This window comes from Cololabis saira, chromosome 8, assembly GCF_033807715.1.
Source record: "Cololabis saira isolate AMF1-May2022 chromosome 8, fColSai1.1, whole genome shotgun sequence".
NCBI classification, from domain to species: domain Eukaryota; kingdom Metazoa; phylum Chordata; class Actinopteri; order Beloniformes; family Belonidae; genus Cololabis; species Cololabis saira.
This window is the reverse complement of record NC_084594.1, coordinates 27832818-27976996: the sequence shown is the minus strand read 5'-3', so window position 1 is coordinate 27976996 and position 144179 is coordinate 27832818. Positions and strand designations below refer to the sequence as shown.

At 40.0% G+C, this 144179-nt stretch overlaps 6 protein-coding genes across 11 annotated transcripts in view; 2 read left to right on the top strand and 4 right to left on the bottom strand.

Annotated features, from left to right (window-relative positions):
* Positions 1-3154, bottom strand: part of LOC133448737 (N6-adenosine-methyltransferase TMT1A-like) — a 4630-nt gene extending 1476 nt beyond the window's left edge. The window contains exon 1 of the mRNA XM_061727559.1: positions 2640-3154. Within this exon, the coding sequence (XP_061583543.1) occupies positions 2640-3134 (495 nt within the window). The 5' untranslated portion in view covers positions 3135-3154. The remainder of the gene's footprint in view (positions 1-2639) is intronic.
* Positions 3155-10644: 7490 nt separating this feature from the next.
* Positions 10645-58354, top strand: scn8ab (sodium channel, voltage gated, type VIII, alpha subunit b). Of its 4 annotated transcripts, none has more exons than XM_061727553.1 (28): positions 10645-10795; positions 12358-12695; positions 20750-20870; positions 21563-21650; positions 21737-21865; positions 22928-23019; positions 26400-26624; positions 26718-26781; positions 28816-28957; positions 29581-29787; positions 29862-30143; positions 37314-37670; positions 38862-38994; positions 39255-39493; positions 41258-41431; positions 41526-41882; positions 41986-42159; positions 42286-42582; positions 44767-44884; positions 45056-45210; positions 45867-46040; positions 49274-49396; positions 51323-51607; positions 51695-51748; positions 51835-51972; positions 52349-52453; positions 52551-52821; positions 53711-58354. In XM_061727553.1, the coding sequence occupies exons 2-28, from the start codon at positions 12414-12416 to the stop codon at positions 54874-54876; spliced, it is 5952 nt and encodes a 1983-aa protein (XP_061583537.1). In that variant the 5' UTR covers positions 10645-10795; positions 12358-12413; the 3' UTR covers positions 54877-58354. The 4 variants fall into 4 exon arrangements, with proteins under 4 accessions (XP_061583537.1, XP_061583538.1, XP_061583536.1 ...); XM_061727554.1 differs by lacking the exon at positions 22928-23019 and adding an exon at positions 23295-23386 and having other exon boundaries at positions 10646-10795; positions 37314-37637; XM_061727552.1 differs by lacking the exon at positions 22928-23019 and adding an exon at positions 23295-23386 and having other exon boundaries at positions 10646-10795.
* A 6029-nt stretch (positions 58355-64383) lies between these two features.
* Positions 64384-80918, bottom strand: si:dkey-195m11.8 (fidgetin). 2 transcript variants are annotated; one of them, XM_061728597.1, is made up of 3 exons: positions 80792-80918; positions 79783-79974; positions 64384-68092 (listed from the first exon to the last, which is right to left on the bottom strand). In XM_061728597.1, exons 2-3 carry the CDS (start codon positions 79805-79807, stop codon positions 66930-66932), a joined length of 1188 nt encoding a protein of 395 aa, XP_061584581.1. In that variant the 5' UTR covers positions 79808-79974; positions 80792-80918; the 3' UTR covers positions 64384-66929. The 2 variants fall into 2 exon arrangements, with proteins under 2 accessions (XP_061584581.1, XP_061584582.1); XM_061728598.1 differs by lacking the exons at positions 79783-79974; positions 80792-80918 and adding an exon at positions 72731-72979.
* Positions 80919-90312: 9394 nt separating this feature from the next.
* slc4a8 (solute carrier family 4 member 8) lies at positions 90313-125188 on the bottom strand. 2 transcript variants are annotated; one of them, XM_061727547.1, is made up of 25 exons: positions 124953-125188; positions 114184-114265; positions 112459-112611; positions 111813-111948; positions 109039-109199; positions 104720-104893; positions 104361-104443; positions 103196-103353; positions 103014-103101; positions 102781-102927; positions 102301-102401; positions 101392-101566; positions 101139-101272; positions 100784-101029; positions 99578-99683; positions 97368-97529; positions 95909-96022; positions 95657-95818; positions 95336-95587; positions 95133-95201; positions 92858-93031; positions 92621-92752; positions 92422-92525; positions 92067-92172; positions 90313-91894 (listed from the first exon to the last, which is right to left on the bottom strand). In XM_061727547.1, exons 1-25 carry the CDS (start codon positions 124995-124997, stop codon positions 91889-91891), a joined length of 3270 nt encoding a protein of 1089 aa, XP_061583531.1. In that variant the 5' UTR covers positions 124998-125188; the 3' UTR covers positions 90313-91888. The 2 variants fall into 2 exon arrangements, with proteins under 2 accessions (XP_061583531.1, XP_061583532.1); XM_061727548.1 differs by lacking the exon at positions 92067-92172.
* Positions 125189-131332: 6144 nt separating this feature from the next.
* ttll3 (tubulin tyrosine ligase-like family, member 3) lies at positions 131333-136060 on the top strand. The gene is made up of 13 exons (XM_061728596.1): positions 131333-131596; positions 131947-132008; positions 132111-132232; positions 132337-132529; positions 132821-132876; positions 132984-133112; positions 133210-133324; positions 133434-133550; positions 133662-133842; positions 134230-134378; positions 134457-134691; positions 134833-135268; positions 135371-136060. Exons 2-13 carry the CDS (start codon positions 132002-132004, stop codon positions 136058-136060), a joined length of 2430 nt encoding a protein of 809 aa, XP_061584580.1. The 5' UTR covers positions 131333-131596; positions 131947-132001.
* Positions 136061-137022: 962 nt separating this feature from the next.
* LOC133448731 (class E basic helix-loop-helix protein 40-like) lies at positions 137023-140741 on the bottom strand. The gene is made up of 5 exons (XM_061727546.1): positions 140355-140741; positions 140165-140228; positions 139838-139945; positions 139260-139383; positions 137023-139027 (listed from the first exon to the last, which is right to left on the bottom strand). Exons 1-5 carry the CDS (start codon positions 140423-140425, stop codon positions 138108-138110), a joined length of 1287 nt encoding a protein of 428 aa, XP_061583530.1. The 5' UTR covers positions 140426-140741; the 3' UTR covers positions 137023-138107.
* Positions 140742-144179: the final 3438 nt, after the last annotated feature.

Genomic DNA, 144179 nt, shown 5'->3' with positions numbered 1-144179 from the left:
GATAAGGAGTGAATGAAGGTTCAGTTAAGTGCCCTGGATACAGGTCCCATGGTCATTCTAGCTGATATGTTGGGGTTTTTTTGTCTTTTTTTTTTTTTAATGAGTGTGAAACTGATCTTTCCCTTAGCCAGACCATGTAAAGTAAACTGATCTCTGTTGTTTCAACCCTGTAATGTACTCACAGAGATCATGAATGTACCTTTATTGGAAATGGCTACAAATAAGAGCTAAATATAACATTGACTTTAAAAGTTTACATGTAGTTAACAAAATAAACATTTTCTTTCCTCCACATTTGACAATAAAGTTGAAGAATTTTGTAATAATTGCTCGGAAAAAGCGCCAAGAGACAACTTGTGCTGTAATAGATGCTATATAAAGAAAACGTAATTGAATTGATTGTGTCCTGTTTTACATTGGTTTTGCCTGTAAAAAGAGTTTTTTTACTGCTTTCAACAAAGAAAAAAAGTTGGCACTCATGCTTAGCATAAGGAAAACTTTTTAAAACTTTTTAACCTGGCCCAAATATTTCAGGTTTGCCTCCAAAAGCTTTTCATTAGATCTTGTGGGAATTCATATCCCTGTCCCCATGTGTAGCTGCAAACTGTAATCTGGCTTTCTTAGGGCAGTTTTGGAGCATCAGTTTTCTCCTGCTGCGTGGCCTTCAGATCATGTTGGCACAGAACGTGTTTTACTGTGGATAATGACCCACTCCTCTCGAATGTCAGCCCTTTAAGAGGTCTTTTGCTGTTGTTCTGGGGTTCATTTCCACATTTCACAACAACAGCGCCGTTATCTCTGCAACACAGACGGCTGTCTGACTTCTTCCTCAAAAGTGATGCGACAATGTATTAATGTTTGGGCAAACGAAATGTCTGACTTTGAATCATCTGGAAATTTTACCAAAGGATGAACCAGACTTCTGAAGATTCTCCCAAAATGTGTCTTCAAACACCTCCAAATATCGGGTCGTACAGTGTGAGACCATAAATCGTGGGCTGTGAACTTTTGAACTCAGCGATCTAGTCCTGCAGTGTGAGATGGGGCTGTCTCAAACGATTTAAAATATCGCACAGTGTATGCCCAGCTTTACTCAAATGATGCCACTTTGCCTAAAAGAAGCTTTACATGCCAAATCATCCTGTGGTAGGCTACTCTCCAGGCTGTTTCAAGATACAGTCAGCTTGACCATGGAGTATTTAAACCTCTGACATTGAAGAAAGTGAGAAAAAAAGCACTCTCTCCCCAATTATTCTGACATTTTGCAAGAAAAAGGAAACATAACTGGTTTAAAATAGGAAAATTCCCTTGACGTCAAACCTCTGTGACTTTTGAGGACAACTTAATCTGATTTAAAAGGAAACACTTTGCAGTTGTTGCCCCATATTTTCACTTTTCTTTGGGAACCATACCTCTGGACCTAATCTTGTATTAGACTTTACAGTGTTATATGGGGGAGGTATAATTTAAGGGGCTCTCTAAATTTTAAGACTTGCAGAACACAAACAAAAATGAAAAGATTTTCTATTTCAGTCAGTGGAGTTAAACTATGGAACAGAATGGATTCAGAATTAAAACAATGTCCTAACATTAACCAGTTTAAAAACAAATACAAAAACATGATTTTCAAGAGGTACAAAGAGGAAAGGGTTTAGTGGCTTTTAGGGGCCTGAATATAACACTATTGGGTGAACGGGTAGATTTGTTTATATTTATATATATATATATATATATATATATATATATATATATATATATATATATATATATATATATATATATATATATATATATATATGTATATATATATATATACATACATACACATGCAATATATATACAATACAATATATACACATATAATTAGCTGCCCATTTATATACATACATATATATACACATACACACACACATATATATATATATATATATATATATATATATATATATATATATATATATATATATATATATATATATATATATATATATATATATATATATATATATATATATATATATAGCTATATACATAGATATAGAGCAGATGCAGTTAACAGAGACAGTATAGTGTAAATAAGTATATTTATATAGATATTTATATGGGCATGTGTGTACAAATATATAGAAATATTCATCTATGTGTATGTATGTATAGCTATGTGTCTGAGTATAATTACAGTATATAATAATAATAATAATAATAATAATAATAATAATAATAATAATAATAACAATAATAATAATAATAATAATAATAATAATAATAATAATAATAGTTATCATATCTGATAATCAATAATACTATTATTTAGCAGTGTGAGTACAGTGTGTGAGTATTTATAAATACGGGTTAAAAGATTAGTGAATGGGGGTAGGATTAAATAAGTTTACACTTCTTCCTACTCCTTTTTTGCACATGTAAATTAAGTTATCAAGTGCTAAAGGATGAAATTCTTTGTTTTGTTGTTTTGTTTTCTTAAACTTCTCTTGAAGTGTGGTTTTTTACATGTGCAAAAATAAATAAATCAAATATAACATTGTATTAGAGACACTGCAACTGGAGGTCAACCGTTGATAACAGAGAAAAGTGAATCAGAAAGAGATGTGTTCACAGAGTAAATGAAGAGTGGTACTGACTGGCCGCAGCACGCGCCGCGCCTCCCTGAGCGTCAGGGCGATGCTGGTGACGGAGCAGAGCACCAGCGTGCACACCACCGCATCCACGGACTCGCCCTCCACAGACCCCATGTCCTCCCCGGATAACACCACGAATCTATCGCAGGAGATATGCTCGTTCTTGGCGATGTTCTTCTCCAGATATTTCTGAAAGTGTGGGTTCGGGTCGGTACAGATGACCTTGCAACCAGCAGGATAAAACTCAAAATTTGCGCCCGAGCCGCAGCCGATCTCCAGGATAGTGAGCGGTCCGCCATGCTTGTTGAACTCGGACAGGCTGCGGAACAGCTCCCGTTTCTTGTCCTGCATTTTCTTGTTGTAGCCCATCGTGATCCGGTTCACGTACATGGGAAAGATGCGTTTGTATGGCTCGTACAAGCCGACCGCTTTTATCAGATGAAGGGGCAAACATAATAGGTTCACCACAAATATCCAGAACCTCATAGGGAGAGACATGGTGACCGACGCCGACCGGAGCAGACTGCAAAACAAAACAGCGCTGTCAGGTGTTTTCCCTTTTTTTTATTCCCTCCTCCCACTTTATTTCAACACGGTATACGCCTATGATTCACACACAGAAAGGGGATTTATTCACAACAACAACAATGCCAATTACTGGTATTATTTTAAAATGCATCTTCTTGTCTTGTGCAATAAAATCATCTCAGTCAATCATTTTTTTGAAAAGAAAAACAACTATTTTTTGGATAAAAATGAGACTTTCTAAATGTAGGATAACTTTAACTTTTTTTTTTACAATTTGAAAATGTGGGGGTTTTCAAAATGTATTTTGCACTCAAAGACGAAGACTTATGTAAATATAATACATTTGTATTATACATTTGAATATATCTAGTTTACATATGAATTATGTATTAATTGTCTCCAGATGTAGTAATTGTGAATGTTAAATATAATATTCAGATAAAGAAATATTATTTTGAATGCAAGTTCATTTTGAAACCATGCATTGTGCAAACTTAATGAAATTGATATTGACCTACTTTTAATAAAACACGCCATAATGACAAAGCACCACTTTCCACCAAGATTTCCTTATTTGAATATTATATTAAGCATTGAGCACAACCATTTTAGTCCATAGTAGCCAGTTATAAAAATATTATTTAAAAAAAAAAAAATAAAAAAAAAAAACATTTTTTTTTTTTTTTCAACAAACACCCCCTTTTTTGAAATATGACCAGGGGCCACATAAAAGCTCCTGGCGGGCGCATGTGGCCCGCGGGCCGCCAATTGAATATTCCTGTGCTACATGATAATCTGTAACAGTTACAGATTATCATACCCCCCCCTATAATGAAGCCTGATTCATGGGCCCGCGTTACACCAACGCAGAGCCTACGGCGTAGCGTACGGCGTAGGGTACGCGGCGACACGCGCCCCGTCGCTACGTACCCTGCGTCGATTTAACGCGGAACCATAATTCAGGCTTTATTTCTCAGTAGCGGCGACGCAAAGATGAGCTCTCAGAGCTCCACGTCACGCTGCTCTCCTCGAGATGGCCACGCCCCCTCCCGGGTGCAAAACAAACTGTAAAAAAGGCTGCCTTTACTTTCTCTAATAGACAAAATTAGAGTTATAGGAACAATTTGTGGCTTAAGGGGATCTCCAGAGAGGATGTAAACAGGAGACTGCGGGACCTAGGTGAGCTGTTAAGTATAAGTTTGGTAATCAGGTCAAACACACGTCTGACATTGAAAGCATTAGTACTCAAATGTTCATTGAAATGACGAATTTACAGTGTGTGAAATACATCACCTGGAGATTAAATACGGTAATTATAAGTGTTGGGATATGACACCTCATTGATCATCCATTTTGACAGGGAAATGCTGACGGTATGTATGTATAAAACATGTTTCCTCTGTAGGCCTCACTGCTTCACTGATTGATTTCCCTACTTTGAGATGAAATTCTAGACAGATAAAATTAAGCTTCTACTTTCTGAACAAGTCTTTTAGATCCACATGTGTAAACCTGCATGTAACTGTAGGGACAAATAATATACTGATGTGTTTGCAGGGTTTGTGAACGAACTGAAACTGAACTGTACCCCAGTTTTTCAGTTCTAAAAGCCTGACATTTACAGATACATCAGGAATGATCCAGGGTTGTGTTTGTGACATTCGTACACCTGGACCGACGTACATTCAATTACATCTTCTGTTTGTGATTTTAGGATGTTTTGCTCCAGGTGTTTCTTACTGTAACCCTGTAAGCTACCCAATAACTCAGTGTGAGTTATATCCTTTTCATTTATAAAGATGTTTCTCGTTTTCCACCCATACTGGTGCTGCAGGAGTTATAAATGAACCTGTACACAATCTTAAAACCTGAGTGACAATGATATCGTCTTACACAACTGTAATAAAAAACAACAACATGATATTATCAATCAAGTTAAAAATGCTGCATTAAAAAACAAAAGCTTTTTTTCATTTGTTATTGTGTTGAAAAAGTATACAGACCAACAGATATACTAATGATAACACCTCAAAACTTCTGTTTAAAAATATAAGTATATGATTCTCTGAATAAACAATTCATATCTTTTAGAAGAGAGGGCTTCACCAAGGGTCAGATTTCACTGTACAGGGATTTTTGGCTGTAACTCTGCACAGGATTCAGCGGGTGTAGAGAATGGATGGATGGGTGGATTTTTGACCAACAATGCTATGCCCGAAAAAATAACAAATAAATAAATACATTTAAAAAAGTCCTCACACTAGTACTGCATTGGTCCTCTTTTAGCTCTTATTAAAGCACATTCACTCTGGTAGTTATGCAGAGGCCAAGCATTTGTTTCAATCCAGAGTTGTTTTCATTTTCCCACAGAAGCGGGCAGTCTTCTCCCAGACATCACAAAAGTTGTGAATGTTGTTCAGGTCTGAACTCTGTGGTGGCCAGTCTATGTGCTGCGTCAAGCTCCCTGACCCATTCTTTCACAGTTTGAGCACATTTTCTTCTTGGAATGTGCACTTGTCATTGGGGAAGAAAGACAAATCTTTTGATGGAAAAGCCTTGTCTTTTAGTATAGTCAAATAGTTAGCTAATTTCTCTGTTGCACTCCTGAACCTAGATGTGACTAACTGAAGCAACCCTAGATCATTATACTGCCCCCACAGGCTTCCATGGGTAGTAATAGGAAGGATGGGTGCGTCACTTCATCTGCTGCCCTTCTTACCCTGATGTATCCATCACTCTGGAACGGAGAAGAAATCTGACAGCATCAGACCACATGATCCTTTTGCAATGCTCAAGAGCCCAATCTTTTCATCTTTATTTTAATTGGCCTCACTGAGAGGTGGTTTTCTTAAGGCCATATTACTATTTATTCCCAACATCTTTAGTTCTCTTGTGGAACTGCTCTTACATTTACTATTTACTTAATGTTGGTGTGAGTTTTTGTAGAACTTAAAAAGGTAAACCAAATCATTGGGGCACCTATGATTCACCAACTGTCATCACACAGGCAACCTTAGTTATTTTCCAACCCAGCTCTTTTGATGCGTGACATCCTTGGTCTTTCTTTTTCCCCTCTCATAAAGGCTTACAAGCCTAACATAAAGATAGAACCTTTTGGGGTAAATCTACCATCTGTAAATTCTTGAGAAAACCTATAAATAATTAAATTTCCCAAAGTCACCTTTTTGAAATGAACTGAAAAGCGCCATGACGATTTCCTTTTCCTGCAGTTCTTCAGTTTTCCACCAGAGGGAGACATCGTTGAATCACGTTGAAAACATTCGCACTAAGAAATTCCCCAACAGTGTTTCCTGTCCACACTATTGGTTAAAGACCAAAGGTTACATTACCGTGTATTAACAGTATTTGCCCTTCGTGGCTCAATGTAGGTAGTATGTGACTATGTTTGTACAATTTAAAAAAAAGAAGAAGAAGAGGAAGCTGCTACTGCACAATATAAATCCAGTTACCAACCCTGCACTGAACATATAATGTGCACTTATTTAATGTCCGGTGGTGTAGAGGAACTATACAAATGTGTGAAAGTATTGCAATCTTGAATCATCAAAGTGAAAATGCACAAATTATATTTTACTACAATTTCAAATTTAGAAATGATGAAAAGATACTGGATGGGGGCCCATTGGTGCCACTGTGTGGAACTAGGAATATTTGCTTAAATTAACAAACTAGACTAAAGTTAAAACATTTTATCACACTGCAGTGGTTACTTTAAGCAATACCTCACCAAATGTCTGTTTTTTTTTGTCTGAAGCAGAATTAAAAAAACAAAGTGGACACTATGTTTATTGATTTTGCCCGCTTTCGAGATGTTAAGCTTTGAGCAGATATCAGAATATTGATCTCAGTAAGATTGTGTTATCAGCACATCTGTATGTGGCTCTAATGTGAAAGCTTCAGTTATACTTCAGTTCTATGCTTTCAGTATCCCTTCAGAAGAATGGTTTATTACTGGATCCACATAGCTTGGATCCCATTACAGGATAACTTTCCACATGCTACAGTGTGGCCTGTGATGGTGGAAAGAAAACACACGGTAAAGTGCTAGGCTTCTGGTGTTGTTTGTATGGCTTCCTAGGATGCTTGAAAACAACAGTAATTTTTAAGGATATTTATGAAACCTATTCTTTTCTGAATGTGAATGTGTGATGTGAAAAAGACTAATGACTAAATGCAATGCAGCAATACTAGTACCATTTCTTTTACCATTACGTATAATAGTACTTCTAAAAACTACAGCTAAAAAGTGTGGATCCTATGTAAAATGTTAATAAAAACAGAATTCAGTAAAAATAAAAATATCATTAACCTGTAGTTGGTTCACAATAGAACACATAAAACATGTCAAATGTTGAAAGTTAGATATTTTACTATATAATGAAAAATATCAGCTCATTGTGAATTTGATGGCAGCAACACATCTTGAAATTGTTGGGACATGGGTGACAAAAAGGGTAGAAAATTAATTAATACTAAAGAAAACCATCTGAAGGACCATTCAGAGAAGAAGTGAAGGGTCACCAATCTGCAAAAATTGGCAAAACATTATGAGACAGTTTTAGAATAATGTTTCCCAGTATAAAAATATGAAAGCTTTGTACATATCATCTTCAGCACATCATGTCAGAAAAGGATTCAGAGAATCTGGAGAAATCTATGTGTGCTTGGGATTAAACTAAACATAAATACTGGTTCCTCAGGTTGCACTGTATTAAAAACAGACAACAAACTACGAATCAAAATGTGATGATCTTGTTTTTGGATGCCCTTAGAACTATAGTAGAGAGACAATCCATCTTGTTATCAGCCATCCGTTCAAAAGCCTGTATCTGTGATATTGGGGGTACAAAAGTTGAGCTTGCACATCTGTAAAGGAAACATCAATGTTCAAAGTTATATACAGGTTTTAGTGCACCATACAGTTGATGCAACCTCATTTTCAGCAAATGCTCTGTAATTTTCAGCAAGACAATTTTAAACAAAACACTCATTACAAGAGCATTAAAGAAAGGAAATGGAAAAAAAAGTTATAGAAAGGTCCAGGTGCTGAACTGATCTGCTTGCAATTCTTTACCACATTTGGCACATCAGGAAAAGGAAAATAAAGTCCTTAACCAGACAAAAGTGAGACTATATGGCTCCAGGACTCAGAAAATCTTTATGGGTGAAATAAGCGGTTGGAGCATCAACTATTGTCACGCTTATCCAACTTAATATCTTGTCTTATATCACCCTCATGAACATGTGCACTATATTTTTTTGTGATAAATAAAAATGAAAACTGCAATAGCGTCATCCATAATATAAATGACTGTTGTTAACGTGAACAGTAAACAGTTTCTTTTATGCTTACGATGCTGCGGTCTCCTGTCCGTTATTGAAACTGAAGGCATTTACCGACACTCCCTAACAATTTGCTGAGAGTCATCAATTATGCAGGGTAGCGGCACGTACTGGGAAGGAAGATAGCAGCAACAATATGGCGACAGCCGCAGTTACTCCCGACTCTTTTCTACATCTGCAGTTCAGTGACAGCTGTCGGGATATCTGTTAATACGAGAAAAAGTAAGTAGACAATCTGTTTTCTGCTTGGTCTGGTATTTTTTGCTCGTCGGATGGATCTCGGTTCTACTTTACCGACTGACTGCATCCCAGTGCCGCAGAGCGGTCCCTCTCCTCAGCATCTTTTCCTCCAGCGTCATGTGGAGGGCTGCTGGCCGGCTCATGGCCACACATGCATGTGATCGGCATTAGTCAGGAGTGGCAAAGAGATGATTTTAAACGGGGGATTTGTGATCTGTTACGGTGGGGAAACAGTTGGAGGGGACGACGGAGGTTTATTATTTGGGGAGTTGGCCTGCAGCTGGATGGGAGGATGGAGAGTGTCGGGATGGGAAACATACGCATGTAGAAGTGAGATCATGTCAAACTTCTCTGTCTGACGACAGAAGCCAGCCGGTCTGCTCTATGGGCGCATGAATAACGCACCTCTGGCAAAACCATTTCAGGTGGTGATCCCCCCCCACCACATCCATCGTTATTTTGTAACTCTGATGCCCCCCCTCATCCCTCCACCCCCACACTCCTCCACCCCCCCCGCCTGTGATCACTCCGGAGACTGTAGGCTGCTGCGTGAGGAGGTAGGTGCGTCTTTAGTTTGGCAGTCCTCAAAAGGGACCACGGCACCCTTTCTGGTCTTTTCGTGCAGTCCATGAAATCCATCATAAAATTACACTTCTTCACTGCATAACTGGATCTCCGAGGTCTTGGCCTTGTCCAAAGGGGTGCGGTTTAGTTCCTTGTTCCATGTCTCCCTTTTCGTTATGTCATATAATTTGACTTTCTATGATGTGAAATCGGGTTGTGCTATAACTCCATATGTGTTGTCAGAGTCGCTGCTGCTATAGAGGATGAGTTATCAGGACGGAGATTGTGGATTGAACTGACCTACTAGGAGTTAGAGCCTATACAGCAGCAATAAACCCCACTGCAGTATTTTAGGCTTTGGCTCTATAGGACAACGACGCGCCCCGGTGTAAAACTGCACTTCAAGCGAGGGCTGCATAATACACACAAAACCACCGTCGCTGAATAACACTTGCAGGATAATATGTAGACTAAAGGGTGTGATAGGGCTTCCCCGTCCCAAATTTAGGAAGAAGTTCGCCAGGAAATAGCAGATGGTTATGTGTTACACCGATCAGCGGTCGGTATAGACGTCAGGCACAGGTTAGGATGAATTATCACAGCTCATCAGAACCTCCCATAATCAGCTCAGGCTTTACGGTTCGTTTCCAGCATCGGTTCAGTCAGTGATGTCGGATGGATGCGAGCCTCTGCTGCTCACCTGCGTTCACTGATGCTGGAGGTTTGAACTCAAATGACATAACAGGCGGCATTGATGCAAGCTGCAGGAATAAGCGGAGGATGAGGCTTATACTAGGCTGGCGATCCATGTGACTCTGATGCAAGTGTACTGTAAGGTTGCACCTCCTCCTCGCAAGCACCGGTGTCCTGTAAACTCCATGAGACGTCCGGTGATCGTCAGAGCACAAAGATGAGGAGATTATGATTATTTTGACTCCTTCCTCCGCATGCACAGAGGACGCAGCATCACAGTTAATGATCAGGACAGACAAATCGCTTGTCATTTGGCCCAGAGTGTGAGGCGGTGTTCCTTTTTCATCCATCAGTTTTTTTTTCTTTTTTCTTTTCCTCCAACGGGCTCGGTGGGATTTAACTGAACTGAGTTTGGAGCTGCATGCGCGCTTTCCTCGCCGGTATGGCTGTACCGGCTGCATGAGATAGGAGTCACTGTAGACTAAATGTTGCAAGAGCAACATTAGAAGTAGTGAGTTATATTAATAATAATTTTAAAAAATGCAACTAAGAATGCTGCAATACTTGGGTGGATTCAAATTTGACCATGTTAGGATTCGGACATGCGATTGCATCCCGTTTTGAATCACCTTGACGGATCAATTGATGTAACATTGGTGGAAGGAGACTTGGAGGTTACGCCAAGGCTGGGTTTCTTAAATCGGACGTTGTTCCCCCTCTTTTCTCGAGGATGGCTCTGGATCTCCTCTGACTCCTTTATGTATTTTCAGGTCTGTACTCTTGTATTGTCTGTTCAGTATGATACAGCGCAGGATTCCAGCCAAACGGGGGATTCAGAGAGATGCAGCTGTCAACATTGTTGGACTATATAGGCTAATGTTACATTTTAGACAGCCAGAGCTTTTACAGTTTTAACCACGTTTAGAAATATTTATAGGCTCGTTTGTACCACTGTTGATCAATTGTACAATGAAATTGATAAACTATTCTTGTAAAATAATTGCTTTGGTCACTATTGTGGGATGCAATCCACCAGGCTAAAAACATCTTAAGTGAGGGAGGCTCAGGTAAAGAATGTTGGCAATGAGAGCAACAAAAATAACAATTGTTTGTAATTAAAGTGAGTGCAAATTATAAGTCAAAATGTAACTTATAAATGACCACTACCTTATTTCCACATATCTCAGTCATACCCACTGTAGCCTTTTCTGCTAATTAGAGCTGTGTTAGCTGGAGTATCTGAAAACTTTATGAAGTTCTTGCCTTTAGCTTTCTGGAAAAAAAAAGAAGTTTATTTGTTACCTGGCAGTCAAAGACTAGTGAATGTGTCTTGTTGTTATTGCCAATGAGAGCAACCACAGTTCACTCTTTCTGTATCAAAACTATTCAGTAAAAGCTAGGCCTGACAGTCAGCAGAGCAACCACTTCATTCGTATAGTTCCTGGAGGCTTTTTTTTAAGCCTCGGTCATGTGAACAACACAAAGAGCTAATTACCCCTCCAAATACAGTTTTGCATATCCAGTAGTTACAAAGGAAATATCTTGAGATATAGACACTGCAGAATTTAATATGAGATACCTGACAAGGAGCCAGTCAGATAAAGAGGCCATCTTTGGTGACAATAAACACAATAACTTGACTTGTGTGTAGAGGTCTTAAAAGTTTGAGCGAAATGGTCCATGCTGTGGGCACGTGTGCCTAGCTTCATAGTGGATCGGGGCTTTAGTCCTTTAAAAGCAGAACCGGTGCTGTGCTGGTTCTAGTTTCACATGTGTGCATCATTCACCTTTATTGGGCTTTGTTTGCTTTGGTTTTCTTGAGGAACAAATCAAATTCGACTAGGAGTGTTTGAAGGATTGAGCCCCAGACCAAATGAAAACCAAACAATAACTTAAACATTGTGGGGAAGGTGGCTCAGTTGGTAGAGCTTTCCCCCATGAACCTGAAGGTCAGTGGTTCAAACCCTAGTTCCTCCGGTGTCCACCAAAGTGTCCTTGGGCAAGACACTGAATCCCCCGGTTGCTCCAGCGCCGTTGTATGGCAGCTCCGCCGACAACCGGTGTGTGCGTGTGTGGGTAAATGTCTACAGTGTAAAGCGCTTTGGGGCTGTAGGAGTACAGCTGGAAAGCGCTATACAAGTGTAAGCCATTTTACCATTTTTTTTTTTACATTATACTAGATTTAAAAAAATAACAGCATTTCAAAGTGATTTTTAAACATTTTGATTGTTATTTTGCTTCATTTGCCTCCTGTTCTTTGTTTAGTGTCTTTTATTCTCTCCTTCACAATTAATCACACTGTACCCCCCCACCCCCCCGCCCCCCCCCTCAGAGCTGGATGTTGTGGATGGGAAACAAATAAAAAGGAAATAGCTGCAGGATGAAAACATGGCCGCACCCCTTATGGCACCCCCAGGACCTGACAGCTTCAAGAAATTCACCCCAGAGTCACTTGCTAACATCGAGAAGCGCATCCAGGAAGAGAAAAACAAGAAGCCACCCAAGCCCAGATCGGACAGTAGTCACCGCGACACATCTGACGACAATGAGCCCCACCCCAACCGTGACCTGGAGGCTGGGAAGAGCCTGCCCTTCATCTATGGCGATCTTCCTTCTGGAATGGCCGCCACACCATTGGAGGACCTGGACCCATACTATCTGAACAAGAAAGTAAGTTGTCATACAGGTCTATTACATAATCATGTTTACACTTAAATACCAGCTCGATACTACCTCTTCTCTAGGTAAACTCATTTAGGTCATTCAATTATGCACACTATTAAAGAAAGCCAGTGTTTCTTGTTGAGAGCACAGCTGTGCAGAGCGTTGAACTGTGTAATGCAGCATTTAATCTCATATATGTTTCTGTTAAACGGATTAATTGTACATGTTAAAGTGTAACAAAGACAATGTGCAGCACCAGCTACAGGGGATGGTGCATTTTTTTTTCTTTTCTGTTTGTACACAATTGTGTTACTGCTGAGTAATCTTGTTTCTTTTTTCCCATGATAAGACACTTTCACATGACATGTGCTTCGTCAACACGGCCAAAAAGGACCAGCGCTGCTGAATTAACATTTATAAAAATTTTTTTTTTTTACTGGATGAGTGTAATTCCAGTCCAGTGCTATTACTCTTACATCTTAGATACACTGTAAGCATAAATGATAGGTGCTTTTATTGTATTTAACTCATTATTAATTTAATTTGCTGTTGTTATTTGAGATAAAAGAAAAAAACAGTAAAATAAAAAAGCAATTGTAGATTATGTCAGTATTACTTCTATGTTCTTTATGTTCAAATCAAGTTGAATATTTTTTCACAATACACCTACATTCAAAAAAAAAAAATTACCGGTATCTAAGGAAAACCAGCTTCTGAATGAATATGACAGGTCAGAATTGATATAAACCTCCAATTGTCTGTCCAAGTTGTGTTTTGTTTTATACCAGTGAAAAGGAGTTATGGCAGAAGATGACATGAAGGTACAGGAAATGGAGAGAAAAGTGCAGGAGCAACCTATAGTACCCTTCATCTGTGTATAGGTGTGGAATAGCCAGCCTCCTGTGTGGTGGCCGTGATAATGTGTAAGAGAATCTGTGGCCTCTATAGAGGCAAGAAGGCCAGTCAGCAAGACTGGCAATCTCAGCAAGCAGCACTCCCTCATAGGATGGATGGAACTATAAAGTGGATGTGCCTTTTGTCATCCATTGATCTACAGCTCCAGTTCAGTTGTTGCCAAAGGAAGGGTTACAAGGGTTAACCTTCCCAAACTTTTCTTAGTGCTCGGATCATTCTTCTTTAGCATTCCTTAATTTGCTGGTGTTTGACTTTGATGATCAAAGGAAAATTCCCACTATAGTCCAAGCTGGGTGATGCTGTCGAGAGACGGACACACCAACACACACACACACACACACACACACACACACACACACACACACCGTTATGTATAGTAAGAAAACAAATCAGACAACCAAAAATTAAAATAATAATATAATAATAATTATATGATTTAGAAGATAATTGTATGGCTAACTGATGCATGATCAATATATAAAAGGCAAAGGGAGACACTGCTGTGAAGCAGAGCTTCGAGTTTGTTGCCTTGACATTTTTGCAAGCAAAAAAAACATAGGATTATTTTACTTTTGCTTTCCCCCCGCCAAAAAAATAAAAATATAAATAGCACATACTATATGCCCATTTTATTGTTTATGTATTACTGTCATTTAGCAGATGTGAAAAAATAGGATCAAAACAACAGACCAGCAACTTATTTTCTGTGTATGAAATTGCAGATAAAGATCTAGATGAATCAGGATCTCATTTAAGCATATCAGAGTACAAATGTTGCATTTATGTATATATAGTGTTCATTTATGTATTTGTCGATAGGGAGTGATACCAAAAAATAGTTTAGAGAAAGTTATTTTATTAATGTAATGTGTTGCAGATGACCAGCAACCCTGATAAAATGTAATAATCAATATAACTATGATGTAATTACCTGATTTAGGTCCCATAAATCAGCCCCTTCTCAATGAAACCAAATCAAATAGGGATAAAAAAACAAACAAACAAAAGAAAACCCCTCAATAGGTTTATGTTCAACTGCAGGTAATCTGAATGTGCCTTTCCTCTAGCCTGGAAATCTAGATGTACCAGAGACTAATTTAAATTTGCTTTGCAGGGACATCTTTGTAGATGTGGGTCTGATCTACTACCTCTCCTCCCCCTTTTCTCACCATTTCCAACGTAATAGCGCCAAGGAGAAACAACCCTGTATATTTTTATGAACTCAGCACATGAATGTGACACAGACTTCTTCTGCTATCTTTATAGATCCACAACCCAAAAACTGACTATGGAGTTACCTTTAAAATCCTTGCTGATGGAATAGTTTGCTTGGAATTATATACTGTAATTATGCGAGTGTATGAAACGTCTTCTTAACAATGAAACAGACCTATTAGATTTTTTTAAAAGAGTAATTGAATCAAAGTGAAAAATATCTATTGCATTCTAATGATCATTAAATATTGTTTGATATTTACTGCATCCATGTCCCAAGATGATGTGACAAGATGTTCACCTTAGGGCCAGAACCCAAACAATTAGTATTATTATTTTTATTTTATTTTTTTAATTATTTATTAAGTTAAGTTTTATTTAGATTCCTGATTTTTTTTATGATATATACTGCTCCACTGATGCTCCACTGATGCTCCACTGATTCTCCACATCAGCACCACTGATGCCAAGCTGAAGAGTATAACATCAAGGCTTTATTGAAGGGAATGTGGAAATATTGAACTTTCAGACTACCAGACAGAAGGAGCCTGTAACTTTCTTCTTCTTCTTTACTTACATATTTGTCTTGTTTTACACCCAAACAGGTAGTTCTGAGCATATTCACAGTTAGTACTCATTATTCTTCTTCTGTCTATGCCCTCACCTTTCCAGGCTAGTTGTCTCCTCTAGTCGACCGACAGACATCCAATCGTTCAGCATTGCACTATATGTCAATGAGGGAGTCTAAGTGTGTGTATATGTGTGTTTCCATCAGCTGCAGGAAACCTGATCACAGCACTCATGCATAAAAGAGATGAAGGGAGGGCAGTGGTGAGGAGGAGAAATGCAGAGTTGCAGTTCTTGTTTTTCCCGGTGATGGGTAGAGGACTGCTAGGGCTTTTCAAATGTCTGATGTGATTAAGCAATGTTAGAGCTGCTGTAGTCATACAGGAAGAGCTGAACAGGAAGGGTGGAGGGCAGATGAGTGCTTTATCTGGTGATGTGCACAAGCACATACTGTATGCAGTCATTTAAAAAAGAAAGTACTTTTAAAGTTCTTTTATTTCTAAGGTTTTATGTATTAAGAGACAAATCATCTGGTGTTTACCAGGCTTTCGAATAGGATAAACACACAATCAGCTGAGCGACATCAACTGACATATTTCAATGTCATTATTTATTCAACAAAAGCAGAAGCAAAGCAATAAAAATCTAAATAAACCCATAGTTCTCACTTATCGAACAGCTTTGAATATAAGTTATTGCATTTTGTGCAATTTTATCACTTTCTAACATCCTTTTGGGGTGTTTTTACCCCACCTTGATTTGTTGTTTCCTCACAACATGCAGTCCACTGAGGTTTATGCACAACTCTTCTAAGGGTCATCCACAGCATTTAATTTGGGTTGTGGTCTCTTGATTATGTCATAAACGGTGCATTATCTTTTATCTTGTTTCCCAGCCATTCAGGTATTGATTTGCTGGTGTACTTGAAATCCTTGTCTTGTTGCATGACTCATTTTCAGCTAAGCTTTAGTTGTCGGACACATGGCTTCACATTTTGCTCTAGAAACGGTGGTATAAACAAAGGTTCATGTTGGAGTCAATGACTACGAGATGCCCAGGTTCTGTGGCTGCAAGACAAACCCAGATCATCACTTCTCCTCCACCGTGCTTGGCAGTTGGTATGAGGTGTTCATGCTAGTAGGCTGTGTTTGGCTTTTGCCAAATGTAGCTTTGTACATCGTAATCAGTTATCTCCAGTTTGATCTTGTTGGTCCAAAAGGACATCGTGCAAGAAGTCTTGCACACTTAAGCTGGGAAGCGATACTGATTTTAGAGAGAAGAAGCTTTAGTCTGGCAACCATTCCCCTAAATCCATGCTGTTCAGTCTATTTCTAAAGGAGCTGTTATGGACTTTAAAATTCAACATGATATGTGAGGCCTGTAGAGTCTGAGACGTAGCTCCTTGTTCTGTTGGAATGCCTCTGAGCTTTGTACGGTCTTTGTTTTGCCTGGTTGGGGTGAAGGTGAAGGGACATCCATTCCTGGAAATCTGATCATTCTTTCCCTTTTGTAAATAATCCTTATTGTAGAATGTTTCTAAAATAAACTTATAACTCTTCTCAGATTGATTTGGTGCAACAGCTGCTTCTCTAAATTCACTACTGATATCGTTCCTCCCAGATGCTGTGTAATATGGCTTCTTTTTTTTTTTTGATGACCATGTAAGAATTACTTGTGTGCAGTAGATGTGTCATTTTTGCACTTGCATGTGCTCAACAGCAGCTACTAGTGGGCACACTGGGAGAGCTCACCGCAATGGTTTCTGAAACTCAGCATGCAGCACCCCGCACACCGTTGCATTACGTCCCAGCAGCTTCCGCTTAGAGTGTGTCTCTGTACATTACTTTGCTTTTTCCTCTCCCTTCCGCCGCCTTGTCGCTGGCATTTGTTCTTACGGGGTGTAGTAAATTAGAATGAGGGCCAGGCTTTAGTGCTCTGTCTGAGTCCTCAGTCTCTGATGACACAGCATCCTCCTGTACCGGGCTGAGTGAAACAGAGCTGGGCTGGGGTGGGGGCTGATTTCGCTTTCACTGCTATCCAGGCTGCTAGAGAGGAGGAAGGTGTAGTATTGAGGGAACGTATTCTTTCTTTTCTCTGCAGTACAGCATATCAGACAAAAAAACAAAAAGTGGGAGGACTTTTGTTTATATTTGTGTTATTCCCCCCTGATATGATGTGATATTTAAGTATGACTTCACTAGTTGTGAAACCAAGTTTAAAGAAACATCCCTTTTCTTGGTATTGATTTAATACATTGGAACATAAAGATCCTCAGCAGTTCTACTAAGTTTGTACAGAATTTGATTCTAAATATATTCTTTCTCCAAAATAATTTACTCGGCAGATCTGCCAACGATGGGAAAAGTCTGAAAAATCATACTAGCCAAGAAGATTTCCTACCAGCCTTTGAATGGAGTGATTCTTTATTTACTTTAATGTAATCATCTCCAACTCACCTTGATCATCATTTTAATGGTGTTAAATATATGATATGCACAGTTTTATTCTGAACATCTTAAATTGGTGAATTACACGGTTGCAAATGTAGCCAAATTCTTCCTAAACTAAAAACATCAAGTGATATTGTAAAGTGTAATAAATTCATAAAGTACCCTGATTTGATGAAAAGACATCCCAAGAGATATGGGGAGATGGGATGTCCCTCTATCTCTATACTTACCACCTCTCCCTCTTTCCCAGTCTCTCTCTCTCTCTCTCTCTCTCTCTCTCTCTCTCTGCTGCATGCTTATACATTCTTCCTCCTCCTCCTCCTCCTCCTCCTCCTCCTCCTCCTCCTCCTCCTCCTCCTCCTCCTCCTCCTCCTCATCTTCCTTACGTCTACCCATCTATCTCAGGTTTGGCTCTCTCTTCTCTGCAGCTCTTTGGCTTCCTGTTCTGCATTGCTCCCCCACCTCCCTCTCATCTCTCTCTTTATTCGTCTCTCTTTGCTGCTGTCCCATACCCATGCAAATCCGTCTCCACAATGTTGTTCCACGATTCCTCAACCGAACACGCAGATACAAGCAGACGTTGCTGCCCTTCCAGTTGCATTCTGTATCCTGCTTCGTGCATGTGCAGAACATTTCTGGAGCTTTGCAGCAGATTTGGTTTTATAAAGTGAATCGTGATCTGCTGAATTGTGCATTTATTCATGTGTGTGCATGTAACATTAGCCTGCTTTGCACATTTCAATGCTCTGTTGAAGAATTGAAACAAACAAGAATGAATCTGCGTGTTTATGTAAAGACATGTGGGTGTTTCAAGTAGTTGGACTTCTGATCACTGCTGCTTACAAACGTGGCACGCAGGACGTACGATTTAAGCCAATAAGTGAATATCATAGCTATTTAATTGCCTGCCTTAAACAAGTGTTTTTAAATCAGCAAACTCCTGTTGTAATGGGTTCATATGATGTAATGGGCTCTGCTGTTTTCCATGTTTGAGGCCGATCCAGGCTCCGCTCATATTGATTTATTTTTTGTTCAAATAGTGTTGTGAAAACAGAAAAATGCAAACAAAACTTTCATTGAGAGAAATTATTCATTTAGTATTTCAAAAGTTCAGTGAATCATTGATCATCACTTAATGTAGCAGATTGTCAATTAAGGAAATTGCCCGACATTTGCATTGCTTTTTTTGTAATCGTGCCAAGGTGGCACGTTTGCATCAGCAGCACATTTCTCTGCCTCCAAGTCAGCACAGTTCATTGAGTAACGGAAGCCTCTTTCCATCAGATCAAGATATTCGACTCTCAATAGTTAGTAAATGATGGCCTACTCATACTGAAAAATATACAATATGCAATTTATTAGGAAATATACCCACCGATCTACCCCCGGTACACAGTTTGTTATGCTGGGCTTGTGCAGACTGTTAATGAGGTATTACTCATTACAATCTCTCCTTCTGCCCCAAAATGGTACTTGCCTGGTCAGCAAAACACTTCATGTGACCTCTGGGAGAGATGTACCATTTGGACATGACTATAGATCCTGTGTTTTACTGTGCTTATAGAGTAGATGATGCAATATTTTAAATAGAGCAGAGGCTCAGGCAAGGACAGAGAGGAACTCGGATGAAGAGAAGACATTTTGATTTTCTGCAGACTGAAGATACTGTTTTTAACCACAGGACACTATTGCCTAGGGACACTCTCTGTCTCCTCCACATGTCTTAACACTTTTTGTATCTAATGTCAGTGTATTTTGATAGTGTTGTTATTATCATTATTGGTAATTAATTGTAAACTTGTCTAAAAACAGGCTGAAGAGGAGTGAACGGATTGGTATACAATTAACCAATCAAACTCACAGTGACATCATTATTAGATTATGCTGGAAGTGTTTGTCTTGATTGTATAAATAATATAAACACATGCAGCTGACGTGGTCAGTGGCCCCGGAAGCATGAGGGAGGCATTGTGACAGATGAAGAAATGTACTCCAACAACGTACACATCAATTACTCCCTCTCATCCAAACCATATTTGTAAATTCTCAGTTATACTGCTTAAACGTATAGAAAGTTGGACCATGTGAAAGAAATCCCAATAGTTTGTTTGCAAATAATGCTCAAACATCTAACTGTTACCTCAGACGCATTTTGTCGAAGATCTGGCATGAAGATCCACGGACCACACATGGGTACACACAAACAGATAAAGTAAGGCTACTGCTTCACCCCAGTGCCCAGCCCCAGTTGGCCTACTGCTGTTTATGGGGTGGGAGTGGTTGTTGAGGGCCTAGAGTCAGCAGATTTGCTCTGATCGATGACAGCATTTGCAGTTCCTTTCCAGTAAAAGCTTTAAACTTGGGATGAAGCTAATCATTTGGCTATGGAGAGAGGAGAGCTTCCCATGTGTCTGTCTGCTGCTCCTACGGCAGCTTTTGTCACAGTGAAAAGTGCAGCCAGGACGGAGGTGTGCTGCTTCCTGGGTGACTGGCCACAAAGAGAGTGATGTCAGAGTAACGTACGGTCTTACGTCCTTGCTTCCCCTGACAGTGTGTCCTTCTGTACATTTGTAGATTTTACCATGCTGTTATTTACCCTATAGTGTAAGACAATTACATACTGAAGTAACTTATCTCACTGCAAGCCGAGTAAATATTTCAAAGTGGATATCCTGACAACAAAGTGAGCACTCTCCTCAAACTGCCTTGTTCAAATGGATTTCAAACTCTGTAGCTTGAGAGGAAACTAATGCTGTAGTGTCCTATGAGTCCAAGGGGAGCTCATTCATCTCCTTAATTTTAATTTAAGACAGCGCAAATGTTTTCAGGCCACGTACCACATGATATGTATATTACGTTTGACTCTATGATGTATCTAACTGTCTTCTCTCTCTGTCTCTCTTCTCTCCACAGACATTTATAGTCATAAACAAAGGAAAAACAATCTTCCGGTTCAGCGCCACGCCCTCCATGTACATTATAAGCCCTTTTAATCTATTTAGGCGAATAGCTATTAAGATTTTGATACATTCATATCCTTTCAAGTGATTTTATTTTCATGCTGTGATAACACTTCACCGGAAGGGGCACATTTTTGAGTACATTTCTGAGTACAGTACTTTTAGGATGCATTCTTAACAATATATCAAAAACTGAATTGATTTTTATTTATTAATTCCTTGTTCCTAATTAGAAAAAAAAACATTTGGTTATTTAGTAAGATTTATAATGGCTGATGATCAGTTCATTCCTCACTTGCCCGAGGAATTGCTCAAAATTCAGTGTCCAGGGAAGTTTCAGTAAAGTTTTGTCAAATGCAGTTTTACATTTGCTGTTTCTCTGCTGATTGGAAAGCTACTGATTTGTAAGCAATGAATCAGATTTCTGCTTGCCTCACCCTCTTCTGAACACCTTTTGTGTTTAGTGGTCACTGCAGTGGACAGTTGTTCGACAGAATTACTTTTTAAGACTTTGCAGTTGACAATGTAAATCCATGCTGTACACTCAAGTAGGCATGTGTAACTGTATTAAAGGACATGTTGAACAATGGTTAAATTTCTTTAAACTTTTAATTAGGTTTTGAATTTTGAATGAATTGCATGATGTCCACCTGATCGAAGACATAAGTAACTTGCTGCTTCTTCAGAATGAATATATAAAGTCAGTTGTTGGTTTATTAATTGTTCACTACTGTTCAAACTTTCCTTAACTTGTGTGTTCTCACATTATTTAGCATGATCATCATGTGTACCATTTTGACCAACTGTATATTCATGACATTTAGTGACCCCCCGGAGTGGTCCAAACAAGTAGAGTAAGTGCACATCTACACTTCTCAACATTCAGACTCTCATTTGACACCTGCCACTGTTTTTACTCCCTGCTTTCAATTTTTTTAAGGTATACCTTCACCGGTATCTATACATTTGAGTCACTCACAAAAATTATTGCCCGAGGTTTCGCCATCGATGGATTCACATTTCTTAGAGACCCATGGAACTGGCTGGACTTCATGGTCATTTCGATGGCGTAAGTAGATCTATCTATGTTGCTTAATTGTGAAAGGAATTCACATATAGCATTGATTACACAACAGCACTGGGATTCAATGGGGAAAAAGACTCAGACCTGTACACTTATTGATTATTTTTCCATCTTAGAAGAAAAACAGCAGGTTAAGATGTATAAGATGGCAAGAGCTGTCTTTCAGAGCAGAAATCCAGGTTGGTTTCAAGTGTAACTTCTCCCGTGAATAACAAACGTCTTTAGAAAAGATCGCACCAGGGTCCTGATGCCTTGAAATGCATTGTCACGCTCTCATGGAGCCATTGTCAGAGTGGCTGTAACGCCTGCATGTTTACTTCAAGTCAAAATGATTGAGAGGGGGAAACAAATGCATTATCCATGTTATGATTAACTCATCATGACACACATTCATAACAGACTACTCTTATAATAAAATTGCTTTGGAGTTAGCTTGAGCAGGTTTTAGAATTAACGTTGCTGCGGCTAATTCATAACTATAAATTGTTTCTTAACGGATGGACGAAGTCAGCCTTTGATACGTAAAGTGTCAAAAGCTACACAAGCAATTTTGGAGAAATGAGAAAGAAGCCGTGTCATCAAAATCACCAAAAATGTAAAAATCGATCACAGTTGCCGAGATTGTGTTTCTCTGCTTTGTGAGCTCAGTGAAGTAGTTGATGAACTCCTCATATGTAAAATATTTTTGATTTACAAGTTATCAATTATAGCTGCAAAGTTGGTCTCTTCCTCTTCTTCAGTTTTATTTCAGGGCTAATATTTATGTTTACAACATCTCCTCTGTGGACAAGGACCATGGCTAGTTTGACTGACAGACCGTAGACACACCCTCCTTCTTATACTGTATCTCTGTCAGATATTATTAAGTCAGGGGATATTTGGAGCAGATGAAAACGAAAACGTTTGGGGTATTTTCACCTCAGAGAATTGCCATCAGTCCGTCATATCCTGCTGATAATACCTGTTAAAATATTAAGTAATAATTTTTTTCTCTTCTTAGTCTGATCGGGATGACTGATGAGTAACTGTATCTGATCCACCTTGCAGGTATATAACAGAGTTTGTAAACCTAGGCAATGTGTCAGCTCTACGTACGTTCAGGGTTCTGAGGGCTTTGAAAACTATTTCAGTTATCCCAGGTAAGACAGGTGTTTGTGTTTGCGGGTGGGCGGTTCACGGGGTTGATGTTAGGTGTGGTTTCGTTTCAGTCCCGCTCCTCTTCCTCTTCCTCCTTCTTCCTCTCCTCACTGGTCAGACAGGTGTTTTCTCTCTCTCCCACTGTGGTGTCCCCCTCTGGTCTTCGATGGTGGTGCTGGTGTCGTGCTCTTGCGCAAATATGCGTGCGTGCGTGTTGTTATGGTGTGTGTTGTGTGTCATGGGGTTCTGTTCTGTGTGTCATCCTACCTTGTTACAGATATATAACTGAGTTTGTGGACCTTGGAAATGTCTCGGCGCTGAGAACGTTCAGGGTTCTCCGAGCATTGAAAACTATTTCTGTCATTCCAGGTGAGACTCCCATTTAAACACTAAGGCTGAGCTAACAGTTATCTAGCAGCTGTCTTTATTTGTTTTTTCTTTAATTTCTTCCTCTCTTTAGATGGAGGATTAAAAAAAAATCAAATCTTTGTTTTATTTTGTGTGAATCAAAAATGGTAGCAATACATTTTTGATAGACTTAGCAGTCTACTGGCAGTCCTGTGGAGTGATGTGCAGGAATTTTATAACACATTCAGGTAACCATCAGCTAATTCTACCCCAAATGAAACACATATTCATTTTCAAAACTTTGCAATAATTTGATCTGTAGGGTGGTAAAATGAATTGTTAAATTGGGAAATCTAATTATGTAAAAGGAGAAATAAAAGTAATATCTGTACATCGTTTTTTTTTTTAAATTTCTCAAGACTTTCTTCTTCCATTAGACTGCCAAGACCAATCTGATGATACACTAATGCTGCATGAAGCCATGAGACACGTGCTTTTCAAGTTTGGCTTAAAGAGGCTACTTCTTTAGATTTTTTTTCTATTTATTTCATTCCCTTTTTTTGGTTGGGGGAGGAGAATGGAGGGTGTCCATTAAAACTTATTAGATGCAGGCCTTAGTTATTTTTTCATTTTTGATTTCATCCAGGTAGTTAAAGCGAAGCTTTATGATAACACGTGCAAGAAACATTTCTATTAATTAAATCACGACCATTATTGGGATGTGACACCCTGGTGCAGCAACTTGGCTCATTTCAGCATACACACACACACACACACACACACACACACACACACACACACACACACACACACATATATATATATATATATATATATATACACCGTATTTTCTGGACTATAAGCGGCACCTGTATATAAGCCGCATCCGCTCTATTTAAAAAAAAAAAAAAAAGATATGCAAACCGCAGATATTTATGTTGTTAGATTAGATATTTACTACATGTACAGAACGCTTTTGAACTGTAAATGATGTACATGTTTGTACCTAAATAGATCCTTTCCTAACAGTGTCTTTTAACACGGCAGCAACTTTGCTGATTAAAACGGGACAGAACCAAGAGAAAATAACCAGTATTTATTTATCTATTTATCTGTTTGAAATCTGCTTCTACCTACTTCTATTCTAATTCTGGTTAGCACTCCCCCGAGCGGTGGAAGAAAATCCACAGAATAGCCGCACCTTTGTATAAGCCGCATGGTTCAAAAACTATGAAAAAAGTAGCGGCTTATAGTCCAGAAAATACGGTATATATATATATATATATATATATATATATATATATATATATATATATATATATATATATATATATATATATATTTATTATATTATATATAATGTACAGGACATATATCAACACGCACCAGCATTTTATCAGTACAGTAAATCCAACCTTCAACATTAACTACTCAGTGGTCCAGTTGGCTGAACCAGCCAGAGGATTCACACAAAGGGCTGACCGGGATGGGAACGGTTTTCCAGTTCATTCAAGCAAGGTCATGATCATTGTTTAGATCAGTGATGCTGACACAATCGTTTCCTTCAGCCTTGGCGTTTAAATGACCTGCATGCCACCTCTCATTGATCCCCAAACTCCACCCCCACAGGCCCCGAATCTTGCCCTCCTGTCTTCTCTTTCTCTTTTTCACTTCCTGCCTGCCTGACTCGTTCTGTGCAGCTTGCTGTTTGTGGTGCTGCTTTATTGAGTTCATTTGTTGGATGCTTATCTTTATAACCTGAAGAAAGTCAGGGATGTTCCCACAGATGGACACAGTATTAAAGAAAACAGTAATCCCACTATGCACTTTCTCATCTTCAAATGGATGCTAAATTGAGCTTTAGTGGCAATTTTTTTAACGCATTGGAAAAGTTTTAGATGATTTAGCTTTTTATTTCTCTAGATCTGTTCACATGTTTCTTATGTCACATGTTGGTTATCATTTTTGACAATGTGGAAATTACCAGTTAAAATGTGCCTTTCTGATGGAAACATCCCATAAAGCTAAAATATTTGTACTTAAAAATGGAATGTTACTTCTATATGTATAAATCCCTTTAACTGCACTATATTGGTCAAAACGAATGCACTAAAACAACAAAATACCATAAATAGCATACACTGCAAAATCATCACTTGGTTTTATTGCATCTTTCTACTGGTACATTGTTTGGACAATTTATTGCTTGAAAATTGCATGAAACATTTTAATCTCACTAATATTTGACATCTCGAACTTGAAAAGGGCAGCAAACATAGAACAGTGTAATTTTTTTTAATCTCCTAAAGAAATATGAAATACTTTGCATGTTTTCCAAAATTAGAGATGTCCAGTTTCTAAACTAAATATCTTTCATAATTAAACTGAGTTGTCCTTTTCTTTGAACTCTATGCATTGTTGTGTTGCAACACTGCTGTTGTTTAATATCTATATATTTCTGTATATCAACAATTGAATGAGAATATGGTTTTAAAGTAGTCATATTTCAGTGTAAAACTCATCAAGCAGTCACTACTCACCATAGTATAATGTCAAAAAGGAAGGCATGTGTCTGAAAATTGATGGTTTCAATGTGCTATTAAGGGCACAAAATTATTATGTATGTAGATGATTAACTGTTCATGGGCTAATTCAAAAACTAGTGAAAGAGCTACATCACTTTAGGAGTGACACACAAGCTCAGTTTGGTTTTAAAGGCTGGCAGTGCTAGTGATCATGTCTTAAAAGTTTAGATGTTGCCTGCATGACACATGTACATCACTAAATTCAACAGTTTTAGACAACTTGAATCAGCTCTAAATATCTGCCAAAAACCCAGACCTGCTTTTAAACAAGCAAAAGGTGCCAGACCTTTTAAATGGTGTCTTATTGGTGTGTGTGTGTGTGTGTATGTGTGTGTGTGCGTGTGTGTTTGTGTGTTCATAATGTATGTGAGTGTGCCTATTCTCATGTTTGTGCATTTGTGCACGTTTGTATGTGTGTATGTGTGTGTTGTTTTTAAATTAATCAACAGGGCTGAAGACCATTGTGGGTGCTCTGATTCAGTCTGTGAAGAAACTGTCGGATGTGATGATACTGACGGTGTTCTGCCTCAGCGTCTTTGCTCTGATCGGACTGCAGCTCTTCATGGGGAACCTCCGGAATAAGTGTGTATTCTGGCCGGTCAACCAGACTGGTAATGTGCAGCTGGAAAATGGCAGCTGGTTTTTTGACTGGCACACTTTCATCATGAATGACTGTAAGTGAAACCTTGGCACACTTAAAAAATGAGTGGCAATGACTCCAAACATGGGACTTTTTTTTTATTGTCTATTTTTTACTCTTTTTGTAGCAAACTTCTACTTCCTCCCTAATCAACTGGATGCTCTACTATGTGGAAATAGTTCTGACTCAGGGTAGGTATCTTCATAAATATTATTCTCAAAGTTCTCAAAGTATTGTTGAGAACACAGTGAAGATGTTCTTCAGGATCTATTCTTTTAGTCAATGAGCAGCAATCCAAGCATAAATTATTTGGCAGTATCTTCCTAATCCTGAAAATGGCAGCCTCACATTCACGGTACAAGTTTTAAGTGTGCAGTCAGAGGCTGCAGCACCCAGAGATGCACGCTCACTTTGTGAACGTGCAGCTAGTTACAGTGTCCCCTCCTGCTTGGTGTCCCAGCCTCGACCACTATAGCAGGCTTTGCCTCATAACACATCTAGTAATGGTATTTGTGTCTCATAAAATCAACTTCTTATACAGTACTGCCCAGTTTCTATCCATGACCATGCTGCAGACTGTACCCAAGAATGCATTGCTGTCAACTGGTATTAAAGATCTTGTTCTAAAGTTAATTCAGGTTAAACTGAAGTTGCCTTACATCTAAAAATAAAGGTCAGCAAGCCATTGTTTGGGGTTTCCATTGTAACCAGTCTGCTATCTACTTATTAATGGCTGGTGTGCATCACTCTGTGTAGGTAGTTTATGTGAGGAGAGATGCAGGTGGATCCTAGGCGCAGAGCTATAAGTATTAATACAGTAATGATTGACATGAGAGTTGGCTGACAGGATTTTGTTGAACATCCATACAGTACGTGTACTCATATACGTATACATCGTTGTTGTTTTGTGGTGCTTTTGTACATGCCGTATTTTCTGGACTATAAGCCGCACCTGTATATAAGCCGCATCCGCTCTATTTTTTAAAAAACAATAAAAAAAAGATATACAAGCCGCACCTGTATATAAGCCGCATCCGCTCTATTTAAAAAAAAAAAAAGATATTTCAGCCGCAGATATTTATGTTGTTAGATTAGATATTTACTACATGTACAGAAGGATTTAGAACTGTAAATGATGTACATGTTTGTACCTAAATAGATCCTTTCCTAACAGTGTCTTTTAACACGGCAGCAACTTTGCTGATTAAAACGGGACAGAACCAAGAGAAAATAACCGCTATTTATTTATCTATTTATCTGTTTGAAATCTGCTTCTACTTCTATCTGCTAAAGAAGAAGTAGCGTATTCTTCTTTGCATTTATTTTGTCTTATTGTAAATTCTTCTTATTCTAATTCCGGTTAGCACTCCCCCTAGTGGTGGAAGAAAAATCCACAGAATAGCCGCACCTTTGTATAAGCCGCATGGTTCAAAACCTATGAAAAAAGTAGCGGCTTATAGTCCAGAAAATACGGTATTTTATATAAATACAGTTGCCATTATATGTTGTTGTAACTCTTGTGCTCTTAACTGCTGGCTGTGCCGGTCAGGGCACTCTTGTAAAATAGATTTTAAATCTCAAGATGTCCTTTTCCTGGTTAAATAAAGGTTGATAAAAATACAGATGATCATAACCTTACAAGTCTCAGAGCACTTTTACCTAAGGTCCAGCAGTGCCTTGGCATCCCCAACTGAGGAAGAGATACCCTGAACATCCCTGGTCGCAACAAGCTTCCTGGTCATATTAGTCTTTCAGACCTTGTGTCCTTACTGCTACCTTCCCATACTCTGATAAACAGATTATGTTTTTTTTTTGTTTAAATGTTCATTTAATCATCTTAATGGCTAAGGGGTGACCTGTCTGTCTCAAATTTTGTTATGAGGTTTTGGGGATTTTTCAAATGATAAATGAACTGAATATTTAATGTTGACTCTCATATAGCAGCACTCCAGTATGTGGGGTCAGAATTGCATGAGCAAGACTTTGTTTCTCTCAAAAAGGTCATGAAATATTAATGTAAATCTTATCAATATTCAACTCAAAACAATGTAATCTACATTAAAACATCCCAACCCAGGAACAATAGAGTGGTATTTCATGTTAATTTCATCGCCTGTTACACCGTGATGGCAGTGTAATGCCAATAACTCCATCAGTGTTGAAGCTTAAAATACACATTTCAGTGATTTATAAAAACAGTGTATGTATTGCTGTTTTTCTTACAGTCGATGTCCAGAGGGCTTTACGTGCATGAAAGCTGGAAGGAACCCCAACTATGGTTACACCAGCTTTGACAGCTTTGGCTGGGCTTTCCTTACTCTCTTTCGCCTGATGACACAGGACTTCTGGGAAAATCTCTACATGCTGGTAAGGCAGTGACCTTCTGCAGTCTCCTTAGCCTCCTGTTCTCTTTGTTCCTTCTTACACCTATGCCAGAGCCATATATTAAAGCCTCCTCACTCCTCTGCAACTATCTACTCCATAAGCAGTGCTAATAATTCATTCTTCTTAGCTTTGCACCTGAATGACTCGGCAAAATTGCCTTTCAGCAGCACTTCTCAGTTAATTTGTCCTCTGAATAAAATAAATAAATAAATACATAAATAAATAATAAAGCCTAGGAAAGGCTGTAGCTGGGTGTGTAAATGGCCAGTAGGACTTTTCTTTTCTTTCTTGAGAAATTGTCTGAAAATTCCTGTGTGTGTTTGTGTGTGTGTGTGTGTGTGTGTGTGTGTGTGTGTGTGTGTGTGTGTGTGTGTGTGTGTGTGTGTGTATGGACACACTCCAAGGGATTGTGTCTGTCTGGAGGTTATTCAGGACAAAGCCACATAAAACACACATATAAAATAAGTACTAGGACTTAAACTGTATTTTTTAAATGTGTTTGACCTATATTGTATTACAAGGGCAAAATATTGGTTTAAAAATATAATCGCACAAAATACATTTCTGATTCCTTATCACTTCTTTGTGTGTGTGTTTTTTTACAGACTCTTCGAGCTGCAGGCAAGACCTACATGGTCTTCTTCGTCCTGGTCATCTTTGTGGGCTCCTTCTACCTGGTGAATCTGATCTTGGCTGTGGTGGCCATGGCTTACGAGGAACAGAACCAGGCCACCATTGAGGAAGCGGAACAAAAGGAAGCTGAATTCAAGGCTATGTTGGAACAGCTTAAAAAGCAACAGGAGGAGACACAGGTCAGTCTTAATCTTCCGCCCATTCATAAACACCTGTTCCAACAAATCCAGTCATGTGTCTTTTTGCCCTTCAGGCTGCTGCCATGGTGACATCAGCATGCACAGTGTCAGAGGCTGCCCTAGAGGATGAAGGTGGGGGTGCCTTGTCCCGCAGTTCTTCCGAGGTCTCCAAGCTCAGCTCCAAGAGTGCCAAAGAGCGTCGCAACCGTAAGAAGAAATCGCGCCAGAAAGAGCAGGAGAAAGAGAAAGGAGATAGCGAGAAAGTAGTTAAATCAGAGTCAGACGATGGCAGCAAGAAAAGCACAATTCGTTTCCCCGGAAGTCGACTTGGCAGGAAGACATCCATCATGAACCAGGTACACTTCATTAGAAAAAACATTTTTTTTTCGTGTATCAGTTGATGCAAGATGATGCGGTTGATGGCATCACACTAGAGAGCTCTGTCTGGGTTCTTGATCTCAGTGGGGCAGTTGTAGCTCAGGACACAGTGGGATTGTTGCTAATTTGTTCATTAATTGTGTTCTTAGAAAAAGATACTCAACTCCACTTTCACTGCTGCTGCTCACTTATAAGGTACTTGGGATAAAAGCATCTCATAATGCAGCTCAGTCAAGTTTTTGTGGTTAAGCCAGTGATCTGAAAGATTATCAAGCACAACAGACATGCTTGTCATTTTTCTTTCAACAACATCTGATATCGGAACATCTAAACGAGTAAGCTTATGTACTACCAGGACAATATGTTTAATTGACACTAGTTCACTCCTTCTGCACTGCAGTCCTCCGTCCTCCTGGACGTTCACATTTCAGATATAGTCATCAAATCTAAATACAATCAGTGAGAATAAATTACACTTATACTAAATATTGCTTCATATTGCTGTTGTTGAGAAGAGAGAGAGAATGATTGACGGTTCATTGATTTTATAAATCAGTATTTTAAAGGGGACCTATTATGAAAAACACGTTTTTTCTTGCTTTAACATATATAAAGTGGTCTCCCCTCAGCCTGCCAACTCAGAGAAGGAGGAAAGCAACCAAATTCTGCAGTGTCTGTACAGCCGCCCGGATGATCCTTCCAGTGTCATGTGATTTCTACGAGCCGTTCAGATTCTGCTCCTTTCGTGACATCACGACAGGAGCAGAGGTTGGCCTCCGATGTGTGAAACCACGCCCACAACTATAAAACCGTGTAACTGCATGCGAGCATCCGACTATCGCGTAGCACTGCGTGACATCGGACGCTCTCTGTCCATCTCCCTCCAGCCAGCTGCCACTTTATTGAGGTTTTTGTAGTGAAATGAGGAGGTATCATAGAGATAACTTCTCATTTCAACTAACTGGATTAGCCGTTCCTCATCCGTGACCCTTTCCTACAGCGCTTTAAACCGGCTTTCAACGCGAGTGACAGGAAGAAAATAGAAGCCTGCATCCGACAAATGTTCAGTTCAACACGGCGCGCCGCGTCGCTGCGGCCAGTTAGGACAGTGTAAAGGCTGATTTATGGTTCTGGTTTATGGTTCTGGTTTATGGTTACACCAACGCAGAGCCTACGCCGTAGGCTACGCTGTACCCTACGCCGTAGGGTCTGCATCGATTTCACACAGAACCATAATTTAGGCTTAACTCCGCTGGCCGGAGCTTCCGCCATTTTTTCGTAGCGGTGTATCGTGTCATTCGGGCAGCCAATCAGCACAGAGCCTCATTATCATAGCCTCCCCGCCCACTCAGAATCCTGCATAGAGAATGAGGTTAGAAACGGTAAAGATAAACACATGGCCCAGAGGCTGAATTTCTAATTAATATAGAAAAAACAATCAAAAGCTTGTTTTTAAGATATTCAAGGCCTGTTTAAAATAGACATTAAAGGAGCTTGAGGCTGGATTGAGGCAGGATTTATGAAAAAAATCCGTATACATTTTAAGTTTTCTAGTGATAATGTCAGATGAAGCGTTCCAAACCCAAAAGAATGAGCCCTCTAGTGTATCTCTCCTTTGCCTTGAACAGGCTGTGTGCTGCAAAATGTGCTGCAATTCGCTCCCGATTTTCCCGCGCTGGGCTGCGGATGTGACGTCACATGACGCTGCATGTGCGTTCTCCCCGTTCTCCCGTGCCGGCTTCACTGTTGGCTGCAGTACCCCCAACGGCCGTCGTGGTGAAGGGTGGCGCTAGAGAGTCTCATTTCTTAAAAGGAGCCTCATGCTCCTTTAAATGCCATAATAGGTCCCCTTTAAATTCTTCGCTAAAAGATTAACAGAAGGTATGCAATTAAATTTTGTTGTTTGAAGCTTTGTTATTAATTCTTTAATGTATACATTTTTGTTTAGTAGTCTAGTGTGATATATACCAAACATGTTAATTCTAGAATAGGATATGTAAAATACAAATAATTCAGTTTGTACACAACTGCCATGGATGGAATTTTGAATCAGAAGTAGATTCAGGTTCATCAAGCTGATTTTGATGTATTTAATTACAGACTGTTGGGGTCCAGTTCATGTAGGTAGTGGTGGGGGTTGGCTTTACTTAATACAGATACTTCAATGACGTGAATCTTTCCACCAGTACCAAATAGCATGATTTGATACTGGTGAGACTGTGTGGACTTGGAAGACGAGCTAAGTAACTGTATTAATCAGCAGAGGAAAAAATGAAAGTAATGGCACAACTTGACCTAGACTTGCTGTGTTCAGCAGTTAAAGATCAGTTGGCTCGTGGATAGGGTAACCAGATATTTATGGAGAGGTTCAATGATGGGCTGCGGCTGACATTTGAACTGTGCACATCAGGAACTGAGTCAGGTACAGCTCCGAAGACGAGCACACTTGGAAGAGAGGGGATGGACTGTCTGGACAGGTCCACACAACAATGCAGCCTCTATGTGGGGTTACACCTGGTGCACAGCCAATGTTTCTGGGATTTTATCCGTAGAAATCCCAAGCCCAAGTCAGGTGAGACCTGGGAGCAGTCCTCCATTCCGTACCCTTCCCAGTCCACTGTGTTCAAGGCTAGGGGTGGGTATTGGGAAGGACCTCACGATACGATACGCATCACGATACTTGAGCCACGATACGATACACATTGCGATATCCCGATTATGCGATATCCCGATTATTAAATTCTACATAGTTCACCGAAAAATTTAAAAATGCATTACACATCTTAAAATCCAAGTTGTATATATGTACATCAGATGATAGTGATGGATCTTAAAATCCGAGTTGCACGTTCATCAGATTATAGTGACAATTCATGGGACAAACTGAGTCAAAACAATGTTTTATTATAACTATACAAGCTAAAGTTACAACATATTTGTATATGTTTTTCATATTATTTACATCATATGAAATTAACATTAAATTTAGTATGAGGTTGCTTTAATTATGTGGCAAATGATAATAAACACAAGAAAGATGGGTACTAAAACCAAGGACAGGCACAGTGATCAGTCAGTATAGATATAAATCCATAAATAAATAAACCTCTGTCCATTATTTTTCATTTTTTAAGGACAGGCAATTGTGTTATATAAAAAATAAATTATAAAATGAAATAAAACGTGAAATAAAACCTGAGCTCAGTGCAGGGCCCTCCCAGGGTTGGTAGAGAGTGGCAATGCCCAGGACTGTCACTTAGGTAGGAGCACTGGGTGATATAATGGGGAAAAAATCGGGGATAAAAAATATAAAAAAAAAAAAATATATCGATATTCAAATTTTGAATATCGATATTGAATCAGCTGGAAAAGTATCGCGATATATTGCCATATCGATATTTTTGCCCACCCCTATTCAAGACCCTGGTCCTTATAGCAAGAAAGCTGAGTGCGGATTCTCCATCCCTGAAGAAAATGGTTGGAGGATGTTGAGCAATGGTACAGGAGACTGAACTGTGAAGACCTGACTTGTGACACATGGAAAGTTTGATGGATCTAGAAATAGGAATCTAGTTTGGGCTTAAAACATAGGGCTAATAAAAATGTCCACATTTTAAAAGCACCAATGAAGCAAGTGGAAAGTTTATTGGACTTGTAACTAATACAAATTTCTGGCCAATGACTTACCTGGATGCAGGTGTGTGGCAGTGATAAGATGGAGAAGAGATTCAGGGCGGGTCAAAAGACTTTCCACATGGTGGATGTGAACTGAGTGTTATCAAGAACTACATCCATGTTTATCCGTCCAGACAAATAACTGGGTTGACATATAAATCCACTCTTTTTCGGCGTTAGGGAACATTGGGAAAAGCAAAAAATGTTCCTTCCTCCAAGGGTGGAGAACAAGGACAATGAACCTAACCTTCTGTTCCACCTGGAGGTCCTTCACATACAAACAAAGTGGAAAGTAAAGTAAAACCTCAATGGCTTAATCCTTGTCTCAGACGCTTTCTTCTGCACCCCAATCAACTGAAGATTGTGGGACTAATACTGTAGCGAGATGATGAGAGGAAGTAACAAGAATCAATGGAAGTATGACTCGCTGGTATGTCCCTTCTAGGGAGTTTGTGATTTAACCGATTTGAATAAGAAATGGCAAACAAGGTGGTCAGGTTGGCCGCAGTGAAAACAAAATCCCGATTTTTGTCGACTGGAACGCTCCTCTGAGGAAAGCTGAACATGTTCTTTGAACCAGCTTTGGGAGCTTGAGGTTTAGTTTAGTTTAGTTTAGTTTAGTTTAGTTTAGTTAGTGATTTATTCCGAACATGCAAATGATATATAACGTAAATATGAACAAGTAAAACAGAAATAATAATACAAAATGGCCGATCAAGACAATTTTACAAAACAAAACAAAATAAAACAGCATAAAACAACAAAACAGCACAGTAATTTCACTTGCATGTCCGAAAAGGGGTGGGAAGAAGTATGACTTATTTAATCCCGCCCCTTCTCCATAAAATATTAACAATATTTATTTATGTCCTTCTTATTTTTACATTACTCTTTTCTTAATTATATATAAATATATACATACACACACACACACATGCACGCATACACATACATACTGTACGTACATAATATACATATACACACAAACATACAAGTACACATACATACATACACACACATACACTCTTTTTTCGTTATATTTCTTAATTGTGCTGACAACATATAAATAAATAATAATTAACAAAAGAAAAAATATATAAATATACATATATACATATATATATACATATATATATATATATATATATATACATATACACTGAGGTTCCTCATCGATGCTTTGATTAATCAAGATCAGGTTGTTGGAGATGGAGCAGAGTTTCTTATCCCAGTGATACTTCTGAGGGCTTTTATCAGTCCTAATCCATAAATCAATGAGTTGATATAGGCTCATCATCTGGATCATCTGGCAAAGTCAGTTTATCCTTGATACTTTTGATCAAGATGTTCTGGAGTCTCGAACAGCGGTCCATCATTTCATCCACTTTTAGCAGACCACTCTGTGATTTCCTTGGAATAAAGACACTAAGAATCAAGCAAGATGTCTTCCATAAACATTTGTAACTCCAACTCAAATTCAAATGCTCCTGATGTAAATGGGACTGGGCCAAAATACACACAATGACATGAGACACTGACAACTTCATACGTAAATGTAATAGTTGTTACTTGTTACTTTTTCCCAATATGTCAAATCCTAAATCTGACAGTGTTTGAGGATTAAATAGAGGTGGGATAGCTTCCCACTAATATTAAAAAAAACATAGATCTTAGATATATTGGTGATACAGAACTGACAACTGTGCATAGTTGTTTGTCTCGATTGTATCTGTTTGAAGGACCTCTGGACCTGTCCAGAGTATACTCCTCCCCCCTTTTCAAAGACAGCAGGTAGAGGATTCAGTCTCATCAGGACTTCAAAAGCCTGGAAGTGGTGTTCAGTTTTTTCAATAAAAATAGCATGCTAAAATACAAATAATCCAACTAATAATCACTTCAAATTTGACATTGCTCTTGACTGTTGTAACAGGCTCGTTATATGTAGTACAAATAACCACAAACAAAAGTTCTGGTAATAAAGGTAGGGTCCCTGATTTTAGAGAGCTAGCAAGATTTGAAAGTGGCGCCTCCTCTAAGCCCCGCCCCCTCCTCCCCCTCCCGTCAGCGCTCCGTCCAAAGCCACGCCCCCACAAACTTTGGGGAACGCGCATTTGCAGGAGTCGAGTTTTCCAGGACATTTTGGACAGCACATTTTCAACAAAACTACCCCATGTCTCATTCACCTGGTAGCGAGGCCGGTTTTAGGGGGGGGCAGGGGTGGTCTGTACCCACCCAAACGTGCATCCTGCCCACCCAATCAAAGTTATGGGGATCCTTTATTTTTTTATAATTTTATTTTTTTATAAATATAAAAAAATATCACAGAATATCTGTACCGTTTCTGATTGGGTGGGCACTGCACATCATTTTTAGACGCAACAATGAACGCATACCGCAAAAGTTGTGTCTCGGCGGAGGGACCCGACGTCCCAGCAAAATGAGCTCAACAGAGAAGTTTAGAACAGCACACAGAGCACACACTGAAGGCTGATTTATGGTTTCCGGGTTTCACCAATGCAGAATGGTGCGCGTCGCCGCGTACCCTACACCGTAGGCTACAGCGTACCCTACGGCGTAGGCTACGCCGTACCCTGCGGCGTAGCCATGCCTCCAGAGCCTGCAGGGGAGCGCAGCACAGCAGCCACCGGCGCTCCGCACCGGTGCTCCGCTACTGGGGGTCTGTGGCAGACCCCCAGTAGCGGACAACCTGCGCCGCAGAATTGCACTTTGGCTTTCTTTTTTTAGCCTTTTTAGCAGGGCGAGCCGTTACATTCGACATGACAGCCGGACCGCGAGCCGGCGTTGAAGCCGGGAGCGGCGGGGGCCCTCCGATGTCAGGCCGCGGTTGCCAGTCGGTCTGGAGGAGCGGGGGGGGGGGGGGGGTTACACTGGGACAGTCTGAGCCGAGGACGACCCGTGGGAAGCGGACACGGGGGCTGGAGGCAGCTGGAAGCAGAGAGACGAGACGAGAGCGCGCATGGGACGGAGGGGGGCGTGGGCGGGACTTAAAATGAAGGCATCTGATTGGTTCTTTCCCCCCTGCCAAGCCTTTGTTCCTCTGACCAATCCGTTTCATTCGGTGCGCAAAAAACAGATTGGTTAGAGTTTTTACAGGATTAAAGCTGTCAGAGAGGTCGGATTTTTTTCTTTCCTTTTTCTGAACACATTATTTACTGGCTACTCTCAGGATGGAAGGACCATTTCACCCAGTATAACAATAAATGTTTTTGAATACGATCACAGACTATACCTTTAAGGGGTCTGAGAGTTATAATTCTACTTCTACTTGTGTTGCAGTTTTATCAAAATTACTTTCTTAATGGCTTGAAATTGCTCATTTCTCTTTATCGCTGTCCTCTTTTTGATACTTGACTGACATGCCTTCATCTTATCTTCTGTTTTTAATTGCTCATTAGTTCTTGTTGTTTTCAATATACCTTTAATTCTTTCTCCTCTTCTACCTCCCTTCTCAGTCGCTCCTCAGCATCCCAGGCTCACCCTTCATGTCGCGGCACAACAGCCGCAGCAGCATCTTCAGCTTTAAAGGCCGCTCCAAGGACATGGGCTCAGAGAACGAATTTGCAGATGACGAGCACAGTACGGTAGAGGAGACTGAAGACCGTAGAGGCTCCCTATTTATACCTTACCGTCGCAACAGCTACAGTGGCTACAGCCAAGGCTCTTCACGGATCCATCCGCTGGGACCCCACCCTGGAGGGAAAAGGAACAGCACGGTGGACTGCAATGGCGTGGTGTCTCTCATCGACCCTGGGCCTGGCAGACGGCTTCTGCCTGAGGTGAAAATAGATAAGGCAGCCACTGATGACAGTGTAAGGACGTCCGTGGGACACCGATACGGTTTAGGCATGATGGTGGTGGTGGCCCTGGTCTCTGCAGCTCCTCCTTCAAAACCTCTTCCCTTTGGCTCTTGTTCCTCTTTTCCCTAAACCCACTAGCTCTCCTTCCTGAATATCTGAATTCTGTTTGAATATTTCATTTTACACTTAAACGTCTCACCTGATCTAATGCCCCCCCCCCCCCAAAAAAAAACAACAACAAAAGAACAAAAAAACTTCCTACTAAACATTCTCAAAAAGCCCCAACTACAGTAGCTGAAACATGTATGTAGTCTCACTGCCTTACTAACATTCTGATAATTAGTTTTATTGACTACGGTAATCACTTACGTTGGAATCTCTCACAATCATTCATAAACTCAAAGTAACACTTCAAGTATTTAAAAAAAAATTAAACAATAACAACAAAAAAAACTACCTGAAAGAAAAATAATGTCTTCCTCTATTTCACCACTTTGCCCCCAGTCTTAGTAACTTTGTCATGGGGGCTTTCACTTTTGTCTATCCCAGTTTTTATAAACCCTTTTATATTTCTCTCTACTATACATCATTCTCTCTCTTTCACACTCTTGATGCTGTATCTCCCCTGTCTGTCATCTTGCTCTTAACCCTGGATGGTGCAATAACAAGCCTGAAACTTCTCTCAACAATATTTCCCCCTTCTTCTAGCTAGCATGGTAGACCTTTCTTTTATTCACAACCAGTTGACCTGCTTTTATCTTTTTTACCTCTCATAAAATATAGCATGTTGTAGCAGCTAATGACATCTTGAAATCCCCTCTGTTTACATAACGTGCATGCTACTGCATGCCATGTAATGTTGCGCAGGAATTGTTCTGCACGGTGCCTTGTTAAAGGATTAGAAAGTATGTTGTGAAGTCTCAAATAAAAGCCACTATTTTCAGAATGGCTCCTCGTCAGGTCAGTCAGAAGTAGAACTTCACAGATAACAGTTAATTAAAGATACTACATGAGAATTTCAAATGCATATCATATGGTGCAGGAAATGCTTTCAGTGAACAAATTAGACAACTTAGTAGAAATGCTTTCTGTAATTTGGAGATTTAATGTGAAGAGTTGGGACTCAAGGATTTGATCTATTGTGTTTCTGAATATGAGTTTGGTGGTATTCGTGAGTGACATTGCATCTCTCTGTGAGTACAGACGACAGACCTGGAGATTAAGAAGAAACACTCTGGCTCTCTCATGGTATCTGTTGATCAGCTCAACTCCTCTTTCAAAGACAAGGAACATGCCAACAGTCAAATGAGCGTAGTCACCAACACACTGCTAGAGGGTATGCAGAGTTCATGTGCTTTCCTACTTTTGTGAAATTATGCAGTACTTTACATTTAAAGGTCAATATGTACAGTACATTATATCTGGACACAGATGAATGTGCTGTCCTGCACGTTACTTGTGAGGATATGTTCTCTTGCAAAAAGTTGTAACAATTTGATCTGATGTAATCCCAGTTCAGCAATCTAGAGGCAACAATACATCGTGCTCACAATTATCCTCAAAGTGATATTTTTCTGTCTTCATCTCTGCCTGCAGAGTTAGAGGAGTCTCAAAGGAAGTGTCCTCCCTGCTGGTACAAGTTCGCAAACACCTTCCTCATCTGGGAATGCTTTCCCTTTTGGCTAAAGATAAAGCACATACTCTACGTGATTGTCATGGACCCATTTGTTGACCTGGCCATCACCATCTGTATTGTGCTCAACACCCTTTTCATGGCCATGGAGCACTACCCCATGACCCCACATTTTGAGGAAGTCCTCTCCGTTGGCAACCTGGTGAGAAACCATTTTTGTTTCTCATCAATGTATTTTTTGTTGTTTACTTGTGTGTCTCTATGCCTACCTGGATCCCTCTCAGGGGTTCCAGAGGGATTGCAGGATTAGTTAATCTGCCTACATATGCTTAAACTGATTCATCAATGCATCATTTGATACGTGCACTTAAGAGTTCACACATGCGCCATATACAGTAATCAGCTGGGTCTCATTAAAGATTTAGGTCCATTTTAATGTCGCCATCAAGGCTGAACCAGAGTCCCTCATTAACTCCACTAAGATCACTCACCCTTTGTCTTTCACATTTCACTTATCAAAACTCTGCTGAATGGACCTGCGAAAGCCTCAGCAATGCTGACACACCTCCACACACACATGAGCACACGAGGCTCTTCAGAAATGCTTTGGGATAGTATTTACTAAACTCATCTGCATCAGACATTTTCATTTGTCTCTGCTCTTCCATGTTTTCAGATATCACTACAGCACAGCTTTCTGAGTGCAGCAGTGTCTATCTATCTATCTATCTATCTATCTATCTATCTATCTATCTATCTATCTATCTATCTATCTATCTATCTATCTATCTATCTATCTATCTATCTATCTATCTATCTATCTATCTATCTATCTATCTATCTATCTATCTATCTATCTATCTATCTATCTATCTATCTATCTATCTATTAGGGCTGGGCGATATATCGAGATTTTAATATATATCGATATATTTTCAAACGCGATATGGTACGAGGCAATATCGTTTATATCGATTTTTAAAAAAATTCGGTAAAAAAAAAAAAAAAATTATGATTTTGATATAGCTTATTTTCTGACAAATTGACTTGAATGTTTTATTTGAGATTTGCACAAATGTTTTGTTAATTGCACAACTGTCAACCTCAGTGGAAAAGTCTGCCTGTTACTGTCTACATTGTATTAATGGCACAGTGTATTTTAATTTAATTGTTATGCAGGAAAGGGATATTTGTTTGATTTTATTCAAGAAGCATTTTTATTCTATATATGCAGGCAGTTTATTTTTATTTCATTTGTTCTATCTATCTATCTATCTATCTATCTATCTATCTATCTATCTATCTATCTATCTATCTATCTATCTATCTATCTATCTATCTATCTATCTATCTATCTATCTATCTATCTATCTATCTATCTATCTATCTATCTATCTATCTATCTATCTATCTATCTATCTATCTATCTATCTATCTATCTATCTATCTATCTATCTATCTATCTATCTATCTATCTATCTATCTATCTATCTATCTATCTATCTATCTATCTATCTATCTATCTATCTATCACATTTGCTAAATGGACGTGGGTTAGCTGAAGGCGCCGCCAGCCACAGCAAACTTTGATTGACATACAGTGGGCGTGTTCCCGTTGGCTTCTAGAGCAACATGGTGCTGAGCCATTCAAAGACAAAAAAAGAAATAAATAATAGATAAATAAATTAAAAAATGCCTGAGTCCAGGTATCACACTGGGCTGGCTGCAGTCCAAACATTTCCCCCACTGAAAACATTTGATGCATTTTAGAAAAATTGCAAATTTAACACTTACCTCAAATCAGACTCAGACCAAAACATTTTACTGCTTTGCAGCACTAACTGGAGTAACCATTGGTATCACTAAATATCTATGAAATGTTCATGGTTCATGGGACATTCACTACAGTTGTAGTTAAAAAAAAATAGAGAGTGACTCTAAGGCGTTGTTCTATGTCTCTCTACAGGTTTTTACTGGCATCTTTGCTGGGGAGATGTTTGCCAAGATTATCGCCATGGATCCCTACTACTATTTTCAGGGAGGCTGGAACTGCTTTGATGGTTTCATTGTGACGCTGAGTTTGGTTGAGCTGGGGCTGGCTGATGTAGAAGGTCTTTCAGTGCTCAGGTCCTTCCGATTGGTGAGTGGTAAATAACAGACATGCTGTGAGCAAACCAACTGTGTTTTTTAAATACGAAAAAAGGACACAAATCTGTTTTATATTCTGTTTGCAGCTAAGAGTGTTCAAACTAGCCAAATCTTGGCCCACCCTCAACATGTTGATTAAGATCATTGGAAACTCAGTGGGAGCTCTGGGTAATCTGACCCTGGTGTTGGCCATCATTGTCTTCATCTTTGCCGTGGTGGGCATGCAGCTGTTTGGCAAAAGCTACAAGGACTGCGTGTGTAAGATCGCCCCGGACTGTGAGCTGCCGCGCTGGCATATGCACGACTTCTTTCACTCCTTTCTGATTGTGTTCAGAGTGTTGTGTGGGGAGTGGATCGAGACCATGTGGGACTGCATGGAGGTTGCAGGACAGGGCATGTGCCTAATTGTCTTCATGATGGTTATGGTCATTGGAAATCTGGTGGTAAGAAAAGACTGATATTATATAGTGTGCACCCCACATAGTCACAGTACCCCAGATATTTTGTGAGTTCAAGGGTTCCAGGTTTTTTCTTGTTTTTCCTGAGGTATTGAACCTGTTTCTGGCCTTGCTGCTGAGCTCGTTCAGTGCAGACAACCTCGCTGCTACAGATGATGATGGGGAGCCCAACAACCTCCAGCTTGCCGTCGCCCGCATTAAGATAGGGATCGCCTGGTTCAAGGTTAACATGCGGATATTTGTAGCCACTGTGCTGAAGAAGGTATATATTAATAATACAAATGAGAAATGTATAATTGTAACGGTCAGATGAACATCTGTCTTAGTCAGACGGATCTATGATGGGCTTGATGTTTTTTCTAATAGTGCATATGTTTTTACCCTAAAGCAGCCCATCGAAGATGAACAGAAACCTCTGGACGAGATGTATGAAAAGAAGCTCAACGTTATTGCAAATCACACGGTGGACATCAACCGTGAACTGGACTACCCTAAAAACGGCAATGGCACCACCAGCGGGATCGGGAGCAGTGTTGGAAAGTACATGATTGACGAGGACTATATGTCCTTCATCCACAACCCCAACCTCACTGTGTGTGTTCCTATCGCTGTTGGAGAGTCGGACTTTGAAAACCTCAACACAGAAGACTTCAGCAGTGAATCTGACGTGGAGAACAGCAAAGATGTGAGTATGGAGCTCATCTTTGGGTGAAATATTAGTTTAGGGAGAAAAAAAAGGAAGAAATGGTCAAGGCTAAGGGTCAAATCTTTTTATTTGATCACTCTAATACAAGTTTGGATGTTTTCAATATACACAATAGATGTTTACCCAAAAATGTACCTTGTAATGTATTGTGAGGTAGGTACAACGGATCTACGCTGCTTCATTGAAAAAAACCTATGTGGCCGGACATTTCGGAACATTCATTTAGATAGAAATGAAATAACACTGAGTCTGAGTGCCGAGCATGTGGCCCAACAAACAGCAGACAGATGGACGCACAACTGATGAGGTGACAGTCAGAAAAACATATTGTTGTGGGTTTTTTTTATTCTAACTGAAGATCTAGACCCAAAGCTTGTAGAGATGCATAGGACGTCGGTCACCTTGACCTGGTTTGTAGTAGGAAGATAAATGATAATAAAACTGCATCGCTTATGTACCTATACTAAGATCGTATTCCACCTTGATTCTGTCCTACACTGTAACACAACACAAGAGAGAGCTGCAAACATCCAGTCAAGTCAGAAAAGCATCTACAGTAGCTGGATATCTCATTGCTTGACCAAAGACTTAAAATATATGGTTAAATATCCAAAAGCAGAGAAGTAAAGTAGGCAGAAGATAGGCATCCACAACATATTCAAAATCTGCTACTCTCTAACTACTAATCATATGCTCTAACGTTCTTCATTAATAAACATTATATTTATTCAACTATAACCATGACCGTCAACGGTATAGTTTTACAATATCAGAACGCATTTACAATTATTGTCTCTTTTCTAGCATGATATAACCTCTGTGTGTATATAATCATCTCTCATTGCCAACACAATTACATAATATGTATCATATGCGACAGAAGGATCACCAGGAATCTTTTTAAAAACTCCCATCTTTTTAGAAATTCCCAGAAAGAAATAATAAATAAGATGTCACTGCCTTCTCACCTAGGGATCAAAAATGTTTGTTATTACAAACTACCATGTTATTTTCAATGCATTTCAAACACTGTCTAAAAGAAACATGCATTTTCAGATGGTGGGAAATCAGGGCCAACACTTGTGGGCATACAGTATTCACTGAACCACTAAGATTATGAGTCACACAGCATTTTAAGGTGAAACATTATGTGGAACAACTAACCATAATCTGTTATGGACAATCACAGATCCCTGCTTATCCCTGTTTATTACTGCTTATATATCTCCACATATACATGCATCTAAAGATGTTCTGGTAGGACTCAGTAGTCAAAGTATACATAAGCACTGCACAAAACTCATAGTATAATCTTAAAATATCAAAAATGCGGTAGCATTAAACATGAAACTAATAGGAAATTACATTTCTGTTGCAAAACTCGACACAAAGTGAAACTTTCTCAGTGGGATAAAGTCCACAGTTTGACAAAAAGTGAAGTAGAAACCACCAGTTTCAATAAAACACATTGCACTTGGACGTCAATCTGTGCATTAGTTGGAGTGCCTTGTAACACGTTTGCAAGATGTCCAACGGTCAACAAAACAGTCAGAGACAAAACAACCAAGTGGACAACTTTATTGCCACATTAAAATGAGAAAGCACAGTGAGCTAGCTACCAATAATAAGACTACTAGTCCAGTAGGAAGATGGCAAGTTCAGCATCAGTTTTCTATCCTATTTTTTCTTGCAGCACTTGCCAATAAGTAAAAGTCTGTCCAATCTTTACACCCTTGTGTCCTTTGTTTGGACACTGAATCCTGTTTCTACACGTAGTTCTCCGGAGGAAAAACTAGTCTAAAAGTTACCCTACTTTTCTCCGTCACTCTGGCTCCCACCTAGTAGAAGCCTTTGCAATATCCTCTCTTCCTCTGACGTGGACCCGACACAAGATCTTGTGAGAGGGATGTCGACTGAACCACAACCCAATTCAAATGAAAATTCAAATGAAATGATAATCTTAGCCTGACACCTTTATGCAGTGCTGCTTTCATTCAATAGTTTATGAGAATAATCAGTTAACCATGCTTTAAAGCTTTAACATGTACACATCTTGCAGTACTCCACATTAAAATAATAACTGTAATGGCACTGTGCTGCATACTGTATAATTTGAGCACGTAACCTTCAAAGAGCAGGGGTTGAACTGTCCCTTTTTTCTAGCTGGATGACACGAGCTCGTCTGAGGGCAGCACAATAGACATCAAGCCTGACGTGGATGAGGTGGCAGTGGTGGAGGTTGTGGAAGAATATCTTGACCCAGACGCCTGCTGGACTGATGGTATATGATGCTTAATGAATGACTTTGTGGTTAATACTCTAAGAAAGATGAGCAAATTTCAGCCAGCGTCATCGTGGACTATATCATGATTAATTAGTTCAATGATACACATGCATTGTATCTTGGCTAGTAGTGCATAAGTAAGCAGCTATGTTTTTCTTTCCAAAATAGAATGTATAGCCAAATACAAGTGCTGTGACGTTCCCATCACCCACGGCTGGGGAAAATACTGGTGGTTCCTGAGGAAAACCTGCTACCTGATAGTAGAGCACAACTGGTTTGAAACCCTCATCATCTTTATGATCCTGCTCAGCAGTGGAGCCCTGGTAAACACACACACACACACACACACACACACGCACGCACGCACGCACGCACGCACGCACGCACGCACGCACGCACACACACACACACATGTCATCGAATACAAATTAATTTGTGAAGAACTTCAGAAATTGAAATTGTTATTGGTTTTACACCAGTAAGAAGGAGTAAGCAATACTGAAACAGCTGGGAAGAAGCATTGAGACAATATGGTCATAAAATGCACGTAGCATTGACTTATAGAAGAAGAACATCCTTTCCTTTTAAGGATGTGGGCAGGCAGGAGTATCTCGTTCTTTTGTTTAGCAGCAGCTTTTGGTATTATTGTTGCTAATGGACAGCAAAGTGCTGTAATGCACCAATCTTCTAACCGACAGAATCCAGCTTAGCTTTGCAGTTTTATGAAAGAAGAGGGAGTCCGGCCAAATCCAAACACTAATGTGCTGAAGAACAAATAAAGGCTATAGGTTGATTTTTCCTTTAAGTCATTTTCCCTAAATTTGAACAAAGCACATTCTCTAAGGTAAATAAAGCATATGAGCCACTTAACACTCACTAATACAATACAAAGCATCTTTTCCGTAGTTGTTATGTTGCAAACTAGCTCAGATGGAGTAGTCACTGACAATGTCTGTGCCACATGTCTGTTGCTCTTTAGGCCTTCGAGGATGTGTACATTGAGCAGAGGAAGACCGTCCGCGTCATTCTGGAGTATGCAGACAGGGTTTTCACCTATATCTTCATCCTGGAGATGCTGCTAAAATGGGTGGCCTATGGCTTTGTCAAGTACTTTACTAACGCCTGGTGCTGGTTAGACTTCTTCATTGTGGATGTAAGTACACAAGCATGCTCTTCTTTTAAGTACAAGTCATTTATCACAGCCCGTCAAGGGAATGCAGGGATTTTAAAGACTACATCATGGGTTAAATGATATAAAACTGTGTATAAACATTTCAGAAGCCAGAACGCTTCAGAAGAAATTTAGTTCGTTTTTATTTATTTATTATCTAAACAGAGATTCTGAAGCACCGTTTCAGTAGCAGATAGCAGGTTGTTAATATCATTTCAGCTGATCATCCTGGATATTTTATTTTATTTTGTATAAAGTGAAACATTTCAGAACAATTATATGATTTGTCATTTGGTCATGAGTTTGAAAATAGATTATATATTGATATTGTCTAGTCCAAAATGAGGACTCACTGAAACATAGAAGGTGCTGTTTTTCAGGCAGGGACACTTTCAAATATTTTCATTCAACAGAGAGGAAATGTGCATAAGAAATTATGTAACTTCTGAGTAAAGGTTTCTGGTTCAAAAATGACAAAATATTTAGCAAAGCTTTATTATGCCTTGTGAATAACCCAAATAAAGGATCTTTTTTATCTATTTCATCATTTAACTTGTAAATGTTAAATCATAGCCATTTAAATGACTGCTTTGAATGTTTTACTGAAATTTCTCAGAAAAAGCTGTTGCTCTTTCTTTATGTGTCTCTTGCTTTTCTCCTTTTTATTCAGATGTATTTTATAGTTTTTACAAGTGGTGGGGAAAATGTGTCTATTTATTAGCTGGAGGGTTTCCCTTCATGCTTAGTCAATAGTGAGAGATAGACAGGCTCATGGCCACTCATACTGGCACACTGGCACAGCCCTCTTAAAGCTCCAATAAAAGCACTCTGCAGGGTGGCATAGTTATCTGCTACCCCAAAACCCCACACGGTAGGCAGATTTGAAAAAAAAAAAACAAAAGAAAACCTGCTTGACAGGCTGGCTCCACTGGCAAGTCTAGAAGTGTATCATGACTCCTTGACAACATCAGGCTTCTCTGTGATTTCACCTTTATGGAAACTTTCTTTAAGGACTTTCCCATGGATCATAGACCAGTTGATGGTACGGTTAGCCCAACCCCCCCAAAAATAAGCACAAAACCAGAGGAAATCCAAGTGGAAGGCTTGCTGTGTGTGTTGGGGTTATTTGCTGCATCTTTGTAGAGTTGTAAAAATGTGTTCTTCCACAGAAGAGCTGTGTGTCCTTTAGTTTTGCTTCTTTTTGTTTCAGCTTCACATATATAAATGCAGCTGCAAGTGCAAATAAATCTGAGAATGTATAGTTTGTTCATGTTGATTCAGTCCTTTGAATTTCTCAACTGCCGTGTTGTGTTAATTATCATTAATACTTTTGTCAAGTGAAAATGTGCTAATTGTGGAGGTGCTGGAGTTTTACAACATTTATGTTAGTTTTCTTTCTCTTCAGCTGTCACACCTGTATTTATGAATCCTTGGGAGATCCTGACCATTTAGAAAAAGCTGAAACTGGAAATCCAGGTTTTTGGTTGCCTTTCATGACCTCAGGGACATTTTTGGTCCCCAGAGCAGTAATATGGGCGTGTGTGTGTGTGTGTTTGTTCCTGAGTCTTAACAGGCAGGAAAAAAAGCTTTCCTGGGTTTATTTAACACAACATATCTAAGATTCAGACCAGAGTTATAATTTTGTAAAATCATTTTTATCTAATTTCTCACTTAATTTGATAATTTCAGTTTAGTTGTAGATGAAAATAAAAACAAAAAACAAATTTTACCTGCAATTTTATTTGGTTTCAGTTGTCAATTTTAGTTATTTAGTTTTCGTCTTATAAAAATCTTTATTTTGAATTTCTATTTCAATTAACAGGATTATTTTTCCACTGTTAGTTTCAGTTTTAGTCTTAATTACTTAACTATAGTAACTTTGGTTCAGACATCAGTATTTGCTATGTTGGTTTTTTAGTCCTGTATTAAACAGTTATCAAGTAAAATGACATTTTAAATTGGAGGTATCACGTGTTAAACAATATATGATGATTATATATTCAATTTCTTGGCCTATTGTACATAATGGTAATAAGTCATCCACAACTTTAATGCTAAAGTAACTGAAAGGTTCAGAAATAAAAAATAAATAAAATTACCATGAAACATTTGTTCAAGATTTCAGTGCATAAATGAAATAAAACCTTTTTTTTTAAGTACATAAATGTCCCCATGGACATAAAGCTGGACAAGCAGCATTTCTAAGACATTCTTTGAAATGATTAACTTGGCTATAATTTATTAAACAATTATCAACATGCCTCTAATGGTAAGAATGTATCAATAAATCAAATTAAAACTGTGGTAGAAAAGAGAACTAAAACTGGTTAAAAATAACACACAAAAGTCATTATGTGATTTGAATTGTCTCTTATCAAACAGAAAAGTTGGCTGCATCTAAATGATAGATAAAGAATTATATTGACAGAAAACCCGAACTCTTCAACTGATGTGTTGCCGGCTCTCCAAGATAACCCCTCAAATATTCTGTGGAGATAAGTTAATCCTCTACCCTAATACTGGCCTGTCCTCTCTCTCACAGCAGGTGCCTATAACTGTGTCTCTCTTTAAGTTAAGAGAGACCTTGTGCAGCTGTCGAGAGGGACTGAGAGGTCGGTGTTGGGGGGTCCAGGGTAAGGTTTGTGTGCTGTGGTGGGGCTCCTACTTTCACAGGTTAACCTCTCTTCTAACCCTGAAAGTTGTCCTCAACCTCCTGCGTTTTTCTCTCCCTCTTTAAGTAAAACACCGTCTGGTGTGGAAATTGTACCGTTTCGTACTGTGTAATTGTGTGTATATTATTGTGTCACATTGATTTAGTGTTTGTGAACACATCTCTCCTCTGATTTATCCCTTTGTTTGACAATCTTATCTTCCTCTCACTGTGCCAACCACAAGTTTCTTTCCAGGTGTGCTCACTGTGCTGTTAAGCTGGTTGTTACGTTAGGCTGGCTTGCCAAACTAAAGCAAACACAAACATAAGCAGACATATCTAAAAAAAATCTTCATAGATTGTAATAGCCCCTGTTCGACATTTTTGTTATAAATTTTTCTCACACGTTATGAAACCATTTCTGAACTTATCTGTATATAATCATTCAGCCGTCTTTGCAGTTGGCATATAGGGTCCATCTTTCTCTCTACATCCCATTTAACTGTGTGGGTCCTCTCTTCCTTTGCCTCTGTCTTTCCTTCTCCTTCTGTCCCTATCTGTGTAGGTGTCTATAGTCAGCCTTATAGCTAATGCTTTGGGCTTCTCCGATCTAGGCCCGATTAAATCACTCAGGACACTGAGGGCCTTGAGACCCCTCAGGGCCCTGTCACGTTTTGAAGGGATGAGGGTAAGACCTAAGACATATCAGGTCCTTTTGCATGCCAAATAAATAAAAGCATCAATGCATGCTAGAGTTGACAATATATATTTATACATATATATAAAAAAGAAATCCTGCAAATCTCTCCAAGGGGATATATTTGTAGCCTTCCCTGTAAACAGTAAGAAGCTTTTTGCATGGACGCAGACCATCTCAGATGGTCGTAAAGCATCTAATTTATCATATTTCATTTCATATATGATAAATTTAGCGTTATGTTAAGGCTATTAGTAATGATTAATTTGAAAAGCATTACCCAAAATAAGAAAAATGAAAACACAACCTATCCCTCCTACCTTTCTTCCTGAATGATGCAGAACATTACATTGAAAACTCAGCTCTGTTTAGTGTCAGCTGAGAAACAACCAGAGGTCGGTATGGACTGTCACACCACACCATTCCAACCTGGACTTCAGGAAGTGGGTTCAATGCACTCTGTGCCAACCATCCACTAAACCCTCTGCGTTCATATTATGGACAAAACTGTACACGTGATTGGAAACATTGATCTAATTGATTTTTTTTTTAGTGCACACACTGTTTATTAGTCTATTCTAACGAGTGTGGAGAGACTCTACATTAACAGTTCTGATACCCACCGACTGCTGGAAGTTCCTGCAAGTCCAAAAAATGTTTCTATAATACTAAATTTAATTTCTGAGCATCACTAAAATGTGTGATGGATCGGATCAGCCTCTGGTTGTTGTGCAGAAAAAAAGAAAAAGAAAAGAAACCCTGTCTGTGTTTCGGCTTAGCATCTTCTGAATTTTGCTCTGTCTCAACTGTTACCTGATCTTATCACAGTTTGGCTTTGGCATTGTCACACTGGAAGATCGACAAACTTCTGGTTGCATACCCCCCTGCCCCTGCCATCTTTGCTCATCACTACTTGGTGATTCTCGTCACCATGGTTTCCATAATCACCATTTTGCAGTTATATTTACGCATCACATAGATTTATTAGCTATATTATATTTGGCAGAATGCTATGTTTAGAAACAAACAACTTCTGACGTGATGTTTGTAATTTTGGCTTTGGCATCTCTTTCTGTGGAAATTCACATTATTTCTAATCTAATATATGTAAAAGTCTTACAAATTTACATTCATAATTTTATGAATATATGCACCAAATTTTGATACAATACCTTGATGAATAGTGATATAATGATTGTATTCTACATTGTCTAGTATGGCAATGTATTTTAATGTGAGTGTAACAATATGTGTGAATGCAGAAATGTAAATATGGAGCATAACAACTACTTTGTAATAAGTTAGCAAAATTCAGATGTACTTCCTTAACAGACTGACTGCACTTAAGTCTCGATTGCTGCATGAACATTTTGATTTGTATTAATTCAACTTCAAAGACTGCTGCATCTTATGCTGCAAATCTAAAGTAAAATGTGGCATATGGTTTAGCAATGCATAAAATGTAACTCCATTCATTTTCAAGCGATTTGCTCTTAATGCACAAGCACATTTTTCATGGCTTGTTTGATTCATACCAGAGAGATGTTGAACTTTTTTTTTCTTTTTTTCAGTCAGCCCAGTTAGCATTTTGCAGCAAAATCCTTTAAGAATTACTCTCTTGGAGAAATTAAGAAGAATCTGAGGTACAGTTGGACATTTGCTGTTACCTGACACTTTTTATTGTATGTTGTATTATTATGTGTTCAGCTGATTATTGTTACACTCACTTGAAGTTTAGCGTGATAGGCTTCAATTTAGGCTTAAAAGTCAAATAAAACAAGTATAACCTCTTACGGGGGCAACAGAGTGTGCATTTCCACTTAAGTGTGTGTTGGTGTTCTCATGTGTGAACATCTTTGCGCGGCTCGTGTTCGTTAACAAAATGACAGTTTTTGTCTTCTTCACTGCTCTCCTTAGGTTGTAGTGAACGCCTTGGTGGGTGCAATTCCCTCTATCATGAATGTGCTGCTGGTGTGCCTCATCTTCTGGCTCATCTTCAGCATCATGGGTGTCAACCTGTTTGCTGGAAAGTATTATTACTGTTACAATGAGACAGCAGAGGAGAACTTTTTGACAGATGATGTGAACAATAAAACCGAATGCTTTGCCCTCATTAATGCAAATTACACTGAAGTCAGATGGAAAAACGTCAAGATCAATTTTGACAATGTCGGTGCGGGATATCTAGCGCTCCTCCAAGTGGTAAGAATCCTTTGCTTTTACTTCTCACGTGTTTCTTTCCGCTGATTTCAAGCGTATTTTCATTTACTGTGATTAACTGCCTTACAGGCAACGTTTAAAGGATGGATGGACATTATGTATGCAGCCATAGATTCAAGAAAGGTAGGTTTCCTGCACTTCTGATGGCTTAATCATCCACTTTCCAGTCACATTTTGAATATAATCTTTTTTTGTTTGTCATCTCACAGGTGGAAGACCAACCCCGCTATGAGGACAACTTGTACATGTACATCTACTTTGTGATTTTCATCATCTTTGGCTCGTTCTTTACCCTAAACCTCTTCATTGGTGTCATCATCGATAACTTCAATCAACAGAAGAAAAAGATAAGAATTTTTTTCTCACTCTTCTTCATTGGGAAAAGCTGCTTTTTGTGTGTTTTAAAGGAATACTATTGAATTTTTGGAAATACACTTAGCTTTTTTTCAGTCAGATGAGAAGTTGAGCACTTCTTTCCATTTACTAAATTTGCAGCCAACAGTATATTACCGTTACTACTGTATAATAGAGTTTGGTAACAAGGGGCATGTAAGAAAACAAAATAACATGCCGTTAATTCATCATTAGGCTCTGAGAAAATATAAACGAAGAGAAGGAGCTTGATGATCGTAGTTACTTTGTTTTTAACATAAAAGGGATTTGCAAAGGAATGAATTATCTCACATTTCACAGATTGTAACCAAATTGTTTTTCTCCCTTTACTTTGGAGGTCAGGATATCTTCATGACAGAAGAGCAGAAGAAATATTACAATGCCATGAAAAAACTAGGCTCAAAGAAACCACAGAAACCAATACCCAGGCCGCAGGTAAATATTGCTCTGCTCTCCTCGCCAGCAGATAAGCTTGATGTTATTATATCTTAAAGGTGAGAACATGGCTTCTCTTCTCTTGCTTTCCCCTCAGAACCAAATCCAAGGCATGGTGTTCGACTTTGTGACGCAGCAGGTGTTTGATATCTCCATCATGATACTCATCTGCCTCAACATGGTCACCATGATGGTGGAGACAGACGATCAGACAGACGATACAGAGGTTGTGCTTTACTGGGTCAACTTTTTCTTCATTGTGGTCTTCACTTGCGAGTTTGTGCTGAAGCTCTTTGCTCTGCGTCACTATTACTTCACCAATGGCTGGAACATCTTTGATGTGGTTGTGGTCATCCTTTCAATTGTGGGCAAGTATAAATATATATACATTAAGAAATGATTTGCAGTTGGAGAGAGAAATGTGAAACATCTGGTTGGGACATAATTTATGTTTTTTTCCCCTTGTGAATAGGCTTTTGCACAACACAGGAAAAAAAGGGAGCTGTGTTCAGTGAGATGCAAGAGTTTGGCTTTAGATTTGGTTATAATGAATAAAGTTAAACTATGAAATCCAGTTGTTAACTTCAAGTAGCACTTCAAGTGAGTTTTTTATGTGTGGATCAATCATGGTTTAGGTTTGCAATACAGCATTTTACTGGTTAACCAGAGCTTAAGCTTCACATACAAACAGAGCAAATATCACAGCATCTGTAAATAAGTTAAAGGTGAAGAAAGAATGACACAATATTGATCCCAAACACTTCAATATCTATAGCTGACTACCTCAGGAGGCAACAACCATGACCCTCATAGTCCATTGAAAATGTATGCAGATACCTCAAAAGAGCAGCGATGCAGGGCAAGCAAAGAATTTCCCAGAACCAGAACCTTTTTGTGGGATGAAAAAGAGGACAAGTCTCCCAACACGACTCTTCTTATCATTGTCTTTATCATTTAAACATTTTAAATGAATGAAATTAAAAATCTACATGACTAGAAAATATCAAATGTGTTTCATCTTAAACCTTTGACAAAGTTAAAGATCACACAAAAGAGTTTTAGTAAGAAGTGCATCCTCTGTTTCCGTAATGATTCACGTATCAAAAATGTTGCCTGAACATTTACAACTAAAAAATAACTGTGTGCAGCTATCAAAAACAAAATAAGTGGTGATTTTTCTAGATTTAACAGTTTGACAATGAATGATGTCATCTTCCTGTATCCCTCAGTGAGCCTATTTTGTATCTCTCTTTTCAGGGATGTTCCTGGCTGACCTGATTGAGAAATACTTTGTTTCACCGACGCTCTTCAGGGTGATTCGTCTGGCGCGTATCGGCAGAATCCTCCGTCTCATCAAAGGCGCCAAAGGAATCAGAACTTTGCTGTTTGCCCTCATGATGTCACTTCCTGCCTTATTCAACATCGGTCTCCTGCTTTTCTTGGTCATGTTCATCTTCTCCATCTTTGGCATGTCCAACTTTGGTTACGTGAAACACGGGGCTGGAATTGACGATATGTACAATTTTGAGACTTTCGGCAACAGCATGATCATCCTCTTTATGATCACCACGTCAGCTGGTTGGGATGGCCTGCTCTTGCCCATCCTTAATTACCCTCCAGACTGTGACCCTTTACTGGAGAACGCTGGCACCCCCGCCACTGGAGACTGTGGCAACCCATCTGTGGGCATCTTCTTCTTTGTTATGTACATCATCATATCTTTCCTAATTGTGGTCAACATGTATATTGCCATCATCTTGGAGAACTTCAGCGTGGCCACAGAGGAGAGTGCCGACCCACTGAGTGAGGATGACTTTGAAACCTTTTATGAAATATGGGAGAAGTTTGATCCCGATGCCTGCCAATTCATCACCTACGCCAAGCTGTCGGACTTTGCTGATGCACTTGAACACCCGCTCCGCGTTCCTAAGCCCAACACCATTGAGCTGATTGCAATGGACATGCCTATGGTGAGCGGAGACCGCATCCACTGTCTGGACATCCTGTTTGCCTTCACCAAGCGCGTGCTGGGTGACAGTGGTGAGTTGGACATGCTGAGGCAACAAATGGAGGAGCGTTTTGTAGCGGCCAATCCGTCCAAGGTCTCCTATGAGCCAATTACCACCACACTGAGGCGCAAGCAGGAGGATGTGTCTGCCAGGATCATTCAGAGGGCCTACCGTTCTTACCTGGCCCGGCGTGGTTTCATCTGTAAGCGCAGACCAGCCAATAACAAAGTGGAGAACGGCGGTAACAACGAGGAGCAAGAAAAGAAGGAGGGCACTCCCTCAACTGCCTCCCTCCCCTCTTATGACAGTGTTACCAAACCTGACAAGGAGAAACAAGATGACAACAATGAGGGGAAGGGAGGGAGGAAAGAGAAAGGGAGAAACCAAAAAGACATCAGGGAATCTAAATGCTAGGGCAGTGGATGAATAATCACAGTAATAACAGTAAAAATTATAGTAATATAACTTAAAGCAAAGCGAGAGGAAACTCACCCACACAGATGTACAGATTATTTCATTTGCAAGTCAGAAAAATAGTATTCAATAATTTTGTTTACAGACTTCATTCCTATATCGAGGCAGAGGGAAGCGGCTCGGTGTGTGACAGCTCGAGGACTCTTGAACTTTAGTCAAACCAAACTTAATTAGCATACTGTGTGGCATTGCTGTATGCAGACTACTCATCTCAACAAAAGGAAAACAGACAGGCAAATGTCTGGTGCTTACCCACCACTGGTCTACAGATAAGACATGTGACTCTACACCAAGAGGTGGAACGGACAAACGGGATTCCAGTGCGTGGATCTGAGTCGTAGATTCTTTTGGGAGACGGTGGTGTGACAGGAAAACAATGATGCTGCTTGATGTTGGTTAACTGTCCTCTTACAGCAGCCGACGACTGTTTCTGTGTCATTAAGCACTGCAGTGTCTAGAGGAGCAGATGACATGCTCGGTCTATGAGCGAGCAGAGGGATGATAGGTGAGTGAAAGACACAAATAACAGAGTGATGAAAGTACTTCTATTCGTTTATTAAAGCTAGAAATTGTTTATTTGAGCAGCAAAAATGCAAAAAGAAGAAAAAATAACAATATTCAACAGTTTGCCCATGTCCCTCAAATCTTGTACTCATTTTATCTTTGTTATACTCACATCAAAATGTTTTTTTTTCTTTTTTTTTCAGTTGTTCTTTCTTTTTTCCCTTTTTACATGGGCTTTCACACCAAATTGGAAAAGGGTCTGTTTATTATAGGGTCAATTTGGGCCAAGGGCTTACATTTACTCAGAAAGATTTCCAAACAAATACATAAATAATTGTGCTTGTTCAATGCATAGAAATGACTTGCATGATGGCATGTTTTGATCAGAAATCTTGCATGAATTATCATAGTCCACAAGACACTAATACTCAAAACCACACCAGTGGCTTGATGGTATGATTGAGAGATTCACAAAAATTTGAAAGTTCAGAGTAATTTATTCAGCGAAGATAAGTGATATGCGTGTTGATCATGAAAACTTTTAGCTCATCACTTAACTCATTTCACATATTTAAATGATTGCCTCTTTAAGCAGAAGAATGAAACACATATTACCACTGCGATGGGTCAGTGGGGGAAATGCAAACACTTTCTTTGCTGCTCTGGAGATTTTCAGTGTGTTTAGGTGGAGAAAAACTACATCTGTGTGTATCAATGGACTGAGAAGTTTGTTCATTCGGACTGAGATGTTTTCAAGGGCGCAACACTTTGGAGCTTAAAAGCTTATGTTTGTAATATGTATGCACCTATGTAATGTTTCATACCATCTGCCTTTATTTTCGTGTGAGTGGGCATTTTGGCAGTCCAACTGTCAGTCTTTTGCGGGGATTTTAGCAGGTTTGGCAAACTCCTTTCTATTTCCTGATGTTTCTCTGTGGGTGGTTAGACCTTTATGAAAGGGCTAAGAAGAGTTTGGATTCGTGTTTGTTTTACAGATTGATTTATTTTTCTTTTAACCTGTGTACCTACATACAAATGTAAACCTGTTTTTGTTGTGTGTGCCCAACCCCACCACCTCCCGTAATTGTGATTTTCTTATGTTTCCGCATTGAGCCCAGAGGGAAGTGGTCGTGCTTAGTGGGGTCCTGTATAAGCGAGAAATCATAAAATGATGAATGGGTGACGAGAACATTGTGTGTGGAGAAGCCAAAGAGATCTGCCTTGTTATCCCTTGTTGCCCTTCGTCCACGGAGTGGGACTGGGGGAAATGTGCCCCGCCCATTCTGCTTTGTTTTGCTGTCGCTATTAGACAGAGACCCTAGAAATGTATGCAATGCTTGAAAAATTCATCCCTTTTTCTCAGGAGATATTATAGATGTACTACTATGAGCTCTAGAAAACAAAATGCAAGTGAATGTGAGGGGAGTATTTATGAGATCATGTTTTACTCTTTTGCTTTTATTCCATGCTGGTGGACAATGATTTCGGACGACTGTCTTTATCTGACAGCTGCCCGGTCAGGGGCCAGTTTACTTCCTGCTTATGATGCTGAGAACTTTAGGGCTAGTGAAATAGCAACGTTGGGTCCACTTCTAACGGGCAACATTTATATTGATGGTGGATTATAATGTTAGCGAAGTATATATGGGCTGAAGTCTGATCTCGATTGATCTCAGTCAACAAAGTCACAATGTTCACCACAAAAGCAAACACAGATGCAGGAAAAACTGTGAGGAGATGTCACAAGAGTGAAGATGGGTATGTTGGTTTGAACAGCACACACACACATACGCACACACACACACACACCCATGCACACACACACACGTCATCGAATACAAATTAATTTGTGAAGAACTTCAGAATTGAAATTGTTATTGGTTTTACACCAATAAGAAGAAGTAAGCAATACTGAAACAGCTGGGAAGAAGCATTGAGACAATATGGTCATAAAATGCACTTAGCATTGACTTATAGAAGAAGAACATCAACACACACACACACACACACACACACACACACACACACACACACACACACACACACACACACACACACACATAGACAAGTCGAATGCTTAGTGGATCGGCCCCAGATTTCATTATTTAACAAAAACAAGTGCTTTGAGCCTCTCATTTGCCATTTTATTCATATTGCTATACTGCTTAACAAATACCAAATAGCCAACAGAGCACTGGATGCATTCTTATGGTACTGTGAGCCTAAGCACCACACCAGAGCTTTTGCACTTCCTGTTGTGCAGTGATGTCACTTTCCTGTTTATGAGTAACTCCCTCATCCGTTTTCCAAGTTTCCAAGTTTCCAAGGTCCAGTTGCTGCATGAGATCTCCGAAATCAGTGTGGGTGTTAACTTGAACCAAATAAAACTCTGATTGATAAGCTTAAAAGCTACTGCCGTCCATTTTCTCCAAGATCTCCGTGGATTCAAGATTTGTCTGACTGGGAAAAAAAGGAAAAAAAAAAGAGAAAAAGAAAAAGAAAAAAAAAAGCTGCACTTTCATCCATTTGGTAAAAAATAAAATAAAAAAATAAATCCAGGCTATGTTCTATAGGGCACAAACAGCAAAAGCTAAAGCTATGACTGGACTTTTTAAGAAACTATAAATAATGTAATATATTATTTTAACAGCATGTGTAGTTTTTCTGTAAATACGGGATTACCTTAAAAGCTACAGCTATTTATCTAACACTTAATATTAATAACCGTAAATAGAATGGCTTCCAGCTGACGTCCCTTGTCACACTTGTTAGAATGTGACGCTTTGTTAGATGGGATAGATTTTTTTTCTTCTTTTGAGTCACTTTTCACAAAAAAAGAGGGGAAAGCAAAAATAATCTATATTAAAAAGCAGAAAATTGTATTTAAAACTGTATAAATCAACACGTACTTATGCAGAGCTATATTACATATGTATGCATATGTATACAAATATATATATATGTATATGTATGTATGTGTATATATATATATATATATATATATATATATATATATATATATATATATGTATATGTATGTATGTGTATATATATATATATATATATATATATTTGTATACATATATATAGTATATATACATTAGAAAAAAAAATGTCTGTAACTCAACTCTCTTTTCCACTCCTTGCATTGAGGTGAAACCAGAACCACAGAGTGTAACTGATCACGCTTCTTTCTTTGTGTGGTATGTTTGGAGAATAACCAAAACTCTAGCCTCTAGCCGTGCTGGGTGCCGGCATTCACAGTGCATGGTGTTGTACTGGCTGCTTGCTGAGAATTGTGGAGCCTGCCTTGGTGAGAGGATTGCACTACCAGCATACCCTTTTGTACATGTGTGAAGATGTCTCGCCCCTAGTTTCCTATGTTGTACAAACAAAAATATGGAGATGCAGAAACACACTCACACAAACACACGCACACACTCGTTCATAGTCTTTTGGAGGCAATAGCTGGTTAACAAGTTCCCCGGTATGAACCACAGCTCACTTTGTGTGTCAATCTTTGCTGCTTGGTGCGGCTCTAATCCTCCATGTTTCCCCTGAACACACTGCTGCAGTTTGGAGTTGATTTTTCTTTTTCTTTCTTTTTTTTAATTTTGCTGTCACTTTAAATATGATATATCCAATGATTTAAGGGTTAGTTGTTTTAACTGTCTGTGTGTTTGTTTATGGTGCAATATCTCTTAACGGCACGTGCCTTTTTAGCTTTCTATCTAGTCGATCAATAAAATCAGTAATGAGGATCTCAGCCCCCGTGGAGTGAATCAAAAAGGAGCACGATAGAAATGATTTATTGGGTTTAAAGCGAACTCAAACTGAAAACTCACCACCTACATTAAACTGTCTGGACTAACATCATGTAGAGTCATGTAGTAAGTGCTCTCTGTGTGTTTTCTGTGTTCTGGCTCCTGGGCTAGTGAGAGAACAGCTTGCCTTCTGTTTTTCACTTTTGTTCATTTCCAAATGTTGGGTTTTCCGGTCGTTATATGAGGCAGTTTTTTTGTAGCATGACTGAGTTAAATTTATTTTCTTTGAAAATAGGTTGACTGAAAAAAAGAGAAAAAAAAAAAACTAATAAAAACAAACTTTTGACTGTCATTATCTCCCACCACTAATACAGTCAGAAAGAGGACATGTGATGCACAACCACATGGGACAAGTGAATGAGAATCAGTGAAAGAATGTCTTCATTTGAGCACGAATCTATTTCCAAACAATAAAGCAGCCTTCCAGTTATTCTTCTGGCTGGTGTCATTTTTGGTTTCCGGATGAATGTCTGCGAGGTTCACGCGCTCATTGATAACGGTGAAGTTTTAATGTCCTCACTCTGTCAAATATCAAGTCAAATATAATGTATGAACACTGCAATGGAAGTTTGTTCTTTTTAGATCACGTTCTTTTATTTTTTTGTTTTTTTTTTGTGTTCAATAACATCTGAATATGATTGTTGCTTGAAGTGGTTGGGTGTGTCATGGTGCAACATTACTAAGATGGCAGGTGTGTGTGCGTGTGTGTGCATGAGTGTTTCACCCCCCTCAACACACCCCACCCCTCCTGTGTGTGTGGTGCACTGAGCGAGGGAGGAGTGCGAGGGGGTAAGCAGAGACAGCACTGCAGTGCAGATAGATGAATGCAGTGGCCTGGGCTGAGTCAGCAGCATGTTCCCAGCAGGCTCAGACTGTACAGTGCACTGTAACGCGCCTCCTTACCCACAGCGAGCAAAGCACAGGGAGTGTGAGCCACTTCGTAAGGAAGGAATGTAATTGAGAGCAATGAAGAGTGGCTCACACGGCCAAAAACAAGTACGCCACTGAAGGTTTTCTCTTCAGCCTCCTACCTGCAAGTGTTTGGATTGCACCATTTATTTTGTACAGTTTTATTTAATTGTATATTTACACTGTGTTATGAAGCAATAAACAAAAATAATGTGTTTCAAATATACCTACATCTTTCACCTGCAAATGTTTTTTTGTGTTCCAGTCCTGTAAGTCCAAGTGAAATCTATTCTTTTGGTTCAAATGTCACTATTTCACTGTGTATTTCATCAAAAGCGTTTCTTCTTCTTCTGTAGATGCACACTGAATAATGCACATGCTTTGTTTTGCTGCTCCCTCTTAAGGTTTCTGACCTTGTTGCATCCATCTGAATTGCAGTGTTTAGCTGCAGAGGTAGGACACGGATTAAGTAGGACATTGGTGAGATCTGTCTGGTTGTTCGAGGTGGGAACAGGCTTGTGAAAGAAAGAGGGGACATTTGTGTATGTATGTATGCAGGAAGTAAGGAAATGAAATGAATTATGTGAGGTGATGGCTGTCTTTGTTTAAATAGCACACACAGATGTTTTCAGTGTCTATGGCATGTCTGTTCATGCGTGTGAGTATAAAGGCAACTCTCTTTCCACCTCTGATGTGTTACGTCATTATGAAATGGATGAGCACTGATACAGCATTGAAAAAACAAAAAACACATTTTTGCAAATATATATATATATATATATATATATATATATATATATATATATATATATATATATATATATATATATATATATATATAAATATATATATATATATATATATATATATATATATATATAATTATATATTATTATTATATTATATATATTAGCTCTTTATTAACACACAGTTCTGATACTTCTGGGTTTTGTTTTTCAAACCCATGCTCCCGACTATGTCTGTGCATATCACAGCTGTTAATTATTGCCAGTACATCTCCCTCCACCTTAACTGTGGTGGAGCTTTTCCTGACTTTCCCAAAGCTTTCTAGCACCATCTGGTGGTACGCAAAGGGAATTAGTCATTGGTATGATCCTAGTTCAGTAGTCAGAATTGCTTTGCAATTTTCTGTGCTGCTCCATAAACATGACCTGTTAGAGAAAAATGTATCCACATTATAAATCGATAGAAAATAAAAAATCTATATTATTTTTTTCCCATACAGAGCAAAGCATATTCTTACGTCAGCAATTCGAAATGATCCTGGAGCAGATGCAGCAACACAGACCTGAAGCATGATATCCAAAAACCGCAATCTTTCAACAGGATTAAGCTCTTATCTTGGAATGCAGTTTTTTCTGTTCTCCAGATATTTCCCAACAACCTTCTGGCTTGAGCACATGCTCACAGTCTTCAGTGTTTTTTGGAGAACAGCAGCTTTCCTTTTGCTGCATTTTGCTTTAGTTTAAATTTTTTTTTAATACATCTTGAAAATGTAATTGCAGACCTGATAAAATCTGATGCCTTGATGATATATTTAAAAATTTACTAACGCAATATTTCAATATAATTCAATATAATCTCTTCTAACTTCATTTTTACTTTAAGGCCACTGTTCTTTCTGCTTTTTTGAGCAGAATGAACAATTTGCTAATGTTTAAGGTATTTTCATGGAAAAACATTTAAGTTGCTGCTACAAAATCATTCTTATGCTTTTAGGGTACGAGTCTAGTTGTAATAAGCTTTCATTAATTTATAAATAATGGGCCTTTTGTTCATAAAAAACATAAATAAATAGTTTCCTCACAAGTACAAGAAGGACATCCCGTCGTGAATTATAACTATGAAAAGCCTAGACATTCAAGTATTAGAAGTTCAAATATCTTCTGAAACACAATACTATTTGATCTATACATTTGACATATAAGAAGATACATTTTAACAAATTTGGAACCAGACATTTGGTTTAAAACCATTCTTCGTTGTGAATTGGGTCCACAGTAAAAGAAACTTCAACTTCATTAATAATAGAAAAAAAACTGCCATTTGTTGCATCCCTCCCTCCCCGTCTCCCCATATGTTTAGATCTCAGAGTGAATTTTGTTTCCAAAACATATGGAACAAATAATAGTTATTGTAGAGTGTTCCCTTGAAAAAGATTCTGTGAATTAGAGTGGAAATGAGGGGAAACATTCAAAGCAGAGGTCAATGTCCCAAGGGTCGGACAACCAAGTAAGATTGGAAAAATGTGGCTATTTTGGAAGGGTTGCCAAGAAAAAAGCTTCTTCTCTCCCTTATATTTCTTCTGACAGCTAGAAACCTTAAACAAACAAACAAACAAACAAAAAAAAACTGGTTAAAATAGATAAAGTTGTTAATACAGAAATGTGTAAAAGGCCTGTGAAGGCGTTAAGATTGCTTTCAGAAATATAAATTTAATAATAATAACAAAATGATAAATTAGCAAGTATAAAAAAACAAAAAACGTTTAAATCCACTTCTGCCCTTTGTCTTCAGAGCATCATCGGTTATCTAGGTACAGTATGCTTGCACATGGTGGTTGAAGGAACTGCAGGTAAGTTTTTCCAGATACGGTATATTGAAGATTTGATCCCAGATGGGGATATTCATGTAATCCCGGAGACTTAACGATACTGAGATCAAGACATGTGGGGACCATCATGCCGCCACGTCGTCAGGCTGCTCCAGAATAAGCTTGTGGACGGTCAGGTTCATCCCCCCTTCATCCACAGTACCGAGGACACCGTTGAACCACACCAAATCAAAGTGTCTTCTGCAGCCTTACCTTAGTTGTTCCTCACCAAATGTTTAAGCAGATATTCCCATTTCATTTAAGGACTGTTTCAACCTACAAATTAAACTGATGGTTATTATGTGTTTGCAATAAATGGTCAATCCAATCACTGGATTCACATGACTGTGGTTCTGCAAGATCTCTTACACTGTGCGAGTGAAACTTTTTTTGGTTCCTTTTGCTCACTTTGCATTTTGCAAATTGATTAAAAGAAATAGATACATTTGATATTTTTAATAGCAGTTCATGCATGCCTAGGAATTTTGAACATGCCTCTGTGTTCATGTACTAAAACTATCCGTGTTTATCCTCATACTAATCTGCAGTAAATAACCAGGCTTACTTGAGGATAGCAATAGTCATTAACAAAAACCTGAAACTGGAAACTTTACTACTTAAGGCTTACCCAAGTTTATTAATTTGATGCAGTGCATTGAACTATTTGAGCTGGCAATTATTTAAAAAGAAAAAAATCTGTTCATAGTCAAACAAAAGGTCCATAACTCACATGTTTCCCTCATCTTTCAACCAAAGTCAGTAGAAAAGAAAAACTAATGAGGATGGATGGGCTGATGTTTGTTGCCAGGAATGTGAGCTGGGCTTTAAAAAAATGCCATTAATTCCTCCCCTGAACACAAGATAAAAAGGCAAAATAGTTTGGAGAAGGTTTGGAGACTAGAAGCAGCCCACCCTACAAAGAAAATGCTCCCTAAACCATGTCTTCATGACACAAAAGGCCATGTGGTTAGCAGCTTTTAAAAGGATTAGTAATTCAGTCTTGCAGACCTCTTATTGTACCCAAGTTAATAACTGATAATATGGCCGACATGTCCATGATAAATGACTTAGGAGGATAGTTTCAGCGGACTGGGTCTACTAATACTTTTACTTGTTTATTTGACGAACATTTATGATAACTGAGCTCAAACCAAAGTAGGATTTTCCAATTAAATTTGGTTATATACAATTCTTTCCAGAGTTTTTGTTAAAAAAATCACAAATATGACATATGTGCCTGTAAAATAAACTCAGTAATACGTTTATATAATATAAGTTCAAACTTATATCTATATACGTTTGAAGATCTCACATTGGCTGGTAAACATCTAGTGTTACCACATTTACCAGTTTGAGTGACAAGTAATGAATGAAAACCAGCGTTGGAGCAGACGTCTACGTGATCGCCATCCCCTCACTTACAGCCCCGTGTCACTACCAGGCAACGAGACAGGCCAGGATCATTCACAAGGATAAAGACAAAAACAAAAGAAAGGGTTTTCTTGCTGTCTTATTTAGGGAAAACAAAAAAAAGATCAAGTGAACTGTAGCAGACAAAAAGACAAAGCCAAACATGTTTTTTTGGTATATCTTCATTTCCATGACACAACAGTCCTTAGTGAGGTAGACTATAACAGGTAAAGAATTAGAAACAATACTCCTTTAACTGGCATGTGTAAATGACATGAAATAAATACTTCCATGTTTGATCTCTTCAAAATGAGGTAGAAATGGTTACAGAGAATGCAAAAGAGACAACTTAAGTAGAAGTTTGACTTTGACTCCACATCTTTCCCTGAATCAGACTCGCACCGAGGAAATTTAACAAGTTGTTTCAGCACGTAGGTTCGTGTTTTTGGCATTGAAGAGCATTTATTTGTTGTTGGTAAGCGCTTGGAAACTTGAAAAATAGGGGTTAAGAGTACATTATCGTTTCCCTAACATTTCTATTTCTCCCTCAGATTATTAAATCAATAATGAAAGTCCATTTTTCACACTTAACCGCATTGTGACTAAGTATACGTTTTATGAATGGTTATATTTTCCAAATACTTTGTCATAACCCTGAATTACAGATGCTGCAATTCAGACTAATTGTCTAACTCTAGTATGAGTTTGGAGTTTGGTTTTGCGACAACCCTTAAACTACAGCAAACTTCAGCAGCTTCTGCAGGGCTGCTATTGTGGGACTATAAAGCTGCAATGTGGTGAAAGAGAAAACAACGTTTAGAGCTGTGACTGTTCATATCTCCTGACAGTGGATGCAGTCAGTTTATATTTCAGGTTGGAAATCAATTTGAACCTGTCTGACTCATGATTTTAAAATACTGACATGAGAACTGTGCTCTTTATTAAGACATTTCATAGAAGAGTTCCTGCAGCATGTATAGATCTTTAATACGCGAGTGTCTATTTACGAGGAGTGCTTTCTTTAGACAGTCTGTCCGCAAAACCATGTCCCTATCACTAACTAAACTAACACTTAACATGTCATTCATTTTTCCACCAAAACCTATAAGAGAATAACATCTATACATGAAGAAAATATGTTTCATATAACTAAAAACATCACTGATTTACATTATGACATGTATTGTCCTTTAAGAAAAAAAAAAGATCTGAATTACATTCAACATTTCGTGCATGGTACAAAAACTTCAAGTTTTCCGAAACAAAGAAGCTGGCTAAATGGTGTTTGTGTGAGCGTGTGCGTGTATATTTTATACTATTGAAGGCCTTGTAAGTTCATGGTTTCCCTGAAGTTTCCGCCATGGCTCCATTTCATTAATCTTACTCCATAAAGCTCTTGACCAACACCCTAAGGTCATTACATACATTCTTGTTTTATCATTCAGAGGTAACAATAGTCTTCCTGAGTATTTCAATAACACAAGTATAAATCATCCTTCTGAGAGGCAAAAGTAAAGAGAATGCATATTCAAAAGAAAAAAGATAAAGTAAATTTTAGCAGATAAGCAGGCAAATCTTCTCAAAGAATGTGATGTTGAGCTTAAATCGTTCGAGGCACTGACTCTGAAACACTCCACTGCAACTCACATGCCTCTCTGTCTGCATTCAGAACACGACGACCAACAGCCTTTATGCACCTTCAAACTGCTGCGAGTACATTTTAGCCGTACGCAGACCTCTGTTTGGTTGCTTTGTTTTTGATTTTTATATTCACTCGTTTTAAATATTAAAGACAAGGCATAAGCTGGGCCAAGTATTACAGTATTCGCATACTCAAAACATTTAGCAGAAATCTGCATGTAAACGCGCTTAGAAGAGGATCTGCATATACTTGTATAACTGTGATCTTGCAAACACTAAATATTCATTTTAAAATACATAAAATCTGAGATTCTTTCTTTGCAATAAAATGCAGAGACGTAAAATTTAAAGGGCGGCTTCATTAACACTTCCATGTTGTCAGTTGATAAGCAGCTTGATATGTATAAAGTGGACAAAAAAACAAATGCTCAGCAGTGAGAAAGGTTGAGCAGAGAAGGCAGGGTAGAGGAAAGAAACTAGATAAAGAACAAGATCAAGAGAACAATATAAAAAAAGGAAAGAGGGAAACATTCATCTCTCAAGGCCAAGTAACTCATCAAGCCTTGTATTCAGCTGTGTCGCAGTGATTGTGCTAAAGTAGTATGGCAATCTTACCATTTCAGTTATTGCTCTTTTTCTTTTTGGTCAGTTAATGATTTTTTGTGGTGTGATAGAACATTGCAGTCAAAAGGCCTTTTAACATTTATCATGGCCACAAATAATTACACCAACTTCTAAAACAGCAATGCTGCAGCGCTGCTGCCACAGTAGCAGACAGGAAATAAATAGGATCCTGAGAGAAACAGACACTCATACATTTAGACCGTCTTCATATTATCTATGTAGAGAATGCCTCCACCTGACTTGTAAGACTTATCTCAACCTTGGAGGGGTAGATGCTCCTGTGAATCTTTGGAAAAACGTGAACGATGGAATTGCTAAATGTGTCTTGTGCCCTCGTGTGTTTGCTGGGGAGATTACACTTTCTACACACAAATCCAGTGCTACTCCAACTGCAACTCCATGTGGCTTAAGAACTGTGGTTGGTTTTTAGGGAGCGAGGAATCCTCTCAAATGCTGCCCGGGGACAGTCAGCGTCCGCCAGCGGGGTCCTCGGCTTGTGAGTGAGATGCAGGTATCTTCATCGACATCCTCTGCTGCTGAGGGAAGTTGTGTTCCCCCGACACGTTCTCACCTGAGAGACCTGACGGCGGGCTGTAGTCCCCGACTCCACCATAAGGGGGAGATATTAGAGACTTTCCAGGTTTGTAGGCTTCTGGGTCTGAGGCCGAGCCCCCGATATCATAGCCGTTGCCGTGCCCGTTACCGTTACCTTTGCCGTGGCTGTTTCCATGGCCGTTGCTGTACTTTCTGTAGCGTCCTTCCACCTCTGCCCCTTCTTGTTCATCATCCGTCATCTCAAAGGCCTTGCGTTTCAGTTGCACCCCTGCGTCAGAGCTCACTCCGAGGTTGTGAGCGGTGTAGCTGTAATTTGCCCCCACCATGGTGGGCCTAGGGGCCAGAGGAGTGGGAGCACTAATGCCAGAGGGCAGGTAGGAGGCACTGGGATGGCTGTATCCTGATGACAGGCTAGTTTGGGGGTAGCACCCTGGTGGGTAGTTGTAGACAGGAGTGCTGGCACTATAACTGGGGACTAGGGTGGGTGTGGCCTGTAAGGAGTGTAGGGGGGCAGGTGGAAGTGCTGCGGTGGGCTGAGGGCAATATCCTGAAGTCAGGTAGGTGCTGTTGTAGGCGGGAGGGTATTCCTGAGTTGACGGGGCATTGCAGGAGCCAGCACCACTGTAGCCTGGCTCTGAGGCCAAGTTACTGCTTACTACAGTTACACTTCCTGTGGCTGGGATCCCCGCGGAGGCAGACCCCACCTTGGTGCCATTTAGAGTCTCCAGTCCAGGATAGCATTCCATGCCCTGGCCCAAAGCCCAGGGCTCAGACTCAGTTTTTAGGAAAGTCCCCGGCTCTGAGTAAGGCCCTGTAGCAGGGCGTTCATAGGACAGCTCCAGGCCGGAGTACTTCTCAGCATAGCGTTTAAGCAGAGAAGAAGCAGTTAGGGCTGATATGTCATCACTGGCCCAGGGATAACTTGCAGGGGCATAGCCGCGGCGAGATGCAGTAGTGTAGGGCTCGTGTTTGTGGGCCGAGGAGGGTGATGTGGTCGACGTGACATCTAGGTGCTGCTCAGGCCACTGAGATAAAGGGGCAGCGTGCTCCGGAGACCAGTGCATCTTCAACAGACCTGACAGAAACAAGACCACAGGAGTTAACTCAGACAAATAAACAATGACAATTGAAACTAGGGCTGTTCGATTTTGCCCAAAAATAAAATCTCGATTTTTTTCTCTCAAAATCCGATTTTCGATTACGATTATTTTGTGAATTGACAAAAGGCAAAGAAATTATTTCAAATATGCTGTTTTTTTATTGAACATTTGCCCCATTGGGCTTTAAGTGCAAACTTTGCTCTTATTAAACCAAAAATGAATGAATAAAGTGCAAAACTCTGTAAAATAAGTTGAAAAAAAGTTTTAAAAAATATAATAAAATATAAAGTTTTATCTCTGAAAAAAAAATCAGCAAATCAGCACTTGCAAACATACAGTAAGTTATATTAACAATTAAATAAAACAAGACATTTTCTAATTAAACTAAACTGGGTCTTTGCATGCTAAATAATAATGCAACCCATGAAGGAGGTAGAGGTGTGTAATGTCAGTCATTACATTTGCTATTCACATTTGCAAGTTTTTTGCAAGGAACACGAGCCGGTCTACCGCATCTGACTTGAGGGATGCCCGGTGGCATGTTACAACGCCCCCTCCTACACTAAAGAGCCTCTCCGATGGGGCACTTGTCGCAGGTATTGAGAGGTATTTCCATCAATCATTAATATGTGTGCAGACAAGGTTAAAAAAAAATTAAAAAATTTTTAAAAAAGTGAAAAATCGATTTTACGATTTTCACATTTTAACATCGTTCTAATTACATAATCGCGATTACGATTTAAAATCGATTAATCGAACAGCACTAATTGAAACTACCATCTTTTGTTGTTGTTTTTTTCCCAAACTCTCTTGAAAGATCATTTTGTGTGTTTTGATAATAACCTCCCCAGAATTTTGTCAGTGTTTGGCCCATGCTCTTTTCCAGGCAGGGGACAACTGTTCCTAATCTTTATAAGAAGCCGCCAACATAGCCCCCAGCCTGGTCTCCACGGCGATAAGCCTCTATTAGCCTGCGTGCTACTCTCCACTTTTTCCTTCTCTCACATTGGATCCATTGTTGTCTCTCTGTGAGTCGCTTAGTCCACAAAGCCACCCCCACCAAGCGTGTGATCTAATTCGGTCCAAACCTTAGGGGTCTCCTGGACATGGGGGATAGTGGGTGGGGTCACAGTTCTTTTCCTCAGTATTTCACAGGCACTAGACCAGAACTTCGATGAACACTGCTTCTAGTGTAAGGACTGATTTAGCAGGCAGAAAAGTCAGATTTCATTTGTTACGCATAATCATACACGTACATTTCCACCGAAGTAATCCACTGGTTTAGTGGCTGAGGGCTTGCCTTTTTAAACTGGCATTAGGCTGACATTCCAGGCATTGCAGAGTATTATTAAACTGTCCTGACCCCAGGCCTGGGCCAGAGGGGCTTCCCTGCTGCAGCACGAGATAAAGGAGGATGCTTCTGCAATATTTCCTTCGTATGGGGGAACAGATTATTTCTGTACTGTTTCTTTGTAGTTTATTTCAGCTCATTTTGATGCAAATCTGTGCAGAAGGACAGGCTTTATACTAAGCATTAGTAAGCCACAAACTGTGATGATATAGAATTTTGAGTTACCTAAAAGTTTAAACTAGTATCAATCTACCGGTAATGATTTGAAAGAAAATTTACAAGCAGAAACTGAGAGGGGGAAAAAATTCCCAAACCCCACTAATATGTTTAAATTTACAACAAATTTATAAATTTACAACAATATCATGTGAAAAAAAAATCAACATGATGAATGTTGGAGAGAAAGAAAGAAAAAAAATTGTGTTCTCAAAACTGGCCTGAATGAAAATATTACAAAAATTGCCGTACTTTTTATTCTGCTGATAGATAAGTAGTACCATCTCTATTCAAGATTATGTATTTATTTGACCAGGAAAAGCAGTAGCTATACCAACAGCAGAAGCTTTTATTTTCTCTCACACATGCACATACTCTCATGCACGGTCTTGACCTGTCTGCATTTGTGGATTATACCAGGTTGTGTCACATGTTCACAAGGACCACCAGATGGGACTCTAAATGGTCCACATGTTGATCCCTAAATCAAATGATCCCTCAGCCCAATAATCCCTCTCATCCAATCCAGGGATCGCAGGCCTCTCGACCAGCAGTAGCTCCACCCTGGCTCGGAGAAATCCCCATGCTCCTGGGAATTCCAGCAAGCCACAAAAACATTAAAAGGCTTTTTTTCCCACTGGTGCACACGCATTTATGTAAAATCCGTCATTAAAACCAAAACCGCCCTGATGAAAAATGTGAATGATTATTAATTATACTATACCTAGAATGAAAATGATCTTGTTCAGTGACAAAAGGCAGATGTTTTTCGTTGTCTGGACATCATGGATAGCTTTCCACATACTACTTTAGTGCAAGATAAATGCAGCTGGCTATGAGCTTTGAGCTTTTCACAAATATCTTGTAGGAAAATATGAATACTATTTTAAATGAGTTCAAATATACAGCCAGCTGCCTTCATTTTTCTGTACTAGCTGACCAAACAAAGCAGACCATGGTTTTCAGGATTGATGCATTAAAGGTAGGGTAGGGCATTCTAAGTCTAGCACCAGTGGGAGAGGGAGGGACGAGCTAGCTCACTCTGTTGTTGTTATTTTGTTCAAATATCAACATACGGGTTGTCATCCAGAAATTGCTTACCCACTTTAAATTAAGAAAGTTTTAATGAATTTCAACAGAACCGAAATAGTATGCGGAGGTGACTCAAAGAAATACTTTTTGTAAAACTATTATAACACAACAAAAAATATTAACCTGAAATTAAGCATAAAATAGTCTCTTTTAAAACAGACACTAGTGGTACACACTTTGCACTTTAATAATGTAAAATACAGCTTTTGTATATCATTTAATTAATTCTGGTTACAAGACAATAAAGATACTCTATTCTAAAACTTGAAACCAAGGCGTTATAAAAATGAATATAGTCATTTTGTACCAAAAGTAAAGGGCCTTAAACTGCCAAAGCACCAATCATCGTTGATATGCAATAATCTACGGCTGTAACAGACTCACAGTCAAAAAGCATCAAAAGCTGCCATGAAATATGAATCTGTACATTTTTCCTACATGACATTGTTGGGGGACTAAAGTCCAGTCCTTCATTATCAGTGTGCTGGGCAAAAGGGATTGCTGGTGGTCCATCTGAAAACAATCCCATAATTAAGTAGATATTAGTGCTAGAAGAGCTGTGTTTGGGGTCATAAATGGCTTAATTGACATGAGTAGGGGTTAACAGCAGTAACTGACAAGCAGTATAAATGAGAGCATGAGGCCATGAGGGCCATTCACCGGCCAGCTCAAATTGCATACTAATTGTTTTGATTCCCGACCGTTGGTTTGCTGCCGTTATTTGGTGGAACAGACAATAACAAAGTGTCCTGTGTTAGAGAACTTAAATTAGTTATTAAACTAACATACCTTCAAAGGGTTTATGGTTTTAGCACATTTTATAGAAGATGTTTGGATTAAGAATTAAGATACTGTATTTTCCGGACCATTGGGCGCACCAATAAAACGCATGATAGAACATATATAAAACCAAACAAAACAGTCAGGTGAGTCTAACTTTATTCAACTCATTCACAATAATTCAGAATATCGTTCAGTTGTAACAAATACAGAAAAATACACTCACAATTAAATCATTATTCTTCCACAAATCCACGAATAAAAAGTGGCGGAGGTAAGCGTAGTACTACGTCCTGTTCCCTGATTGGTTCATCGTTGCCACCAATAGCGGACACCTAAACTTAGTGTGAGGTTGGAACAACGTAGTATTCCAACATTTATAATTGGATTATGGATATAGATTTGAAAATTGGGTTTACTCTAAAAAGCTAACATTGACTTGACGTCTAATTATAGTCAGGGGAAGAGAACTAAACTCCATTTATAGGAAAAAAGGATGTCAAAAGTTGCTTTGCATGTGTCAGTTTATTACTGATTATTCTAAATTGTTAATATAAGATGGACGAGTCCATTGGTTTTTGGACTCTGATTTTAAGCCTGCACTGTCACTTTAACATGAAGTCTTTAAGGCTGCCAGCTAAGCTAAGGAGAGGGACTGTCAGGGTGCATTTGTAATTCACATTAACTGTTATATTATGCCAATTACCATATTTTTCGCACTATAAGGCACATTTAAAAATCCTTAAATTTTCTCAAAAATCGGCAGTGCGCCCTATAGTTAGGTGCTCCTTATGTATGAATTTTGTTGTGCTTACTGACCTCAAACCAATTTTATGTGGCACACTGCGCTCATAAATCTGTTAAAATGTTTTAGTGTGACTTTGGTAGTGACAAAGCCGCTCCGCTTGATTGACTGCCGGACCATTCAGCTGACACATTAAAGTTGGTCCTTAGTTGGATACGGGTTGCAACGTCAGACAATGTTAGATAACTAATTATGTAGTGCTGGCAAGCAACCATCATCCACCATCTAGTCAATGTTACCTTACAATAAAATCTGACTGCAACTGTCAAAAATCTAGACCTATATAAAATTGATGAGCCTTGACACAATCAATCTGGACATCACAGTTGCCAAGAGATGCACAATCAAAATGAGCAGACAGATACTCACTGTTCATGCTGACCGCTGGCACGAGCCAACTTTTTACTGCTTTACGCCCTGTCTTCACCAGATGGTTTATAATCCGGCCAAGACATATTTGAGCTCAGTAATTTGCGTCTGGAGTCATCATCAAAACTCGGCACAGGAATGTGAAAACTCAACAGATGGAAAGATCACACAGAGATCAGAAGCTGGAAGAGTGAATAGTAGGGTCTAGATGGGTCAGGGACCAGACTGAGGAAACCAGACTAATGATGGATTAGAGCACATAAGGCTTACGGACGCGTAAGGGCTTCGTGACAATCTGACAAAAGCAATAAGATTTAACTTCTCTTTGACCATGCTCCCTCAGGAAGCACTTGTTGATATGAAGAATTTTCTATTCTTAACATTATGTAACAATTTGATATAAACTTAAGTTTTGTTAAAGAATGATTGTGTGACAATATAAAACACTGACAGTTTTCCAGTATAAACAGACGTAAATCCAGACGTGATATTTGTGAAACAGGGAAAAGTGATAAGCTCAAAACCGTAATTAATTATTTCATGTTTCCTTCGCGGTAGCATTTGTTTGGCTTATCAACAACGATGAAAGCCAAGCTGGTGTGGCGCAACGACAGCTTCCCACAACCATTCATCAGAACCCTCAGACGAAAGACCATAGAAACAACACAACTACGTTACATGTGATACACTGATACTACACAGTTTTTATAAGTGTTAGCTCTCACTTACTTGGTAGCTGTTGTGTTCCTTAAATCCTCCAATGACACACAACACTAACCCAAAACAATAATGTCCCCTGGTAGTGACTTCCTGGCATGGGAGTGTTTGCTTTGTATCTGAATTCCCACTGACTTCCACTAAAGCCCCTTTCAGGCCAGTTAAAGAAAGGGAAAAAAACCCACTAACAAACAAAAACATCTGTCTTTTGTCTTCAGGGTAAAGGCTATGATCAGTATTCATGTTCATGTCAGATGACTCTGCAGAAGCGCTCGGTTATTTGTGCTGTGTCAGTACGGCACAAATAAGTTCTAAAAACACACTTTCGCGTTTGCAGCATCTTCAGTGCATGCTTTCCCAAAAAATTAACCAATTAACTAACCTTTCGCTTTAGGAACTTTAGTTGGGTTTTTTTCTGTCACTGTGAATGTCTGTTCAACCACTTTTGTAATTTAACCATCTTTCTAATGTTCTCACATTTTTCTAGATTGCTGTGAAGGGACACTGTTCATCTTCTCCATGACACACAGTTTATCTAATTTTATTTTATTAGCAACTCACAATGCTTTTGTATTGCACACCATACATTTTTAAAGCTGACTGGTATTTATGATTACCAGAGCTAACAGTATCAACAACCACCAGCTGGTGATATTAAAATATTAAAATTCGGATGTTTGGAATAAGTGCCGGCAGTCAGTCAAAGGTTAGTTTGTATTGCTACTAGACTGGTGCAAAACTTAATTATCACATAAAAACCTGTAACCTGGAAGTGCATTTCTTTTTTTAATTGTCAAATGTTGCAACAACCTTTTTGTCCTTTCATGAAGTGTTTTTTTTTCTTCAGATGTGTCAACAATCTAGTTTAGCACATTTTCACCATGGACTGTATATAACAAAGGCTGAAGCATTAGGTCACGTGACCCATTGGTCTCTGAAGACAGGTTTTGGTTAATACAAATGGTACCGTGACAAATGCAGATGAAGAAGTGATAGCAGCTAGCCATTGGCTGAGCGAACTGTCAATCAATCATCAGAAATAAATGTAAAGCTTTATATAAAATCTCCTGGTGTGGTAAAAAAAAGTCACACCATTCAGGGTTGTCATGGATCTGAAATCAAACGATTGAGACCAAAACAGTTTTTAGAACCAGGCTGTAAATATGATTATTTTTGCTCTAAAGTTGGACATTTTAACATGGAGGTCAATGGAGATTGTCTCAGTTCAGCAGCCAGCCCCCAGCGGCCAGTCAGGGAATACATTTTAGTTCCTCATGAGATGGTTGGCACAGTTTCAGAGTTGTCGCTCTTTTTTTTTTTTCGGAAATCCATGTAGTGTTATGCCATTTGATACCTGTGTTTCTTCCAAGAAAGTTCAACTATTTTGAAACTTCCATTGCAAACTACACAGTTAAACTGAAGCACCAAACCAAGAATGACATTTGGAAGCACATGACGCCATCTCATTTGAAATGAATGAGGGGTGTGAGCGTATGTGTGAATCTCTCCAAACTGGTTAGACAAGTACTTGACCCGCATTCCACTCACTGGCACCCTTAAACCGTAGACGTCATTACTGAGAAAATGACACCATTACACTAAAAAAGACTAGCCTTCAAGCAGTTTTATGTTTTTGTAACATTTGGACTCATATACATTCTTGCATTTTGATCAGTAACTATAACTATATAGATCAATCTACTTTCAAACTGTTTTCTCCAGCTCTCGCTGATTTTCCACTGTGCAAAAACAACTGGGAAGGTTTACAAATAGCTAAAATTGCCCTGAAAGTTTCCAGCGCACCAGGTACAGTCATGTTGTTTTTGGCAAATGTCGCTTTTCACAAGAATACCATCCATATAGCATACTAACCTTTATATAGACGTTATTTTGTTCGATTTATCCGCGTTGATTTAACTATGGATAAAAGCAACAATATGTTTCAGCTATATTCAAGAATTGGTCAGAGATGGGATAGCCCTTTTTAAGTCTGGCAATAAGCTATAGCCCTATGATAAAGCTGGCGCAAGACACAAGGTCTGGCGTACACCGTAAAATCTCAAATGGCACATTTTCATATCAACATTTGCAAAAAAAAACAACATTTTTATTCTTTTTATTATTATTTCTAATATTATTTTGTGAGACGGATTTGCTGAAAATGTAGGGCGGCATGCTAGGGGTGCCTAGGACTGTTACACAATACTGTATCACTTTCAACACAGGTCTACACTCCTACAGTAACAGTAACAGATAGACACGCTCGTATAAACAATGGGTTTACATGGGTTTATGGGTTAATACTCACATGTTTAGAAGAATCCAACGGGTCATGCTATTAATACATAAAAGTGATGCTCCACCAATGGGACAGGAATCAGTAATAGTGGATACTCAGGCTAACACACAAACATACACACTATAAGAAAAAATATGCAGTACTTTTGGTGATTGAGTCTTTAAACTTGCTCATGTGGCTCGAATGCTCTGAATCATGTGAGATATACACCCTGGCACCCTGGCACCCTGGGGGGACGTGTCACAGATTTGACAGTGGCGGAAGCATGTGATGGTGTGTATGTTTTATGTGAAGAAATGTTATGGGGGATCCCCTGCTAGCCCATCAGTATGCGATCACACCTCTCGAAAAGCACATTAACAGTTAAACCTTGCTTTGTCTTTTTGAGATGGTTACAATTGTGACAGGTTTTAATTTAAAATGTTTTTCTGTATCATAAATGTGAAAATACCATGCATTTCAATTTGTGCAATCTTACTGATATGGCTTATGATGCAGCTGAAGGCACTGAGGCAGGACACGGTGCAGCAGAGCGGGTAAATACAGCCTGCACTCGATCAAAGCCTGGCCCGCCAGACCCGTTCACTTCCCAATAAATCCCTGCCCTGCAATCGGTCTGCTACCTCGCTCATTCACAGCCATTTCCACTGGAACAGAACCCACCAGAACACCTGAAATGGGACGATGGTGGGCTCGACTCGTTCAGGAGCATTCAAGAACCAGTATTCAAAAGATCGAAACTGGCTGCAGAATGGTTAACAACCCTTTGATCCAACATGTTTTTACTGCTAAACCAATAACAGCCATCCCATCTCCACTGCATTTCATTTTAAACCTTTTTTTTTTGTACATCAATCTGGTAATTGTCCTGGCTACGTCACATGCTTCATTTCTCTGATTGGTTGTAAGCCTGTCAATTGATGTTAGGGGGACTGTTTCTTCTGCATCCATTGGTGCTGCAAAAAAAATCTAAAACTCAATCCAGTCATCCACAGGCTCCACTAAAACCAATTTCTTTCACAGTCACTATTTGAATTTTTTTCTTTATTAACTAAAGTTTTACTCGGACAAGGATACAAAGTTCATGTTTTGTGTGCATCCGTGGAGGCTAGTTTTACTCTGGTCCACTGCATGGTCAGTCGGAGTAATTAGGGGTTAATAGGATGGAAGTGCAAGTGGGGGAAGGGACTAACTGGGATGGGATTTGGGGGTTGTGAAGCACCGGGGATGGCTAGTGGGTTGGATGGGGAGTGGAAACAAAAATCACCCTTCTGTAGCTGAGGGGTCTCTGTTGGCGCTTTGACTCCACTCACAATAAACAAAGAGATCCCCTGAAGACGGACGGACAATCGGAAATACACACGCACGCACACGTGCACACATGCATGCACAAACGGCAGCAGAAGTACACTCCCACATTGTGGTTTCTATGCAATGTTCAGCCTCAGCTGGCCAACAGGCAGAGGGACTCGTGGTCATCTATCGGCTGAGTCAAGCTGCTGGAATGTGAAGAATCTAACCTGAGATCTATTTACAAGGCACATATACTTTCCATACACTCAACACACATTGTTCATTGCCAACTTCAGAGAAAGGAGGGAAAAAATGATAGTGTTATATATATATAGTGTAAGCTTACGTACAGTGTTTATAAATGACCCCTTTAGCCCTTTTTGAGTGATTTGTGTTAGAAGTTGGTCACAACTCTCATAAGATGAGTATAAACTGGCTGTGTCCGAACATATGGACAACTAACACAAACACATCCTTCACACAGTATATGTAGTCTTTGCTAACAGGGTAAATGAGGGCTGGATTGTTATGTAAGCAGCAACCATGGGCTTAAGACACAAGTCAGTAGCCCCTTTCACACAGCCAGTTCGAGGCGGGAACGTTGCGCCTTTAAGCCGCCTCGCTGTTCTGTGTGAAAGTCACGGAGGCGGAATGGGGGGGCCAAGTGGCCCCACCAATAAGCCGGCAGCGGAGGTAGTCACAGAGCCGAAACGGGGTCTGTGTGAATGACACAGCCGGCATGCCGGCATGCCACTAGACGCTGACGCTGTCGTCACGCCTCTGATTGCGGAACGCCGGCATGCTGTGTGAATTTACAGACGGGAGCGGCGTTATGCCGGCGTTGTATGGTTCTGTGTGAACCAACAAAGGCGGCGTATTGGCAGGACTTCTTTACACCAATATTGCGGAATCTCTGTGTGAAAGGGGCTAGTGTGAAGGAGAGAAGACCCTTCCCTTCCTTTTTACCTTCCCTTCCCCCCTTTCTTCTGGTCCGCACAGCCCACCAGGCCACCATGCACTAAACAAATACTGTACCACATGAAATTCAGGCTCTACACACGTCTCTGCAGCGCAGTCTCAAAGTCAAATGTGAAGTCAGCGTGACCTTGGGTCAGAGGCCACCATGTACACGTTTACTGTATCCTTAAACACCGATTAGAAACTAGTTTGAATCACTTTGGTATTTGATGCAATCTTGATTGTTTAAATTCTTTTTTTTCTTCTTCTGTCCTTGAGCCTCCCTCTCCTTCCCACTTCTCTTGTGCCGTGCAGTAAAGACGTGACTGTGTCCCAGCCTGTGTGGTCAGCGCCACCCTCCCCCACTCCTTCACATGTGGTCGAGGCTGGCCAGGCCCCCTCTCCGCTTATTGTGTCCACTCATATATCAGGCTGCAGCTGACCGGTCCCCTCCTCACGTCTTCTCCATCTGTCCTTCAACCTGCTCTTTCTCCGTCTGAACGACGCACATCTTTACCACGACTCCTAATGAGGGTCTGAGGTTTGCCGCAATTTGCTTAACAGGCTTTCGCGATTACCACGGAGGACAGATCCTTGTGCGGTTGCAAGCAGAGGGCCATGTTTATTTGGCCCACTATTCAAGACTAATGAGAGGCTGTTGACACCAAGTTACTAACGGTCTGACTCTCATTACCAGAACTGCATCACCCTGGTAACTGGCAAACTAAAAAGGGCTAAAACGACTCATCACTCTCATGACGTCACATTATCATCATTATGCGGAGCCCCTTAATGAGGTGTGGGTGGCCGTGATTACATGTTTACTTATTTGCTTCAACGTTGACCTGAAATGTGTTAGTATGAGAGGTTTGATCCAAAAGAAAGAGAAGAAAAAGAGCCAACTTAAGGAAGTATTTAGTCAAGTAGGAGGAAAACTAGCATGATACTGTGAGCAACCTTGAGGAAGGAATGTGGCAGATGAACGTTAAAGGTAAAACTTCTATCTGCTCGGACAACTCCCTCATTCTTCCTAAAACGCTGCAGAAGACAGAAAGGAGCTTCAAAGACGAAACTGTGTGTCTGCTTCTGAATACAAAAACACGTGGAAGGAAATCCCCATTGCATTATTCCAAACAGGTTAGTGCTGTAATCCTGTTAAAGCTCGGCCAAATCAATAACCCAGCCGGTCAATATGAGAATATTCTGAAGCCTGGTTAGGAAGCTTCTCATGATTAGCACATGCAGCAAATTAGAAGGGAAGAGTCTGTTTTTAAACACATGCATGGTGATCATTCTTAAAACAATGACTGTCTTAAGACTATTTATGTCTTAATTATCTTTCATCAATGAAAAAAACTAACACATATTCTGCTTTACTGCACAACATGTTGGTGTCGTTCCAGACAGACGAGAAAATGTGGTTTTTCAGTGCTGTTTGTTGAAACAAACGGTGGCCTGTGGCCCAGTCACTCGGAGAGGTTATAAAAACGGCGACTGAACACTTTCTGCCCTAAATTCCCCAAAGCAAAGCCCGGAGACTCAGCTGTTAAAGCCATTAGCATATCTGTCTTCTCAACATGACTTCTCAGTAAACCCCCCTCTCCTCCTCCCAGGAGCTCACTTCCCTCGATGCAGCCACAGGAGATGGACAAAAGAAGAGCCAGGAGAAAAAGAATGTGTACAGGAAAACAGAGTCAGCACAAGTTGGCACAAGGACTCAACCGTCCAGCCAATGTAGTTACATGAATTTAAGAAGGAAAAAAAAAAGAAAAAAAGAGGGACATACTGTATGGGGTGACAGGACTGAGCATTCTGCAGGCCTGGCCTCAGGTGAGGAGGAGAGGCCCAGGTCCACCTGGTATCAGCGAGGGCCCAGCTGCATGCTGCGAGGCCTTTCTGGGTGACTGATGGCTCGGCTAGTGACTTGCCTCCTGTACGGCTCCATAGTTCATCTCACACCGCCCTGACACACTTCCAGCTGAAGAGAGCAAACGGACACAATCAGGGTTGCTAGATTGTCTTTTAATTGTTTTTATTAATCATTATTTTTTTAGAACACTTATAAATCAATCATGTACACAAAATGAAATATATGCCTTCTTGCTTGCAGATCCTGTATTCAAGTTCTGATGAAAAAGATTGGTGATTTTTGATTTATTTTTAAATCTATATTAAGAGTTAAGCGTGCACTCTGCTGTAGTACCAGTTCTTGTTTTTCCATGTGTTTACTGCCTGCATGTGCGCGCACAAACCCTCAACATACTGACACAGCACAGGCTTCACCTCCTGCTCCAAAACCAGCCAGGAGGGTTTAAGTTTGAAATTCTTTACAGCGTTTCAACACCGCGACTATGAACCTCAACAGCGAGCGGAACTTTGGACCTGGTCCTGCACAAGGACCTTGGTGTCTCCCACACGCATTTGGGAAGGAGATTAATGATTGCTTGCAGAGAGCCGATGGACCAACTGGACATTAGGAAAGGCTGATTTATGGTTCCGCGTTACACTAACGCAGAGCCTACGGCGTAGGGTCTGCGTCGATTTAACGCGGAACCATAAATCAGCCTTAAAACGAGTGTTACATTGTGTGTGCATGAAAAGAAGAAAACTTAATAGAGAAAAAAAAACGTAATTATCAAGTAAACTTAATAGAGAAAAACATGCATTGAAGGATATGTTGCACAAAAAAAAAAAAGACAGGACACTCAAAATGGACAGGAATGTGCAAGAAACAGCAGAAATCTTGGCATTATTGTTAAAATAGTGTGTTCAGAACAAGGAAATGCTGCACTCACCTGACCATGCCTGGATGTGCTCGGTTAGTGCGTCCATGCGGGAAGTAAATCCACTATTCCAGAAAGTACAACATCACGGGAATCCGATGAAAACGGGATTGTGGTTGTGTGTGTGTGTGTGTGTGTGGAGGGGGCTCTCTCTCTCTCTCTCTCTCTCTCTCTCTCTCTCTCTCTCTCTCTCTCTCTCTCTCTCTCTCTCTCTCTCTCTCTCTCTTATGGGACCCTATCCTCTTTCTCCTTCACTCCCTCCCTCCCCCTCTGGCTCTCCCTCGCCTGGTGACACACACACGTCCCCTCCCCCAACCAAGCCCCCCCCCCCCACCACCACACACACACACACACACACACACACACACACACACACACACACACACACACACACACACACACACACACACACCTCCTCCACAAACCCCTCCCTCCCCCTCTCTCTTTTGTTCAAACTATTTCAGCAGGAAGGGAAAGAGGAGAGAAAAAGTGACCAATCATGCAGTTCAGAGAGGAGCCTATTTCCCCTCGCTGCGCGTGTAGATGTACATGATTAGTTTTTGCATGAATACACTCTCATGTGGCCTTATTTGCATGATTGAAAAGTCTTCACCACGACAAATGGCCATATTTGAGACACATGAAACAGAGAAAAAAGGAGAGAATTTTCCCCTTCACTAGACACATCAGAAGTTTGGTTATTATCAATGGCTGCTATTGATCTGGTACATTGATCTGAGTTTTGTTAGGAGGGTGGGGTTGAAAATACCATGTCAATATTGCCTAATGCCTGTGGTACCCCATCCCCCCACACACTGCACACACACACACACACACACACACACACACACACACACACACACACACACACACACACACACACACACACACACACACACACACACACACACACACACACACACACACACGCACACACACACTATCCTGCAAAGTTGTATGAACAGCAGAAAATGACCAGAACCGTGCCCTCAAACCTCTGACTAAGAGGGTAAATCTCTTCACCTGTAATTTAGGGGCCACCATCATAATGTATCAACGTCATGCTTTTCCTGAAACAATGTCTCGTGCTTCTAAATCTGCACTGCTGCAGGCGGCGTGAACACAGCAAGACAGCTGTATCGCTCTGCATGGACAAGCTTGTCTACTCCTCATGTTACCATGCTGGAAACACTCAAGGACCTGCAGGACACACTCCTTTCTGCTTTGCACCCACTTCGGATCCAAACACACACGCTTAGTCACACGTTTGACATGTGTGGGCTGCATCGCTTGGGGGGGGGGGGGGGGGGTTCTTAATTCCATGTAATTACTGTGTTGTAACTTCAATTTTTTACCTATCCTAAGTTCCTAAGTCACTTTTGTACAGACTCAAACCTCATTTTGTAAATTTCCGGTCTACATTTTATTTTACTGTTTATACTTTTTATTGTTTATACATTTAATTTAATTTTATCTCGTACATATTGCTTTTATAATTGTATTGTGTTGCACCAATCACCATAACAAATTCCTTGTGTGAAAACTTGGCAATAAACCCTTTTCTGATTCTGATTCTGATTCTGATTCTGATGAGACTTTCCCATATCATACTTACATTGCTACTTAGGGTCAGCACTGAACAATGATCTGAGAAAAGTGAGGGGTAACATGTCCCCCGATAATATAAGTGTGAGGAGAACCTTGTTTTAACACCTTTTATTGGGAGACTGAGATGGAGTGATGCCCAGCACAGCCGTCAGCTGTCTCTGCCTTTGGGCCCTGAAAGAAAAAAACACTTGCTTTTCATGGAAAAACCGTCCTAAATGTGCTACAGGTTGGGCTGTACTTTTGTTTTGCACTGAGCACAAGAGAAGCTCTACAATTCTGTTCTACAATGTATAATGAAAATAAAAGGCATTAAATTCAATTCAATCGTTTTCACTGCATGCAAGGTAAGCTGCTTGAAACGTTCTCGCTGCCGGAGTCAAAGCCCCAAGATGTGATCTCTTTTCATCAAACGCCCTCACATGTCAGTTCTGAGCAGATCACAGGGAGAAGTGATGAGACAAAGGCCAGAAGGTGGACTTTTCACAGCTGAGCATAAAGGTGAGGCTGTCAGCAAGTTGAAGGGGCCGCTATTTCATTACAATTCGGCTATAAAACGACACAAATCTACACAGGAAGACAGATTTCCACACGCCCACCAAAAAGGCCATAGTAGAAATTGGACATGGTAACTTCAACCCTGTGCTGCTTTGGTCCTGTGGGTGGGATAGGTCACATGATAGCACCCCAGAGAAGCTCAGCTGTTAGCTACTCTAATTCTGTCTCAAGCAGCTGAGCACTGACCCACTGCTCCACTGAACTGTCCCCGCTGAGATATAAGGTGTGTGTGTGTGTGTGTGTGTGTGTGTGTGTGTGTGTGTGTGTGTGTGTGTGTGTGTGTGTGTGTGTGTGTGTGTGTGTGTGTGTGTGTGTGTGTGTACATGAGGATGTTTGGAGAAGGGAGTTTAGTCAACGGTAAAAAAAAAAAGAAAGCTCTTTCTTTCGGCCACAAAGCACAACATACACCTAAACAAATGTGATTTCCACAAGCACATTCGCACGTGATGTGAGGGGTCAGTTATGAGGCAGAGACACCAACAAGCCAAGAGAAAGGGCAAAACAGGAAAAGGAAATCTTAGGGAAAAGAGGAGGAAATGTGTGGACTGTGGGTATCGTCTCTCACAGGCGATGCCAGTGTTAGTCCAGTACTGTCCTTGGATTTAACTGCTTGTCGTGTTTATAAATTGCCTAAAAAAAAAGACACAATTCTCCACTGGTCAGTTTGAACAGAGGAAGCTCTTTGGGTGGTTAAATGTTGTCAAGAATTAAGATATGATTCAAATTTGTGATGATTCCCACACCTGAGTGACTGAACATTTCCACCGGCATAAAACTCAACAACATGTGGCCTGCATGACCAAAGTCAAGGGTGAAAAAAAGAGAGCAAAGGCTACCCTCTTCCTGCTCCAAGATGCTGCATATCACGGAATTTAAAAACGACCATCTGGTCGTTGCCAGGTTTTAAATAAATAAATGTAAATTGGAAAGCACCATTTGTTTTATCACATCATGTCATTATATATTTAACAAAAATGGATAACTAATGTGGAAACTTTGTTCCAAAAACTAATTTCTTGTGGTTCAGTAGCTTCTGATCGCCTTTAGCAGCAATAGCTTTAAGTAATTGTTTTTCTGTATGTTGATGCAAATCTCTAAAATCTTTGCGGAGGAATTTTCTTCCCAACATTACTTCAGTTCTTTGGGGTTTGGAAGATATTTGTGTGAGCCCAGTTTCATAAGGTCTCTGCACAACAGCTATAGCCGAGCCAGTAAAATCTGTCAGAACAGTTTATTATACAGAGAAGGTCTCAGTGAACGACAAGGTTTTCAGATCCTGGAGCTGCAAAACAAGCCCAAATCATCCCCCCTTCAGCACCATTCTCCGAAGTTATGAGTAATTACGTTGATATTCTGTTTCATTTCCATTTGACACGACAACCAAATAGTTTGATCAGATTTGTCCCAAAAAACTATTTTGTAGTTTCGTCAGATACAACTTATCACCTTGTGCTGTCCTGCCATGCTTGTATTCAACTCATTTTGTAAAAACAAAAAAGGCATGACTGGAAATAAAGATAAATAAGCTAAATGTAAGAGATAAAATTACTAAAAACACACAAAAGTAACTGACAAATTAACATCTACTGTATAGCAACAAAATCAAGAAGTCATAATATGAAAGAAATGTTACTAGTAGTAAACACAAAACCCAGTAAGGTAAATATCAGCTCTTTCCAATAAGCTCTAACCATAGAAATTGGAGATAACGTTGTCACATGAGACAAACTGTCGTAGAGCAGATATTTCAGATGTCTGATATTACACATTCATGCCCCGGAGCATTTTGACTGTTTCCCACCTCCTTGAGAGCATCACTGAAGAGCAGAAAAGCTCACTGACGTGTCCAACACAAATGTATGTCGACACCACAAACCCTCATGTTTATGTTCTGTTTTGCCATCAAGTGGGTAATGTCGGTTTTACTCGTCTCAAAGCCACAAAAGTCTGTTCAGGATTAAATTACATGACGTTTCCAACTATAATATTTTTGAAAAGGCAGTAAATATCTACTACAGGCTTTTATTGTTAAATCAACAAGAACAAAAAGGAAATAAATTGCACACTGTAATGCTGAGCAGAGTCGCTCCAAATAGGAAGTGCTGGACAAAAGAGGATTGTGACTCATATTGTTTTTGATCTTATCAGCAGGACAGCTGAAAAATCATGGGTATAAGGCAATGTTCAAACAGTGACTGCACGACAGCCACACACACACACACACACACACACACACACACACACACACACACACACACACACACACACACACACACACACACACACACACACACACACACACACACACACACACACACACACACACATGCAGCCAAATGCTCCATGTTTGAGTGGCTTATTGTTCCCCGGGACACAGAGGGCACAATATCCAACTCTGGTAATAGAGGTTAGATTAATTGCTGACAAATCTGTATTCAGCAGTTCCCTTTCTCTCAGCTTGACAGATTTATGACAGAGATTGATGGAGAGGAGGGACGAGCTGAGAGCCGCTTCTGTTCAGCTGAAAGGAGGACACTAGTTCAATGAGTCAAAGGAAAGCTAGGGAAGAAGGGGAAAATATGAACAGGAATGTTTTGGCTGCATCATACTCATAAACAATTTTATTGTCGGTCATGTGAGTGACACAATCTACGTCAGCTGAAAAGTTTACGAGTGTATTGGAAAGAATGTATTCAAAACAGTATTCTGACGGCCAAACAAAGCAAGAAGCGATGACGTTAACGATGGCTGCGTTCCATTCTCATGTGTCAATTTCAAGTGTCATGCTGGAGTGTCGCTTTCACGGCAGATTTACACAAAACAGACATGTAGTTCAAACTCTCTGTTAATAGTTTGCTTTCTCTTCTGCTGCAGGTCTGCTTTGAAAATCTTTGAGCAGAAATGGCTAATAGATGAAAGCAAAAGAGAGTCACATTCAAATGCTAAACCGGCACTTGGGAAACTTAATCAAAGCTCCCAGTAGCTTTTCATTTGAACCAGTCTTTCAGAAAAAAGTGCCTTCCAGCTCCAGCTTTTTTTTCAGCCTCCTCTTCAAAGAGCAAAGAAAACTTGGTTATAGTGACTTACATCCCACACTAAAGACATCAGGAGGATATAACTGGATCTATATGTCATAAATGCCCAAACAGCTGATTTGAAATGACACAGGGGGATAATTATGGTGAATATTCTGAATAAGAAGCTTTTTTTATGTGGGGGATCAAATGCCGTTTAAAGTGTCCCTCTGAATCTGCTGATCCATGGATTGAGTGCATGAGATAAAAAACATGTTAAATGTCCTGTCCACCTCCCTCCCTCCACCTGATCACAAACTGAGACATGTCTTGTAGGTGAAGGCAGCAGCCCGCCAGCTGCTTGTAATCAGGACCATTTGGGAGGGAGGATCACATGACACCCTAAAGGCACACATGCATTCTAGATATGCACATGCAGAGCGCAGTGCATCTTTAACCCCAAACCCCTTCCCACAGGCTATTCCTTTGCAGTCAGGATCACCTCCAGATGTGGATAGTGTTCTCACCTCGGGATAAAAACTCAGGGAGGAGTTTCAGCAGTGGATGGGTCAGCATAGTCTAATAAAAATGAGGGTTAGTAGAGGGGGCAGCAGCCTATGTATTGCTCACAATCTCAGTGGTGCGAGGGTTAGGGTTTTTTTTTCTTTTAAAGTGATGTAACAGCTTTGAATGAAAATATATGTGAGTCATCATATTCTGAATCTACTGAAAACCAGGGGTTCTGATGCCCCCTAGCGGAGCAACGGGTTAACTACAACCCTTAACAGAACATGGAGTCACCACTTTTGGAGGATGCTCATTCACATATACTACATGTTTTACATCGCAGAAGAAAAAAGTTACAAACAGGACAAAAAATATTATATTTATCAGCGGAACATTCAGACTTTTGCAATATACATCCAAGAAAGTAATTGGAGTAAACTTCTGTAATTAATAGATAAAGCTTTTGTACAGATTTTGTACTTTGTTGCACTTCCTCTGTTTTTCTTTTACGACAACTTGAACCCTTGGAGGTATTAACTTCAATAATGAAAAACTATTTTCTTCATTGATCAGGATATCACAATCGGAAATGTCAAAGACAAAATGTTCAGACATGACTTTGATTCATATCTTTGATTATGTTTTTTCTCCTGCCTAATAAAACACCTTAATGAGTCACGAGCCATCCATCCACTCCAGGGGTTGTAAATAAGCAAACATACATGAAAACAGAATATCTCTTTCATTCATATCAACTCAATGACGCAAGAAATCAAACAACAATTTTATTACATTTTTAGTTGCTATTTATTTTCCATATTTTCAGAATCAAGTAATAAATTACATATGCATATAAAACATGTATATTTATTTTTCCCCAGACAATTCATTCAGTGGCTGAAAAGACAAGGCATCACACTTTCTATGGCTCCAAAAAGACTATAAATAAGGTTCCTGCAGTAAAGGTGCTGACCTTCAGGGAGGTCAGCTCCCACTTCATCCTCTCACACACTTCTCCTGTTCTGTCACCTTGCCCTTGAAAAACACACACATTTCATAATACACTGCATTTTTTAGAAGGACGTAGTGTCAGACATTGCACAGATTTCACTGTTACACACATGAAAATGAGGAGAGATTTAGTGAAATCATCCGAAATGGCACTCAGAAACAATGCTTTTTTGAAAACATAAACATCATTAGTAGCTCTCATTAACCCTCATTACTAACAATAGGAACATATGTTACGCCAGGCACAGATGTAATGTCAATTTATTTACACGTCTATCTAAATGTATGACCATATATGCAGTCAATCTGCAATATAATGAACTGATTTTACTGTATATTTAACATACATTCACACTGACATTAATGAGTTTAAGACACATAATGTTAACTAAAATAAATTTAGTAATGAGTTATCATTAAATTTCTTTATATAAGAACATTTACAATCTTTTAATTCTTGATGTTTAACTATAATCTCCCAAATTGGTCCCCTTTCCACCCTTAAAATTACACATGGTTATTTACCTTGCTATATATATTTACATGGTGAATTTTTGTCTTTATCATGTTGTTCACACATTTATTCATGAGTCCTCAGACGTACAAAGACTTTTAACATTCAGAAGTCTCACAGCATCAAAGACAACACTGTTCAGCCCTTCCACACATGACATGGTAAAGTATAACTGAACGATGCATGAGATGCATTCAATTACTTAAATTGTGCAATTTGCTTTAAAGTACCTTCAAAAGAAAAGATGGACTCTTTGCAGGAAGAATTCGTGAAAGCGGTTGCAAAAACAATACCAGGATTTATAGGTATTATATTGTACAGCTCATAGTTTTTTAATAATACTACTAGACAATCAGTTCATGGATATTACAACCAGTGGTAATAATACTCTCTTAAATATCTTGACGGTGAGCTGCATCATCACTACACACCAGCACAAGACCAGTCATCCCTTTTTTTGTCTATAGCAGCAAAAAGTCTCCCTTCAAATTCATGTAAGACAGAGTGGTGTGTATAAGGTATCAAACCACATATCAATCAATGGCTGTTTTAAAATTTGCAGGATAAAAAGATGTGGAATAAAGGGATGTGGTAGGTGCGGTTTATTAGACATTCATTCATAAAAACAGTCATGTGATGCATACTTCTTACATCTTGCTCCTTATTGTATATACAGAAATCAATGAGTCTAAAAATAAGTCACAAGTTTTTGTAATCCTTTTGTAAAATAATGTAATTGCTTAATAGATCTTTGGAAAAGAAAATATATTAAAACCTCTTTATCTACAGAAAGTGCAAGCCTTAACAAAAGTATTACTAGAGCTCGTTCCTTTGAACAGTAATCACTGTTCTTCCTTTTATCTCTGCAAGATTTTAGGTGATGCTGGTGTGTAAAACTAAAAAGCATGGCATCAACTACAGCTAATAAATAAGAGAAAATGTATAAATTTGAGACGGTGGAATCATGTCAAAACAAAATGTGTCAGGAATTTCCACTGCAAAGGAAACCGAGTTATGTTACGGTGTCTTCTTGTTTGTAAATGTTTTAATTTACTATCATGTGTTAAATGAGAGCATTATTTATTTATTTTAGCTTTAACTGCAATGGTATAAAACAGTCCTGATTATCAAATAAAAGCTGTGTTGTTGTTGTTGTTGTTGTTGTCAGTTTTGGTTAAATTATTGCTTTAAACAATCTTGTGCTCAACAAAAGATATAATTTTCTTAATGCACAGGGACACAACTGCTCTGTCTGTTACTTATGCACACACACACCCACACACATATATCATCTTTCTGCTCTGGTTTTCTGCATCCAAAGTGCCTCTCAGGAGCATTCATGGTCTTGTTCAGAAGAAAGAAGAAAGAAACAAGAAGCGAATGACGGACATTCTTCAGAATAACTTCCTACACAATCACTGGTTCAAACACTAATGAAGACTGGAAGACCGCACCTCAAAAAGCACAAAAATGATTCCACTGAATGAGATCTTAAAACATTTACAATGATCCGTTTTTTTTCATTACACAAAACTCACACAAGGTTTTACACCGCTATAGAGTATATCTGTGCATTACTGAGGCTGGCTTTTTTTTCTTTTTTAAATCTACCAAATAATCAAACACATTACCATTTAAAAAAAAAGGAGTATTATCATGGCACTTTGAATAAATAAAGACTCTATATTCGAGAATTAGTGACTAACAAATCCACATACATTAACAAAAACAACCTGGTTTGTTGTACATGAGTGTTTTCACTCCATTACATCCCAGCCCAGCTAGGTGTAGAGTGGAGGGGTAAAAAAAAGTGGAGGTGAAAGTTGAAGACAGGGAGATGAATTCTGGTTTTTCTATGTGTATTTGTGTGACTTCGTATCTTTGTGATGACTGAGGCATTTAAAAGCTGCTATAATGGATAGTCACACAATCACTTATAAACTATGTAATGGTGTGACTTCTTATGTTTCTATGATTACCTCCCAAATCTGCAATTGCCCTCAGAGTTCAGTGGTTTATGGCTTATTCAAGCTTTTTTTTCTTTTATCTTTCTGGTTCCAAGTCACTGCTTTGTGCGTTTGCTGCCCCCATCACAGATTTGAATCCCTTATACCACCACACAGCCTGTGACCTGTGCAGGGTTGTATCAGTGTCCGGTGGGATGTGACTTAAGACGTCTGTGACCCTCAACAGGATCTAGTGGGTTTAAAAAAATGGATGGATGAAACAAACTTAAGCTGCCTTTTTATAAGATGAATTAACCCACACAACGCCTCTGGTAGACATTTGCTGAGATGAGCCAAAGCTGCTGACTGCCGGGTGGATCCACATGAGGTTTATGTTTTATGTGTATGGTTCGACAGCCCCAGCACTAGTTTCCAGATTACATTAGAAGAGTCCGTCTCACTGCTTTAGACAAAAAACTAAGACGTTCAGTATTGCAATCCAGAACCATCACAGCCCTTTCAAATAAATATTTGGCCCTTCGTTTGGTCGGCTTCCCAAACAACCATTTTCATTTGCAGGGATGCTGATTCATCCAGGTCCTACTCTGCCTTGCATTGATACAGGGGTTATATTGGGGGGTTCCTTAACTACTGACATGTGCATGTGCTGTTTCATTTCTGTGTAAACTGTTTACAAAAACCCAAACTTTAGAGGGAGTTTCATCCTGCTGCTGTGGGATGCTGCAATTGTTTGCATTTCTTCACTCAGCACAAAATAATATCTGGATGTCAAGAGGGTGTCAAGAACCGGACGGGACTTGGGGATGCTGCATCACTCAAGCTGACGCGGCAGAGCTTAAACAGGGATCTGAAGGCGGGAAGGTGGGCCAACCTGTGCCTCGGACTCAATTTAACCCCTGCATCAAGCCGCTCTCATTCTGGTGATGTCAAATACTACAGTCACAATAGAAAAGTGTTATAATCTCGTGTGTCTGGCCCTTTACCTTCATCATATTCTGTCAAGCCAGTCCTTTTTGATGTGGATAGTCTGCTCACAGAACATGCTCCCACTATCATACTTTACGGGGTTGGTTATAGTTATATTCCCAGTTTCCTCGTTTACTGTTGACATCATCTTATTGCTTTTCAGCGGAATTGATGGTAGTCTGTATTATTTTCCATTAGTGTAAATAATTTCTTCTGGATTTCCACGTTTCGGGTCTTCTCTGTGTTTCCTGTTTTGTTTTGAGGCAGCTTTTCTTTTTGTTCCTTCTGTTTAATTCAGCGTTTTCTTTCACACTTGGGTTCTGTTACTGACTGCCATGTTAGTCAATACTCTCCCAAGTATTTAGCATAATCCTGGATCACCTGTTACGCCCCCCATTCACTGATCTCATGCAAAACAAACACCTGCAAGTTACCTAGGCAACAGCAGCAGGGAAACAGCAAAATAGCTTTGACCTGCTTTAAAAAAACTGGCTCACTGATATTTAAAGTTTAAAATATGAATAAAATGACTTTTTTTTGTATGTCAAATTTGTAGTTAAATCTGGTGAATCAACATAATTGTATGTTTCCATCAGCCTAACATTTGTAAGCATGCATACAATTTGTTGTCTCCTTTATATATGGTTATATTTTTATTTTCATTCCATGTTAGTATTTTGCTTTAGGGGAAAAATATTTGAATGTGCATCTACACTGTATTTGTATAGGCCTCACAAAAATATGAGTACATATGTGAGTGGACAGCACCCTTGTCGTTGTCCGTGTGTTTTTGGGCAACACTGTTGCTGGTAGAAATGTCTGAGAAGTATTTTTATTAGCACTGAGGTGGCCGATCTGGTTGGAGCAGCCAAATCTTGCCGGCATGTGGTCTGGAACAATATTCAGGGGATGTCGCTAAGTCTGTGTGGGAACAGACTCCCTTTAATCGTCAATGAATGTGATCCCTTCAGTCCTGCGGGGTCAAAACAGAGAACAGCATATATAAGAGCACTGTTGGCTGCCGTTATTTATCACGGATGAGCAACTACAGTAAATCATCAAAGAAGCAGGTGACAGCCTGCAGTGGGAATATAACCACAAAGTGAGGGGTCAGGGGGTAAAAACAAAACAGAAACTGGCCTTGCCTTTTTACTGGCCACAGGACGAGTGTCCTTATGATTGGAGTTGAGGGATTTCCACACGGTGGTTTTAGACATTTCATCAGATATATTAATGTCAGAGGGATCACACCTGATGAGCGGTGACAGGAAAAGGAGGATAAGAGCACAAAGCAGACAGAAGACAAGGTGGGTTGGGGAGATGCATCAGCATCACAGTATCCACAGGGAGCATTAGTAGATGAAACATCACATACCAGTGGCTCACAAAACAAGCATGCACGGTTGGAAAGTGACACATTTCTTTAGAGATCTTACCACCACAGTTCCTTAATGCCCATGTTGTCCATTGAAGTGTGCGTTTGTATGGGTGTGGTCTCACCTGGGATCATGTACTTTTGCACTCTGAGCAGACTTGCTGCTCTCCATGGGAATCTGAACAGGAGCCGCATCTTCTTTTGTTGAAGTGAGCATAACCTGGGATTCCTGCAAGGAAAATGCATACCACAGAAAAAGAGTCCGCAGATTATGTGTTTATTCTTTGTTTTAATAGGAGTGCATTAAGATTTCTTTTAGCGTACCTCTTCTATCTTCTTGGAGGCATCGTCAAGTCTTTTTTTCTTCCACTCTGGCATCAAGTCATCCAGATAGCTCAGCTCTCGCTTAGAGAAGCAGAGGTCCAGCAGCTTGCGGATGAAAACTAGAGCCAGCACCTACAGGCACAGGTTATCAATGCATGCTATCTAAATTTAAAATGGAAAGACAAGCTTAAAAAAAAAAAAAGAGTGGATGTTGGTCCCTGGCAATAGTTGACTTACCATCATGGGGAAGACTATGGCAGCGGGTGAATGCTTGATAACCCAGAGAAGAACCAGACAGGTCAGCTGGGTGACAGTAAACAGGTGCACCTTCCTCAAGGGGACGTGTCGCAGATAGATGAAGTCTGGCTGGTGCTTCGCTGGCATACCAAACAGCTTAAGACGGTCAAAGAACTGAGAAGTGATAAAGATGAATGCAAGAAGCAAAGTTTGACAGTCGGCAGGAAACACTACAGAGATCATGGATCATGGCTACACATGCAAAACATTTTTTAGAGGAAGTGACACAGAATGGCACTTTGTAAAGATGGAGAACAATGCAGGACTATCTTTGACCAAATGAATCAGAGTAAACAGCAGCAGTAGTTAGGGGATATAGAACAAGCCACTGTTCCTCTCACCAGTTTCCATTCACCTTAAATAGTGCACTATTTGCATAAAACAGACTTGGCACGGGGGTTATTTATTGTTGGAGATCAGAGCTTCTATGACAGCAAAGACAGTGTGAAGGATACTGTATATTGCAGAAAGTATGGCAATTTAGGGTTGCATGAGTGCAAAGGCTTTTGGACAAATATGACTGGCTGTGGATGAACCATAACTTTCAGTCTATTTTGGTGTTGTAGCATTGAAGTTACAAAAAGTCAAGGGAGTAAAGTCTGCCCAATAGATCTAAATCCAAAAGAACATTTTGTAGGTATTTAAAAGAGAAATATAAGGATAGGATTTTTACTTGAAAAGATTTTTACTTCAAAAAATACCAGCATCTCTCAAGAAAACAATAACATCCGCTATCAAAGACAGCAATCGATTTTTCAGTCTTTTCCTTTTTTTCTGGATTGAAGGGAGCTCTAGTTTTTATACAAGATGGCAGGACGCCTTGACATGTGGACAGACCATCACAGGGACGGTCACACAAACAAGGATGATGCTCCATCTTAATTTAGAATCAATAATCAGCCTAACGTGCATATTTTGGGTGCGTAGAGGGAAGCCTGAGGACCCGCAGAACACCCATGCAGGAACACGAAACTCCAGAAAGGAAACAGGATCCTCCTGTGAGGCACTACTATGGCAACGCTTCATAAGACAGGTGAAGGAAAAATTACAGTTGAGATGAAAGAGTCCCCATTTACAAGGTTCTATGTTTAATGTAATAAATACAAACTGTTTATAGTATTCACATCTTTAAAAAAAGGGTAGACCGGATGGATGAAGAATGAAGAGGGCAAGTTACAGCTTTCAAAATTTAAATTACTATCAGCTTAAGTAATAATTTGGAGTTTTGTTAGTGCTGAAAAATAACCTGTCCACATGCCAAATTCTGGTCATCTCATTTTTTATTGATTTCAAAGTAGAGAGACTCCCACTAGCACCAACCACCACAATCAGAAATGTTCAGTTTGGATGCATCATGGCTCCACTATACATTAAAGGAGCTGTATGTAAGAGCAATAATAAAACAAATCATAAAATGACCCCGATATGTCAACAGACATTTAAAAATCATGGTAATTTCAAATACTTATGTCACTGACAACAGCTCTCAAGCCAGGATATTCCAGTTTAAAAAGAGGAGTTGCAGCCCTCAACTGATGTTTATGTTGTCATTTTTTGTTTTGGCCTGAAGCTCCACCCTCCACCTATCTCCCAATCACCAAGTCAGTATTGTTTCTGAAGCTCCACCCTCCACCTATCTCCCAATCACCAAGTCAGTATTGTTTATGAAGCTCCACCCTCCACCTATCTCCCAATCACCAAGTCAGTATTGTTTATGAAGCTCCACCCTCCACCTATCTCCCAATCACCAAGTCAGTATTGTTTATGAAGCTCCACCCTCCACCTATCTCCCAATCACCAAGTCAGTATTGTTTCTGAAGCTCCACCCTCCACCTATCTCCCAATCACCAAGTCAGTATTGTTTCTGAAGCTCCACCCTCCACCTATCTCCCAATCACCAAGTCAGTATTGTTTCTGAAGCTCCACCCTCCACCTATCTCCCAATCACCAAGTCAGTAATGTTTCGGCATCCGGGTTGCCAGCTCGGCTCTAATTATCACAGCCATGGCAGCCTACGTTCCTGCTGCATTCTGCAGCCTACCTGGCAACCTCTGGTCGGGGGGAGGAGGGGGAGGGTACACGCCGCTCAACAATATTTTGAAAGTGACTGCAGTACCAGTTTTGGCCATTTCTTACAGACAGCTCCTTTAAATGAATCTGTTTCATAATATCTTTCCCTCTTGGTCCTCATATAAATGTAGTTATTTCACATTACCTGGATGCCTTTCAATGATGACGCTCCCATGTAAAGGAAAACGCCGTACAACACTGGCATAGGAATGAACTGGTCAAACAAACAAACAAACAAAAAACAGCCATGAATCAACTTCTATTCTCATTGAAATGCCGATCATTAATGATATAGTTATAATTATATTATAAACATGCCCCAGCCACATAGAGCATGGCGTGACAGACCTGCAGGGCTCCGGTCATGAATACAGAGCAGCCCATGAGCAGGAAGATGACCAGGCCAGTGAGCCTCTGCTCTCTGATGCCCAAGAAGCGCGGCTGCTCTCCCGGCGCTGAGCTCTCTGACTCCAGCTTCAGACTGTTGACGTGGGAGATGGACAGGACGGTGGCTGCTACGAACCAGGGCAGTCCCATGATGGAGCACACAGCCAGCATCACTCCCACCATCAGCAGGTCCAGATGGTACCCACAGCCTTTCTGTAAAACAGAGAAAGTGTGAAATATTTTCTTTTGGTTTTTTGTTGTCGTTTTTTTCTTTTTTCTTACCAGCAGTTTGTGCTCCTTGCGGTTGATGATGACAGCAGTGATCTGTTGGTCCATAAAGATGAGGATGGTGCAGAGGAGAGCGGGAACAGCAGCGGCCAGGGCTGTCCACCAAGGGTTGCGTCCTATTGGGTTGATCAGCCAACCGCGATCATCTCTGGTGGGCTGCAGGAACAGTCAGTAGGGATGTGTGTTCTCTGTGCATCCGAGAGCTCAGTGGGGTTTACATATGCAACGTTCACGTTTCATAAATACCTGAAACTTGCTTGGCACCTTCAACTTCTGAGAGGGTACGCCAATGGCATAGTCAAGCAGGACCATAACGACAATGGTAAGAAACACCGCAAAGTCACTGATCATAGACCGCACCTGGATGTCAGAGATTAAAGCGTTCAGAGATCTCATATTACTAATGAAACATGCAGAGTTTCTCTGCTAGTGTCAATTCAACACAATACGGTGAATTTAACATTCAGATGGATGTTGAAAATGAGTCTTATTAATGCATTTAATTCATTATGAGACCCAGTTGGCAATTTAATCCAACTCCACCTTCATCTTCCTCCAACATACAGCATAGAAAGTCAATTACGAGTATTCCTTGTCAAGTGAGTCTTTTTAATATTTCCTAATATTTGAATACTGGAACCATTGTGAGCAATTTGAGTTTACAAAATATAAATCAAATCCATTATTATTATCATTATGGAAAGGAATTGGCGTTCCTACTAAGCAGTCTGAAAAGATAATTTAAAAATAATAAACTCTTCACAAAGCAAGACCTAATTATCTATCATCAATTGAGGATAACAACAACCCCAGGTTTCTCTTTCACACTGTAGCTCTGTTGGGCCGAGTATTCCTTCAACTCTCAGCAGTGATGTCTTCGTATTGTAATCTGTACCAGAGAAGGGTTTGGGATGGTACCAGGTTGTTTTTAGTTAAGTGTTGTAAGAAGATTACAAAAGAGATATAGCTTTACTGCCCCAGCTCTTTTTTTTTGTTGGTGTTACAGAATTAAAATGAAAAAACAGAAGTAACATTGATGTGAAATGAAGCTCATGAGCAAAAAAGTAAGATATATTTGTTTAAAAATAATATTCAAAGCAAATGAAAGAACCCTACATCTTTCTTATTTTCCAAACATTTTACTATTAGAGGTAGCATAGCAAATTTCAGCAAAACTTTCTCTAACTGGCATCTCTCACCAAAATGAGTATTGTAAAAAAACAATAACTAGTGTATGCATGTGTTACTTTAAGATTAAACTGCGGCAGTTTCTCATTATCTGGAAATATTTCTTTGAAAATCCAAAACACTGCAGGGAGAGTTCTCATGAGAACTGGCCGAGGCCGTTATGAGCCTTCTCTTATTGGTTCAACACGGGATTTTACTTAAAGCCCCTCTCTTCACAAATAAAGCCCCAAGTAATAACATTTCATTGTATTTAAAAGACCTCATAGTATCCCAATTTCCCAACAGAGCACGTTGCAATCTGTTGTTTCCTCAGTAACATTATTTTCATGAACTGGCATTTTAGTAAGTTCTAATGAGATGGAGGAAAATAAGTTAAAGTGAACTGCATTTAATTTGCATTTGAGTTGAACTCATGTTTCTTTCACTTTAAAGCACAATGAGATCACACTTAGAGTAAAATGAATTTAAATTCATGATAATCTGTCACGCAGTTTCATTAAATTGATGGTTCGGATACCTTGGTGGGGAAATAACGGCTAGTCTTGAATTGTTTGAGGAACGCAGACATGAAGAACGTTGAAAAGAACAAGATGGTCGACCAGAAGAGAACATCTGGGGTGTAAGGACCATGGTGGCCACAGGCTGTCCCCACAAATTGGCCCTTCAGATTGATACACTCCTGCAGAGAAACACAAAGGTTAGAGATGGACAAAATCACCTCAGTAAAAATCAACCGAGCTGGTGGGAAAAATGATAAGCAGAGAGAGAAGAGAACACGTACTGCATGAAACACAAGACTGGGACTGACTGTGCTAGTTAATGTTTGCAAATATCCTGTAGGAAAGTGAAGAGGGCAATTAACCATTAACAAAAAGCAACAGACTGTATAAAAGAGTTGTTTCTGGGTTTGAAAAGTGAAACTATTGTCAAAATCACCTTCACCTGCATCACTGTGACAGGTTATGGAGGAGAACTCCTCAGCTGGAAACAAAAAACCCGATTTCAAGAAATTATCCGATATCTTACCTGATCTATGACCTTTAAACCTTTCTCCTAGTAGTCTGGCTCACAAGCCTCAAGTTATTTTCCATATTTTTGCTTTATTTAATATAAAAAACAACAGTAAAGCTCTTTCAATACATAAGTCTGTTACCATAGTGACCTGTCGAGCTGCATTTCAACTGCAGGACCATTTCCTGAACAAAAAGGCATTTTGGGGGTTAGTTCCTTATCCATTTTTTGTCAAGTGGATCGCAGACCAGGCAGAGTAGCAGGTTAAATAGTTTACCCATGAAAACAGTGCTGGTAAGTAGTACTTTTATACAGTATATATTATATACCCCGATCCCTGAGTGGGACTTGTCGCCCAGAACATTTTAGACTGATTCAAGTGCTCCCAGCATTTTATTTCTGCCTTTCTGTCCCAGTGCCCTTCTCTGCCAAAGATAAGAAACACATTTTACTGCAGGATTAGTTTGCATGGTTTGTAATAACAGCATATAAACTTAACTATTCCTCCCTGCTTTAAGCAGACGACCATGGCCGTCGATAGCTCCCTTCGAGACAAGGAAGCAGTGAAATCATAGACAGATAAAACATTTATCTCTACTTGTTAAATATAAGTTACATTTTAAAGCAAAGACAAAAGCACATTGTGTAAATGACTTATTGTGTAAGTTGCTGCAGCTGAATCACAGTTTGTTACTGTAGCTGCGCCTTGAACGTGTCCTGGAGGACAGAGAGCACTAATCATGGCAAGAAGAAAGTGATGAAAAACAATAAAATATCTATTTCTGTTATTTTTCTCACAGTGATTTCTTTCTGAAGAACAAATATTGCACACAGCCCGTGAAAATGTGAAGCACTGACAGAATTTTCAATTAAGATATGAGTGCATTTTCTGATTTGACTGCAACTTAGGCCGCTGTAGCAGTCCAGACACTCCGGCAAGGAGCAACATTTCACACTTCAACTCACTTAGCTTGCCAACTTTCTGATTGAATTTACAAAACAACTTAGTTATGCAAATAACCAAGGCCTGAAACCAGTCTCTCAGTTCCAAGGACAATCTCTGGTCTTTTTAATTTAATTTCAATCTGCTGTTGATCAAAATATGTCTTATGCATAAAATTATTTAGAGGGATTCCGTGTTTTCATCCATGAACTTTACTCTTCGACACTTAAGGACACTTTTTTTACTTGATGAAGTGTAGAGGGATGTTTTGTTCAGCTCTTGTGAGTAACTGGAGGCTCATTTTTATGATGAGCAGAATTTGTTTGAGCCCGAGTGCTCTTTGTGCAGATAACGTTTTATATAGATTATGAATGCACCAGGCAAAGCAAGATAGGAAACTAAACATTAGACTATAATTTTTAAGATATTATTTGCATTCATTTATTCATTATAGTTGCTGGTATAGGAGGATATGTATTGTGTTCCCTGCTCCTTCAGGCAAGAGCCTGCCATCCAAATATGGTCTGTTCTCCTCTAAGAACCAGAGGCAAACCTTAAGACTTGAAGCAGTCATCAACAAATGAGTGGGCGATAAGTGACAGTGACATTATCACTGAAATACCTCCTGCTTAGACAACTGAATAGAAATGAGAGTCTAGAGGGTTATGGATATTTATACCAAACAGCCTTTTCCTGGATTGTAAGCTGTCATGTGAACATTGCATCACAACACACGTGTGTAGGGTATATCTGTTTCCACATATTTGTATTACCTTGACAGTCAGGTTGCCCCAGGGTACATCAGAGGCTGTGATGTTTCTCTCACTCCACAGCTCCAAGGTTTTATTATTAGGATTATCTGGCTCTGCACACTTACAACTACAGAAAGAAATGCATAATCAGTGCAGGGTGGTTGACAAATCTTGGAGGTAGCTCAGCAATGAAATGAACTTTATGCAAGGATGTGATTTTTCTTCTCTGTCCTCCCAGCCTTTAAAATATGGAAGAAAGGAAAGATACATAGAGGCACAAGTAGCTGCTTATTGTTGCAACTTTAAGTCAGAAAAAGTTGGGGTTAAAAAGAAAACTGAAATAAATTCAATGCACATAAAAAAAGAGTCCCAGTGACTTTTCTCTACCTTTATCTTGGCGTTTATTTTAATTTCCTTTGTTCAGGAAAATTATTTTACTACACATTGCAAAAAGATGTTGCCTTAAAGGCAGCATTTACAGTACGTTGGATTACTGCCTCATTGTTGGCATCACAGAAGTGTAAATTACTTTTGTCAAGGGCAATAATACACAACCATTATTTCCTCTAAATAGATCTGGAATAACGACTTGTTGACATGTTACATGTTTTTGTGATGGTCCTTTCGAGATGCCTCCGAGCCCAGAGACAATGATGCTAACTCTGGACAAGGTTAACACCTTTTTGTTTTCTTTTTTAAGTTTATATGGCTTTTTTTGGAGATAATGCGTTGCAGCAGTACTTGACTACTGTTTTATTATAATCTATATATTATTTTAACGTGCCATGGTAGCTTGCCGGTGAGCTGCGTTTGTTTGGGATTTGAATCCAAGGTTAACATTTGAGATTAAACTGTTTTGACATTAGAGTTTGATTTTGTATGATTTGCTTGAAAATGTAATTTTGTGTTCTCAGAAAATGCTTCAGGTTTCAAGAAATCATCTTAGTGATTGCTAAAAATAGCAACAAATGGGAAAAAAACCAAGACAAAACATACTCTGTGATGAAACAAAGTCCAATTAAACATGAGGATCCCCACTAATTTGTTTGTTTTTCATTGTTGTTTTGCAGTTTTCATATCATTATCACTTTTTTTTTCTTAAAGTGGGTTGTAGAAAAAAATGAAATAAAAAATGAGCAGAGATGAATCTACTGAAGAAAAAAGAATGCAAAAGCCAAACTGACAACACAAGTAAATGCGTAAATACGTGAATGAGTTGTATCTCACAATGCCAGCGTGAGCTTGTCCAGATCGCTGTGTGCATTAAAGGGGTACAGCTCTCTCAAGTGAAACAGCTTCTCCAAGGCCTCATAGATGAAGATGAGGCATATGAGGGCAGCAAAGGCCTCTTCTGTGAACCGAGTGATGTAGCAAACCAGAGAACTTGCATCTGTGGCAACCAAAATGAAACACAGCAAGGCTGTCCACAAGCCTATGCAAGTCCGCAGCGACAGATAGGACAAGTCATAGTCCCTGAGGAAAGAAGAAATAGAAATATAAGAGGGGATCTAAGAGGGAACAAAGGATCGATGCATTGTGAGTTTGCCTCATGGTGCATGGGATGCTGAAAAACTGAACTTACTTGCAGAATTTGTAGAGGATTTTCTCAAAAACCAGTACAGGACCTGTGCTGCCAAGAATGGTGAGAGGCTGACCAGCGAACAGAGAGTAGGCCACCCCAGTCATAGACGCACCGAGTAAAGACTCTATAGCACTCTAGGACAAGTGTTGGGAATGCAGAGAGGCTCTTGTTTGGTTTGCTGTTCAACACACTCAACAGTATGTGAGGACACCGCTGAGGTGTGAACGTGTGCCTGTGTGCTTTTCTCTCTTACAATGCGTCCTTCCGTCGCCTCGCCCAGCAGCCCCCCAAAGGTGATGACTGGAGACATGCAGGCGCAGTAGAGGAAGAGAAAGGACGCCACACACTGCAGGCTCATGCCGTCCTTATAGTCACTCAAGTAGAAGGGAGCTTTCCTCTTTATGTCCAGTATCAGACCGCCAAACAACCTGCCAACAGGACACGGGATGGCTTTTACTGTACATGAACATTTATATGATAACATCACAGAAAATGTATTTAGTGCAAAGTCAAAAAAGCAGCAAGGTGACGGTTAATTCAGCTGTGTGAAAGCAATGTTAAAATACAACAGGTAATTGTTATTTCTATTGGAAGCTAACTGTTCTACTTGTCGTTACTGTTGTTTTATTGATTTTATTATTTTATGTTGTTGACATTAACCTGCTGAAGGGACTAAAGATGAAAATTAGCCGTTGGCTATAATCTTGCATATTTACATGTATATGTTCATTAATATGTATTGTCCCTGTTATAAATAAAATAAACTCTAAAACTCTAAACTCTATTGTGTGTCCTGGACTGGTGGATTTGTAAATATCCCAGTTACTGCAACAGATGCAAAGGCAAACATGTTTTAAGTCTGTAATTCCATTTCAGCCCTCGGTCTCGGTTCCAGTGACTGTCACGTCCTTGTCCCGCCTCATCTCCTCACAAATCCAAATTTAGATGCAGTGGGCGCAGCTGCTGACAACACGCTGGACAGTGTTAAGCTCAGCCCCAGGCTGTCAGACCTCCCTCTCCCAAGTCTAACCGCTGTTTTAATCATTTTTCGTTTTCAAAGACTGATTCATTTCCTCTGGTAACTTGATGCATGCACTTATTTAGTTATGAGTGACAAGACGCACAGAAAGCAACAAGTTTTAATAATGAAGTATTTACTTACCGTCCAGTTCTCTGCAGCTCTGGCCCATGGTGTTCAGCATGTAACTCTTCCTCCACCTGGTAGGCTGCACCGTTAGGTACTCCTGGCATCTTCCTCTTCTCCTGGATGCACACAGGGACAGGAAAACATTGAAAAAGTCTTATCCTAAACTAAATTACTTGTCTCCACTCACTTACTTTCTCGGTCATTTCCCTGTTGGTTTGAAGGACTGCCAGGTTTAATGCGTTTTATACGTACATCATTTTATGTGTGTGTATATCCAAACCCTTATAATATTGTAGTTTGGTCTCCCTACAACTGAATGTAGTCGCTGTTACAAGCCCATACATCCCGTTTTGATTCTTTTTTTTTTTTTTTTGTCTTTAGTTAGTTCTGTTTGTTTGTTTTTCCTTAAAAAAAAGAAAAAAAAAAAGAAAGAGTCTTATCCTGTAGAATTTGAATTGCAACAGCAAAACCAAGAGGAGCCATTTGGCTGCACACCTGGGAGGGGACGCTCTTTGGGGGCTCGATGCGGATGGAAGGGTCCCACTCTCCTGGTGGCAGGACAGTCACCTGGTCCAGGAACTCATCTATCCCAGCCAGCAGGTCACTTCTGTCCTTTGCCTTGTACGCTACATCATGGAATATCTTATCCAGAGAGAACGGAAAGATGTATGAGACTCACCGGCCTGCCTCTTATAAGGCAGATGCTGATTATTTCCCACAACTCTTACCTCATCTGTCATGATGGTTGCCATGGAGCGTCCAATTTCATGGTATTGCTGCACCTTTCCATCAGGGCCCAGAAGAATGAAGAGGAACCTGATTTGTATCAGCAGATAAATCAGGGTATGTACGTTGTTCCTTTAAGTGATATAAATTGGAAAAGGACTTGTGTGGAGCTATGGCTCCGTACCTGGTGGGAATGGGGACCTCAGTGAGTCCGGTGAGGAGCACGGCGGGAGAAAGGCGGACAAATGCAACAATAGGCGTCTCTAGGAAGTCCAGAACTCCTACCAGCACATTTGAAGCCTCTGCACCCTCTGGAATCTTTTTCATGAAGTGCATGTCGACCTGTTGACACAAGTCAAAAGTAAAGACCAGTTAGTGGGCGCTATTTGTAAATAGACACGTGTGTGCAGCTTATAACATAAGAGAGCGCTCAAACACTTGGTGGATCCGTAAGGTCTGCCCAAGTGTATATATATATATATATATATATATATATATATATATATATATATATATATATATATATTAGCTCTTTATTAACACACAGTTCTGATACTTCTGGGTTTTGTTTTTCAAGCCCATGCCCCCGACCCCGAGCACGGTGGCTTAGTGGTTAGCACTGTTTCCTCACAGCAAGAAGGGCCCCGGTTCGACTCCCAGGCCCGGCAGGGGCCTTTCTGTGTGGAGTTTGCATGTTCTCCCCGTGCTTGCGTGGGTTTTCTCCGGGTACTCCGGCTTCCTCCCACAGTCCAAAAACATGCATATTAGGTTAATTGATGATTCTAAATTGCCCGTAGGTGTGAGCGTGAGTGTGACTGTGAGCATGGTTTGTGTGTCTATATGTGGCCCTGCGATGGACTGGTGACCTGTCCAGGGTGTAACCCCTGCCTCTCACCTAAAATGAGCTGGGATAGGCTCCAGCAGACCCCCGTGACCCCGCAAGGGATAAAGCGGGTAAGATAATGAATGAATGAATGAATATATACATATATATATGTATTCTGTTTTTTACTTTTTTGTACTCTTTTTTGCATGTTAGAAATAAAATCTTCAAATCAAATCAAATCAAATCAAATCAAACACTCTTAGAGCTGTACGATACGCTCCACCACAGCTGCAGCTTCATAACAGAAGACCTACCTATAGCGATCTCACACTGAAGTGCTCCAAACAAAATGTTGTTCCACAACCCTACCTAGTTGTTAATATTGATTTCTACCGCACACCAAATACATAGTGTGGAATAAAAAGAACAAGATCTTACAGATGTGTTAACAAAATGGCATTCACAGATATGCAGCTGTGTCCAGTGAAAAAGAGCATTATTGTTTTGAAGACTTCTTGTTTACCTTACTGAGGTCCACTTGAGTGCTGTCCTGCTGTCCACTGGTCCTGGCTGGTTCGGAGGTTGGAAGAGGCTGGGGGGATGTGACTGGTAAAGTGCAGGTGTGTATGTATGTGGGTGGGGGTGCGTGATTGAGACACACAAATAAAGAAAGTGTGTCAGACTTGACATTTTAAAGTTTGTTGTCCATTCATTTTGAGGATAACTGTTAAAGATTATGTCACTCATATGTGACTCATTATAACTCATTTACATGCAATAGATTGAATAGATTCTGGAGCCCCAACTTACAAAATCCCACATATTTGTCATGTGATGTTCTTGACTCAGGCATTTAAATGCGACATGCAGTTTGAAGCTCACCGATTGCAGGCTCCGACTGTTTGCGTGATCCCTCTGTGATGTAGCGAACACTGGGAATCAGGTTTTTCCTCTTCTCATTTTGGTGGTGGTGTCTTTTCAACAGGGCCTCCCGCACCCTGACTCTCACGCTATCGTCTAGCTCATGTGACGCCTCCTGATGGTCCAGCACCATGTCTACAAAATGAAGGTATATCTATGAACCTCTATCTGAGTATCCGTGACATCAGACAGGATTAATGTAAATAATGTACTCTGACTGGGAAGAGGTTTCTCTCACAATCATCGAGCTGACCAACTGAGGCAACACTATATCACAATACTGCTACCTCACAGCCTTGCACTCTAGGCAGGATAGGTGCGTCGCTTCATTCCCTGCTCTTCTTTCTTTGATACACTCATCACTCTGGAACAGAGTATATTTGGACTCATCAGGCCACGTGACCCTTTCTCCATCTCCCCAGAGTCCAGTCCTTATACTCTAATGAACTGAAGCCTTTCCTTTCCAACGTGCCTCACTGATAAGTGTTTAACTCAAGCCTACACGGCTGTCTCATCCCAAAACCCTGAGCTCCTTTCACATTGTTGCATGTGAAAATGCTTTTAGTTTCACTATTACACAGTGCTGTGAGCTCTACCACCGAGCTTTTTCAATTTTATTACAACCAATATTTTACTGAGTTTTCTTCGGATCACATTTCCTCTTCTATGACATCATCACTATCCTTTAACTATGCGTCTCTGCAGCGTCCTTAGTTGCTTTGTTTTGTTTGATGCAAAACAATAATTTGACATCATTTCCACAACCACAGAATGTTTTCCGACATGGTTGTTTAGCCAAAAAAGTTCCTCACTAGTCAGGGCTAAATGACCTGCTGCCAGCTGACACATATGAAATACTGTGACACTTTGCCAATTCAATGCTCCAACCTATTTGATTCGTTAAATCCAGGTGCTGATCTTATTTCATTCGTTTTTCTCCTGTCTTTAAATATGAAGCTCTGCAACTTGTTCAGACATCTTTCCATGGCACTGTACTGAACATGCTGAGCAATCGGGTCAATATATGTCCTCCATATCTGCTCATGTGGCCACAGAATTGTGAGCGTCACTCTGTCTCTCTCAGTCTTTTCATACAGAGTTGCTGAGTCTGCACTACGTTAGACCTTCCTTACTTCCCTCCCTCATCAACAATTACTCAGAGATACACACACACACACACACACACACACACACACACACACACACACACACACACACACACACACACACACACACACACACACACACACACACACACACACACACACACTGCGGTGGATGCATTTATTCTGCACACACTTCAGTGTTAAACCGTTGACCTCACAGCTCGAATAATCAGTCTTGTTAATAAGGGCGGTGACAACGGAGCAGTGCAGTCAGAGACCTGCAGTCAATGCAAAACCTACAAATAATGAATGTCATAAAGCTTAGATTTACTAATTATTCTTCAAACTAAAGGTCATATTACTGTAACAGCTCTGCTTCCTCCAGTTACACATTGAGGCGTTTGTTTATGCTATATATTGTATGATGTTCATCCATCCATCTTCCTCCCCCTCATCCGCAGGGGCTAGTAGCCTTTACAGGGTAAAGGCTACTAGCCCAAACTTCCCTCTCTGTGGCCACTCCGTCCAGCTCATCTGGACCAAGTGTCTGGGGGGTGGGTGGGGGTTTTGATGTACGTGTCTTGTGAAGGTTAAGTAAAACCAAAACCACTGCAGAGCAGGACAGATGCTGACATGTGGTGAGCGCCTGCTCAGACCTGCTTAGTCTGACCAATCAGAGCTTTTTCATCAGCCCCTCTAGCTTCAATCACACAGGAAACACATTATGAGGAACATCCTATGAATAAGTTAATGCTGTAACACTGATAGCGCTTCAATGGAAATGTTGTTTTCACAGAAATTATGTATGTACCTTCTTTTCAGCAAAACCCACTGCTTTTGTAACAGATTTTCATAACCTCTTTCTGCCTAGAAAGTATAGAAAGTCTGCACTCAGTCTGGCTCATTTTGTAAAAAAAAAAAAAAAATTTAAAAAGAAGAAGAAAATGCCAGTTTTTCAGAATGTTTCCCAGCATGGGACTTTCTGCTTGAATATGTCACCTGATGTTGAACAGAGGAAAATGAGAACATGGTTGGAGAGTCAGAGGCGAGGGATGATAGCGGGAAGCAAGGTTGTGAAGGCCATTAACTTGTCATAGCCTGACCATGAGAAAGACGGTGTGATGGAAAGCGTTTAAGCATGTGATAATTTATCCGTGGAGGATAAAACGAGGAGAGATTGGAACGCAAGAACATTGAATACAAAATGCAAAAACCTCTGTTTTTGTTTTATGACTAAAATGTTGCACAAAGCAAAGAGTGATGCATCAAAGACCGAAAACAATTCTCTCTGCAGAGCACACAGTTTATGTTTTTCCAGCTATGAGCTGCTGCAGATTACAGTTAGGTCCAGAAGTATTTGGACAGATTTACATTTTTTTATGATTTTGCTTTTATACACCACCACATCAGCTATGAGATAAATCAATCAAGATGATCAAATGTGTACACTTTCAGCTTTAATATAAGAGGTTTCCCATAAACACAGCTTTTACCATTTAGACGTTATAGCCATTTAAAGCAAACTACTTCCATTGTCAGGGGCTCAGAAGTCTTTGGACCGAGAAGAGGTTCAGGACAAGCGTGTCTGTTCCCTTGATGAAGCAAATAAAAAGGTCTGGCGCTGATAGTGAGGTAATGAGTTGGCATTTGGCAGGCGTTTAACTGGAGCTGCCAATGTGAAGTCCAAGCAGGTGTCAATACATGTGAAGGAGGGCATCATGAAGCAGAAAAAACTACTTAGATCTACTTTAAGGTTTGGTACATTTTTTAGAAAGAAAGAAAACACTAATGAGCTCAACAACATGGACAGGCTGCAGAGCTGCAGAGGACTATCACAGATTCACTTCCGTAGTAAAAAGAAAAACCCCTTCACACCTCAGCAGAAGTCAAGAAAACTCTGCTGACGGTCGGCGTATCGTTGTCAAAATATACAGTAGAGCAGCTCACAATCCAAAGCAAAAGCAAAACGGAAGTTGTAAGTTGAATTCTGAGTGATGCAGAGCTAAGTCTCTGCTCACCGTCAGCTCGATAAAACTGAGAGGGCAGCACTTCACAGCGTAGATGGATAACCACAAGATACTGCCAAGGCAGCACGACAGTGTTTGAAGGTAAATAAATGTAAAAAAGTATGCTTTTCAATTACCGAAGGCAAAACTGAGCGTAGAAAGACTGAAGGTAGAAAAGACCCCAGACAAGCTGCGACTGGAGGTCACTGCACTGAAACCTGGCAAAGCATCTCTGGGAAGGAAACCCAGAATTTCATGATGTCCACAGACTTCGTGTGTCAGGCATGTATTGACTGCAAAGGATTTCCATCCACGTATTTAAGAATATATACACACACACATATATATATATATTACAACTATGTTGCTTCATCCAAATGCAAATGAGCCCCTTAAAAATGAGGGTATTTTGCTTGAAACTGCAGTAAGTCCTAAATGGTAAATGTCCTATCTTTGTGGAACTGCTTGAACTAAACTTGAACAATTACACTTTGATCACATCTTGATTGTTTTGATTTCAGCTCTATCATGGGGGTATATAACGGCAAAATCGTAAAAACTCAGTCATTGCTCAACTACTTCTGAACCCAGCTGTATCTGCAGTCACGCTCAGTACAAGCAGCTGCTGTATTCCAGTAAGACACAACCAGTAAGAGATGCATAGCTGTTCAAACTCATTACAAAAGCAGAGCATTTAAAGGCAGCTGAGACGGCACTGAGCTGCCAGTGCTGCATGTAACTTGGTTATGTGCTTGTTATACAATGGTAACATCAAAAGGCATTATCTGAATGTCAATTGTTGGTTTTATGACAGAAAGCATGAGTGCCCTGAGCTCTATAGCCTACTTTGTCTTCACTCAGGGAAGATAATTTGATTTTGTTTTGGGGGAAAAAAAAGGGGCTCAGGCAGAATGTTGGTATTTATATCAATGCAGGCTATATTTACTCAAGAACAGGGACAAGATGTCACATTATAAACTGGGAAAGAAGAATATTGCAAAATAAATTCTGTATTCAGAAGCAAAGTGACTCTCACAAATGATAAAATCAAGTTACAGCAATGCCTTAATAGAAAGAAAAAGTTGGTCATCGGAAACTTGTCTTTTTTCTCGTCATTTATAGCACCCTGGTATGGACATGTTACTGTACATCTGCGGTAAAAACTCACCTGCGATCTCTTCGATAGAGTCAGCATGCATGTCAAGCAGCACACTGCCATTGATGATGCAACTGCGAAGCTCAAACAAGCTGTGCAGAGAAAGCGTGGCAACATAAGGCTTGCTCCATCTCTCACCACCATCTTCCACGTCCTCCTCAAATTTCAACCACCTATAAAATGAAGACGAGGAAGACATTAAGGCCAAAAAACAAACTATTATTGTTTAATCTTTTCTTTTATTTATTTTATTCCTGCTCCACTTTGTTTTTTTGTTTGTTTTGTTACATTTTTAATTATTATAAATCACTGTTTATATGAAAACATCTCCTTGACATCAGTGCTTAGGGAAAAAGCAGAGTAGTAAGACAAACAAAAGCAACACTTAAACACTCTACTGTGATAAATAGGTCTACTACAACGTTTTAGCTTTGGATGAGCTAAACAAGCCATCTATCCACATAGTTGACAGTAGCTCAACTGTTCTCCCTTGGTTCCCAGACTTTGCCAAACTTGGCTAATTAAATTTAAGTGTAATAATTACGAGATGAATAAAATATGGATTAGTTTTGTGAAATGGTGTGTTTTAAGGGCTACACAATATCTCAGCAGACCAGATCTGAACCAAAAGTTACAAGAACAAAAACGGAAGGTCAGTGGATGCTCAGTGGATTGATTTCATGAACAGCCATAGTGATATGAGAGTTGGCAATCACTCAACACTGGCCTCATTTTTACATCTGGCAGTTTGACAGACAGTTACCAAAGGCACCTTAGATTAACAGCTGACCGCTACCACAGTTCATCACAGCCAGATAGACTGACTCTGACTCTGACTCTGACTCTCTACAACATCACAGGAATCCGATGAAAACGGAATTGTGGTTGTGTGTGTGTGTGTGTGCGGAGGGGGCTCTCTCTCTCTCACTCTCAAATTCAAATTGTCTTTATTGGCATGAATGTTAATAATTGTTGTTGCCGAAAGCATACATACAATAAATCACGAGACAATCAACACACGAAACACCAATACAATTACAACAAATACCCAACACCAAATACCTAACACCTGCATACAATATATATATATAAATATATATATATATATATATATATATATATATATATATATATATATATATATATATATATATATATATATATATATATATATATATATATATATATATATATACATACACATATATACATATATATATATATACAGTACACATACACATACATTCACATATTGGAGCTTAACCAGCGAGTTTCAGGAGCAGGACCACACCTCAACCACGCCTCTTCCGGCACCACGCCTCTTCCGGTATACCTTCAAATACTAACCTAAACCTCAGTTCCTCTTCGCTCTCGTTCTCTGCACCCCTCCCCCCCACCCCTTTTCTCTTCTCCTTCTTCCCTCTCTTTCTCTACCTCATAGATTCCTAGGGGGTTCGTCGTTGCCCGGGCGCTGCGGCGGATTCCCTACCAGCTTCCCCACAACGCATCGACCGATCCATAGATCATTATCGTCATTGTCATCGCCATCGCCATCGCCATCGCCATCGCCATCGCCATCGCCATCGCCATCGTCATCGCCATTATCATCACCATCGTCATCGTCATCATCTTCGTATCAATAAATCATTTAAATGTATCCTGTTAATGGCGTGGTCCTTGCTAGTGAATACACAGAACTATTTTACATTAATAGGCAGGGAGACTAAGGATAAGGAGACTGAGTTGTCGGGTTGTGTTTCTCTCCATCTATGACATGCGCTGATGTATTTAGCGGCTTCTAAAGAACTTTCCTTTTTTTCTCCAATTAAATGTTGGATTTTGTCCTGATCTGGAAGAGAATCAAAATCCTGGACTTGTTGTTCACAGGAAGTGTTGTTCTGCTTCCAGCTGTCTGTGTGGACAGAGCCGACACAGCCGGTCCTCTCTGGGCTGCCAGGTCTGCCTGTGTCGACCCGTCTCTATGGCCAAGCTGTGATCACTGAGTCTGTACATGGTCAAAGTCTTTCTGAGTGTCTGATCAGTCACGCTGGTCAGATAGGTCGCCATTGTATATTTTCTTTTTAGAGCCAAATAGAATTGCAGTTTGCTTTGCTCTCTCTCTCTCTCTCTCTCTCTCTCTCTCTCTCTCTCTCTCTCTCTCTCTCTCTCTCTCTCTCTCTCTCTCTCTCTCTCTCTCTCTCTCAGTAATTTGCTGACATTAGCCTAACCCTCAGCTACTTCATCAGCAGGATATGCCCTCCATGTGAATATATTACCCTTTTTAACAAAGGTGACCACAGTGAAGTTTCAAAGCAGAGAGCACCACTTGTGATTTTCAAAATTCACTGCCACACTGTTAGTATGGATATATGTGAAGTAAGGCGTAGGTATATCACAGCTGGATCCTGATGTTTTATTATGATTATTTAATACTTTCAAGTTTGACTGACATAGACCCAGATTAGTTCAATCATTAGTTTTTTTTTTTTACACGCAGCTTTTAATCTTTGGTTGATATTTGAAGATTTTCCTGGGGGACAGATGTCTGACATTAGTGCAAACTTCTCCTCTGAAACAGCGGTTCAGCATGAATGAGATAACAAGTGTTTGTGTGATTCCCCACTAACTTTGGCTTGTCAGCTTGAGCAAAATGAGCAAGGAATGATTCACTAAGAACATCACAACATCATCTGCATATCCTTTTTTTTATGACACCACAGCTGCCTGGCTCCCAGAAGCTTTATTGCCAAGTGCTGTTACCAACTGCTCCCAGAGGAGATCCTGACCTGGCCGTTTCTTTCCACTCGGCATCCTTGCCATCCTTCACGCAAATCTCGTCCAACTCCGTGAACAACTCGTGGGACACGTGTTCAGCGTCGTCCTCTGTGCCCAGGATGAACTGGACCCGCTGGGACGGCGTGTCTGATGAGGTGAGAGGATGTGCAGGAGGAAGAATGGGTGAATGAAAATAACACACACATCTTTATACACTCACAGACAGCTTCTTTTTTGTCCTCTGATGCCTTAAAAAAAAAAAAAACACAGACACAACCCACACTTTCGCACAACTCTACAGACAATCCAACATGCTGACTGGTTCCTGCTCTTTTTTTTAGTTAATTAGTAGCTTGTCAATTTTAGCCTGGAGTGCTGTGTGTGTATGTGCATGTGGGAAAAACCCACAGTATCGACAGGTTCTGTTTAACAACCACTACCCTCTCTCTGGGAGGTCGGGCCTGTGCAAGTAAGCATCCGATTATTGGTTTTTGCTCATTCAGACAGATGAAAGAGTGTAAAAGTAAAAAAAAAAAAAAAAAAAAAAAAAAAAAAAAAATATATATATATATATATATATATATATATATATATATATATATATGTATACGGTATATATAAGAAAATATTTAGTGTGTGTACTTGTGCGTGTAGTACCATGATTGTATTCAGGTGTCTCACTTCCCTCGCTCTGTTGTGTTGCGATACTTCCTGCTCTCCTGTCTCTTTTACGGTGCCGGGATCCATGGCTCTTGTGGTGACGATGGCTCTGCCGGGGCATCCGAACCCCCACAAACAGAGTCCTGTGTCCTAAAGAGAGACAACAAATGAGATTTTACTTTGATCAGTTCCTAGTGTATTCATGCCTGTACCAACAGATTTACAAAGGGGTGTGCACTTGAACTGTGTTTATAAACCTCAATCCTCATAAAACTTTAAGCATATGCACGGGCCTCAGTTTTACTCCCATTTGTTATCCCTTCTCTCTATGTGTATGAATGAAAAAGCAACAGCTTTGCATGGAGAAGATCATGAAAGGGACAAACAGATCAAGCCTGGCATGGGGACATTAAAATAAGAAGACTTTGAAAGTTTTAAGTAGTGCAATCTACAAAATTTTAAATAAAAAAAAAAACATTTGTGCATGTTTTTTTCATGCACATCATTTATGAATCTGGCTCCTTGCTTCAGGATAGTTTGGGAATAATCCTTCCAACAGACAAAAAAGAAACAGAAGAATGCTAACCATCAAACTCCTCTGTCTCAAACACATTTAAAATTCTAAGTAAAAGTAGTAAAATACTGTAGTCTGTTGAATCACTCTTGAACTTGAGGTCTTGAACTTGATTTGAGTTTCTTTGACCAAATGATCATTAAAAAGAGCATTAGAGAACTCAGTAGAAAAACATGAAGACTTATAAATCCCTGAAGTATATAAAGGATTCAGTCACTGCACTTTTGAGGAATACAAAAGAGCAGCAATTAATTTGTTGTAGGTAATTCTTTATGAATAATACTAATCTAATGGCGCTTTTCCACTAGTACCTACTCAGCGCGCCCCGGCTCGGGACGGCTCGGGACGGCTCGGGACGGCTCGTCACGCCTCGTACCGCTTTGTCCTCGTTTGTTTTTCCACAGCCAGGTGAGAAGTGGGCGGGTTGGGGTGAAGCTGCTGTGACGTACTCGATTGCGCAACCCCTTTGTTTGTGTCGGCGCTGATGAGAAAATCAGCTGGAGCCGCGAGCGGCTGAGAGTAAAACAGAGCTCCTGGTGGATCTGATCGTTCCTTACCGCCCGTCTACATCCCTTTTTAATTCTCTCCTCAGCCACCAGGTTTATGAACATCTGCACCTCAGAGTTGGATCACCAAACAGACGTTTGCGCTGTATAATAAAATCGCAGCGAGTCACTCTTGTGCTGATTCCCGCTTCCTGATTCAAACGTCTGACGGCCCCGCCCCCCGACCAATCAGTGGGTGGTGACGTCAGATCCAGGGCCGACTCAGCACGCTTAGAACCTCGACAGCCTCGGTACAGAAAAAGTACCTACACGGCACGGCTCCACCCGCCTCGGCCCGTAGTGGAGAAGCACAAGACGGGGGCGTGGCGAGTAGAGGCGCGCTGAGTAGGTACTAGTGGAAAAGGGCCATAATTTAAAAGAGGCTTCCTCTAGTGCCAGGCCTCTCTGAACTGTTTCTATAATACAGTTATTAGATTCATTGGATCTTGAACTATTTTCATAGCTTAGTGGCAGGAAATAAAACAACTTTGGAATTAGCGCTTTTATTAATAGTGGTTTAAATCTAAAAAAAAAGAAAGAAAAGGAAAAGGAGATCAAATATCCAATGTTCTGATAACTTTTGTAAATGTGGATGCCACTTACCTTCTAGCTCCTCCTTCTCATAGTGAATGTTCATCCCTGAGCTGGTCCCTCCCTGGTCTACCACCACCTCCTCATCTGGCCTCTAATCAACAATGAAAAGATGCAAATAGACTCATTGATAAAGTTGTTGTTTGCACCTGTGATTTTTGCTGCAGACGACAAAAGCACCTGCTTTGTCTTAAAAAGGTGCTTTTGTTTGAATGTTGGAACTCTGAAAAAGCTAAACGTGTTCAATCATGTCCATCCCCCCATTTGTGCATGAAAGAAAACATTAGAGGTCAATATATCCGGAAGTGTCCCTTTAAGGAGAATCTACTAACAATGTGACCAAGCTGCTATCACCCAAACTGGCACAACCTTTTCAATAAGTAGCATCAAATTCTAGACAATCTATTTACAGGCCGTCTGGTATGAATGCAGATAAAAGGACAGGCGGGCTCACACACACATACACACATACACCCACACATACACACACAAGAGGAAAACAGTGTGAGTCAGTTGGAGAATGTAGACTCCGCTATCTGTGGTAAATCAGCTCAAATTAACAGAGTGCTACATCCATCAGAAGGGCATCTGTTGGCAAGCTGCTGCAGAAAGTTGCTGCTGGTGATTTTTCTATCCTCTTGGCAAGAATTTCCCAAAGAAGAGTTGTGTTTGCTCACATGCAGCGGTGGCTGCTGATCACAGTCATGTATATACGCTGTCATGATGTGGGCACATTGCTGCAGGAGCGTCAACAACAATACTGGAACCAGTAAATGTTGGATTTCTAATAACCTCACATATAAAGAATGCAGATATGTAAGCCATAAAGCCAGCTTTTCTCAGTGGATGCACACATCCACACGTGTACATGAAAACTGTGTTTATAAAAGAATGTGAAGAGGTCAATACAAAAGCATCATTTTGAACACTGTCCAAACTTTTTCCAATTTGGGGTTTCATTTAACATTTCAAATGCGCCCATCCTTTGTATTTTGTGGTTTTATTCTCTTTCCATGACTGACAATTCCATTATCTATTCTATTCTACGTATATGGCTATTTTGTCTCGGAGTCATTCTTCTGCCTAATATTGGATGTGATTGCTGGTTTTTTTCTTGATGGAAGTGTGGTATACAGTATGTGTATATATATATATATATATATATATATATGTATATATAGTGGTGTGCACAAACACTAATTACTACTATACAATTAATATATTAGCATATTAGCAATTAATATATTAAAGCAAACTTTAAGAGTGTTTTGTTTATTCATCAAAAAGAAAACACTGATGGTTTCCTCTCCACAGGCTGAAGCGTTTCTGTGTGAAGTTTACATTCTTCACTTGCTTGTGCTGGTTTTGTTTTTGTTATCCGGTTTCCTTCCACAGTCCAGAAGCATACACGTTAGGTTAACTGGCAAGTCTATTGTCCCAAGAGTGACTGTGTGAGCAACTGTGCTAACATGGTTCTCTGTCCCCCTGTGGCTCTGCAATGGACTGGTGACCTGTCTATAGTGTCCTGCACTTAGCCTGGTGACAGTTGGGATGAGCTCCAGTCGACCCCTGAATAGTGCTGAAGTGAGCACTCAAAATGAATGAATGAGTGAATGAATGGAAATTATTCACACCCCTGCTGATGACACACTGCTTGTTGATTCATGTGTTGATTTGTGTCTCCAACTTAAGTGTAGCACACCGTTGGTTAAGTGGAAGCACTATAAGTAACTGGAAACAGAGGCCTGACAGAGGAAATGTCTGTATGTAATCTATCAACCTGCGAGACAATTGTATCACAGCACAAATAAATAACATTTCTATTTAGAGATGTTAGAACCTTACACATTTCAACCTTCAATGGAGCAATCTCTTACCAGACCTTTACAGTAGAGTGGCCAAAAAGCACAGTCCTCATCAAATGTCACATGACCAACTGCTAATGGAAAAGTTGTATTCATAAAACGATACAATGGACATACGATATAGTCAAAATGTCCATAAACATTGAGAGAGGAAACCAGGCACCGAACGTAAGCTCATTAATATCCCATTAATAACACCTCTATAACCAAAGGTGGAGCTGTCACTATTGTTCTGATGTTATTCCTGTCGCAGAGAGAGAAAAACAGAGGGACGGAGCCAGAAAAATTAAGGGGAATGCAGAGTGAAAACCTGGTCACCCAACAAGAGTCCCTAGAAGGTCTGAAAACCGCTGTCCACAGAAGTTCTCAAAGAAAATTAGTCTTGAATGGTTCTCCAAATTAAAAAAAAAAAAAAAAAAGTGTGCAACTTAAATGTGAATATGCAATTAGGTTTTTTTTCTTTCAACTTTTAATTAACAGGCACAAACAGACAGAAAATTTTATTTATCCCAAGCTGGGAAATTGTAGTGTAGCATTACACACAGTGACAGTGGACAACATATAAGACTAAGTAACTATAAGAAAAGACTGTACAAAATGTACAAAATAAAATATCAAGATATAATAAAATAAAATAAAGTAGCAAGCAGTATAGTAAAATGAACCTCTGAGAACATGATATGATCAGGAGATGGAATGCAGCATTGTAGTCCATCAGAGAATCATTGATCAGATAAATACAATATTTATCAATGCAAAATGATGAAGATGTTAGTTGTTTTAAAATTGTGCAATTTTTCAGGAGGACTAAGAAAATCACATTGCATGATGCCAAGGGTGGAGACCAGTGTTGGATGTGTGTGCCCTTCGAGCCCTAAGACGGCAACAGATGAGAAACTGTCATGCCAGCCTGATCAATATGGCCATATGGGCTCAGAATTACAGTACAGACCAAACGTTTGGACACACTTCCCCATTTGTTTGAATGAGAAGGTGTTTCCAAACTTTTGGTCTGTTCTGTACCTTGGAAAATCACCGTAACTGAGCACAGTCTGGCACTGCACCCTGAAACACATCCTGGTACTGTGCTGCACAAGAATGAAGCCATACAAGCTGATACCTCTGATGGAACTGTATGGGACTGTATAAAGGCCCGCGTATGTGTGACTTGCATGTGTGGTTTGAGTGGTCATTTGAGGAGGTTAATACCAGGTGACATTCTGCATAATTTACAACAACATGGCTTCGTAGACACAGGAGTGGGTGTGCTTGACTATCTCTGTGCAATCTGGCTCTGTTTTCTAATGAAAATGTATGCTGTATCATGAAATGGAAAATCAGACGACAACCACCTGCTTCTGACCAGTCCAAAATCCTGAATTCGGCAAAAATGGACACTGATTCCCCTAGCAAAAACATTTAGTCAGATTGAAATTCACCTGTTTACAGCAGCAGGAAAGTAAGTCATTATAATGTACAGGCACAAGCCCCAGAACCTTAGTCATATTTTTAATTACATACAAAACCTTCAGATATTGTTCAAATCACTCTGTAACATCACGTGTAACCCAGGTTCACTCTCAAACATACATAATATGTGATCCTTCATCACAGCATTGCTGGTGAATTAGGGCCTCGATGCATCATGTGTCTTTGGTCTGAGGCTGCAGGCAGTTAGCTGCATTAGAACCGGAGCTTTAGCAAACAATTGGACACACAGCAACATAGAATAGATGAAAGATCGACTCTAAAAGCCCTCTGTCCCAGAAAAGATTTGTAGAGTATCAGATCAATTTAAATGCATCTGGTACACACACATACAAACAGAAGAGATATGAAAACATTTTCGACCGCAAAACCATTCAGTGACAATAACAACAAAGTGAGATAAGTCGCGTTTCAACTACAGGTGTCAAAACATGAAGGAATAAAACCTTCATTTACAGCATCCTCTGTGACAAATATCAGAATATGTCATATGCATTCAGGGCTTACTCCATCCTTTTATTCCATCCATACTCTTCATAACATAGCAGAACTCCCAAGCCACAGTCGTCCTAGTCACAGGTCAGTAACAACACCCTCATAAGGGCAAATTCATGCATGCATGTGTTGTTTTAACAAGTTAATGGTTCTCTGTCATTCACATCTCACCTCCCTTGTGTCACATTAAGTACCTCAGCTAATTAAAAGCTCACATGGCAGTTCAGCTTTGTTTGCTCTTTGTAGGTGAACAAATCTGTGCCCCAAAGACACGCACATGTGAGTGATTTTCCACTGACAAGGAAAACCATTTTTTGTTTGAGTCTGTTCCTGTCACCTAGAAACCATGTCCTCCGTTTCCTGGCTTCTCCTCGGGAGGAGGGCTCTGGTGACTCAATTACTTAATCATTTTCCACAAAGATTACGCAGCAAAAATTGATTTCTATGAAAGTTTCAAAGAAGGTTTTGTTCCAAGACAATTTGAGGACCATCTTGATGGTTTTGAGAAATCAAGTCAATAACATTTTTCTTACCACAATGGCAAATACACTTTTGCTTAAAGAAAGAATATTTTGACCAGATTCATGACTATTAGGCTTATTTCTAGAAAGGTCCATGCAGAGTAGCTCTCCTGTGCCACAGAGTTAGCCCACTGCTCCACCCATCATGGCTGTATGCCCTTGGGTCTTGTCCTTAAAAAGCATATCAGTGGTAACCAGCAGTGGGATAACCATCCAGGGGCAACCTCGTTGCTGGAAAAAAAAAACAGCATAATACTGCGTATGTTTAGGCTCATGCCTGCTATCACTTATGCATGGGGTTTGTTTCCAGTTTCAAAGTACTATATGTCATAACTTAAAAAAAAAAAAAAAAAAAAACCCCAACAACTACAGGTTCTTTCAAACATTTCCCAGCATGCCAATTCACTGGTATTGGCTGTTATGACTCATCAAACACAAAAAGTGGAAGAATCCCTCAGGTTGTCTGTGGGTTTAAATGACACTCCCGTTTCACCTCTGGTGAAGACCCCAACCTCAAAAAAAAAAAAATCTACTACTCTGCTTAAAATTATAACGTTAGTTTCTTGAAAATGGCTCAGACACAGAAATGGCCAAGATATAAAGGGGAAGATACTGCAACATAGAAAGGTGTGCTTGGCAAGACTGGTTAAGGACATTCCATCCATCCATTATCTATACCCGCTTTATCCTTTTGCAGGGTCACGGGGGTCTGCTGGAGCCTATCCCAGCTATTTTCAGGCGAGAGGCAGGGGCCACACCCTGGACAGGTCGCCAGTCCATCACAGGGCCACATATACAGACAAACAACCAGACACTGGTTAAGGACATTACTTCAAATACATCTCTGAGAGCACCATCATACTTTACCAAATTCAAGCATTTAGCATTGGTAAAATAAATTGCCTAAATCAGGCTTGTTGCAGAGGCACATAACATGGCAAATTAACTGGCTATAATCAGCTTTTTGTCCTCTAAATATTGTCCTCTGAATGTTGACAAAGCAGAGAGCTCAGAATTCCTAATTTTTGGCAGAATGAGTGTTCTCATTTATTACAATAATAACATTCAGCTGCTATGACGTGTATCACTTTTATTCAAGTCGACTCGAGTCGAGTTTATGTTTGTAGCCAGAATGTTTTTGTGGCCTGATCCTCCACTTTGTTTTCTTGCAACCGTTTGCTATTTGCAGAGAAATCTCAAGTGCATCAGTGTGCTTTCACTAGACACATGCACATGCACACATTCACTGTCTTTAGATGTCTTCACCTTGAGATAACATGAGAGCATAATAACTTGAGAAACATATCACTCAAGTAAGGTTTATCTTTCATAGTGCATCATACATTGATGGAGTTGTAATTATTTAATTTGCCCCTCAGTTTATTCCAAAATACCAATTTCTAATAATCTCTTTCTTAACTTGTTTCAACTTTATAGGTTTTATAATGCATATAACATGTTCAGTGATTTGGTTCAAGAATCTATACGTACTGTATTAAAGAGAAATTGATTAGATTTGTTTGGATCATACTGCAGAAACCTTGCATGGGCTTTACATAAACTTTGAAGACCCTCGTCACCTCCTTTAGAAGTTTTCAATCATATAATTTAAGCATGTTTCAATCAAATTGATGTTGATTACAGCAAGCAGAAAACCTTTCACTGTACTTAGGAGTACTTGAGCCTCATGTTAAGACAGAGGGAATGTATGTGTCTTTTAACATTTTATCCATAGCCTTTACTGACAAATGCATCATATTTATTACATACGTTTCTGAGACAGCTGCACAACTCATATTATTTAAAAAAATCAAAACAAATGTGGTATTTAAGAAAAGTACAAATTTGTAAAGAATGTTATAAAATCTATGAATTGCAAATATGTCAAATATGGTAAAAAGATATATATATATAAAAAAATTGAAAAATTATATCTTTCAATTTGCATTTAAAGAACTAATGAAAATTTGAAATTCAAAAATAACAACATTTCTATAGTTTTTGTATGTATGGATTTATAGGAACAATAAAAAATTATCATCTTGGCTAATTATTGATAATGATCAATGCATAACCCATATCTGTTTGATGCCTGGGTGAGTTCTTGGACGTCAACAAATATTCATGTGATGATGAGCCTCGACATGTAAAAGCCAAAACTGGAGCTGTATCTCACCAACATTTTAAAGCTTCAGAGATCCAAAACAAACTTTTCAATGACTGTTGATGTAGCGAAGTGAAAAACATTTTTGTTCTACTAAAGTAGAGCAGCAATGATTTGGATCTCAGTGTTCCTACTGAGCGGGACAATCAATGTGTCGTATCAAAATGTCCTCTCTCTCCTCTCTCTCTCTCTCTCTCTCTCTCTCTCTCTCTCTCTCTCTCTCTCTCTCTCTCTCTCTCTCTCTCATGCAACATTGTTCTCCCACTGCATTTGCTGGCATCAAATAAGCTGCAGCTTATAGCTCCAAAGAAAGGGGGAAGTTGCTTTCATGAGCATGTATTGTTTTTCAAGTAAACTCATTAAGGGAGTGAACGCCAACTACAATGAAGAGAACAGCCTTGCAAGACCCTGAATGGCAAATTCATCAAATTCAGCACCATAGCTTTGAAGTTTTTTGAGAAGTCTGTAATTTCCCTCTCTTATCATGACCTGGTCCCCTCAAACGAGACACTTGTTGAATTATTTTTTTAAGAAAAGCCTGCATCACCACTGTTTATTTTGCCTTTCTATGTTGCCTTCTATTACATTTGTCCAAAGAAATATTGCCCTGTTTCCTTTTTTAAAAAGCTTAACTCTCCATCTCTGAAGCATCCCGAACTGACAGCAGCGACACTGATCCTGACTCTTACAAGTGGGCCCTTCGTTTATGCCTGAGAGGCGAGACTGGCACTTGGGCCACGTCAGCTGCTGCTGCTGGTGCTGCTGCAGCCCCTAACAGTGTTACAGCATCACCAGTACACTATATAAACACATGTGACACAGCTTCACCCAGGGAAGGCTTAAACCTGAGTGACTGGAAGGAAGAAGTGATGGGGACAGGAGAAAGCTGGATTGTATTAAGAGTGGGGGGGTGTTTGATAGCTTCATCCCACGGGTAGCATGAGTCATGCACACCTTATTCAATGCCACACGTTAAATTCTGCCTCCCAACAGCTCTCGCTCTCTAATTGTTTTTTTTTTACTACAAGTTCTACTGCAGCCTTAGACGGCTTTGTGGATAGCAGACTGTTACATGTTCAGTATGCCTAAACTGCAGGCTTTCATGGCGCACAACATGTTGTCATTTCACACTGGATAAAAGAAATGAACAAAAAAGAAAACATTTAGATCTACATTTGGGTGATGTGATTCAGCCATATAAATCAGAGGATATTTTATCATATCAAGTTAACAAAATGTCCTCTACATACTGTATACTGATGCGTGAAGGTTTGTGGACCCATTGGGATATGGGCCACCAAATGTATTCATGTCAAGCTTCAAAAGAGTTTCACACAGGCTGTAAGAGGAAAATCAGTATGTGCGTAATTTCATTGTGGAACATCCATCCATCACGGGGGGTCACGGGGGTCTGCTGAAGCCTATCCCAGCTCATTACAGGCGAGACGTCGTGGAACAAACAAGGGAAATATTTAAAAATGAAAACTGGCTTAAAAAAGTGTTATTCATGCTTATCAGGCTGGAACAGCTTACCAACACATATCTGAAGAGTTTAAACTCTCGTCTATAACAAGGTTGAGTATAAATGGAGGAAATTCAAGCCCATTGTTATCGCCCAGGAGTGTCCCTCTAATACACAGAGATCAAAACGTGCCGAGAAGGAACTCAGTATGACGCTTACAAACCTAAAGATCTGTTTTATAAAGGTTAAAGCTGACGTTTGTGAGTACACCAGGAATCAGGAATAACAATGCTGCTTTTCATAAAGAACATTTGTTTTTGTTTTTTATTTCTTATCTGTCAGAAGTTTACTAAAGATCACAAAGCAGAATCCTGCTGGGATAAATGATGTGAAAATTAAAAGGTTTTGCATTATTAAGAAGTATCATGCTATCATGAGAATAAACAACACTGCACTTAAAAATCAGAACCTTATCTCAAACATGGTCTTGGTGGAACCATAATTTGGGCTTTTTTGAGCCAGAACAAATTACTATCACTGAACTCACATGAAGTCTGATACACTGTATTTTGAAAAAAAACGTAATAAAACAGGACATCCGTCCATGAAGTGACCCTCAACAGAAAGCAGTCATGCAGCAAGACAATGACCCAAAGCACACAGTTTTTTTTTTCCAAGGAAGGCTTAATAATTAATCAACTTTATACTTTTAAATAGCTGAGTCAAATTCCTCACTTCAGTCCAATAAAGATGTAAGCAAGCAGCCAGCAGTGGTGAGGAAGCCCAGACTCTAATGAAGTCTGCTCTCCTGACAGGAGCTCGTTAATATTCCTTCCTAGTATTATTTTGTCAAACCCCTGTAATGCTCTATCCTATTTTAAAGAATTATGAACATTTTAAAGTTGTCCTTTTCCTGTTTCATCATCATAATTCTTCCATCAATTAAACGACATTTATATACATGATCAAGAATACAACAATTCAAATGTAATATAATTACACAAATATTATTTTATTTCATCTATTTTTTTTTCCTGGAACTTTTATTTTGAGTGGCTTATGTTTGCTTTAATTAACATCTAAAATACCTAATATTATTCCTTTACACATAAGATTTTTAATCACCTTTGATAATGGATTTAGCTGTATGCAGCATGTGGCTTTGGTTTTCTTTTTAGTCCTGTTACGTTTCTGGTTCTGGTGAAGATTGTTCTTGGTTTTCTTACACTCATTGCTTATTTAAGCTACATATTTATTTTGAATTATCACTCTCGGTGTGTTATTTTATACATTTGTTACCATTGTTTACCTGCTCTCTTAGTTTTCATTTGTAGGCTACTTTGTGATCCAATTAGTTCTTAGTGTGTATACAGTCTTTTCTCTCCGTCTGTGCATTGCTAGGTCATCGATCAACCGTCTTAACTGATAATTTGATTTATTATGTTAGTCTATATTTTGGGCTTTGTTCTTTTGCCTGTTTTGTATTTTTGTGGTTGTTTGCCACCTACATTTTCTTTTCTTTTTCCTCACACTCTTAAATTTTCTTCATTTCTTATCCACTTCAATAAAAGTTTGCTGCTCCTGCCTCCTGGTTTCGGTATTTGAAACACTACCCAGCCTCATGCTTGCTTGCGAGGTGACTGGATATGTTTTATCTGCCTGGAGCTGTTTTGACATCAGACTATTTTAATAAATGAGCTCACCCTCTAGGACTCATCAACAACACTTTGGTAAACATTTCAACAGGTTAGAGGAGTGGGGAGCAGCGAGGAGAGCTGCCTGGCTACAACAGGTATGGTTGAGAGACAGCCCCTTGATGTTAAATTGACATATCCTGTTTAAAGATTGAGTCCCCATGACAATGTCCTTCCCTTGTCTGAAAGCTGTCTAACCATATCTGAGACTTCCCAGCTCACCTCTGGTTATTGTCTGTCTTGCCTGTCCACAGACAGGATGTTATTAGAACTCACCAAGATGACAGGACTGTTGGAGGAGGCTGCACCAAGTCCCTTAAGCTATAGGGCTGCTGTGTTGGTTATCTTTAAACAGTTACAGAATGGCAGTTGGAATAAGGGCTGGAGTGGTCACCATTACTCAAAATCCGAGTAGGATCCGGCTATTTTCCAGCTTAAACCCGACACTTCACAGTCTGTCCTCCCCTCACAGCCAGAACGGGCTATTGACCAACATGCGTGAAGAAGACAGACGCATCTTCTTATGGAGCACTTTGTGTGAGAATGGCGTCAAGGTCATTTGAGGGTAACCACAAATAAGGAAATAAACAAATACACCCCGGTCGTCTCTACACACGTGACCGGAGAAGCGGTTCATGAGCGATGGAAGGCTCTGTGTCAATATCCACATCCACTCAATAATCTGCTGCACTCTCACACTATGTGGCCATGATATTTACAGAGCCCATTCTTATTAATGCCTTAGCAATAGTCTCAGTAACTGAGATTTGTCAGTGCAATGCAACGTGATGCGCTCGAAGAAGTGCTGCACGTGTTCACACCTCAGAATAACACCACCAGCAAGCCCAAATTCATCATTCTGCAGCAGAAGAAAACACAGCCTTGCCTCACGGTCCTCTAGTCGCCTTGAAGAGTAATACATCTCGTACGAATGCGACAAAACATTAGTTTGTGTTATTAAATAGTTCTTGACATTGGGCACACTCCATCAATAGAGTTTCTATTAGCTCAGATAATTCACTTCACATACACCTGGTCTGCATCATTCAGTCCACCACGGCGAAGGACTGGATGAATTAAAATGAATTGTACCTGGTAGCTCAGAATGCCCTGGGGGTCGTTGGCGGACGCACTCATGGCCTCTGGGTTAACCTGCTCAGCGTGCACGGAGTGTAAAGGTGAGATGTGACTGAGCCTGTCAGTCTCCGGGCGCTGTTTTCAGGACGTCTGGAAGAAGGAATCACGAGTTGGCCGCAAAAAACTCCCTCAGCTGCTGCAAACATATAACAGTTGACATCTCTTTCAGGTGACAAAAAATTGTGAGAATATTTATTTTGCCTCTCTTGTGTTGTGACGATGTGCCAGCCGCGCCTCCAGCTCCCCTCCCTCCTCCCGGCCTGGCTGCTATGAAGGCTGATTTATGGTCCCGCGTTACACCAACGCAGAGCCTACGCCGTAGGGTACACGGCGATGCGCCGTACGCTATGGCGTAGGCTCTGCGTCGATTTAACGCAGAACCATAAATCAGGCTATAGCAGGATGCAGACAGCATCACCGCAGCCGCAGCCAATCAGAGCAGCGAGGCGCACAACGGGCTGCGCCGCATTGCTGCCGACCAGCAGAGGAGGATGCTCCTCAGAGCTGCTCCATCGGACAAAATGTTCACTTTGAGAGTTTCCCTGCGTTCCCGCGGTGACATGAGCTTAACTTTTACAAGATGTTTCCCCTGCCACTTATTCATTTGATTAAAAGTGCTCTAATGTATGGAGATATTGAGACAGCACTTCCTGTGTTAGTTATTGAGGATTATGTGTTATTGGATAAGAAATGTAACAACAAGTTTATAAGTGCTGTCTTTAAGTCGAGATCCTTTAATGACTATCACAAAGGGTTATATTCTGACACTTCACAGTCTTATAAGTTTGTCTACACTAGAAAAAAGCCCACTCAAACTATATCAAATGGCCCATTCCCCCCAAAGTCAAGGAAACTCATTTTAAATTGATCAACAAATTGTATCCAACCGCTGAATTTTTGAGACAAAGATTTAAATTTGAAGTTGACCCCTGTGCTTTTAGTAATGAATCTGAAGAATCACTTGATCACATGTTTCTATTGTGTCCTGTCTCACAAACTTTTTGGCGTGAAATTAGAAATTGGCTATCTTTAAAAATGAATGACATTCCAAAATTAAAAATCGCTAATATTATATTTTACATATACAATTGACAAATCAGTGTCCTTCTTGGTTAATGTCATTCTCTTACTGACTAAATATCATATACACTGTTGTAAATGGAGAAAAATGAAGCCCTCTTTCCAATGTTTTTTAAATGATTTCAAAAGTTTTTTTGTCTCTATAAAAAATACTAAGTCAAATAACTCTGCAAAAGAATAATTCACCGATATATCAAAATATCTTTTATTTTAAGTCTCTTTCTGAAATGTCAATGCTATTTGTTTTAAAATTCCTTACTGTTCCTTTGTTATTAACTTTACTTGTCTACCTTATCATTTGTGTATATGTCTCTTGTTCATGATACCTCCCAAAATGTTCTATTTTCTTATATTATATTTCCTCTACTAGCAGTTTGTATAAAATGTGTTTTTCTTGTTTATAAATTGTGTTCAATAAAGAAAAAAAAACTTCTACAAGATGCTGCACAAACGGACTTTCCATCCAGCTAAGGCAATAGCGTACACTCGAGGCAAACGTGTGCCACAATATTCATAAAACTTTACTTTTTATATATCGTTAAAGATAAAAAGTTCAAAAGAAAAGAATATAAGCCTAGTTTAAATCAAAATAGACAACTCAGAGCTGGTAGAGGCTGGTGTCCTCTTTATCCGAGATCTCCCAGTTTGAGAGCATCTTAGATGGTTAACTCTAGAAACAGGCCTCAGATGATGTATGATTGTATGTATGTGTTCACTTTTTTATCTTTGGAATTTCATGTTATTTGTATTTAATTCTTTTTAAAAACTGTAATGGGGAACTTTGACTGCCAAACTAATTTTTAATATTTCAAGTCTATATACTGTGTTTGTAAAGTTGAACAAAGTTTAACTCCCTTAGAACTGTACTTGATGACTTTGATAAATACATTTCTTTCAGGTGAGACACTATAGCCTACTCCAAGCAATTTTTTACTTTTTTTCTTCTAAACATATGATTTTAATGGATCTCAGTATAAGGCATGTACAGCCCCTTTTTTTATTGTGCCATTCATTTTTTTAATGCAGCAATTATATATATATATACTAATAGTACTAAATACCTGTTTAGCATATAAGAGAGATACCAATCTTCACATGAGTGGATATCCCAATAAATTTACCCGAAGGTTAAACTGCTATATTTTAATGTCCATGGCACCACAATTAGAATAAGACTGAATAAATGGGTATCCAGGAGAATGCCTCTTCTTTTATAAAAGAATATAGAAGCACATCTCAGGTTTGCAAAACTGCACCTGAACAAACCCCAGGATTTCTGCAACAATATTATATGGACAGATGTGACCAAAGGGGTAGTGTTTCGCTTTAATGCCCAGTGGCATGCTTGGAGATGGCCAAACAGCATTTAAATAGAAAAAAACATTCCACAAACAGGTTAGCACAACTATTGAAAGATAACAATTTGATGGTATTTGCAGCCATAAAAATTGGGCACCATGCAGTCATTGAGTTGATTTTGGACTTATCTGCAAATCTTATTCTGGAGGCCTTACTCCAGAGTATTCTAGTGCCAGATGTGCTGCACACTCCCATGACAAATGTGACAGCTAAAGCTTGCTCAAAAATTGGGTCATGCACTGGGACTGTGATTCAATCAGCAGAAAAAAAAGTGACTTGAGATTTTGGAAAGACCTAGTCAAAGTCTGGAGTTCAACCTATTTCACACACCTGCTTCAATCCTATTGCAGGTCATGGGGGTTACTGGAGCATATTCCTGCTGTCATTGGGAAAGAGGTGGGTACAATCTGTACACAGAGGTGAAGGATAAAAATAACTATGCATGCTTCCACTCATCCCAACAAATAATTGAGAATAACCAGATTAGCTCACATGCATATTTTTGGACAACTACCTTGAAAAAACCTATGTAGGTATACATTTCTCACAGAAAGGCCCCATGTTCAATCCAATTAAATTATTTTCATTATAGTACATGTTTGTAACCAAATACAAAAAAATAATTGTTCTCTTTAGTTCCATGCTCAAGTTCAATAGGAAGCAACTTCTTAATCCTTGTCACTTATTTAATGAAGACATTTGTAAAAAAAAAAAAAAAAAAAAAGACAAGGATGTTCAAGGATGTTTTTCTTTTGGCTCTGATGAATCTGGATGCTATGGAAGCTGTGGGTGCTGAAGTGGGTGTTAGTTCCCCCATGACTTCAGTGCCCACACCCTGGGTGGGGTTGATGAAAGGGCCTTTCTGTGTGGAGTTTGCATGTTCTCCCTGTGTTCCCTTGGGTAGCTAATGTGACCTAATGTAATGCTACCTCACAAAAACATGCAGCAGTCCTGGGCTATACATGCCCCCTCTGGCCAGCCGGGGCGCCAGATGGGGTGGGGAGGATCTGGCCGGAATAGCGTGATCCTTCCACGCGCTACGTCTGGCCGGAGAAACCCCACCCTGTCTGGTGAAAAGAAGCGGCCTGCTCACTCCTCAGGTTAAGGAGGAGACCTGAGCTCAGTGCAGGGCCCTCCCAGGGTTGGTAGAGGGCACTTAGATACAGCACTGGGTGATGAAAATGGGAAAAAATCAGGGATAAAAATATATATATATATATATATATATATATAAAAAAAAAGAATTATCTGTGGTTATTATTCTGTGGTTATATTATCGCTTGATCTGTTTCAGTCAGGATTAGATCATAGCACAGTGCAAAAACAGATTTGCACTAGTTAAAGGAGCCGTCTGTAAGAAATGGCCAAAACTGGTACTGCAGTCACTTTCAAAATATTGTTGAGCGGCGTGTACCCTCCCCCTCCTCCCCCCGACCAGATGTTGCCAGGTAGGCTGCAGAATGCAGCAGGAACGTAGGCTGCCATGGCTGCGATAATTAGAGCCGAGCTGGCAACCCGGATGCCGAAACAATACTGACTTGGTGATTGGGAGATAGGTGGAGGGTGGAGCTTCAGAAACAATACTGACTTGGTGATTGGGAGATAGGTGGAGGGTGGAGCTTCAGAAACAATACTGACTTGGTGATTGGGAGATAGGTGGAGGGTGGAGCTTCAGAAACAATACTGACTTGGTGATTGGGAGATAGGTGGAGGGTGGAGCTTCAGGCCAAAACAAAAAATGACAACATAAACATCAGTTGAGGGCTGCAACTCCTCTTTTTAAACGGGAATATCCTGGCTTGAGTGCTGTTGTCAGTGACATAAGTATTTGAAATTAACATGATTTTTAAATGTCTGTTGACATATCGGGGTCATTTTATGATTCGTTTTATTATTGCTCTTACATACAGCTCCTTTAATGAGACAATCTTCACTCAATCAGTCTTCACTTGCCTAATTAGGTCTCAGTGCTGCAGGTGATACAGTTATTCATATTATTCTATTACAGAGCCTTGAGCATGTTTTGGGAATTAAAGAAACTGCTGAGGAATTCTGTTTTGTTCATGTGAACAAAGTGTTTTCCTGAAAAAATAATAGTCATCTTGTTCCACAGAGTTTTGTCCTTGGACGAATACTTTTTAATTTGTAGAAGACTCTATTTTTTATTAAACAATAATGTATAACTGCCTGAAAAGAATTTACAGGAGTGATAAGACATTTTTTCCAATTTCATATTCTCTTCACTGGCATCCTGGTAAACCAGGAGTTCAGAATTATTCTCACATAAAGTCCTTGATGGTCAGGCTCCATCATGACTTAAACACCTTTGAGTCAGTTAAAGACCAACTGACCACCTGGATCTCTGTCGTACCTTTGGTTCACAATAAGAAGACCCGCAGAGACTGTTGATGTTTTTACAAAGAGGCTCAAGACCCATCTCTTTAGTCAGGCTTTTAACTGACTCATTTAACTCTTTTAATTTTTTATGCTCACCCCTATTTTTATTGGATCTTACTACTCTGTTTTATATTAATCTTTAGTTTATCCTGTTTTATCATATTTTATTTTCATTGTTTTTTCTCATGTTATATCTAAATGTTTTAGTCGTTATTTATGGTCTATTTTATACATTCTACTGTCTTATTTTTTTAGTTTTTAATGTCTTGCTTTCTAGACATACTTTTAGGATTTTATGTTACGTTATACTTTTTAAACTCTTTTAGTGTATCTTATTCTGCTTTCTTGCAGCTTCTAGCTCCAGTGTTTCCTCATGGGGAGCCTCCATGCTGGGAGTGACTCTGGCCTGCAGGGGGTCGTCCTGGGGGTCGTCCTGGAGGTGGTTCTGGCCTGGATGGTGGTGGAGCTCTGCACCACGGCTTCACCGCTGTGGTGTGGACTCCTCTATCCGTCCGGGCCGGGATGGTCTCTGTGGAGCTTGTAGCTGCGGGCTATGAGACCTCCTGGCGTGGACGGCTCCCTGTTTCCATTTCCTCACCTGGATCCTCTGTGATCAGCCGTGTCTACGCCGTGTGTCTGCGTGTGTGTTTGTGTGTGTAACTTGGGTGAATTGTGGTGTGCTTGTGTCTGTCTGTGTGTGTGCGGTAAGTTTTATGTTTATTTGTTTTATGTAAAGCACTTTGTGTTGCATTTTATGTATGAAAGGTGCTTTATAAATAAAGTTTGATTTGATTTGATTTGATTTGAAGAACAGGAGACTTAGCCTTCAGTTGTCTGGCTCCTCCCCTATGTAACCAGCTTCTATTTTAACTTTAGAGGAAGCCATTTCTACCTAGAAAATTACATTGAAAACTAACTTTTTGATCAATCCTGTAGGGCTGGCGTTTTTGTTATGTTGCTGTGGAGGAGGAAATATCAGGTTGCATCATTCCTAATTCTTCTCTCTTCACATTTCTGTTAATTCCATGTTTTGTTTTCATCTCTGGTCTAATGTTTTTGTGTTTGTTGGTGTCTCTGGCCTGTCCTTTCCATAGTCCCAACTTTTTCTGTTTTTAGGGTATGTTCTAACCAATTCTAAACGTAACTAAAATGTAACATATTATATGTCAATATCCATAATTATATGTCAATATAATTAATAATTAATTATGTAAAGTTCATACACTTTGTAGCCTACTAAAATCTTAATTTAACCGGTCTAAAATTACTTTCAAACCCAATATTATAACTTTTCAGATAGATTTTGAAATAAAGATGGCTTCAGCAATAAAAGTTTGTGGGAGATGACGACAACGATCGAGGCTATCATCACCAACGCCACACCATAACAGAGGCTATAGGGAAGCTTCCGTCGCCACCTGGTGGGAGCTTATAAGATTGTCGACAAGAGAGTATTTGCATGACATTACATTACAAGAGAGTATTTGCATTACATTACATTACCTCGCCGTCCTGTTTCAGCGTCCTGTTTCTGCGGAGACTGCTGTTACAGTTGCTATGGCAACCATAAACATTTTGAGAGAGCATGCACGGTTGTCATGGGAACTGTTTGAAGGACGCATGAAGGAAGCCGGACAGCGCCTTTCCATGGACATATAATAGTCACCATTTCTTTTTTCAAAGATTGATTTGTAACACCAGTTTTAATGGATGTCTAATCGTTATTATCGGAGATGACAGATAGAAAGGTGGACAGTGTGCAGGTATGTCGTCAGTTTATGCCTGTTGGTGTCTGCATGTGCCTCTTGTACGCACGAGTTCGTCAGCACGGTGGTCAGTCAGTACAAATTAAGATGCCTGCTTGACCCATTTTACATTCTTCTTCAGTGGCTGCATGGACATAAGTAGGTGTCACATGCCTTACTATTTATAGTAAAGCTTTCTCTCTGTAATTTTCATCTGCAGTGGAAACCTCGTTGTTCAGATCTGACAGCTTTCTTTAGTAAAAAATAACTATAAAAAAGTACCTGAGGAGGGTTAATAGATCAGTGCGATTTTGTATATGCTCTGCTAAAAGCATGCTGTCAAGCATCTGCTTTCTTCTCCACAACAGGTCTACACAATGATATGTTGAGGAGAGAACAAAACAGAGGTAACATTTCAAACAAATGCCAGGTAAGCCAACAAACATATATTGCATGTAGAAAGCAAATATGTGTGCGCACATTAATTGTTTTTTCTTCTTCTTTTTTTTTTAAACATTTAATTGTTTTCCAGTTTTACAATCCACAGTGGCTCCTCTGGAGGGGGGGCCACATTGCAGTGTGTCACGCTTGCCACCAATCAAAGCAACAGACGGGTTGAAAGCAGCCAGAGCAGCGGTGAAAAAAGCAGTAAAGGTGTAATATGTAATAAAAAATACATTAAATAAAGATTTTGCTGTGATGCATCCATTACTGTATGTTTTTGTTTTTCTGTTTCTCCTCCAAAATACTTTCCTCAGTTGAAGAAAGTATTTTCAGTGCAGGGACCGTATCCTGTGATACGTGCTGCCTTGTGGGCCCGAGGGTGGGTGGAGCGCTGCTTGCCCAGTCCAGTCCAGAGAGCACTTCGGTCTCACGGATATGATGAGGAGGAGGATGGTGGTGGTGATGGGGATAGCAGTGCTGATGCAACTGGAGAGGCAACAGGATTTGGTAAATTTGTATTGGCTTAATGATCATACCAGTTTTACACATTTTGGACACGTATTTTTGAAAGAAAAAAAACGTAATTGCTTCGTAATTTAAATATTTTTAATTGTTAAAGTATTTCAATTTTATATTTAATAATGCAGATCCTGTAGCTGTAAACGCTACACGTACATGAGGGATTAAATTATCATACCTTCATCATTAAACTTAAAAAAAGGCCTGATAGAAACACACTTCTTTGCATATGTAAGACAGCTTTACACACACAAACACCCTTCTCTTATCTCTTTACAGAGGGAGTGGGTGAGGGCAAGAAAGACGAGAACCTTGATTACATGTATGACCTCATGGTAAGTTACCATCTAAGTGACTCAGTAACTTAGAACGTTGATATCTTGCATAGAGTGAAAGCAAATACATTTATCCACTGTGTCTGTTTCTCGTTAACTTAACTTAGTCTCGCCTGGTTCGAAATGAAACTACATATTTCTACTGGACATGTCGAACGGATCAAATAGACCGCCTCGCCCTACAGAATGATCAAATGATCAATCACTTTGCAAATGCTGGAACATTTACAACAAAGGTGCGTGAAGAAACTGACTGACTAAAAGAAATGCACGTTTTTCAGCTTGGTCCAGGCTCCTCCCGGGGACTCCTGCACATACTTGTGTTTCTCTCAGGTTGGGCTGTGCAAGAACCTGCGACAACTTCGGTGGTTTGACGCAGCAGATCCTGATAACTTCTTCCCAAGATGCTACAGTCTTGGAGAAGAGGAGGAACAGCAAGCATTCATAGGTCTGCTGTTAAACCAGTGTTGAAAGATCATAAAATGCTGGGGGTTTGTAGGGTTACCCGTGGTCTCATATTCTTTAACACTGCTTTTTCATCTCTTATGAAACTGAAGAGGACTTCAGGAGGACAGCCTGTACCAGCCTCCTGCAATATGTGGTTGAGACAAGTGCTTGGAGAACAGATGGAGCAGAGGGTGAAAGACAAAAAGACAAGGACAGTGCTGAAGACAGTAAGTTGTTTATGAAAAGTAAATAGAAAATACATAAGATGTTATGACATAAAGAAGAAGCAGTAATATTCTCCTTCAGTATCAATTTTGTCTCCCTCCCCGTCTCTGCAGAGTTATATGGCTATCAAAATCAGTTTGTGGGTCCAGAAATTATTGACAGAGCTTTACAAGTGAGTCAAGAATTTCTCAGTATTTTGAGGCATTGTGACATCGATGTAACGGAAGAAGCATGCCCTTCTCTGGGGGAAGAACAGTGGGATGAGTTTTTGCAAGATTACTACAAGGTTGCTCAGTGAGTATCTTTTCTAGGATTTGTTAAAAAATGATAGCCTTCAAGTGAGACTCTACTGTACTGTTACTTCCTTTGGCTCATCAAGTCAATAACCTGGAGGTCATTAAGAGTCAGAAATGTATTTCACTGAAAAAGAAATCTGAGTTTACATAATATGAAAACCTGTGAAAAATAGTCTAGTATTTCAAGATCTGCAGATATGTAAACGTTTCAAAACCAGATTTGGTCCATAGAAGCACTCGGTTTACTCATTTATGGAGTTAGTCATATTTTAAATAGGAGGCAACTGGAGAAATCATGTCAAAGATGCATAGTTTTGTATACCAAAAATATAAAATGTACAAAACGGTGTATTTGCAATTCCAACACAGATTGTTCTGTATGTAGCAAAGGTGCAGTGATCCGAGGCAGCGGCGCGTTTGTAGCGCGCTGTCAGGACATGTTAGCCAGCCTGAAAGAGGTTTGTCCTCAGCTGGACATAGATGGACTGAACAACATCTGGATTACCAAACCAGGAGCCAAGTCAAGGGGAAGAGGTGAGCCTTTTTCCCTTTTTTTTTTTTAACCATTCACGGTTGCTAAAATATTAGTTAAAAGATAAATGTCCCGCTCAGGAATTAAGTGTATGAATCGCCTGGACAAGATTTTGGCTCTCGCGAAGACTGACAGATTTTTAATGAAGTGGGTGGTTCAGAAATACATGGAACGTCCCCTGCTAGTCCACGGCACAAAGTTTGACATCCGTCAGTGGTTCCTTGTTACCGACTGGAATCCTCTGACTGTCTGGTTCTACAAAGACTGCTACCTACGCTTTTCCTCTCAGCCCTACTCAACAAAAACTCTGCACAGGTGAGCTAAAGGAATGAAGTAAATATGTTGTTCTTGAGCTTGAAATCAAGATAATAATCCAAGGGGGATTGAACGTGCCCCTTTGATTGTTTTATGTTATTCAGAACACTCCCTACATTAAACTCCATGTATTTTCCTCAGATCAGTCCACCTGTGCAACAACTCCATCCAGAAGCACTGTCAGCCTTCTTCTAGCCGCCATCCAGGATTGCCTGACGATAATATGTGGTCCTGCTCTCAGTTTTGCTCTTTCCTGCAGCGGCAGGGTCGTAAGGAAGAATGGGCATCAGTGGTGGTCCCGGGCATGCAGAAGGCGGTGATTCATGCCCTGCAGACAGCTCAGGGCCAAGTCAAGCAGCGTAAGGCAAGCTTTGAACTTTATGGAGCTGATTTCATGTTGGGTAGAGATCTGAAGCCTTGGCTTCTGGAGATCAATTCCAGTCCCACTATGTCCACCTCCACCGCTGTGACTGCACGGCTCTGCCCTGCTGTGCAGCTGGACACACTGAGGGTTGTGTTAGACCAGAAGACTGGTCCTAAGGCTTACACAGGAGGCTTCCAGCTAATCTATAAACAGGTTGGACTATCTTCAGAGTCAATAAGTGTTTACTTCTGTGATAATGCTTTTGAATAATTGGTGTTATACTAAACTCCCTTTTTTTATGTGTTGCGTTTCCAGTCTGCAATTGAAGTTCCTCACTACAAGGCACTAAACCTGCTGTTGGAAGGACACGCCCTACGTCAACCCAAACCTTTGCATTGTGAAAAGATTCCACCTGTTGCTGTCCACACCTCCTATCAGCAGCGTCCTCCAGAGGAGGTGGAGAAAGGATATGACCCATCAAGCCAGAAGTCACGCACAGTAGCTGCTCGTTGCCACTCAGGCTTAGAGAACCAAGAGAGGATGATAGTGATGCCCACATCTCCAAAAAGAGAACCTAATATAAGAGCAGAGGTAAAAAACGCCCACAATGTTCGCAGGTTTTCCCACAATCTTCTTCGCAAACGGTCTTTGAGGGTGCACCATGAACCTCAGGCAAAAGTGCATCAGTCTGGTGCCAGTGCTGGTGTTTACAGAAAGACCCTTGTACCAAGGAGTATTTCCTTCTCCCTCGGCCCTCCTCACAACGAACCAGAGGGTCAATCTCAGTTCAGTGCTCATAGCGGGTCACGCATCTCCGGATCCTTTCTTCTTCAGACAACTTCTGAACCTCAACACGAGACCTCTACTCAGTTCTTTCCTTCAATCCAGGGCCCCCTTCCTAACCTGGATGTCGGTCACCAAGCGTTACTTATTCCTCCTTTCTCAAAGACAAAGGACATGCAAAGGAAAGAAATGTATGTATGGAAAGCACCTAATCATTTTTAAGAAATGTCACTAGCATTGTTTATAATAAATCTGATTAAACCTAATACAGAGCACTTGGTACTATTCTATTAACCCCTATGTTTTCAACATACAGCATCTTATTGCCATCTATCTACTTATGGAAGTATTTTAGTTCTCCAGCAGGTGGCAATAAAGATCTTAGCACTTGTTTGGCTACTACAAGAAATACAAACTCAGAAAAAATATACCCTAATCAGATTAAGTATCTTCAGTGCCAAATGCTTATGCAGTTGTCCCAGTGGCTGTAGTTGTAAACTACAGCATCATGAGTGCCCCAGGTCATGTGAGAAGTCGCCCGTCAGAAGATTCTTGAATCATTCACATTTGCCTATATTTATCAGGTGTTCATCTTACACCAAAGGCTCAGAGGACCAACTAACTGAAGTAAGCCCTCTGGGCAGGCAATATTTTCTTCAAATAATCTGCAAACTACAATAATTGAACACATAACTCCGATTTTTAGAAGAGCATCAACTTGAAGAGAACTAGTTTGAAAGGAACTAATGATGTTTCAGGTTCAAAATCACAGCGTCAGACTTCACTTTGCACAGATAAACCAGATATAGAATAAATCAGCAGTTCTGAAATAAAAATGGAAACAATGATATGCGTTCGATTAGCCTGTGGTGTTTAACACTGGAAATGTTGCCATATCACTGACAAATAGGATCAGTCAATACCGGTAGTGATTTGACGAGTGCAACCATGTTTTGTGGTTACAGTGCAGAGCACAGATATCAGAGGACAGATCTCAATTCTTGTCTCGGTTGAACTCTTTGCACCCTCATCTGTTTGCATGACACCGAACACCCAGATAGTTGACTAGGAGCTTCAGTTCTGCTTTTAGACAGATGTACTCTGATCTTGTGTTGTAGATACATGAATCTGAATATTTTCACACACACTCTCCATCTCTTTCATTCACAAACAGCCAATCAAAATTTCCACAGGAAAAATACTTTATTAATACACTTATATAACATTTATAGACAAAATATGTACATCAAACACCTTTCTTTAGGTCCCAAAATACAAAATCTTAAGTACCTCTCTCTATAGAAAACTAGTCTTCTGGTAAAACTTACATTCACATCTCCACTCCTTACTTCTTGTGACTCCAGTATTCTTACATAATACAGAGAATAAACATCTGAGATTTATCAACTTTTCACAAAAGGCAACAGCAAGAACAAACACCGGGTTTGACTTGAGCAGAAACAGATGTTGAGTATGCAGACGAGGTCCAGCACAGTGCTACAGAATGTACATGGTCTGAGTACACAAAATTGTCCACACACATAGCACCCAAAGTGCAGGAACATGTATCAAAAATAGAAATGTACAAGAAGTCTATGGACAATAATTAGAGGAATCCATTTCAACTGTATGTCTTTCAAAAAATAAAATAAAAAGACAATTCATTCACTTTGGCCATGTGGTACCCTCACCCCTGTGTGTTCACACTTAAGAACATGTTTGATTTTATTGCGGCAGTTGCCGTCATCTCTGGTTAAAGGGGCGTCTTCAGTAATCAGAATGGTGAGCAAAGGGTATAGCTGACAAACTTTGGCTAACTTCTTACTCCTAATTTGGTGCAAAAGCCTCTAAATGGCGTGTTTTTTCACAACAGCTATGAGTGAGATGCATCAGCGTTATCTGCATTTACACTTCAACAGCAGCATCGAAAACATTTCTTACTTTACATTCAACCAATGTGTGCGCGCGCAGAACAGGTGCGGTTTATACAATACATGTGTGATGGGGAGGACCACTGAGCTTTAAACATTCAACCAGAGCTTCACATCCCTCTCAGTATGGTCGGCTGCTGCCCCTGCCTCTGGGATCACTTCTACAAGCCCTCTGTTAGCTTTTTAACCTCCAAACTGAGGATTTAAAATAAAAAAAAAAAAAAAAGGAGATGAGTGATTATGTATTATGGAACAGCTCAGTCTTATTCTCCGTCTTGCTACTGACTCTGCCTCCCGCTACTAGAGCTCGATTGAATCCCTTCCTGTTCCATCATCTCTCATTCTTTGGTTTCCAGGTTGAGGGGTGGTACTTGCTTTAGCGCCTGAAGGAGTGCGGGAGAGTCCATGGGGGTCTGGGACATGGCTGGGGCTGGAGAACCTCCCCGGGGGGACAACACTAGCTGAGGTGGGGATGGTCTTTCGCTGGGTATGGTGGGTGAAGAGCCTCCCATGCCAGGGTAGAGCATGGGCATAGCTCCTGGGTACCAGCATTTTTCCAGCATTGGCAGGTAGGCTGCAGCAGAGGGTGGAATGAGGTAGAATGGCATGCAAAGAGGGTGTCGTGGAGGAGGTGGGTGGTTGGGGGAAACGCTCATGTAACTACTGTAACCACTAGAGGATGAAGAAGACGATTCCCCGCCTGAGAGCAACTCGTCCTCAGAGGACTCCATGCGGGGTCGTTTGTGGCGTGGCTCGTCATCCTCCAGCTTGATGCTGGAGCTCTGCCTGTCACCCGCCGGCCGTTTTTGCTGGCTCTCCTGACCGTAGTAATCTGGGCGTCTCTGGGGCACACCGGATTCAGTTTTCTCCAGCTCACCCCCGTAGCCGCTGTCTGTGTCTGTATCACTGCCGCTCTGCTCACTGCTCGGTAGAGCGTACGCCCGCTGGATGACAGGCACGCAGTTCTTCCTGTAGCCGTCAGTGGGTTTGGAGGGCGAGCTGGTGGGAATCTCCTTGTCAAGTTCATGCTGGTGATAGGCAGGGATCTCCTCAGGGCGAGGACTGATGGGGGTGCGGGGTCGGGTGGGACTCTGCAGTACTTCTGCAGCTAACTTGTGAAGGTGGTTGATTACATGGGATGGCCTTAAGTCTCCCTCAGACTCGTGACTAGCCATGTATTGAAGAATCTCCTTCGCACACATGTGGAAACCAGAGCGAAACATCTCCTCTGACTTCTCCTGGCTGACAGAAGGCTGATCTATTAAAAACAAGACATAACACTGTCAAAAATTCTGCAATTTCATGTATAAGTGAGGCTGATGTTTTTATATTATTCCCTTTTCCAATAACTACATTTGACATTTCCTTCCAGCTTTTCACAATCCTGTCATTCATTTGACAAATTAGCATTCTGTCTGTCAAAGCCACTCTGTTCTACAGGTACTCAACATGTGTGGGAGTATGTGTATGTGTAAATAACTGCAGCTCACCAATTTGCATGCCACTCTGCAGAGCGAGGATCTTCTGCTGCTGTTGCTCCAGGAGGGAGGTGAGGGCTTTCACATGCTTGAGCGTAAGCTCTAAAACCACAGCCTTCTCCAGATGGCCCAGCGTCTGAGGGAAACACGCACAGTCAGCACATCCTGATCGCTTATATAACTCAGACACACTAAGCTGCACTACCGGTCTGCACAAGGTCTCTGCTGTCACATATCAATTTGCAAATGAACATCAGCAACCATTAGGATATTAAAATACAAATAATAATGATATGTACGTATACATATATATATATATACATATACATATATTTATATACATTTAGATATATTCGTGTCTTGTCTTTATAATAAGTTATAGTGTTAAACAAATAGAAAATAGATTTTTAATGTTTAAAAATAGATTTTAAATAAAGCCAAAGAAACATGACAATAGGCTCATTCTCTTTAGTGGGAGCTGCTGGTGAGAGCAGCACGGGTGTAGTTCCCGCATGGGGCCACTAGATGGCGCATGCTGCTCAATACTGTTGAATCCCATTATCCCTCCCAGCAAACCAAATAAAACTTACGGTGAGTTTCAGGTGTTCGGGTAATAAATCTTTTAGATGAGCGATGCATTCATTTATCCTGTCTCGTCTCTTCTTCTCAATAAGTCTGTGGGGCAGCTTGTAGGTATCCTGCAACAATAAACATGGATATTGCGTAAATTCATAGGCAGTTACACCCACAAGGAAGAATCCAGGAGTTATGTCATAGCAGGAATTAGGTCAACCATTTATGGGAACTGCTGCCACAATTTTGTTTTCCTTCAAGATTAAACACATTAAGATCTATGGTCATAATATTGGAAGTTAGAGAAAAAATATTCATAACAACACTTTAAACAAAAAATATACCTTGCTTTCCTCTCCTCTCTTCATTCCCCGCCTTGGTTTGTACACGTACATAGGGAAATCCATCCTATGGTGAGGAGAGAAAAAAAAGTGCACAGGAGTGAGAAATGACTGTGTTTTTGTGTGAAGTGCAAGTTTCAGGAAAGAAAATGTTTCCATGAGGAAAAGGGCATGTGTCCAGAGTGTAACTTACCCCTGCACGTCTGACAGATCAGCCTGGCGCTTGGACAGAGGAGGCGGCTGCGCGCTGGGAACTCGCTCCATTGTTTCTTTGTTTTTTAATACTCCAATAACACCGTCAACAGTCAAAGCACTTTTTGGATTTGCTCACAAATAACCACGCATTTATTTACGCGCAATGTAGCTGAAAAGTAGTCTGAAATACACTAAAAAGAGAGGCGGAGAAAAAAAATTCACGCATTTGTCATTCTGAAGGACGATTGTTATTAATTGTAAGCTTTATCTCAGGTCTAAGAAACGCTTAAAGGTTAGTTCCTGTGAATCCCACGTCGTGGTCCCGCCGCAGAAGGAAGTCAACCCTCTTGGCGGCGCGTTGGGAAAGTGGGGGAGGACGGAGCGACGACTTAAATAAACCCTCTGACTCTCCGCTCAAGCCTGAGTTATGGTTCCGCGTTAAATCGGCGGCGTAGGGGTACGCGGCGACGCGCACCGTACGTTGCGCGTCGCCGCGTACCTCTACGCCGTAGGCTCTGCGTTGGTGTGACGCGGGACCATAAACCAGGCTGGAGTCTGACCTACCTCTGTCACATGAGCCTCACGTGTTTCACCGCGCTGCATCCGCGGCGGCGGGCCCGCCCCGCTCCCTCCAGATAAGGCTTCTCAGTGGACGGACGGCGGGTGACATCGGCGCAGGGGGCGGGGAGTGTGGATCCCGTGTACCACCATGCTGAAGTGTATGGAAACAAGGCAGTGCAGGGAAACGTGCTGGCGGCCGCCCAAGGCTGGAGTTCAGCGGGCCTTAGCGAGACAGCCCAGCGGGCACACAACCCGCCCACGCCGCTAGAGATCTACAACACATTTGAGACTAGAGTCGGAAAACACGCGCGCATCCTCATGCTATACTGATTTTAGGTCCCTTGAGCTCCAGACAGGGGGACAAACCTACGACGGAGTATTAGGGCCAAACTAAGACAAAAAAAAATTGGAAATTACGAGAATAAAGTCATAATATAATGAGAATAAAGTCGTAAAATTATGAGAATAAAGTCGTAATGTTGCGAGAATAAAGTCGTAATAGAATAAAGTCGTAATATTATGAGAATAAAGTCGTAATATTACGAGAATAAAGTCGTAATATTACGAGAATTTAAGTCGTAACATTACGAGAATAAAGTCGTAACATTACAAGAATAAAGTCGTAACATTATAAGAATAAAGTCATATTACGAGAATAAAGTCGTAATTTATGAAAATAAAGTGTTAATTTATGAGAACTCTAACAGGAAGAGTGTTAAAATGTTGAATGTTGAAGCATCTTGTGAAGTTATATTTATAATATATTAAGTATTACGACTTTATTCTCGTAATATTACGACTTTATTCTCAAAATATTACGACTTTATTCTCGCAACATTATGACTTTATTCTCAAAATATTACGACTTTACTCTCGCAACATTATGACTTTATTCTCGTAATTTTACGACTTTATTCTCATATTATTATGATTTTATTTTCGTAATTTCCTCCAATTTTCCTTTCCTTTTTTCCTTAGTTTGGCCCTAATACTCGTCGTACAAACCATACCTGTAAAGTTTTGGATTTAAAAATACAGGGAATTGTCCACTGCTGTCCTGTCCACCAGCCCAACCTAGATCAGGCATCTTACATTTGAAAACAGATTTACAACAAATCTAAAATAACTACCTCTCAACCACTTACGACTACAATTATGTACCCAGAATCTGATAGTTCTACCTTTGTTGAAACTGAAATGCTGTGGGCATTCTTATGTATGTTCCTATAATATTCAATTCAATTCAATTCAATTTTATTTATAGCGTCTATTACAACAGAAGTTGTCTCTGGGCGCTTTCCAGAGACCCAGAACATGACCCCCCATTAGCAATTATTACATAAACATAGCATAAACAATGGCAGGTAAAAACTCCCCTTTAAGAGGGAAGAAGCCTTGAGCAGGACCTGGATCATAAGGGGGACCCTCCTGCCGGATAGATAGATAGATAATAGAGCCTAAATGAAAACACAACGAATTAAAGCACATGTATTTATTTTAAATATTTTTAGTTTATATACACAGTTTGTTTTCAAGTGAAACATTTACATTTTTTTTAATTTGTCATTTTCACTCATGTAGCTCTCTAGCATTCATGACTGATGACACAGACGCATGTTTCTGCGTCTCCAGCTTTTATATCTTTCAGAACTCGTAAATGAGCCCCATCCTGCTCCTCTTTAGGAAAGTAAATTCGCTTTCCCATTTTTAGAGATATTTACACGAAGTCTAAGCTTTTTTTTGCAGAAATCTCTCTTGTTACATCCATGCATCTCTCTGATAGTGATTTGTTATTCCGAGTTTGCCCTCGTCGTCGCCTCTAACCTCGCGAGAACTGCCACCCAGGCTACATACAGCAGGTGGCTGTTCTCGCGAGGCTATTGACAATTCAGTTTGCTGTTTTAAAAATAATATTATAAAACGGGAGATTGAGGGGAAAATACTAATACAGGAGGGGGACGGCGGGAAAGAGGGGTAAAATACGGTAGTTTCCCGGCCAAAATGGGAGACTTGATACAGGTATGGGGACAAACGTCCCCAATGTTAGATATTAAAAGTCCGTATAAGAATATTAAGAAGACAAAGATCGGTGACACTGGTCTACATTTCCGCAGAAGAAACAGGGCTGGTAGAAACAGTTCAACCAGGGTGGCCAAACCACGTGCACCTGAGCGTGAACGTGCCGTGTAGTGTCCGTGAAGGCTGATTTATGGTCCCGCGTTACACCAACGCCGAGCCTACGTTGCGCGTCGCCGCGTACCCTACGCCGTCGATTTAACGTGGAAGCATAAATCAGGCTTGAGGCTGTGCAGCGTGTCACGTTGATCTCCTCATGGAGCTGCTGAGAGCAGGAACGTCCTGCCCGTGCAGCTGCACCTGTCTGCCACCGCTGCAGGCTGCTGCACACGCACTCACTCACATGACTGTTTGGCACGAAAACGAGGGGAAAAAAGAGCTTTCTTCTGGAAAAGATTGTCAATACAGCAAATGATAAGTCGCCTTCGCGTTTGTGATTGGGAAATAGGCTATTTCCCAATGTTTTCCGCAATGCGAAATAGCCTATTTCCAATCACAAATGCGAATTAAAATGGTACAATGAGAAATATTAGTTTATAGTTTTATTTGTTTAAAAAAAATGGTATTCAAAACAAAATCAACTCCGAGGAACAGGTTTGTACCTAATAACACCATGACATGACTGCATTTTAACATGCGGTCCACCGCAACAAGTTGTTTTTCTCAGTGTGGATAAATGTCGGATCATGATGGTACAAAGTACTCGAGTTGTAAAAAAAATCCGGGGGGATGGTGGATTATATGATATGGGGAAGATAATTTGTGCTGAATACAAATAATATAATATATTACAAATAATAGCACTGACCAAAACACCTGCAGAAATACTGCAGGAATGACATAGCAGCAGTTAAATGCAGCCTTCTGTAAGCTTTAAATATCCACTGGGCTTACATCAAATACATAAAAACACAACAATAAAAAACAGTTTTCTGAACTTATCAATATGACTGTCCTTCACAGGATAAGTAAAATGGATCACTGCAAAAACTCAAAATCTTAACGAGAATATTTGTCTTATTTCTAGTTAAAATGTCTCATTTTAGTAAAAAAAACCCATTACACTTAAAACAAGACTCATCACTGGAAAAAACAACAATTTTCACCTGTTTCAAGTAGATTTTCACTTAAAATAAGTAGAAAAATCTGCCAGTGGAACAAGATTTTTTTTGCTTGTAATGAGAAG

Bases quoted from the DNA above. Each gene is read 5' to 3' on its own strand.
- slc4a8 (XM_061727547.1), bottom strand. From the start codon at position 124,997: ATGAGTGCGTCCGCCAACGACCCCCAGGGCATTCTGAGCTACCAG. The intron at 114,266-124,952 runs GTACAATTCATT...ATTGTTGATTAG, and splicing joins AGGGCATTCTGAGCTACCAG to AGGCCAGATGAGGAGGTGGT. The intron at 104,444-104,719 runs GTGAGCTTCAAA...GCACTTTACCAG, and splicing joins ACAGTCGGAGCCTGCAATCG to TCACATCCCCCCAGCCTCTT.
- si:dkey-195m11.8 (XM_061728597.1), bottom strand. From the start codon at position 79,807: ATGCTCAGTCCTGTCACCCCATACA. The intron at 68,093-79,782 runs GTATGTCCCTCT...TGTTTCTGTCAG, and splicing joins CAGTCCTGTCACCCCATACA to GTCTGTTGAAGATGCACTGG.
- LOC133448731 (XM_061727546.1), bottom strand. From the start codon at position 140,425: ATGGAGCGAGTTCCCAGCGCGCAGCCGCCTCCTCTGTCCAAGCGCCAG. The intron at 139,384-139,837 runs GTAAGTTTTATT...TGTTTCCCTCAG, and splicing joins CCGAACACCTGAAACTCACC to ACGCTGGGCCATCTGGAGAA. The intron at 139,028-139,259 runs GTGAGCTGCAGT...TGTTTTTAATAG, and splicing joins GCAGAGTGGCATGCAAATTG to ATCAGCCTTCTGTCAGCCAG.
- ttll3 (XM_061728596.1), top strand. The intron at 132,530-132,820 runs GTAAATTTGTAT...ATCTCTTTACAG, and splicing joins TGGAGAGGCAACAGGATTTG to AGGGAGTGGGTGAGGGCAAG. The intron at 133,551-133,661 runs GTAAGTTGTTTA...CCGTCTCTGCAG, and splicing joins CAAGGACAGTGCTGAAGACA to AGTTATATGGCTATCAAAAT.
- scn8ab (XM_061727553.1), top strand. From the start codon at position 12,414: ATGGCCGCACCCCTTATGGCACCCCCAGGACCTGACAGCTTCAAGAAA. The intron at 42,583-44,766 runs GTGAGTATGGAG...CCTTTTTTCTAG, and splicing joins ACGTGGAGAACAGCAAAGAT to CTGGATGACACGAGCTCGTC. The intron at 52,454-52,550 runs GTAAATATTGCT...CTTTCCCCTCAG, and splicing joins AACCAATACCCAGGCCGCAG to AACCAAATCCAAGGCATGGT.